The 113,123-nt window shown below is 44.4% G+C and overlaps 1 protein-coding gene across 2 annotated transcripts; it reads left to right on the top strand.

Annotated features, from left to right (window-relative positions):
• Positions 1-50,171: 50,171 nt before the first annotated feature.
• On the top strand, positions 50,172-112,883 carry FBLN1 (fibulin 1). Of its 2 annotated transcripts, XM_070948011.1 has the most exons (17): positions 50,172-50,395; positions 66,175-66,274; positions 68,061-68,193; positions 69,964-70,132; positions 70,839-70,883; positions 72,474-72,575; positions 76,728-76,865; positions 78,315-78,452; positions 78,779-78,922; positions 82,192-82,320; positions 84,145-84,270; positions 86,977-87,096; positions 88,598-88,729; positions 91,404-91,527; positions 102,489-102,631; positions 103,800-103,931; positions 111,687-112,883. In XM_070948011.1, the coding sequence occupies exons 1-17, from the start codon at positions 50,326-50,328 to the stop codon at positions 111,824-111,826; spliced, it is 2,085 nt and encodes a 694-aa protein (XP_070804112.1). In that variant the 5' UTR covers positions 50,172-50,325; the 3' UTR covers positions 111,827-112,883. The 2 variants fall into 2 exon arrangements, with proteins under 2 accessions (XP_070804112.1, XP_070804114.1); XM_070948013.1 differs by lacking the exons at positions 102,489-102,631; positions 103,800-103,931; positions 111,687-112,883 and adding an exon at positions 96,014-96,462.
• Positions 112,884-113,123: the final 240 nt, after the last annotated feature.

Genomic DNA, 113,123 nt, shown 5'->3' with positions numbered 1-113,123 from the left:
GCCATTAGCATTCCCAAGGATATGACAGGCCTCCTTTGGGATCCTACCAAAGCTCACCTACTCCCAGGTCTCGGTTGCCAGATTGAATGGTGCAAACATTGGCAGTGCCATCCTTACAAGGACAGGCTGTTTGTGTTTTCGTTGAGATTGCCCTTAATGCGACAATTTTCATTTTGCTTCTAAACTGCCAGCGATGTCTCGTCGCCCGTGACTAGAGGCAGCGCTTGGCTCAGTGTGCCTCAGCTCTAATTCGTGACTTTCCCTGTTACCTCAGCTCCAATCCCACCTTCGTCGCCAGTGCTCTGTAGGGAAAACAAGGGGGGACCAAGAACTGAGGCGACACAGGAATGCAGACTTCACAAGCCTTTATTGGCTTAACAATTAACAGCACTAACAGGGCAACTCAGGAACTGGCAACAACTTCTCTGTCTGACAGCTCTTTATATATAGCAGCTGTCAGACGCTATAGCCAATGGGGCTTTATTCTCCCGCTGAGGAAACTCCGTGATTTATCCAATAGAGGAAACATCTGCATCACTACGGTGGGCATCAAAGGATGCAACACAAAGGCCCTGGAGTTTCCAAGGAGATTCCAAGCCTCCTTGCCTTTAAGCATGATGAGGTGATTGTGAGTGATCACCTGTTCTAGCATTTCTGCCTCCCAGCAAAACCAGGCCAATGCTTTTGGGAAGCCACCCCCTAAAATAATAAAAATAGCCCATTTTCCCTCTTGCTGCCAAGGAGGACTAGCTCCTTGGATGCAAACTGTCTCTGAATGTAGAAGCTCCATTCAGCTAGCTCCTTGAACCAGACTGACTGATGCATCCCCTGCTATTAAGCTGACTTTTGGAAGGCCATTCTCTGTGGGTGTCCCATCATCCCTGCTTCTTGGGTCCGCTACCACAGCACTGAGATGTTTTTATAATATGAGAATTTATATTTTTGTATCCCACTATTCAGTCAGCTTATGATTCTCAGACCTTTAAGCGAATCATGGTCTAAATTTGCCCTTGTGAATTTACAATCCCTGGCAAGGGATGGTTGAGGTTTCCCCAAAGGTCCCATGGAAGGCAAAACCTCAAGGAAGGCAGGGCAGTCAGAGGAGCTTCAGAAGGAAGGAAGGGGTTCTTAGTGGATTTGAAAAGTTTGGTCTGGGCTCTGCCTCTGCTCCATTTTGAATTTGGGAGAAGAAAAAGATTTCCATGAAGGAACCCAGTTCTAAAGATCTTCCTCCCCTCTCACTTCCCCATCCCAGGGCAAAGGACCTGCCAACCACGATGCTCCAGGGGTCTTTTGTAGCCCGATATCAGTAATTATGTTTTCCTCCTCTGGACAATTTTGAATATCAGCTCGTGTATGACTTGTACAGCCAGCCTCTTCCCCCACAAAGGAAAAATTTTTGAGAACAGCTCCCGAGGAAGAGAGGGAGAAGATGGAGGCCATAAGGCTAAGTCCACCCTCTTTGGTTCTGAGGTTGATCAGAACTTTTCCTCTTTAGTTTTCAGTATATAGTTTTTTTTTCTAAATTTTTATTACATATATAAACACAAAATACACATACACATACAAATGCGACAAATACAACATTGATAACATAAATAACATCTAAACGTAATGTCTGATTTCCTCCAACGTCAATAACCTATATTCCTCGATATATATTCCTTCCTCTCGCCGTATATAACGATATTATTTTTTAATATTTAATTATGCGTTGTTATATCTTATTTGGTACAGAATTTTGGCTTACTCTTTTAGGATCCTCTTTTGGTTTTGGTTTTTCCCTCCAACCATTGATACCACGTTTGCCAAACCAGGTAGTAGTCAGATGGGGCATTGGTCCTACCTGACACGCTCCTTCTCGTTGTGTGGAAACAGCAGCCAGTGTGGGTAGCACTTGCCCAATCAGCTGAAGGACTGAGTCAGCCAATAATGTTAAAGCCCGCCCTTGTTGCCGGGCAGGTCCAGCTTTTGATGAAGGACTATAATGGCAGACTCGGCGTGTGGTTAGGCAGAAAGGAAAAGGCTCAAGAAGGAAGACAACAAAGGGACCAGACAGGCAAAGGGAGGGTCTGGCTGCTGTCTCCACACGAGAAGGAGCGTGTCAGGTAGGACCAACGCCCCTTCTCCATTGTTTGGTGGAGACAGCAGCCAGTGTGGGACATACCCCAGTTCACTGTCCCCAAGTGTGGGAGGGGCCAGGCTGGTCCGAAACCAAGTCACTGGTCACAACCTGCTGCAACAACTGACGACCGAAGGCGGCCTCCACCGAAGCAAATTTGTCCAGTTTATAGTGCCGTATGAATGGTTCAGGAGAAGTCCATGTAGCCGCACAGCAAATTTCCAACAAAGGAGCTTGAGTGGCCCAGGCCACCGACGTGGCCGCGCTACGTGTGGAATGTGCCGTCACCCGGGGAGGTCGCGGTAGGGAACGAAGGTCATAAGCTGAAGCGATGGTCTGTCGAATCCAGCGGCCTATAGTCGAAGAAGATACCTTGAGACCCAATGAGACTCGAAGGAAGGAGACAAATAACGCCTCAGACCTGCGAGTGGCATCAGTCCGCTTGATGTAAATTTGTAACGCCCACCGGACGTCCAGAGTGTGCCAACGGCGCTCACGAGGATGCGAAGGTCGAGGACAGAAATTTGATAGAATAAGTTCCTGTGAGCGATGGAAAATGGAGTTAACCTTCGAAACGAAGGTAGGATCCAATCGGAGGAGAACACGGTCCGTGTGGAACACACAGAGATCAGCTCGTATTGACAAGGCCGCCACCTCCGAAATACGGCGAGCCGAGGTCACAGCCACCAAGAAGGCAACCTTGCAAGACAACAACCGCAGAGAAGCCGTCCTCAGCAGTTCATACGGAGGACCCATGAGGGATTCGAGAACCAACAGAAGGTCCCAGGTAGGGTAACGATGCAGGACCGGAGGAGAAAGGTTCGTAGCGCCCCGAAGAAAACGTCTAATCAAAGAATGTTGAGCCAGGGATGACAGTGAACCGCAGGTAAGTACAGAAGAAATGGCGGCCACCTGGCGACGTAATGTGTTAGGGCAAGGCCCTCGGAGAGACCCCGTGTAGAAAGACAAGAATGTTCATAATAGAGGGTTGGAGAACATTCACACCAGTCCGGTCACCCCATGAACAGAAAGACCGCCAAGTCGCAGAGTATATTCTGTCAGTGGAGGAATGTCTCGACGCCTGAATCGTCCGAATCACATCCTCTGGAGCCAGAGCACTCCTCAGGGAGAGCCGCTCAATCTCCAGGCGGTCAGGTTGAGCCAAGGAAGGTCCGGGTGGCTCAGTGCCCCTTGCGTCAGAGCGTCCGCCTCGAAGGGAATGCGCCAGGAGGGAGCGACAGAGAGGGAAACCAAGTCCGCAAACCATGCTCTGCGTGGCCAATGAGGGGCCAAGAGAATCACCTCCGCCTGTTTGTCCAGAATCCTGCGGATGACCCTGGGAAGTAGGGAAGTTGGAGGGAAAGCGTACAAAAGACCGTCCGGCCATGGAGTCCGAAGTGCATCAATGGCTTCCGCCTGAGGTTCCGGGTACCGGGCAAAGAAACGGGGCAACTGGGCATTGACATGCGTTGCAAATAGGTCCACAACTGGGGCCCCGAACCGATGAACCAGGCGTCGAAAGATCTTGGGGTGAAGACGCCACTCCGCATTGTCCACCTCCTGACGGCTCAACCAATCTGCCTGGGTGTTGTCGACACCGGAAACGTGCTCCGCACGGAGAGACTCGAGATAGCGTTCCGCCCAGAGGCCGAGTTTCATGGTCAGAGACAGCAGGGCCTTGCATCTGGTGCCGCCCAACTTGTTGAGATGTGTCTTGGCCGTCACATTGTCTGTCAGTACAAGTACATGGGAGTCTGAAACAAGGTGGCGAAACGCCCGGAGAGCCAGGAAGACAGCTTGCAGTTCCAACCAGTTGATTGGACGAAGAGAGTCTGTTGCACTCCAAGTCCCCTGGGCTAGTTGGCCTTGGCAATGGGCACCCCAGCCCCGGAGACTGGCGTCGGAGGTTACCACCCCCCGCTGGGGTTCTAGAAAGAGACAGCCTGCTGATATCGCCGGGGATCGCCACCACCGGAGTGACCTGAGAACTGAGGAGGGAATGGGAACCAGCCTGGTTGACATGCCCTTGCCCGATTTCTGTAAAGGCAAGAGAAACCATTGAAGTTCCCGGGCGTGGAGCTGAGCCCAGGGAACAATGGCAATGGCTGAAATCATCTTTCCCAATAACTGAGAAAGGAGATAAGGAGAACTAGACCTACAGCCCTCAATCTTAGTTACCAAGTCCCGTAAACTATTCTGGCGGTCAGGGGAAAGAAACACCCTACCCTGCACAGAATCAATTAGGGCCCCCAAATGAACTAGAGAAGCGGAGGGAACAAGGTTGTTCTTTTCTAGATTAACAGAAAAGCCATGGGCAGCTAACGTCTCCAGGGTTAACTTAATATCCGACACAGCTTGGCGAGCAGAAGAGGACAAAACCAAGATGTCATCTAAATAACATAAAAGTCTAACAGACTGAACCCGGAGGGAAGCAGCCAAAGCCGCCAATACCTTTGTAAAGGTACGGGGGGCAGACGAGAGCCCAAAGGGCAACGCCCTATACTGATAATGAACCCCCCCGTAACAAAACCTCAAATATTTTCTATGAGAAGGGAGAATAGGGATATGCAAGTAGGTTTCAGTCAGGTTGATTGAAGAAAGGAGATCACCCCTCCTAACACCGTCAAGGATGGATTTCAACTATTGCATCTTAAATTTACGGTATACAACATACCGATTTAACCGTTTTAGGTCCAGAATGGGTCTCCACCCCCCCAAGGACTTAGGGACCAGGAAAACCCGGGAATAGAACCCTAACCCGACCTGCTCAGGAGGAACGGGTTGGATAGCCCTGATGGAAAGAAGATGCCGTACCGCTGCGTCCATACGCGCTCTCTTCTCAGGATTACGAGAAATCGGACAGCAAACAAAGGTACTCGGGGGAGGGGAAAGAAATTCAATGGCCAAACCAGATTTTAAGGTAGCCAAGACCCAATTATCAGAAGTAGACTTCTCCCACACGGCGGCAAAAAGAGCTAGCCTGCCGCCAATCGGGGGAGTCGCGATGCAATCAGCGACGGCGACGGTAGGCACGACCTCCTCCCCCTCGAAAGGGCCACCTGGATACAAAAGGTTTCCCCCGAGAGGACCTATCTAAGGCGCCCCGCTGCCTGCCCAAAATATTGTAAGGCCTAGGGGAAAAGGAGGAAGAAGAGCCCGCACCATCAGCACCTCGGAACTGAGAGCGAGGGGTATAAGGAGCAAACCGAGACTCTCCCCGTCGAAAGACCGCTGCCAACACTTTCTTCTTATCTCTGGTTTCGGTGAGGAACGGCTCCAGGGCATCACCAAAGAGATGGGACCCCCCAAATGGAACCGAAGCCAGACGCCACTTATGGCGGGCGTCAGCTTGCCAGTGACGGAGCCAGACGAGTTGACGAGCAGTGACCGTGGAAGCCATCGCCTTGGAAGCGAAGCGAGCAGCGCTCAATGTGGAGTCCGCCGAGAACTGCAAGGCTGCGACAATTTTATTTAAATCTTGCCGGATCCAAGGGTCCTCCGGAGACAATTTTTCTTGAAGCTGGCGCAGCCAAAGTAAAGTAGTACGGTTGAAGAACGAGGCGGAGGAAGCCGCCCTGATAGCTCAAGCAGAACTTTGATGTGCTCACTGAAGGACCAAGTCCGAACGACGTTCATCCGGACGAAGACCTTCATCCGGATCACCCGGAACGTTGGCGTTGGGCAGGAGTGTCAACAGACGGCACCTGAAGAAGAGAATCCAACTCGCTAGCCACTTGAAAGTTCTTGCGGTCGTTGGAAGAAAGCGACGGGACCGAACCCGGGGAAGACCACTGGCATTTCACCACATCGACAAATAGGGGAGGAGTCGGGATAGAGGTAACAGGTCTGGCCGGCTCAGCAAACATGGGATCCAAAGCCTCGGACGTTGGAGCTGGATCCACCGCTGGTGAGGACAGGCGAGCAGTGTTAATGGCCTTAAATAATAATGACTTAAATAAGGCTTGTGGAAAAAGTCCAATGAAAGCTGGTTGATCTTGAGGTAAGTTTTCGTCGTCAGATAAAGCAGAGTCACAATAGTCCACATCAGTCAAGGCCGAGGGATGGCTTGAGTGGGAACAAGTAGGAGAATCAGGTGCCCGAAGCCGGGTTTCCTCAGCAACTGGTCGTTCCAGGGAAGCGGATGAAGTTGAACGCACCGATTCTGGGCGACTGCGAGATTGCTCTCGTGCAGCTAAAGACCTCTGCACAGCAGTTTCGATAAGAAGCTGGAGTTGCTCAAGTTGAAGATGTTGACAGGAAACCGTCGTTATCGGAGGAGAATTCGTCGGAGCAGAAGCAACAGGATGCACCATTTCCGGAAGAGGGGCCACCGAAGTAGAAGGGGCAGAAGAACCCCACAAATCTGAAGTCGAAATGGTCACCGGACAATCCCTCAATGACAACTGATCAGGTGTATCAGGCCTAGAAGGAGACTCAAGAGGCAGGTTGTCAGCTACTGGAGTGGGAACTACCCTCTTTGCAGCAATATCAGCGCTCGCTTTTTCGCAGAGCTTTTGTAAGACTCTGTCTCTGCGTTTCTCAGATTTAGATGCCCCGCTGTGCTTGTGGCCTTTATGGTGAGATTGATGAGGCTCAGCCGATGGCAAAGAGTCACTGGAAACGGGAAGTTCCTCGGGTCTATCCTGAGAGCCAGAATGATACTGGGCTTGAGCAGCAGTACTGGCCGAACGGCCATGTTTAGATTTTGCCAGTGCTTTAGGCATAGCTGCAGTGTGTCAATGGAGAGCCTCAATTAAGACTGGGGGGGGGGCGAAAACTCCACCAATTATCCCCTGTCAATATAGTAATTCAACAAAGGGAGCGTTTAAGAACTCCACAAGTATCACGCTGTAATAGGCAGTGGGGGCGTAAAAAACCCCTCAAATAAATTTTCTGTCCGGAGATTGGAAAGGCTGAGGATAGGGGGCGCAAACGCTCCACAATAATTGTCCAAATGTCAGTTCATAGGAAGGATGGCACAGTTCCAGTCAAAAGTCAATGTATAATTCACCAAAATGGCCGCCGCCGCAATTATCAATGGCAAAATGGCGGGCGGCTCAAGCGAGGCACAGGAAAAACCCTTGCAGTAACTGAGGTGGCTGGAATGGAACAAGGAGAAGCCCAGCTAGTAGATTGCAAACGTTCCACTTTGAAGAACAGAAGCAGAGTTAAATGAGGCTTCCCAGGTTGATTGACAGGTGCAAGCAGGCAAGGACAGTCACAAGCCTCGCAGCAGCAAAGAAAAAGGCAGAGGCTGTAGCAAAGCAGGTGAAGCAGGCCTCCCAGGTCCAAACGCCCCTCTCAGCCAAATATAGAGATTTCGGCAGAAAAACGGCTGGAAACGGCAAAACGGAGGTTTTCAATTAACCCCCATGCGAGAACGGCGCGAAAGGAGTCCCAAAATGGCTGCCGCAGCCGCACCCAAGCAAGGGGAGAGCAAACGCCGCTCTGGAGTTTGAAAACGAGGCAGAATGAACAATTTACTTTAAAGGCTTCACCACGAGCCAACAATGAGGAAAGGAGCCCCCCCCAACCCCCGGAGGGGACAACAAGGGAAGCGGGCTTCCTTCTAGCCCCGGACGGAACAACGAGGCAGGAGTCACTCACAATGACCACAGTCCATGAAGAGAAGCCGAAGTCGATCAATCCAAGTTCAAAACACCAAAATCCACAAACGAAACGTAGTCCAGCAGTCCAAGGTCAAAAACACAGTAAATCAATCCAATTTTCAGCGATAGAAAAAGGTATAGAGAGATATAGAAGAACAGCCAGAAAACCACACGCCCAATCAACTGAAGGGACTGAGTCAAAAGCTGGACCTGCCCGGCAACAAGCTTTAACATTATTGGCTGACTCAGTCCTTCAGCTGATTGGGCAAGTGCTACCCACACTGGCTGCTGTCTCCACCAAACAATGGAGAATCTTCCTTTCCTTGAATTTCTTTGGTGAGTCTGTCCATCTCAGACCATTCCATTACTTTAGATATTATTTTATCTTGTGTTGGGATTTCTTCCATCTTCCAATTTTGTGCATAAGTGATCCTTGAGGCAGTCAAAATATGTATGATCAAATATATTACTTCTCTATCATAATTACATGTAAATATGCCTAATAAATATGTTTCCGGTTTTAGTGGTACTTTTTGAGCTGTTATTTGTTCCAATTGGGTTTTGATATTATTCCAGAATTGTTTGGCTTTGGGACATGACCACCACATGTGGTAGTATGTCCCTTTTTGTGCTTTGCATTTCCAGCAGAGTGAAGATGTATTGGGGAACATTTTGGAGATCCGTGCCGGTTGGAGATGCCATCTATAAAACATCTTGTAGATATTTTCTTTGTACGGTACTCATAGTGTTAGTTTGCTGTTAATTTTCCATAATTTTTCCCATTTGTTTAGTTCTATAGGGTATCCGAAATTCATTGCCCACGTAATCATATTTTCCTTGACTATCTCCTCCTCTAATTTATATGCCAGTAAGAAGTTATAGATTTTTGTTATTAGTTTCTCGTTGGGGCCCAATAAGATTTTGTCCAGTTGGTTTAGTTCTTTTTGGATTCCAAATTTCTCCATATCTGTTTTATGTCTGGATTTTAATTGTAAGTATGGCCACCAATCCATTTCAAGACCTTGGATTCTTAATTGTTCTATTGTTTTTAATTTTCCTTCTTCATTTAAGAGATCCTGATATGTTTTCATTTTATTTGTGTCCATTGTATTTGGATAGATTTGTGCTTCCATTGTAGAGATCCAACGTGGTATCTTATCATAGTGAATCTTTCTAATTTCATTCCAGGTTTTGAGCAGAGTATTTCTCACAATATGTCTACGGAATTGTTCTTGTTTTGTGGGTTTGTCTTCCCATAAATATGCATGCCATCCCTTTGTCAAGTCGAAACCTTCCAATGTTAATGTTCGTCTGTTTTTCAATTCAATCCAATCCTTTATCTATGTTAATGCTGACACTTTATAGTAAATCTGCCAATCAGGAAGTCCCATTCCTCCTCTATCTCGTTTATCCTGTAAATGCTTTAATTTGATTCTTGCCTTTTTTTTCTGCCATGTGTATTTTAATATCATCCTGTCCAGATCTTTGAAGTATGTTCTGCCTGGGTTTACTGGAATCACCCTGAATAGGTACAGCATTCTTGGTAAAATATTCATTTTGATAGTGGCAATTTTACCTAAAAAAGATAACTGGAGTTTTGTCCACTTTTCCAAGTCTTTTTCTATTTGTTTAGCCAGTTTAGTATAATTGTCTTCCTTCAGCGTCAATATTTTGTTGGTGAGCCACACCCCTAGGTATTTGACCTTTTTTGTTGTTTGCATTCCTAGCATATTTTCCAACTCTTTTTCTTGGTGTTTGGTGAGATTCTTTGTTAAAATTTTAGTTTTTTGTTTATTGATTTTCAAGCCCGCCACTTCTCCATATTGCTGTATTTTAGTCAGTAATTTTAGTCCTGATTGTAGCAGTTTTTCTAAGATGAGTGCTATGTCGTCGGCGAAGGCTTGCAATTTATATTCCTGATTTTTGATTTTTAATCCCATTATTTTTATATCCTTTCTGATTTCTTCTAATAGTATTTCCAAGGTTAATATAAACAATAGGGGGGATAGGGGGCATCCTTGTCTCACCCCTCTTTTTATATCAAATTGTCCTGTTGTCTCACCATTAATTAATATTTTTGCAGTTTGGGTACTGTATATCCTTTTAATCATCTTTACAAATCTTTCTCCAAATTTCATCTTTTCCAGTTGTGCTATGAGGAATGTCCAGTTAAGGTTATCAAACACTTTTTGTGCGTCCAGGAAGATTAAGGCTAGCTGTTTGTCCGGTCTTTGCATGTAGAATTCAAGGGTGTCCATAATTGTTCTTGTGTTATTTTGGATTTGTCGTCCAGGGATGAAGCCATTTTGGTCGGGATGTATATAATGTTTGATCAAGGTTTTCATTCTCTGTGTTATGATGGATGTATATAGTTTGTAATCTACATTGAGGAGGGAGATTGGTCTGTAGTTTTTGATTTCAGTGGGGTCCGAATCTTGTTTTGGAATTAATGTGATTATAGTCTTGTTCCATGACTGGGGGGTTTCAGCTTCCAAAAGTGCGTCGTTGAGTACTTGTAGTAGGATACCATCTAGCGATTGTTGGAATGTCTTGTAGAACTCCGCTGGTATGCCGTCTGTTCCTGGTGTCTTATTGTTTTTTTGTTTCTTCCTTGTTTCTATTAATTCTAACATAGAGATTGGTCTGTTCAGTAATTCAATGTGGTCTTCTTTTAATTCCTGTATCTTTAGTTTATTTAGGTATTCTCTCGTATCCTTCTCTCGAATCTCTTCTTCTGCGTATAAGCTTTTGAAAAATTCCTTTGCAATTCATTTTTTATCATTATTCTGGTATAAACATCCATCCTTGTCTTTTAATTGCATTACTATCTTCTTTTCTTTTTCTGTTTTCAGTTTATAAGCTAACCACGGTCCAGTTTTGTTTGCGTGCTCAAATTGATTTTGCTTGGTCATTTTTATTTTCCTTGCTATCTTTGCAGTTGTGGTCAAATTCAATTTGTGTCTTGTAAGGTTTATTTTCTGTTTAATTTCTTGGTTATGCGGATGTTCCTGTAGTTCTAATTCATATTGTAATATTGTCAATAAGCTTTGTTTTGTTCGTTGTTTGTCTTTGTTTTTTTGTGCAGTATAGGCAATTGTTAGGCCTCTAATGTATGCCTTAGTTGTGTCCCATAAATTTTGCAGACTGGTGTGTTCTTTAACATTTGTTTGGAAAAATAATTTCAATTCCTTTTGGATCATTTCCACATATTGCTTGTCATTCATAAGGTCTCTGTCCATCATCCATCTTCTCCACGGTTAGTGGCCCTTCCATATTATTTCGATCGGACTGTGGTCTGCCCATGTATTAGTTGCTATTTCTATTTTTTTGATGTCTGCTCTAAGTTCTGCTGTCATCCAGGCCATGTCAATTCTGGACCACGTTTGGTGCGGGTTTGAGTAGAATGTAAATTGTTGTTTATCGTAGTTAATTTCCCTCCAGGCGTCCTTTAGTTGAAACTCTTGTGCCATATCATAAAATGTCTCCGGGAGTATTTTTTTCCTAGATTTATTTCATTTGCTGGTCCGATAGTCTTTCTCTGTGTTTACAATTGCATTGTAGTCTCCAATGAGACATATATTTGAATAGTCCAGTTCTTTAATTCTGTTGTGGATGTTTTTGAAATAATCACTTTGCGTTCCGTTCGGTGCATAGAGTAACATTAGTAATATTTTTTTCGTTCCTGTTTCGATTTCGACCATCAACGTCCTGCCCTCCTCGTCAGCGAATATTTGCTTTGCTTGTGTATGATTTTGAATGTACATTGCTATGCCTTTCTTTTTTTGTTCTGATAATGCTGTGTAAAGTGTTCCTAGTCATTTGTTTTCTAATAATCTACGTTGTTGATTTTTGATATGAACTTCTTGTAGTGTGATAATATCCATGTTCAATTTTTGTAGATTCCTGAATGTGTGTGATCTCTTAGATGGAGTGTTAAGGCCATTTATGTTAATTGATATTAATCTTATTTCTTTCTCCATGCCAATCTTCTATCTCCTTGTTGTCCTGAGTTTCCTAGTGTTTTTTCCAGTAATTCGTATTTTTTCCCTTGCTCCCTCTCTTTCCATCCTTTCTTTCTCTCCACTTGTTCTCCCTTCCCGCTGTACTTCTTCCAATTGGTCCTCCTGATTTACAGATTCTCATTGTGTTTCGGATTCTTGCTCCTCTTCTGATACGAAATTGCTGTCAAAAAACTGTTGTGCTTTCTGTAGAGTGTCAAGTCTATGTTTTTTGTCTTGCCATGATACAAGAATTCCCTCAGGTGTTAACCAGAGGAACATTATTTTGTGATTATTTAATTCTGTTGTCAAAAAACTGTAATTTTTTCTTGTTTCTCTTATTCTTCTTGGTATTTGTTTTAGTATAATTATTTCTTTGCCCTTATAGGTGATTGGTTCCTCTCTCATTATTTTGTATATTTCCTCTTTCACAGATTTTCTTGCAAACCGAATATGAATCTCTTTAGGTAGCTTATTCCTTCGGGCATAATTGGTAAATACCCTATAGACTTCATCAATTTCCTGATTTATTTCTTCCTTATTCTTTTGGGTCGCCACCGCTAAAATTCCCACCATTAAATCTCTCAGATCTTCTTCTCTGGTTTCCGCGATATTTTGGAATCTTAGATAAAATGACGCCTTCTCCATCTCTAAGAATGAAATTGAGCCTTCCAGTTCTTTATTTGTTGTTATCTGGTCACATTCTAGATCCTCCAGTTTTTTCTCTGTTTGTTCCATCTTTACTTTAATGTTTTGGATTCGCTATTCGTTCTTGGCAATGTTTTGCTGAATTTTCTCCATTTTATCGTCCATTTTTTTAAAGTTGTCCTTTATTTCTGTTACATCCAACTTCAATTCTTCATGGTTTTTATTGCTTGCTTAATGGTTATTGGCGATTGATTCCTGTGTTCTGTTCATCCACTCTTGTATCGTTGCTAGTATTGAGTGTATATTTTGGATATTAATTGATTGGGGAGTTTTCTCTTTTTCTGCCAATAACATTGTATCTATCATTTTCTGTTGTGCAGGTGATGCAATAGACGATGTTTGGCTGGTGACTATTCTTTTACTGGTTTTAGTCGCTGTGGATGGGCCGGTAGTTGTCATCTTAATTCTCTGATTTAGCAGTTCCCAAATTTTCATTCACAGTCTGTATTTTATAATGGAATTTCTCTTCTGTTAATTACAGGAGCCAATTTCTGTTATTCAAATTTCAGATCCAATCTAATTTCTCAAATTCAGCTAATATCGTTATATAAGGGATTAATTTAGTCGTTAACGGGGAGTAGGCAAAAAATACGACGTTTCAGCAGGTCATTTGTCAATTTCTATGTTAATTATTCTATTTAAATATTCTATTAACTCAATTTAATTCTATTAAATTCTTAATTATATCTCTATTAACTCTATTAATTCTTACCAACCTCAATTCCTCACTTAAATAATATAATTAATTATAAATAGGATAATAGGATAATATATCAATCACTTAATCTAGTAATAAATTATAGCACAGAAACAATCAAATAAATACGAAGAAGGTACAAGTAAACTATTTGTTATAATATTATTCCTATTCAAAATCTATGTTTCAATCAAATTACTTCTTAATTTATATTCCACTTCCTCTTAGTTATGCTTAAATTCTAGATTTTAAACTTCAACTTAAAACGTTCCAAAACTATGCGTTATATATACTGTAATCTTCTATGTAATCTACTATATATTAAAGTGTTAAGTATTGCAAATAGAAAAATTTAAAATAAGTTAGAAAAGGTTTGATTGAATTAAGTCTCAAGCTTTATATTAGTTCCGGGATTATAAACGTTGCAATCCACACTCAATATTGCATCATTCAAACCGTTCGTCTTATGATTCTTATCAGAATCAGAATCCTTCCGTGTGCCTCCCAAGGATACTGCTTCTATAACTCCAAAACTTCAATGTCTTTTAGAATGTTATCTCTTTGCCGTCGATACAAAGTCTCAAAGTTCCTCCCGGTTGCTCTCAAAGTTAATTACCATCTGTTCTCTGTCTCTCTCCCGCCTCAGCTCCACTTCTGTTTATAATCCAACACTTGATCTTGTATTCCTTCGCAAATCAATTAGTCCTTACCAATTCCAAGTTCAAGTTCCAGTCAATTTTGTAACGATGTATTTGATATTCAAGCCACAACTCTCCAGTATTTCTTTAAGTCCACCTTAATTCCGTTGCCTGTCAGCTCTGCTTAGTCACCCTCTGGTTGATCTCGCTGATTCGTTCCGTTTACTTTCACTTCGCCGCTTCCTTATGGCTCAGCTTTGCCGATCTGTTCGGAGTCTCTCTCTTAATTGTACTTCCGTCACTGTATATATGTACCTTTCACAGTCTTATTCTTTGTTGATTTGGTGATGTCTTTATTCAATCTTCGCTTCCATTCTTGAGACGGCAGTCAGCGTTCCGGCCAGCCTAGAAAGGCTGGGTTTTTTTCGGTCAGAATTAAGGGGTTTTCCCTAAACCTTCAGGGCGATTGCTGTCACCTCCGAGGTCCTCGGGATTTCCCCTTTAATCTATTGACCTCTTCGTGATCAATAGTGCCAAAAAAGTGGCTCCCAGATCGAAAATTGGAACTTAGGGAACGGAGCGCTGTCCTCTTGGTCCCTGACACGCTGATGTCACCGCCGGAAGTCTAGTTTTCAGTATATAGTTTTGAAACAACAACAACAAAAAATCATTTTTTTCCTTTACCTTAATATTTCATGTGAAACTTCTACTGGAAGAGTTGGAAATAAAAACATTCAATTTTGAAATAACCATCATTTTAATTGCTGCAATCTGACCCAGAATATTTAAATATATTTTTATCCTACATTTTCATTTTTTTTTATTTAAAACCCCAGCTATTAGATATTTATCTGTCATGTTGATAAAGAACTTAATAAGTTTCTTTAGAGTTTATTTCTATAAATAATTCAAGGAAGCAAACAAATCTAATCCTCTTTACTCTTGTTTCCCCATAACAACAATCCTGTGAGGTGGGTTGAGGATTAGGGAGCGTGACTGGTGCAAAGTCACCCAACAGCTTTCTTACCTCAGACAGTTCTTGAACTCAGAATCTCCTGGTTTTTAGCCAGGTGCCTTAACCACTAGAGAAAACTGCCTCTAATGCCATATTGTACCCTATCCTCCCCCCCCCCCCAAATTTTTCACTTTTAGTCCAGCAGCTTCTTTCACCTGTCTGCTCACAAATCTTATTAGTATATTTCTTGGCTATGTTAAGATAATTATGTGGTCATGAGTCCAAATGCAGATTATCCAAAGGTGGTGTTTTGTGATTTTTTTTTTGCCCAGAAAGCAACAAAAACTATTGCAAAATGCAATTGCATAACCATAAGATGCTGCAAAAGCTCGTAAGTGTGGACTGGTTGCCAAGCACCCAAAATGGGATCTCAGGAGTGGTGCAGCAATTTTAACTTAACTTTGAAGATCAGTCATAAGTTCTTTCATTGATTATCAGTAATAAAGTTACCTTCATTAATGAAAGAGGCGTTGGACTTACCATGAACGCTCTTTCTCCAGAGGATGCGGAGTGGGTCAGAAGTGGGATGATCCAGCCCGTCTGGCCAATCACTGAGTCGGATAATCTTGGCCACGCCTACTCAGGCCTCCCTTCCAGTTTGTTCGATGAAGGCAGATCTGCAAAACAGTCTCAAGCCTAGAAAATACAAGAGAAATCGCAGACGGGAGGGGCTGACCCACTCCGCATCCTCTGGAGAAAGAGCGTTCACGGTAAGTCCAACGCCTCTTCTCCCACTAGGATGCGGAGTGGGTCAGAAGTGGGACATACCCAAGCTTGTTAATTCGTCGGGCGGGAAGTCTGCGAAGGTCGATGTCGAGGTGCCAGGTGAACCTGTTGGAGGACCCTCCTTCCGAAGGCTGCCTCGGCAGAGGCAAAGGTGTCCAAACGGTAATGCTTGATGAATGGAACAGGAGAGGCCCAGGTAGCTGCCCGGCAAATTTCCTTGAGGGAGGCCTGCGTGGCCCAAGCAGCGGTAGTAGCTGCACTCCGTGTGGAGTGAGCTGTAATATGACGTGGAATGGGAAGAGATCGTGAGTCATAAGCTTTGGAAATGCAAGCTCGGATCCAACGCCCTATGGTGACTGAAGAAACCTTGGATCCCAAAGATGAGGGTTGAAAGGAAATAAATAGGGCTTCGGAGCGTCTTGAGGATGCAGTCCGAGATATATATATTTTTAAAGCCCTGCGAACATCAAGGGTCCGCCATTTGCGTTCCAGGGGGTGAGATGGATTCGGACAAAAGTTAGGCAGGATAACTTCCTGCTCATGATGGAACCGTGAGTTAATTTTTGGCACGAATGCCGGGTCCAGTCTAAGAATTACCCTATCTGGGTGTATCACACATAAATCTGGCCTGACAGAAAGAGCTGCCAACTCAGAAATGCGGCGAGCCGAAGTTACGGCCACCAGGAAGGCCACTTTCATGGTTAGAAATCTAAGGGACACAGTACGGAGAGGTTGGAAGGGTGGACCCGTCAAGGCTGACAATACATGTGGTAAGTCCCATGTGGGATATTGGTGTACGACGGGTGGACGTAGATTTCGTACCCCATGCAGAAATCTCTGGATGGAAAGGTGATGAGACAGAGGCACGCCATCCCTGGGTGACAACACCGTGGCAAGGGCCGCGACATGCCGCTTGAGAGTATTATGCGCCAGGCCTTTGCTGTAGCCATCGTGTAGAAACTCCAACACCTGTGGAACAGAAGCTGACAACGGATTAATTTCGCGCGCAGAGCACCACGAGATAAATACCTTCCATGTGATGTTGTAGAGTCTGATGGTGGACTCCTTCTTGTCAGCCTGCATCACCCGAATGACGTTTTCTGAGTACCTCGCCTCTCTCAAGAGCAGCCCCTCAAGCGCCAAGCGGTTAGGTTGAGCCACTGGGTCTCTGGGTGTAGGATTGTTCCCCGACTGAGGGACACTTTCTCCGGAGGTAGACGCCAAGGGTCCATCGTTGAGAGGGCTACGAGGTCGGAGAACCATGGCCTTCTTGGCCAATAAGGAGCGATGAAGATGACGTCCGCTTTCTCGGTTACAATTCTGCGAAGGACCCGCGGGATCAATGGGATCAGCGGGAATGCATAAAGTAGTTCCCAAGGCCAGGGGCAACGGAGAGCATTTGTGTCCTCCGCCCCCTGCGATGGGTAGCGTGTGAAGAATCGTCGTAGCTGTGTGTTCTCCGGGGATGCAAGGAGGTCTACCTGTGGCTGGCCAAACCGGAGACAAATGTCGTGAAACAGAACGGGACTGAGGCGCCATTCTGATGCGTCTATTGTGGTGCGGCTGAGATAGTCCGCCTGGAGGTTGTCCTTCCCCGCAATGTGATCTGCCCTGAGGGACTGAAGGTGAGATTCTGCCCACCTCCCGAGAAGGAGGGCCTCCTGCATCAAGGCCCTGGATCTTGTCCCCCCTTGGCGATTCACATGTGCTTTTGCCGACACATTGTCTGTAAGCACTACCACGTGTTGTCTCTGCACAGTCCGATGAAAGGCCTGAAGGGCCAGACGATGGCCCTGAGTTCTAGTAGATTGATACTTGACCTCGCCTCTGTCGGGGACCATCGACCTTGAGTTACCTGGGGACCCAGGTGCGCGCCCCAGCCAGTCAGACTGGCGTCTGTAGTCATAATCAGTGGATGTACGTCCAAGAAGACGCACCCTTTGTCCAGAGCCGGGGATAGCCACCAGTGCAAAGATCGGCGTACCGACAGGGGAACCCTGATCTTGGATTTGGAGGCCGCTGTCCGAGCCCGTTGATAAGGGAGTAGCAGCCATTGAAGGCTGCGGGCGTGAAGCCGAGCCCAGGGAACTATGTCTGTGCATGAAACTAGTTTCCCCAGCAGGCGAGATAAATCTAGCATGGGAACTGTCGGGTCTTGTAACAGACGCCGAATCAGCGACCTGAGGCTGTCTTTCCTCTCCTGGGAAAGGAACACCTGCCCTACCTGCGTGTCTATGACTGCCCCTAGATGAGTTAGGCGAGTTTGTGGGTCCAACTGACTCTTGGGCTCGTTGACTAGGAACCCATGATTCTGTAATATTTGCAATGTGAGATGCACATTGGTTCTGGCTTTGTCGAGGGACGAGGCTTGTATTAAAATATCATCCAGATAAGTCTGAATTCGAATCGGTATGGACTGCAGGTGGGCTACCAAGGCTGCCAGGATCTTGGTGAAGCTGCGCGGGGCTGATGCCAGGCCGAATGGAAGGGCCCGGTATTGTAGGTGACGCTCCGCGTAGCTGAATCGGAGGTACCGCCGGTGAGCTGGCTCTATGGGAATATGAAGGTACGCCTCGGAGAGATCGATGGAGGCTAGGAAGTCTCCGGGTCTTATTCCCTCCAGGATAGATTTCAGCGTACTCATTTTGAACTTGCGGTACACTAAATGAGTATTCAGGGATTTTAGATTTAGAATCGCCCTCCATCCCCCCGAGCGCTTCGGTACCACGAAAAGGATCGAGTAAAACCCCTGTCTCCATTGCTCCCGAGGAACGTCCTCCACAGCATTGATCTCCAGAAGGTGCTGGATGGCGAGCTCCATCAGATGGCGCTTGTTGAGAGAACTGGAGACAGGGCAAGGTACGAAGCGGCTCGGAGGGTGGGAGAGGAACTCCAATGGGAGGCCGAATTCGATGGTATTTAGGACCCATTGGTCTGTTGTACTGTGAGCCCATTCGGAGAGAAACAGGCTCAACCTTCCCCCAATGGGAGCTATCAAGCGAGAGTCACTTTTGGCAGCGGAACTGACGTCCGCCAGTTCCCCGAAAGGGCCGTTTCTGAGGGGCGAAGGGTTTGGGTTTATCTCTGTAGGAACCTCTATCTTGGGAACGAAAGGAACCCTGTGAGTAAGGCCTCTGACTGGGACCCTCCTGGAAGAAATTACGAGCCGGTTGCCTGCGGTAGTAGGGGGGTAGCTCTGCAATCAGCCCGTCTAGTAATGGAAGGTAAGACCTTCCGTTTATCCCTATCCTCCACTAACAATGGTTCAAGGGAATCACCAAATAATTTAGGCCCAGAAAATGGTGTAGAAGCTAGATGCCACTTGGCCTTGAGGTCAGCGTGCCAAGGTTTGAACCACAAGAGGCGACGGGAAGTGACTGAAGAAGCCATAGCCCGCGAAGCAAATTTGGCCGCATTTAGCGTGGCATCTGAGGTGAATTGTGTGGCAGCTATTATCTTATTCAAGTCCTGATGGACTCTGGCATCCTGAGCTGGTAAGCGGGACTGTAGTTGTTGGAGCCATAACAGTGATGACCGGGAAAAGAATGAGGCCGCAGTGGCGGCCTGAATTGCCCAAGCTGAGGCCTGGTGGGCTTTTTTGAAAGCTGAATCAAACTTACGGTCTTCCGGCTTAAGTCCCTCAGAAGTGTCTCCCGAGATGAAAGGAGACGAGGAGAGCGCTGCCACAGGGCCATCGACCTCGGGAACCTGCAAAAGACTAGTCAGGACAGGATCCATGTTATAATTTCTACGATCGTAGCCACTAGGGGTAGGGAGAGAAGTTGGATTAGTCCATTGTTTGTGATCCACATCAGTGAAAAGTTTTGGTGCCGGGACAAACAGTTGCTCAGCTACTGGTTCAGAAAATATGCCCTGACTGGTGGAAGCGGCAGAAGTTGACGGGACAGAATCAGTGTCAATTAGGCCCGAGGTGACTTTGGCCTTGTGAAGCAGTGATTTAAAAAGTCCCTGGGGGAAAAGCCCCGTAAAGGCTGGCACATCTAGAGCAGTGGATTCGTCATCCGATAAATCCACCTCCCTTTGAGGTTCATCCTCTAGTTCTATATCAGTACTGCCTCTAGATCTAACAGGAGAGTGATCAGGGGACCCTGTGAGGCTGGCATCAGGAGAAACCCTTGATCTTCTGGAATGAAGGCTGTCAGAGACAAGAGAGACAGAGCGATGCTCCCTGATGCCTGCTTGAATGCCATGAGAAATGGCCCTGGCAATTAACATCTGCACTGACTCCGGAAGATTCTCCAGATCTGACTTAGGTTGATTACTTGATGGTGGATTCTGAGAAGGTATAGAACAGTCAAAAGGATCCCCTTTTTGTCTAACTGGAGAACCCTGAAGGCTGTCTTGTTGTTCTGGAGAAAGGGCCCTGGTCAAATCGATCTCATCTGCAACCCCTGAATCTAGGCCTGATTCCAGAGTTGGCTTATCTCTATGGGTATGGACTATTGGATCAGAAGCATGCTGATGAGATTTTTTAACATGTCCTGATTTTGAAGAGGCCTTACGGCCAGCATCGGTCTTGCTAGATGATTGGTCTGCCATAGCGATGGTCAGGCTGTGTTACAGCAGGAAATCTGTGCACAAATGGACAATGGCAAAGGTATCAGCAAATATCAGCTTTGTCAAACAATATTAGCCAAATACAAATTGAACAATTCAATTCCACCAAAGATAAATAAAAATCCGAAGTCCAATCCAAAGAGCCGCTGTAGCAGGTAAAACCAACTGAAGAAATTATTATTATTAGTTATTTATTTATTTATTTATTTATTTTTAAAATAAAATGGCCGCCCGGGAAGAAGCCTCCAGGGCCAGTCAAAATGGCCGCCAAGGGTTTGAATATTAACCTCGAAATAAGACAATTCCATTTCACCCAGACCTGCTACTGCTTTCATTCCTTTTTATTTATTTATTTATTTAATCCAGTCCAATGCCAGCATTAGTATTGGAAGCTACCCAAAGCTTACCAAAAGAGAAGTCCAGGCAGGTCTCAGCAGCTGATGTAAAGGGCGCGCAGAATGGCGGCAATAATAACGGCTGCAAAATGGCGGCAACAGAAAATGGTGGGGAAGTGTCAGCAACCTCCCTCGCCAAACCAACAGCGGCAGGAAGCAAAACGCCGTCTTCCCTGAGCGCTGGGAAGAACGGCGGCAACAAGCAGAGCCAGAAAGAAGCCCTCGGCAAGGCCAGGCGCTTTTCGGCTTTTCCGACCTCCAGCTGATTAGCGCTGAGGCGGAAACTGACAGGAGAGCCGGACAGCGATTTTAGAGGTGGAGGAATGAATCGCCGGTCCCTGAAGCGATTCCAGGCTTCCCGCCCCTCAGCTGATGAGCGCTGAGGCGGCGGCTGTCAGTAGAGCGTGGCGGTGGCATTTCCAGCCTGGACTGAAATGGCCCGCACGCACAGCGCTAGGAAGAATGGGGGCTGAGAGAAAAAAGAGCACTCACGTTCCTCTGATGATTATAAGGAAAAACGGAGGCAGTCTGAATAAAAACCCCCAACTGCAGAAAACATTATCTCAATTTGGTCAGAAGTGAGAGACTCAGCGAAGCGACTGGTCAGAACCACTGAGTCGAATAAACTGGAAGGAAGGGAGGCCTGAGTAGGCGTGGCCAAGATTATCCGACTCAGTGATTGGCCAGACGGGCTGGATCATCACACTTCTGACCCACTCCGCATCCTAGTGGGAGAATATCCTCATTTTCAGCCAGCTCAATTTCCACTGGGAATTCTGTAAATCCCTGCTGGATGTCAGTGTGCTGGAAGAGACAGAAAGAATTCCATTATACTGCTGCCAAAGTGTCTTGCAGGGTCACTCCCTGTATCGACACATGTATTAGCAGTAAGAGATCCTGTCCAGGATTCCCTTGTCCATCATCAAGTGGATCAAAAGGAACAAGAAACCCTGCCTCCCTGCCCTTTTCTCCCAAGAGAGAGGTTTCATGAGGATGGGGTTCACCATCTTCAGTTTTCTACATACCTTGTTCCTTTTTGTGAAGAGTATCTTCTTCTCATCCCTTGTGGAGAAATCTGGGAAAGGAGAGGTAGGTGCTCAGTAGAGTTTTAGGTCTCCCCCAGATGAAGAAAACCCTCCAAAATCAGGCCTTTCTTTGCAGCACTCTTCCCTCGAGACCCAATTCCACCTATTAAAATCTTTTTCTGCTTCACAGAGCTAGTGGATTCTCCTGGCCATGAGCAATCTTCTCACTGAGGCCTCAGACAAATCCTGCTCTATAGATTCTCCCTCCCCACTTGCCAATGTATATGAATACATGCAAGTGAACCCTCTTAAGGGTTCTCCAAAGTGCCAAATGGAAGCAGGAGAACTTGTGGGGAGTCAATATAGATACAGGAGCTGCAGGAGAAGGGGTGCTTAGTGGGTCAGGAACAGCTTGGCCTCCGACCTGTCCCTCTGTGCATCTTCAAAGATGCTGGTGTGTGTCCTGCATATCCCTGCATCTAGGTGTCCGCTCCTCAAGGAAGTCCTTCCCTTTCCCTCTCAGGGTCGCAGCCCAATCCAAAGTGTCCACTCACCACATCGCTCCACTTTTTCGAGCACCACATCCACCACATATCTGACTCTCCCAGGAGCCTTGGTGGTCTCCTCCGGTGTGGAAACGGGAGATTGGTCCTTCTCCTCCTTTCGTTTGCCTCTAAAACAGGCAAAAATATTGAAGAATGCCCTAGAAGAGAGAGAGGAATGTAAGGAAAGGGGCCAGCTAAAGCCTAGTTTCCATAATTACTTTGATTCAGGAAATTAGAATGGAAAAATGATATTCTTGGCTTGAGCTCATCATTTTTAACCTTAGTTTGGTTTTACATGACTGGAGGTGTTCCCCAGTCACATGAGCTTATCAAATTTTAAAAAGGTTTTCCTAATTCACAAATGAAGGCTGCTAAATTATCCAAATCAATTGGAAAGTACTCAACCAAGTCTTTTAGCGCCAATAAGGAATTCAAGATAAAGTTCCTCTGGAACACATTTGCCTCTCGCCCTTTCCTCTTTTCTAGGAGGACAACAAATAGCTATTCTGCCCTCTAGAATCCCCGAGATGACAGGCCTCCCTTGGGATACTATCAAAGTTTACCTTCTCCACCTTTTCTACACACACCAATGCCAAACCAAGGTCTCTGGGAACCTAGTAACTACTCATCAAAGCTGCCTATTTCTCATCTTCTGGCACTGAAGGCATGGCTGTTTGGTGGTAGACTTTGGTTGCCATTCTTGTTTTTGGTTCTTGTTTTTGTTGCAACATCCCTCTGGCCAGGGTCAGCTCCCTGTGCTATTTCTGCTTACGTGCAGACACCTATTTCGTCATGCCAAATATTGTTAGACAAACGTGTGTTTACTGGCAGAGAGAGAGAGAGGAGAGAAATTCGCTCTCCTGGTTTTTAAATTCAGACATCATTTCTCATACAGCAATGCAGGCAAGAAACAACAAAAAAAAATGTATGACAGATTGCACCCAAGAAAAATATTATACAGTTTAATGACTTTTCTGCGAGTCAGGCACTTTTATTGTAACTTAATTTATGACTGGAAAAATCAGATAAGCAAAAAATACAGATTAAAAAAAAATATAGTAAAGAGCACAGGTTCTTTAGAGAAACAAGAGAAGGAATAGTATCCAAAGTGTATTTATTGATTCAGTTTGTGCAGCTTTCCACCCAACTTCCACTGGGTGGCAAACAACCCTAATACCAATTAAAAACAGAATACTGGGCAACCCTGGTCTTGGGAGGGACAATGTTCTAGAAGGGGGGTTATATGCACCCTTTCCTTCCTTTCATTTGCCAATACCTCCCCCACCTTAATGTTCCAAACTAAAGTTACCTTCATTAATGAAACCATCCTATTTTTAGTTAGCCGAATTTCAACAGGAAATGGTGGAAACACCTGCTAGTCTTCAGCGATCTGGAAGAGACAGAAAGAAGTCCATCATACTGTTGCCAAAGTGTCTTGCAGAGTTATTCCCTGTTTTGTCTGATTGACACAAGTATTAGCAGCAAGATATCCCATCCAGGGACTCCCTAGTCCATCAAATGTACAGAAAGGAAAAAGAAACCCTGCTTCCCTGCCCTTTTCTCCCAAAGACAATCAGGATGGAGTACCAAGTACAGCAGAGAACTCAAAGTTTTCAATCTTATTTTCAGTTTGCTACATACGTGAATCCTATTTGATGGATCTCACAGTAGAGAATCTGACTCCAGGCGGATGAGAAGGATTGCCAGCCATGTTCTTCAAATTGATGTGGAATTGGGGGGGGGGGGGGGGGAAAAGATACCTTTGATTGGAACTTCCTATTCTCAGCAGTCTCATTGTCAAAATACACATGTGCAATTTAAGGTACCTTCTTTAGGCCTCCAGAGCTGTCCTCTCCCTCTATGGTTACTCCCAGCTTCTTAAATCCCAGGCTCTTTGGAAGGAGGATGCTTTGGGCTGGCATTTCAAGGAAAGGGCCCTATAAACACTTTTGGTCTCTTATATGCAATTCTAGCCATGGCGCACTACAGTTAAAAGAGGCCTCTTTATGAAGAAGGGAAACAACTCTTGTGACATGCCAAATTCCCATGATACTTGATGCCTGTCCTCAAGAACAATCCCCCACTCAAGATTATTCACATATATTGGAACATTTCACTGGAGTTCTAACGTCTGATTCCGTGAATGTTTGCACTGGCCCCATTTTCCTTCAAACTCCCCTGGGACTTCGATGCCCTTACCTTCAAAATAAAAATCATATGCTGTGTTGTTGCCGACTGCTTAAGAAGGCCATGGAACATGAGCCCAAAGACCTCCTCCAGCAACTTCTTCTCTACCTGAAACGAAAGACAGAGATGATGCCGTGCAGAACGTTTTCCGAGCCGTGCCAAATCCAAAAAGTAAGTTTGTTTGTTTTTTTAAATTTGATTTATATGCCGCCCTTCTCCGGAGACTCAGGGCGGCTTACAATGCACTAAGCAAAGTTCCAGAAAGTTTGCTGGGTTGTTGTTACCTCTGAAACATTCTTGTCTCCTATTTCTATGGAGGACAAGCAAATGAACCTAAAGTTCTCCAGGAGGCAAGATTCAACATGTGGGTCCATGGCGGGTGGAAGCTTGCTGTGAGATCAAAGGAGAGAAGAGACATGAGTGACCATCTTAGTGAACAGCCCTCACCTCCCTCTACTGCTCCTGTATCTCCGTCCTGCTTTAGTTGCCTCCTGCCTCCCTCTTACTTAGCATGGCAGAGTGGCTGTAGAAGTCCTTGTTTCTTGGCTTTGGGCTGCCATTTGCCTGCTCTGCGGCAATGGAAAACAGTCAGGCTGTAGATTGGGGAGAGTGGGGTGTCTGACTTTTGCCCCCTGGGTCCCCCATGTTCTCCCTTTCAGAAGGGGAAACTTGAAATACTTCTGAGTCTCTGAGGGTAGGAATTCTGAGGGCAGGACAAGAAGCAATGAGTGGAAACTAATCAAGGAAAGAAGCAACCTAGAACTAAGGAAATATTTCCTGACAGTTAGAACAATTAATCAGTGGAACAACTTGCCTCCTGAAGTTGTGAATACTCCAACACTGGAAGTTTTGAAGAAGATGTTGGCTAGCCATTTGTCTGAAGTGGTGTAGGGTTTCCTGCCTGGGCAGGGGGTTGGACTAGAAGACCTCCAAGGTCCCTTCCAACTCTGCTATTCTATTCAATCCCCATTTCACATGAGGTGAAATTATTATTAAATAGTCAGATAAATTTTTTAATAGTATTAAGTCCTAGATGTCCAAAAGATTCCCTTTCTCTGGCTATATTTAAAATCTCAGCTATTAGATACTTGAGGTGTCATGTTGAAAAAGAATTTACAAAGGTTTTTTTTTTTTTAAAAAAATTTTAAACAGGATTATTATTTTTATAAATAATTCAAGGGGGATGAACATACCTAATCCTCCTTCCTCTTATTTTCCCTATTGGGTAGTGGGCTGCAGCAGGCAAGAACAGACCAGCATAGATGCAACAGCATTTATTGACTCAAAACTGGAACTAAAGAAAAACAGGCAAATCCCTGTAATTTATACTCTAGGGCAGTGATGGCTAACCTTTTTGCCATCGCGTGCCAAAAGCGGGGGGAGCGCGGTGGGGTCACACACGTGTGCCCACATCCATAATTCTATGCGCCCCGCCCCCCATGCTCCCCCCATTTTTGGCACATAATGGCACAGTGGGCCCGGTAGGCCCGTTTTTGCTCTCCCCAGGCTCCAGAGCCTTTCTAGGAGTCTGGGGAGGGCAAAAACGGCGTTCCCCACCCCCCCAGAGGCCCTCCAGAAGCCGGAAACAGTGTGTTTCCTGACTTCTGGTGGACCCAGAAGGCCCGAAAATCAGCTGGCTGGCGCACGCATGGGTGCCGGAGCTGAGCTCGCGTGCCCACTGATATGGCTCCACGTGCCACCTGTGGCACCCGTGCCATAGGTTCGCCATCATGGCTCTAGGGCCATAATACTTGAAAAAGCTAACAGTTAGGGTCCTCTAAAGGTTAGCTTCTCTTAAGCAGGGCTTAACACAACTATATATATTCAATACATAACATTCCCCATAACAACAACCCTGTGATGTGGGTCTGGCTGACAGAGAGTGACTGGCTCAAAGTCTCCCAGTGGCTTTCTTGCCTCAGGTAGCACTTGAATTCAGCGCTTCCTGATTTCCAGCCTTAACCACTAGAGCAAACTGCCTCTAATACTATCATAGATTTTATACCCACCCCAATTTTTCTCTTCGTCCAGCAGGTTCTTTCATCTGTCTGCTCACAAACTTTTCAGTATGTTTTTGGCTTTTGCATTTGTATTTATTAGTTTGTCAAACATGTTAGGAGAGAAAATTCTATGGACACCCTTAATCTGAAAGCTTTAACTCTGCGAATTGTTCAGTCTTGAGATGAGATACCCATTAAAGTAGCCTTTTCTGGGTTTTCTCTGATTCTGCACTTATTTCTTTTGCCCTGATTCTGCATCTCGGCCAGATCCAATCTAATATCAGTTACAGCTTTCTGATCTTTTGCCTGTAAGAACTCATTTCCCCTGAGAGCATCAGCCCCTCGGCTAGAGATCTGGGCAAGCTCTGAAGCTGGAGGAGTCAAGCCTTTCCTCAGCTGATTCCCTTCTTTGGCTGTCCCTGCTGAGCCCTTCCGAATCCAAGGAGATGATTCATCCCCTTCCTCCTTTAACTCTCCTTGAAGGTCCTTTACCTCATTTGTTTAATCAGGTTGACTATCTTGCCCTTGTATGAGGCGTTTTCTTCTTTGCTGCTGTGGTCCTGGACTCTTCCCTCTAGGCCTCAATTCCTCAACCATTTCAAAGAGTTGTACCTCTTGTTAGCCTCGTCAATTGGCTACATATTAGTTAAAGGAAAATGGCTCAGCCCAAAAGCTGGACCAGGAGGAGAGCAAAGGGCTCAGCAGTCCAGAGAAGGGCCCAGAGAGGACATTGGCTTTAAACCCACAAATGGTTCAGCACTCCGGTGACAAAAATGTTCACACTCTTTTCAGAATCACCTATAGACAGATTGACTCAGAGTCTCATTTTTTTATTATAAAGTGTCCAGTTCTTGCCTGGGCCTGCAGGATCCATTAGAAGCAAACATGGGGCAGAAAAGCCTCTTTCCTGTCCTGTCTGATGCTGCTTCTTTTACCTCCCTTGAAAAATATGAGGGGAAAAGGGCCAGCAGACATGAGGGCTTCTTCCTTTGGCCTGAGAACGGTCATCCTGAAGGCTTCTTCTCCCTTGGCAGCCTGCTGTATCTAAGAGAGATAAGGACTCTTTCCTGACTGGTCTCTAATGGTCACCTGGATTTTTGCAGTCCAGATGTGGTGGGCCTAGGAGATGAGGAGAGGACTTAAAGTCCTTCTTGCAAGCCCTTCACCTTCCTTGGCGCCTCATGGGCTACTTTACTCCCTGGATTTCTTCCGGTTGTTCAGATGCAACTGGCTAATCCAAATAACAGATTGTAGTTTCTGAATCATAATTTATGCCTTTTGTGTGAATTGTGCAATAATAAGTTATCTGCAATAGTAAGTTGCTCTTCATGTGTTTTCTTTTTCTTACAGGAAGCCAAACGTATGTCTCATGACATCATGTGTTATACAAATCCAACTTTGGTCTCATGGTGAAGGCACCAGAAAACGAAAGTGAGAGACCTACCTTAGCCAAGAAAGCCGGCTGAGTGACTTTTGGCCAATCACTCTCAGCTCAACCCACCTGACAGGGTTGTTGTTGTTGGGAAAAAAGAAGGAAGAAGGTATGTTGGCTTTGTTTGCTTTCTTGAGTTATTTGTAAAAGTGATAAAGGTGGGATATGAACAAACAAACCTAAAAATATAGGTCAGATGAGTACAGCATGTTTGATTAATGATGGAGAACCTCCAAGTACCTTTTAATGATGCTAATAATTATAAAAGGATATGGACTTTAAGTAATAATGCTGTCCACTTTCCTATTTTTGTTTTTCCTACTTGCTAGTCTGTCATAGTTGCTTGTATATTCTTGGAATAGTAATAGTACTGGCACTTAGACTTATATATCACTTCACAGTGCTTTACGGCCCTCTCTAAGGGGTTTACAGAATCAGGATATTGCCCCTAAAATCTGGCTCCTCATTTTACTGACCTCAGAGGGATGGAAGACTGTCAACTTTGAACCGGTGAGAATTGAACTGCTGGTAGTCAGCAGAATTAGCCTGCAATATTGCATTCTAACCACTGCGCCACCACAGCTCTTAATAGGAATAGGAATTGCTCCTTTGATCCTCATTAAACAGTTCACCTAAAAATTCAGTATTACTAAAACACTATGTTTAAAAATGTACTGTCCAAATCAGACTCATATCATATCATAGAACATAAAATATAGAATAATAAGGTTGGAAGGGTCCTTGGAGGTCTTCTAATCCAAACCCCTGCCCATGGCAGGAGATCCTATACCATTCCTGACTTCCTTTTGGCTTGATGGGATCATAGAAGAATAACAGAATAACAAAACAGAATAATAGATTTGGAAGAGACCCTTGAGGTCCTCCAGTCCCAACACCCCCACCCAAGCAAGAGACCACATACCTGTTCAATCTCTTCTTAAAAACCTTCAACGATGGAGCACCCACTTTTAGGAAATTTCTCCTTAGTTGTATGTTGCTTCTCTCCTTGATTAGTTTCCATCCATTGTTTCTTGTCTTGTCTTCTGATACTTTGGAAAATAGGTTGATTCCCTCTTCTTTTTGGCAGCCCCTCAAATATTGGAACATGGGTATCATATTGCACCTAGTCCTTCTCTTTACTAAAATAGACAAACCCAATTCCTGCAACTGTTCTTCATACGTTTTAGTCGCCAGTCCCCTAGTCACCTTTATTGCTCTTTTCTGCACTCTTTTCAGAGTTTCTACGTCTTTTCTATAATATGGTGAGCAAAACTGGATGCAATATTCTAAGTGTGGCCTTATTAAGGCTTTATAAATTGGTACTAATACTTCATATGATCTTGATTCTGTCCCTCTGTTAAGGCAACCTAGAATTGAGTTGGCATTTTTGGCGGCAGCTGCACACTGCTGGCCATATATATTGGGGGAAATAAAAAGCACACAGCTTGGCAATACAAAGGGAATTGGACTGGATGCTGACCAAGAGCTGTATCAGTGACTCTTGCTCAGTCAGCTAGCTGAGTGGAGCTTCCATATAAAGAGGCAGTCTACAACCAAAGAGCTATGTCTTCTGTGCCAAAAGATGAGAAATAGTCAGTTTTGGTGATTTGTTGTAGGCTCCTAGAGACCTTCTTCTGGCATTGGTGTGTGTAGAAAAGGTGGAGAAGATGATCTTGGATAGGATCCCAAAGGAGGCCTATCATATCCTTGAGGACTCTTCTGGCTTTATGATGTCATCCATCCAGCTCAACTATCAGTTTCTGTCAGCTCTCAGTGATCTGAGTGAAGATGGCTTCCAAGATGTAAGTAGTCTTCAGAAGGGCTCCTAGCCTCGGGGAGATCTTCCCCATTAAGCCAACTTCTCAGAGGATTGGGAGATTCCAGGGGTAAGAACAGCCATTTGTGGTCCCCTTAGGAAAGGTAAATAGGAGGCAAATGTGTTTCAGAGCAGTTTTACCTTTCATACCTGATTGGTGCTATAAGAGTGGATTGATTACTTTCTAATTGTTAGGGATCATTTACCATCCTTAACCTCTGAATGAGCAAAAGATTTTGAAATTTGATCAACTCAGGTGCCTGTGGAACATGTCCAGTAATGTAAAACCAAACCAAGGTAAAAAGTGATGAGTCCAAGCCAGGAGTACTAGTTTTCCACTCTGGTTTCTTTAATCACAGGGTGTTATATGACTGAACATGTGTTTAATTGAATCAAAATGATTCTAGAAAATACAATCCTTTCCTTTACTTTCCATTCCCTTTTTCTCTTCTTGTGTTTTTCATGTTTTCAAAAGAAAAGAAGGAAGGTGAGCAATCCAGGAGCTGGTGCTTTTAAGTTCTGCAACCTGCTGACTGGAGGACAGCACCAAGACTCCTGGGAGGAAAACAGTCAAATGTATTATTGACATGGAACTCCAAAATGTGGAGCAATGTGGTGAGTAGATGCTTAGAATTGGGCTGGGGCATTGAGAGTGAAACATTCAAGGTCACATAGAGGGAAGGGTCAGAGGCCAAGCTGCTGACCCACCAAGCACCCCTCCTCCTGCAGCTCTTCTGTCTATACTGATTCCCCACAAGTTCTCCTGCTTCCATTTAACTCTTCAGGGCATCTTTAAGATGGTTCACTTATTTATATATATATATGGGGAAGTGGGGAGGAAGAATACAGAAAGCAGGATTTGCCTAAGGCCTCAGTGAGAAGATCAGGAGACTCCACCAGCTCTGTGAACCAGAAAAAGCTTTTTAATTGATGGAATTGGGTCTCAAGGGGAAGAGTGCTGCAAAGGTTGTCCTGATTTTGGAGGGTTTTCATCTGGGGGAGACCTAAAACTTTGTGGAGGATCCCAGCACCTGCCTCTCCTTTTTCAGATTTCTCAACAAGGGTCAGCACCAGGAAGAAGAAGATTCTCTTTATGAAAAGGGACATCAAAAAACAAGACAAACTAATGTTTGTGGCAAGAGATCCATGAGAGGACCAGGAAGACAGCCAAACCAATAGGTACCCTTTGGAATTAGGGATTCCCATGGCTGGGCTTTTCCCCCAGGTGTGAATCCTAGTCTCAGTGTCGTGTAAAAGATTCCTCGGGATGGAGGGAGACTCAGAAGAGTTTCACACTTCCCTTCTGAAAGGGAGAACATGGGGGATCATGGGGGCAAGACACCCCAGTCTCCACAATTTACAACCTAGCTATTTCGATTGCAGCAGGAGCGCATGGTTCAGGGCCTATATTCTATCGCCACTCTGTTTCAGCTGAAGCAGAGCGGGCAAATGACAACCCCAGAGCCAAGAAACAAGCCCTTTTGTCTTGGTAAGTAAAAGGGAGGCAGGTGGCAATTGGAGGCAAGGAAAGCAGGATGGAGAGACAGGAGCAGTAGAGGGAGGGAGAAAAGCTGCCCCTGCATTTCCAGAAGGTTCAGTGGAAGTTCAACCAGTCCATCAAAGAAACAGAATGCAACTGTCATCACCTGGCCCTGCAAAGGTTCCTTAAACTGGGGTTAAGTTTCCCTTGTATCGATAGAGAACCTGTAGCAGAAGAACAGGTCAAAAGGAGGTGGGAAAAAAGAAAGGGGTGGGCTGGAGCAACCTGGCTGACTTTCCCTTCTCTGCTTCTCTCCACTCTTGTTTCCTGCCAGGCTCTGATGGAGGAAAACCATTGAAGCAGCTTCACGGCAGGACTAGATGCATTACTTTCAGTCTATGACATCAGGTCAGCCTTTTCTTTCTTTTGCCTGCTATTCTCTTGGGAAACATGAACCCGAGGGCTGCTCACTAAGATGGGCACTGATGTCTCTTTTCTCCTTTGATCTCACAGCAAGGTTCCCCCAGCCATGGACCCCACGCATTGAGTCTCGCCTTCTGGAGATCATTGGGTTCATGTGGTTGTCCTCAATAGGCCAAGAGAAGAAGGGGAATGACTGTGTAAGACACTTTGGCAACAGTACGATGGACTTCTTTCTATCGCTTCCAGTTCACTGAAGTCCAGTAGGCATTTCCACCATTTCTGGTTGAAATTCAGCTGGCTGAAAATAAGGATAGTTTCATTAATGAAGGTAACTAAGGGGAGGGAGGGTATGGCATCAAGTGCATGAAATAAGGAAAGGAAACCCCACAACTTAATTGAATTTAATCAAATAAAATCCCTAACCCTAACATTTAATCCTAACCCATACCCTAACCCACACCCAACCCTAACCCTTAACCCCTAATGCTCATCATGCTTTTCCGATATGTGTGACATTTTGCAGTGTACTTTAAGGAATAAAGAATGGTGGAGATTTATTCTCCATCAGTAATGGTTATCAATCCAGACACTTGTCAGAAAAAGTAGCCAACAAACTTAGTTACACCACCACCTAAAGGTTAAAACTTATCCTGAAGCAAAGGTCTTAACATCTTAACCATCTTAAATCTTAAAAATCTTACATCCGAACACAGAAAGAAAGAAATTAAGAGGCTGCCTTCCAGAGTAGTTCCTGATATTTCAAGAAAGAAACTGGAGAACCACTCACCCATTTTCAGCCTGGCAGGTGAGTCCAGCCTGACTGGGTGTATCTGATCAGCTGTGGACCAAAGTTCACTGGCACCCAACAAGTGATGTCCAGGAAATGAGGAATGGGAACCACGCTGTCCTGTTTCACCACTATTGCATTGCTCCAGAGCTGATGAGACAGTTAAAACTTCAAGGCAGCTCAGCTTCCTCACCACATCTCTCAACATTTGCAAGGGGTTGGTGGAAGAAGCACCTTTCCATTCTGGTGTCACTCAGATGTTCTCCAAAGTCATTTCTGCTTCATTCCTGCCTGTCCTTGCTGGCCTTGTGTTCGTCAATTGAACCAATTTTGCAGAAAATTCACAAGCTTGTACATTGTAAATTGTCTGTTCTAATGATGTGAACCACGAATGTAGCTGCTCCTCGGAGAATGGTCTGCAGAGGCTGAAGATAGTCCTTCTTCCTTTTCTTACAGCAGAGCAGAGGCAAATGGGGGAGGTGGGAGAAGTACAGGAGCCTTTTGCCTCAGCAAACTGATTGGTATCCTCCCATCATAGGTTCTATTTTTGCTTTCTTTCAGTGACGGGCGTTCATATTGAGCAGGAGAAGGACCATGAGTCACCTCCTTCCCAGCCAGGAGATGAAGGACCACTATTGGCAGATTTCCAAGATGAATTCCATATGCTAAAGGAGTTCTTGACTGAGTTTGCTGATACTGAACCGCTTTTTTCTTCCATTGAGCCTCTGCATCAGAAGAGCCTTAAAAGGAAGTGTCCCAATCCTGGATCCCCACTTTTATCAAAGAGATCCAGGATCAGTGTGACATAAGGGCCCAATCCTCAAGGCAGCCATGTCTTCTGTTCAGACCCCGTGGGCTCTAAATCACCTAAATGGAAAGAAAAATCTCTTTCATTGAAGAGGCTCTTGCCAAAAAATTCAAGGAAGAGCAGAAGAAAACTTAGCATCATGCATCCTCTAAGACCTGAGCAAAAGGGCAGCTTCTCCAAACTAAAGAGAAAGCAAGGGAAAATGTGAGCCTATCTGGGACAAAAAATAAAAAAATGCTATCCCAAAATAGAAGTGGAAGAAGCAGCAAATCTAGTCCCAAGGACCAACCTGGCTTTAAAAGTGATGGAGCCTCTACTAGTGTTTCATCTATGGGGAACTAGAATGTTCATTGCTTCCTTCACACCCACTACCCAACCTTTATCCCATGATCTGCCTAAGCCACAATCACAGCCTTAGCAAAAAATGTCATTGCTTGTTGTGTCTTTGTCGACTTAGCCACCAAAGCCTCTGGAGAAGCAAATGCCCCTTGCTGCAATCCCTGCCACAAAGCCCTGGGATTCTGAATTTCCATGCACCAGGGTTGGAGAATCCAGACTAGCTGGGCCTTGGAATCTAACATGGACGAGAAAAACCCAGATTTGCAGAAGCATCTCTTAATCCAACCCTCCACTCCACCAACCTGCTGCAGCATAATAAAACTGACCACGGTTTGCATCTGCTCCACAACACATGTAGCCTCGGTGCCATTTTCGAACATCAAAGGTGGAGATCAGTAGCAGAGACATCCTTTCTTCAAATGACTGATGTTCCATGAATCTAAAAGCAAAACCATCAGAATTTACTGTATTTTAAGGTCAGAAGAGTAGAACAGTGCAAATATTGTATTTTCTACACACACCAATGCCAGCCCAAGGTCTCTGGGAACCTACTAATTACTCAACAAAGCTGCCTATTTCTCATCTTTTGCATGGTCTTTGATTGTAGACTGCCTGTTTATATGGAAGCTCCATTAAACCTTTTTTCACATGCCAAATTAATGTTAGATGATGGTGTGCCCTAGGTTTTTAAATTGAGACATCATTTCTCCTACAGCAAGGCAGGCAAGAAAAAAATCTGAGACATTTATGATGGTTGCCGTATCCCAGGGTCACGTGATCCCCTTTTGTGATCTGACAAGCAACGACAATGGGGAAACCAGATTCAATTGAGAACCAGGTTACTAGTTTAACAATTGCAGTGATTCATTAAACAAATGTGGCAAGGAAAGTTGTAAACGGGGGCAAAATTCACTTAACAAATTTTTCACTTAGCCACATAAAGCTTGGGCTCAACCGTGGTCGTAAGCGGAGGACTACCTATAATTGACAAAATGGAACTCCCCATCCTCCTTGTTTCTGAGGTCTCCTGTATATATGCTCTTCCTATTAATTTGTATCTTTAATTTTATATACATTGAGAGCGTGTGCACCAAAACAAATTCCGTGTGTGTCCAATCACACTTGGCCAATAAAAAATTCTAATTCCTATTAATTCTTAACTGTTCAATTTTGGAATAAATAAAATCATCTTTTCTTTGTCATCTTTTATTTGGCACTTCTAAGAAGAGTTTGAAATAAAACATTTATTTTTTTAAAATGCCATCATTTTAACTGCCACAATTCAACACAGAACTCTTAAATATTTTTAATATTTATTAGAAGGGTTTTTAATAAATATTAGAAGGGTTTCTGTGGAGTTTAGGACTTTTCGGCTCCTATCCTTGGCTGCGCCTGCCGAGGAGAAAAGCTAGAGAAGAATTCCCAGAGGCGGAAGCCTGGCGGAAAGGCAGGCGCGGCCAAGGCTAGGAGCCAAAAAAACTCCCATTCTACCTGTGTGGGTGTATTTAAAATACTATCTATCTCGCCTAATATTTAGAGAAAGATATGAAACTCCATGAGTTGTGACTTTTACCAAAATTACTCATAACACTGATACTTCTGCAAATTCTTCCAATTCAATCTTAATGTGCTTAGCTGCATTACTGGAATTTGCAAAAAAAGAATATCATCTTCAAACAAGCCAACAGTCCCCGGATTAAGAATAACTACGATTCCTAACTGTCTTTCCCTTGGATTTGTATGTAAGTTAGAACTCTTCCTGAACGGACTGCCTATTAAATAGTTTAACCCTAACCCTTGTGGTGAAATGTAATTAACTTGAAAGTGAACCCCGGATTGTATCTTATTTCTCTGTAGTAATTGCATTACACATTTGAAGGCCTTCGTTTTTTTTATACCATAGCAGGACTGACTTCTTTTTTAAAAGAAATTTTCCTTCAAGATTCCGTGGGACTTCGATGCCCTTTTCTTCAAAATAAAAATCAGGTTCTCCGAACTTTAGAGACTGCCAAAAAAGGCCTCTGAGCACCACCTGCCTCTTACTTACCAGGAGGTCACGTCTGTAGAGATCCTTGTTCGAGGGTACCAAGACTGTCATTTGCCCAGCGTGTTTGTACCCAAAAGAGAGCAGTGATGGGACTGAGGTCCTGTTCCACATTTTGCTCCTGCTGCAACGGAAAAGAGTCAGGCTGTTAGGGAGGCTATGAGGTTCCTTGCCCCCAGGATCTCCAGATCTAACCCTTTCAGAAGGAAAGCTTGAAACCCTTCTGAATCTCTCTCCATCCTGAGGAACTGCGCAAAACTGTCAGAACTGGCTTTTCTCCTTCTATATCCATATGGCTTTTCAATAAAGTTATACTCTTGGAGAAAAAAATGTCCCAGGAATTTCTTTTACTGTTTAATGCGGTGGGATAGTTGACACATCCATTGTCACTTCCAGAAGAAGACCTTTCCAGAAGGCTGAGGTCATCCTGGAGAAGGAAAGAACACCTCCAGGCCCCCTCCCTTCCCAAAGAATTTTGCAACCAATTCCGGTAACAGTCCTGCTGATTCAAAAACAGGCTTTGTGTCTAATGAAGTCTTCTGCTAAGTCAAGGCAGAAAGTTGGCCAGTCTACAGATTCAGATGCAGAACAGGAAACTGAAACAGAAACTAGTCCTTATAAACATAGAAACATATTTTTTTTAATGTTTATTAAGAGTGGCATCTTCAGCTGAGACGGACTGCTACTATTTTGTTTATCTAGAATTTATTTTAATCATATGAATGAGCTTTATTTCAAACAGTAAATAAATATTTTAAAAGCTGGATTGATAGTGCAGAAATAAATTGCATCACCTTTATCCGAAATCTCTTCTAATTTCAACAAGGTATAATTCTCACTAAACTTTTTTTAATAAACCAGTGAATAAAGAGACACCCATTTATAGAAACTTCTCCCATCAGTAAGGTTACTCTAACTCGGGGCTGTCAAACTCACGACCCATGGGCCAAAGGTGTCACAAGCTGGCCACGCCCCTGCCAGGTTTAGCAAGGGGGGGGGGGGAAAGTCCCAATACATCACATGACGCCGCTGTGATGACGTGAGTTTGACATCCCTGCTCTGACTATACCAGGGATGTCACATTCGATTTTATTGAGGGCTGCATCAGGGTTGTGTTTGATCTTGGGGGCCGGATGGGCATGGCCAAGTGGGTGTGGCCAGCTTGATGTCACTTGTATGGGAGGCACCTGTGGTGGCCCGGGTGGGGCTGGGAGGATCCACTTTTGCTAGTAGTTTGATTTGCTAGCACTCTGCCTGTGAAAAACGGGCTGTTCCTGCCCATCCCAATCTCTGTTTTCACTGGCAGATGCACTGCAGGCCAGTCCTTCACTGTTTCCAGGGTGGCCTTGCGGGCCAGATCTAGGCACCCCTCGGGCCAGATCCGGCTCGTGGGCCTCAAGTTTGACACTCCTGCTCTATACAGTATTAAGAGAGTAAAAGAATGGAAATGAAAATGGGCTGGTTGCATAGCAAGAAGAACTGAGGGCAGGTGGACCAAGGCAGTCATAGAATGGATCCCACTTGATCAAAAGTATCCGCGAAGGACACCTAAAAAAAGAGGTTGACGACCTCATCCAGTATCGTGGGCCCAATTGGCAAAAAAATAAATCTCAGGACTGTATTGGTTGGAAACACGCGGAAGAGACTGCATCCTGCAGTGGATAGACAATAGCTAAAATGATGATGATGATAGATGTTTTATTATTTCAATGAGAAACAAGTCCCGGATTCAGCAAACGATATTCCCGAGGCAGTTTAAAACTCTTTTCTGGAATTAAAAGAGTTTGGCCATGTCATTGTACATCTGCACTTATGCCAATCAGAATCTAAATAACAGGCAAAATGATGTAACAGATGTGCATGCCACAAACAGCAGTTCTCCATTTCACTCTGCATATTTCTAACCCGGAGTGCCAGAAAAAGTGCGGGCTTTTGCCGGCATATTTTAATTAGCTGATTGTTGCCAGGTCTCTCAGCCCACTTCCTGACCAATAAAACATATGGTGACTAACGCTGTAATTCTAATACGTTCCCTGCAATCTGCACAGTATTTGCAATAGAGCTTTTCAAAGCTTTTCTAACGGGTACCATATGGTTTGCACAATTCCTGGCTGCCTTGAGATCAAAATTCTTTCGCAAGAGATGAAAAGCCTCCAACTCTCTGGGGTTTACATTCATTGGCCTTTGTCGATGAGTGTGGTGCATTTTAATCCCCTTGGATCAGTCCTGGATTCCCCTGAGCTTCCTCTTCCTCCGTGGAATTCCAGAGAATCTGGGAGCATCCTATGTATTTTCCTCAATCCACTGGAAATATTGGTTCCTTTACAATGATCCAGGTTGGTGTTTCTCAGCCATGTCAACTTTAAGATGTGTGGATTTCAACTTCCAGAATTCTCCAGCCAGCCTGGCTGCATGAAGCTGAAGTTCTACCACCTCCAACATTTTTAGCCTTTCTAACCCAGCAGAAGGCCATCACCTCCCCTTGGAATCCCTGAAGCCCTGTTTTTCCGTTTGAACCAAAACAACAACATTGCCCAGCTTGGAAGTTCAGTTTGAAACATCAATTATCTTTGGTAAACAGTCGCCTGTTCTCCAAAGCACAAAGGGAAGCCTTAAAAAGGGAAAGGAACAGGGGTGAAATCCAGCAGGTTCTGGAGAACTGGTAGCGGAAATTTTGAGTAGTTCAGAGAACTGGCAAATACCATCTCTGGCTGGCCCCAGAATAGGATGGGAATGGAGATTTTGGAATATCCCTTCCCCAGGAGTGGGGAGGGAATGGGGATTTTGCAGTACCTTTCCCCTGGAGTGGGGTGGGAATGGGGATTTTGCAGTATCTTTCCCCTGCCACGCCCACCAAGCCACACCACACCCACCAAGCCACGCCCACAGAACCGTTAGTAAAAAAAATTGGATTTCACCACTGGAAAGGAAGTCTAATGTTTGAACACATTTCGCAGAATGAATGCCCTTTGAGAAACGACTTGTTGGTAGGGCAATTCAGTTTCTGCTCATGATGGGAAACAGAATAAAGGCCTCTGATAAGAATCTCAAATTATAAGTAGATTGCTCTGGGAAAAGACCATTATTTCAGCACCTTGACCTGAAATTTGCATTTCATTGGGAAGAACCACTCCCCCCCCCAAATAAATGGAAAGCCAGTGGAGATGATCCAGACCAGGGATCAGCAACCTTAAACACTCAAAGAGCCACAAAGGTCTTAACCAGAAGTCCCCCGTTCAATTCTGGAGCCAACTGGAAGTCCTGTTCCCTCACCATAGAGTCTCCCCTTAGTGCGGCATTCTTTTCCCCCTGCCAACCAGAAGTCCAGTTCTCCCACCATAGAGTCTCCTCCTAGCACGGCATCTTTTTTCCTCTACCTGTCCTAACTGAAAGCCCTATCAGTGGAGCCGACCAGAAAACCAGCCCCTTGCCATAGAGTCTCCTCCTGGCACACCGTGCTTTCCCCCCCACCCTAATCAGAAGCTCCTCTCAAAATTGTGGCGCCAACTGGCAACAAAGAGAAGCAGCAGAGGGATGAAAGAGCCACATGCGGCTCCAGAGCCGCGGGTTGCCAACCCCTGATCCAGACCAACATCACACTGTCTATAAAACAAAGACCAAAAAATGTGGCAGGAAAGAGTGCTGTACACTATATTTACCTTTAGGAAAGAAGACCCTGGTTTGAAAAGAACCCAACTCCGACTAAGAGCAGACCTGAGGATTTCCACTCCTCCCAAAACTTTGTTCATGTTGTCAACCCTGAAGCCATTTTGGAGCATCTTCGGGGCTGCCACAACAGTGCTGGTTGGAGCTGTGGGAACAGAAGGGGGGAATAGAGATAGCTGAGGACTTGTAGTCAAAATAAAATTCTTTAAAGAACAGAACAGAACAGAACAGAACAACAGAATAGGTTTATTGGCCAAGTATGATTAAATGCACAAGGAATTTGTTTCTGGTAGAAAAGTTCTCATGCCCATGCAAAGCAACAGAGTAGTAATAATCATAATAATATACCAATAAGAGAGGGTAGTAAAGAAGATGAGATACTATGGCAGGAGTGTCAAACTCAAGGCGGGGTGCTTAAATTTGGCCTGCGGGGCAAGCCTGGAAATAGCAAAGGACTGGCCAGCGGTGCTTCTGGCAGCCAAAATGGGGTGCAGGGGGGCCCTTGTGCTGCAGGAGGCATCAGTCCTGTCTCCCTTCCCCTCCCGGCCCGCGGAGAACTACAATGCTGAACTGGCCCTCAAAGAGATCCAGTTTGACACCCCTGTACTACGGCCATACAACATGGGTGAATGTACTTAGAAATAAGATAGTGCTGTGAAGATTAGGTGTTCAGGTGAGTGAGGGCATGAGGGAAATAACTGTTCCTGTGTCTAGTTGTTTTGGCATCCAATGCAGTGGTGGACTGCCCCTGATTCAGACCGGTTCTATAGAACCGGTAGTAAAACTGTCAGAAGTCTCCGCTCACTGACCCTGACGTCATGAGAAGCGATCTGCGCATGCGCAGAAGCAAGGTGCATGCCCGAGCGAAGCAAGCACGCGCGCGTGATCCCGTTGCAAACCGGTGATAAAGGTAAGTAGAACCCACCCCTGATCCAATGCCCCATATCAGTGGTGAAATCCACATTTTTTAACTACCGGTTCTGTGGGCGTGGCTTGGTGGGCGTGGCAGGGGAAGGATACTGCAAAATCCCCATTCCTGGGGGAAGGATACTGCAAAATCTCCATTCCCACCCCACTCTGGAGCCAGCCAGAGGTGGTATTTGACGGTTCTCCGAACTGCTCAAAATTTCTGCTACCGGTTCTCCGAACTGCTCATAATTTCCACTACCGGTTCTCCGAACAGCTCAAAATTTCTGCTACCAGTTCTCCAGAACCTGTTAGAACCTGCTGGATTTCACCCCTGCCCCATATAGCTGTGTCCCAAAGGGAGGAGTTGAAACAGTTTTAAGTCCAGGATGTGAGAGGTCTGTAGTTAGTTTCTCAGCTGTCCTTCCGACCTGTGCAATATGCAGGTCTTCTATGGAAGGTAGACTGATTGCAATTGGGTTGTTTTTTTTTCCCCCTGCAGTAATCCTAACAGTCAAACACACACCCTTCTTAGCTTTCCATTACTACAAAAAGGGTAATGTTTAGCTCATTCTGATAACACCGAGGAAACCAAACGTAACCTTTAGTTGGGCATGCTGAATAACGATAACCCGAATTTCAGAAAGTTTTAGTAACACATCGTTTTGGAATGGTGCACGTCTGACTAATTATTGTGGCACAATGATAGTCTTGTTCTTGGTTTCCTTTCTTTCTTGTTTTCTTCTCTGCTAGACTTGTGCGATTATCTTTTGAAAATAAGAACCAAATGTTGTCTCTGGAAACGACACCCAGGATCAGAATGGAGGGGTTTTTCCACCCACTTCTTGAAGAAACAGACTTCTTCTAAATTGCTTCAGAATGGAGCAATCCTTGATTTCCTGAAGTAATCTTTGAAGGGATGTGGGAGGCATACAACTTACGACTTCGAATATAAAGTCCTCTCCCCTTGCTTAGCCAAAGGAAGATAAGGGACTGCATATGGACTACGTTGGAACTCAGGCATTTGTAAGAAAATGTTCTCCCTCTTTGATTTTTTTTGGGACATTTTGCACATTTTGGCCCATAAAAGGCATGGGAGATGAGCTAACATTTCTTTCATCAGCCCACGTTCCATCAGGAACATTTTCCTCACATTTGAGGACCAAAGATGATGCAACCTCTCTAATTGGTTGAAAACAAAAGTAAAATTGGAAATACAGCTGAGACATTTTGATGAAAAAAAAATAAAATTTGAGGGACCACCTTCTCCCCCAGGTACGCATACCCATCCCATCAGATCTGGCAGGTATGTTATGGGTTCCAATTACTTAGGAAAATCATCTGACGAGCAGGGGTGAAATCCAGCAGGTTCTGACAGGTTCTGGAGAACTAGTAGTGGAAATTTTGAGTAGTTCTGAGAACCGGTAGCAGAAATTTTGAGTAGTTCCAAGAACTGGCAAATACTACCTCTGGCTGGCCCCAGAGTGGGGAGGGAACGGGGATTTTGCTATATCCTTCCCCCAGGAGTGGGGAGGGAATGGGGATTTTGCAGTATCCTTCCCCTGCCATGCCCACCAAGCCATGCCCACAGAACCGGTAGTAAAACAAATTGGATTTCACCACTGATCTGATGGGAAGAGACCTTTTTCTACCCTTTGGAACATCTTTTCCCCAAAACTTAGATTGGGTCCTATTGTAGGAAGTTACCACCCACCCTCTCCTAGGAAAATGAAATATTCTAGGAAATATTGAAAAGGCAGAATATTCTATTTTCCTGTATGAGAAATGGAGAAATATGCTTTTAGGCAGGAAACACTCTTAATAGCCCCCCCCCATCCTCAATAGCCCACAGTAGATGGATGCCCACACTTAAGAGATAAAGAGATAGTTAGGTCTATTTGTAGGCAAATGCCCTCACCCAAGATCCAACAAAGGTAGGATTTAGCCATCTAGCAACAGAAATCACCGTATGGCACCTGGGGAGATTGCATCACCCAGCAAGGCTCAACCAAGCTTGGGACACAGGACAGAGTACAGAGTTGCCCCTGCATGGCCCCATGGGAGTCTGACAGCCAATCAGAATACAAGCTCAAATTCAAAGCCCAACAGAAGGCATAAAACCAAGGCACTCTCAGCATCTCTTCCCATTTTTCTGCTCAGGAACTCAAGCCACGTGATCCTATTCATCAATAAATCTTCTTTCCAAGCAACTTCCACGAATCCAGTGTCTTTTTCCCCACTTGGAACTGAACCCAGAAGGTTATTTCTTCCAACACTACCAGATCCTGTCCTCCTTCCAGACATAAAATTTGAGCCAATCCACCAAACCCTGCACTGACATTGCCTTGTCTGCCTATCATCTTAGCCACTGCTTGCTTGCATTCATGTCAGTCAAAGAGCTCCCTTGGAGACCACCAATAGCTCTTTCTCACCAGGGTTTACATCAGTGGTGGGTTGCTCCCGGTTTGCACCGGTTCGCAAGAACCGGTAGTAAAAATTTGTAGTAGTTCCGAGAACCGGTAATAACATTGGCTGGCCACGTCTCCTAACAGGTCCCCAGCCCGGTCGCCGCTGGCTTACCCCGTCCACCTCATCAGAGGCTTTTTTTTTTTTTTTTACTTTTAAAAGCATTTTTTCTATAACCTCTTCAGCCGAAAAAATGCTTTTAAAAGTAAAAAAAAAAAAAAAAAAGCCTCTGATGAGGCTGGTTAAAAAAATGCTTTGAAAAGCCTCTGAAGATCTCAGCTGGGTTGCCTGATCGTCAGAAGCTTTTCAAAACATTGTTTTCTGCAACCTCTTAAGGTTGTAGAAAAAATGCTTTTAAAAGTAAAAAAAAAAAAAAAAGTTGGCCATGCCCACCCAGTCGCATTACCCCACATCAAGCCATGCCCACAGAACTGGTAGTAAAAAAATTTAGAACCCCACCCCTGGTCCACATGTAGCTGCTGCTGTCCTACCAAGTGGTTCAATGCCAGCTCAGAAAAGGAGCATCATGGGGAAAGGTGAAAGAAAAAAATGTCAAGATGGTGACCACAACAATGAAATGCATGTAGAAATAAGGCAGATTATGATCGCGCACGTTTAAATTTTTTTCCCAGTTTACTATTTGCTATGCCTTTTCCATGCTCTTCATAATGTTGCCAGTTCTGAAAGGAAATAGCACAGTAAGCATACAGGTGGTCCTTGATTTACAACCACAATGGAGCCCCAAATATGGACCAGTTCAGGGGTGGGTTATAAATGTTTTTACTACCAGTTCTGTGGGCGTGGCTTATTTTGTGGGCGTGGCTTGTGGGGGTAATGTGACGGTGGGCGTGGCCAACTTTTTTTTTTCTTTTGCTTTTAAAAGCACTTTTTCTACAACCTTAAGAGGTTGCAGAAAAAAAATACTTTTAGAAGCTTCTGATGATCAGGCAAGTCAGCTGGGATCGCCAGAGGCTTTTAAAGGCATTTTTTTTCCCTACAACCTCTTCGGCCGAAGAGGTTGTAGAAAAATTGCTTTTAAAAGCCTCTGAGATCCCAGCTGAGCCGCACGATCAACAGAGGCTTTTTTTTTAACTTTTAAAAGCATTTTTTCAGCCGAAGAGGTTGTAGAAAAAATGCTTTTAAAAGTAAAAAAAAAAAAAAAGCCTCTGATGAGGTGGGTGGGGTAAGTGAGTGGCGACCGGGCCGGGGATGGGTTCGGGGGCGTGGCTAGCCAATGTTATTACCGGTTCTCCGAACTAGTAAAAATTTTTACTACCGGTTCTTGTGAACTGGTGCAAACCGGGAGCAACCCACCACTGGACCAGTTGCCAAGCATCAGAATTGTGATCACATGATCATGGGGATCAGTGGTGGGTTCCAACCGGTGTTACCACCAGTTCTCTTCACGCACGTGCTTTGCGCGCGATCGCACAGCAATCCACTCTGCTGCGCTTATCAGCTGGGCTAAAAAAACAGCAAATAAAGGTAGGTATAATGCGGGGGGCGGGCGAGCGGGCCCAGCTCACAGTCATAGAGAACCGGTTCGCTGATGTCACATCATCACCACTACCGGCTCGCCCGAACCGGACCGAATCGGGAGCAACCCACCACTGATGGGGATGCTGCAAAGGTCATAACTCTGAAAAACAGGTCAGAAGTCATTTTTTTCAGTGCCTTTGTAACGAAGGGTTGTAAGTCGAGGACTACCTGCACAATTAGTGTTTCTACTACCATTCATAAAATTCAGTGCATGATATACTGCACAAGATGCTTTTTAAAGGCCCCATGTATTTATCAGCTACTTCATAAGCTACCTGAAATGCAAAAGGTTATAATACCAAAGCAAACGAAAATGTAGCGAGAAGGACTTTCCATTAACTTATCCTCCTGGCTGAAAGTTTATTTTTGTTTTTTTTTCTTTCTGGACTTGCCCAACGTTACCTTATAGTGGGATCGAGACAGCAGTTACACCCTGGAAAACAGCTGTGCCCTCAATAGTAAAGGCATATTTGTTTTTCTTTTTGGATTAAAATCAAGCAGCTAGGCATGTATTATTTTTGTTGGCATCACAAATGTGGCTTGAAACGCATAAACTTCTAACATCTCATGGTCTGAGCAACAGCCACAATCTTTGGCTTCGTTCCTGCAGGTTCTTCACAGCAAGGAGGCCCATTTTCATAAAGTCTCATCTTCAGCCTTCCCTACCACTCATTACTCTCCCAGGAAGGCCCCAGAACTGAAGGAGCTGACTGAAGAACATACACCTGAGGCCACGCAGGTACCAATTTTGAATCAGGTGAACTAAGGATGCAAGATCCTAGGTCAGGGGTCGGTAACCTTAAACACTCAAAGAGCCACAAAGGTCCTAACTGGAATCCCCCATTCAATTCTGGAGCCGACTGGAAGTCCGGTTCCCCCATCGTAGTCTCCTCCTAGCACGCGTCCTTTTTCCTCTGCTGACCGGAAGTCCGGTTCCCCCACCATAGAGTCTCCTCCTAGCATGGAATCCTTTTTCCTCTACCTGTCCTAACCGAAAGCCCTATCAGTTGTGGAGCCGACCAGCAACAGGGAGCTGCAGCAGAGGGATGAAAGAGCCACATGCGGCTCCAGAGCCGCGGGTTGCTGACTCCTGTCCTAGGTCCAACAACATGTCACAAATTAGGAAGAGACGAGCAAAGGAAGAGATGAGCAAAGGAAGAGATGCCATGTCCTTGAAAGAAAGAAGCATGTTCAACCCAAAGCACCAAAAGGCAAGAAACAATGGATGAAAACTAATCAAGGAGAGAAGCAACCTGGAATTAAAAGAGAAACTTTCTAACAGTGAGGACAATTAATCAGTGGAACAACTTGCCTCCAGAAGTTGTAGCTGCTTTATCACTGGAGATTTTTAAGGAGAGACTGGACAGTCACTTGTCTGAAATGTTATAGAGTCTCCTGTTTGAGCAAGGGATGGACTAGAAGATTTCCAAGATCCCTTCCAGGCTCTATTCTGATTGATTGGTTGAAGCTCATATCCGAGGCATCAGGGGGGAAAAAAATGATCAGATTTCCTACCTGTGACTCTGTCTTCTATGGTTGGATTACTAGGATCCTTGGACAGGAAATGGAACCATTTCTGAATCTTCCTGAAATTGCAATTTGTCACTTGAACTCTTTGGATAAGGTCTTTTGCTTGTTTTCCACACGGAAAGCTTTGTGTTTTAGTGTGCTTTGTGTTACATTGGTGAAAGATTTACAACTGCAATAAATATCTTGAGTTTGTTATCAGTAGTTGGCTAGGGGTGTAACTAGCAGCCCAAAGAACAGCTGTATCTGTCTTGGAACCTTTTTTTTTTTTTTTTGCAAATTATCAAAACTCTTTCTTCCTGCCTTTTCTTTTTTTGTGTTCCTATTATTAATCTTTAACAGGATTTATGGCTTAGAGTCACAGGAAGAAGATGTTTACCGAAGAATCGTGATAGGAGTCCAACAGCTCTCTGTAGAAATAGAATAAAATAGACTAGAAGGAAAAGTAAAGGTAATACGTAGATATGGAGGTTCAATGCCCTTAACTAGGGTAAGGAGACTTTTAACAGGACCCGCAATTGAGCGAAACTTGGCTCCATTCCTGGAAATGTCAGTGGAGAAGTCAGCAAGTTAAAAGCAAATAATCTTGAGTTTTGGAGCAGCCTGAATAGTAAATAAGCAGTGAGGTTAGGAGCTCTGTGTGCCAAGCACAATAGAAGGGGCAATGAAATAAAACATGGTTTGCTGATTGGATTGCTAAACTGAATCAGATGTCCAAACGTTTTGCATTAAAGCCGTCAAAAAAAAAAAGTTTCTTTCAATATATACGAGACTAAAAAAAAAAGTCATCGGTCCACTAATGGGAGAAGATGGCAAGGGACCAGTCGCAGGGAAAAAGCAGAATTGCTGGATTCATTCTTGGCATCTGTCTTCATGCAAAAGGAAGAAAAATAGTCCAACCTACCAAAAGCTGCACCGTAGGAGACAGAATAGGAATGCAAGTCACAACAGGCAAGAAATTGGAAGAGAACACCTATTCACGCTAAATGAGTTCAAATTGCCAGGACCATCCCAGAGTGGTTCCAAACTACAGAAAAAAAAAAGAGGTGGGGGGGGGAATGGATTCAGGAAACTACAGACCAATCAGTCTGACATCAATATCTGGGAAGATCCTGGAATCAGAGTTGGAAGGGACCTTGTAGGTCATTTAGTCCAACCCTCCACCCAAACAGGAAACCCTATACCCGTTATGGTGAACCTCTGGCATGCGTACCAGAGATAGTCCCAGGCAGGGGTGGGTTCTAAATTTTTTTACTACCGGTTCTGTGAGCGTGGCTTATTTTGTGGGTGTGGCTTGGAGGTCATGTGACTAGGTGGGCGTGGCTAGCTGGTCAGAGTCATTTCTGGAAGGTCCTCGCACTTACGACCAGTCCTCACACTTACGACCCGACTCATTTATGTTTGCTTTTAACACTGATCAGCTGTAGGACGGCCCTTTGAAGCCCCGCGGCAAGAGTTTAAATAGTTTTTTTCCCTCTAGTCATCAGCTGGGACTCAGGAGGCAGCAATAGATTGGGGGTGGGACCAAATAAAAGGTAAGAATAACGTGGGTGGGTGGGGAGGTGGGAGGGCGGGGGGGGAGAACCGGTTCGGTGACATCATATTGTCACTGCTACCGGTTCGGCCGAACCGGACCGAACCGGGAGGAACCCACCACTGGGCCCAGGTCAGATCTCCGTGGCATTTCTTTCATGAGCTTCTGTTTCCCTGTAGAAACAGAAGCTCATGAAAGAAAAAGATCTTACCTCCTGTCTCACTGCCGGTGTTGGGATGCCCTGCCTCCCATGTTCAGCTCGTCTTTGGGTTTCTGCTGTGCATGCATGCACCCATGCCTGTGCATGCATGCACCCATGCCTGTGCATGCACATTTGTGCATGTCCGCACATGTGCACATGTCCGCACTCATGTTTGTGCGTGCATGCATTTGCGCATGCACACCTTTCAGTTTGGGCATGCACATGTGCAGTTTGGGCACTCGGTGTCTAAAGGGTTCGCCATCACTGCCCTACAGCATTTCTGACAAGTGGCTGTCCTGTCTCTTCTTGAAAGCTTCCAGTGATGAAGCTCCCACCACTTCTGAAGGCAATTTCTGTTCCATGGGTTGATTGCTCTCACTGTCAGAACATTTCTCCTTATTTCCAGGTTGAATCTCTCCTTGTTCAGTTTCCATCCATTATTCCTTGTCTGGCCTTTAGGTGCTTTGGAAAATAGCTTGACCCACTCCTCTCTGTGGCAGCCCCTCAAATATTGGAAGTCTGCTACCAAGCAATGCATTTGTGCTAGAGGAGTTGTCGAGGGTTACCTCTGAATATCTTGTTCAACCGAAGCTGCAATAGCCCCAGTAGGGCTTTTTTAGGAAACACACACACCAGTGGCGGGTTTCAATTTTTTTAACTACTGGTTCTGTAGGTGTGGCTTGGTGGGTGTGGCATGGTGGGCGTGGCAGGGGAAGGATACTGTAAAATCTCCATTCCCTCCCCAATCCAGGGGAAGGTTACTGCAAAATTTGATTGACCAAACTAAGTAATAATTTTAATTAGCAATTTTATGATGTTTGAGTGTCTATATTTTTCTTGACTGTACACCGCCTTGAGTCCTACGGGAGAAAGGCGGTATAGAAATATAATAAATAAATAAATAAATAAATAAATAAATAAATAAATAAATAAATAAATAAAATCCCCATTTCCTCCTGATCAGCTGGGACTTGGGAGGCAGAGTATAGATGGGGGCGGGGGCCAGTCAGAATTTTTACTACCGGTTCTCCGAACTACTCAAAATTTCCGCTACGGGTTCTCCAGAACTGGTCAGAACCTGCTGAAACCCACCTCTGACATGCACCCCTTATATGAAAATGAAATAACTGCCTGGAGTTTGGTTACATTCTTCATGACTTTATACTCCGCTTGTCTTGCAATCAGCCAAGACAAATCTAGATGCTGCAGCCTGGATAACAAGCATTTCAATACTGAAGTAGCAAAATAAGATAGGACTGGAGAAATTACCACTTGCACATTTCTGCCCCCTTTAAGGCACATTAATCCCCAGGCAGGGGATAATGTGCTTTAAGTTTTGCAGGGTAGTTGACCCAGGAGATGGGAATACATTCCCCAGCTATGGCTAAACAGCACAAACCAGGTTGATTCCTGAAATGACTTCTGACCTCTCTTATCTCCTGCTTGTTGAAGGACCGGAAGAAGAGGGGAGATGGGAGGGATTTCAGCTGTGATCTTCTGCTTGAACCACGACTGAGTTGGAATCTTGTTTGAGTAAGATAAAACCAGATCTCCATGTGCTCTCTCCTTAGGACAAAAAAAAGCGACCCATTTCCACCCCCTTTATTAGTTTGTTCCAGATGTTGCTCTTTTCCAAAGATTAAACTAGGATACTCTCCCCTTTAATTTTTTTTTTCTCTCTCGGTCTGGATTTTTATTTATTTATTTATTTATTTATTTCAATTTGTATGCCGTTCTCCAACAGGACTCACAGCGGTGAACAGCCAGAATAAAAACAAAACATACAAAATTTAAAAACAGTTTAAAATAATTAAATATTTTTGGCCGCAATTTAAAACAAACCCAATTTAAAATCAATTAAATTTAACCCAAAACTGTGGGATCAAGCCAGCAAGCCTGGCTTGATCCCACAGTTTATTATTATGGATTATTATTATGGATTATTATTATGGATTATTATTATGGATTATTATTATTATTATTATTATTAATTATTGGTTAATCTTTAGTGAGATTCACAGCCTTTGAGGCTGGTTAACAGCTCAGTAGCTCGAGTCCTAACCAAGGACCTAGGAACTGTTAAGGTATCGTCCGAGGATGTAAGCTGTTCCGAGTAAGGTGGGTTTTTGTAGAGTCAAAATGTTGAAGTCCGGCAAATTGAGAATTTCTAAATAGCGGGGTAGCCCTTTGGGGATTGCTCCGAGGGCTCCAATTACAATTGGGACAACACACCATTTCTTTTTCCACAGTCGCTCAACTTCAATTTGCAAATCCCGGTACTTTGTGATTTTTTTCTTTCTTCTTCTTCTTCTTCTTCTTCTTCTTCTTCTTCTTCTTCTTCTTCTTCTTCTTCTTCTTCTTCTTCTTCTTCTTCTTCTTCTTCTTCTTCTTCTTCTTCTTCTTCTCCTCCTTCTCCTTCTCCTTCTCCTTCTCCTCCTCATTATTATTATTATTATTATTATTATTATTATTATTATTATTATTATTATTATTATTATTATTATTATTATTATTATTATTATTATTATTATTATTTCGGCGTGTGCAGAATAGTATTGAGAGAAATTTGGGCACTTTTTTTTCCCCCTTTGGCTGCTCTTCAGAGAATTCCCCCTTTTCTGTTTCAAAAGCTGCGGGCCACCCCTTCCCTTCAAAAGAGGTGGGGTGGGGGGGGAGTGGGTGGTTTTTGGTTAAAAGGGTGGGGAGAAGGACCACCCCTGGATTCAACATACCACTCAGGAAAAGGGCCTGCCTCCAGACGATGCTGAGCCCTCTGCAAGCGGGATAATTGAAAGGGAGGGAGGGAAGGGGGCGTTGGTGAACTCTTTCTAAAATTACTTTTGGGCAGCTGTGGGGGGGGGGTTGTTGGGAAGGGGGGCGGCGGTCGAGAAATCCTTTGCCAGGCTCCCTTCTCAACCGGTCCTGGGCGGCTGGGAGCCCTTTGAAACCAGTGATTACAACCCCAAATTCAGGAGGAGGAGGAGGAGGAGGAGGCGCCCGGCGGCAGCGCGAGAAAGCAGACGCCGAGGAGAGCAGCTTTCTGAGGGGGACTCTTTCGGATTATTTCCACGGCTTCTCTGCGCCCCGCCACCCCCACCTCCCCAGCTCAAGGCATGGATCCACCGCCCTGGTCCCCGCTGCTCCTCGCCCTCCTGCTTCTGCTGCCTTCCGGCCGGGGACAAGGTAAATGCAAAGGGGTGGAGTGGGGGAAAGAGGGAAGCCGGGTCTCTGGATGTGCAGAGAGCTGCCCCGGGCAAGGCGCGTGGAAATCTCTGGACCGGGCGTGTGGGGGGGGGAACCTCCAGGCAGCATCCTCGAGCCCACCCACCCTCCGCAACCCGCCCAAGCCCCTTTGTGACTTTCCCGGTTAAGGATGCCGCGCCGCTCCGTCGGGTTTGCAAAACGCCGAGCCGCCGCCGGAGGGCAGCAAAGCGAGGCGAGGTATTTTCCCTCTTGCCGCCCTCTAGCGGACGGGTGGAGTCCTGCAGGCCCGAACCCGCGTATCTCCGAAGCGGGATCTGCTGGGAAAATGGGTAATGAGGCTTGGGTGGATGAGATCACCTCTCCATTCCTCATCTAAGGCTGGAATAGGAATAGGAATATAATTATTGAATTGAATTGAATTGAATTATTGAATTGAATTGAATTGAATTGAATTATAGAATGGAATGGAATGGAATGGAATGGAATGGAATGGAATGGAATGGAATGGAATGGAATGGAATGGAATGGAATAGAATAGAATAATAGAACAGAACAGAACAGAACAGAACAGAACAGAATTGAATTCTTTATTGGCCAAGTAACGCTTGGCCAAGTGTGATTGGACCCACAAGGAATTTGTCTTTGGTGCATATGCACTCAGTGTACATGAGAAGACAAGATACGTTCGTCAAGAATCGTAAGGTACAACACTTAATGATAGTCATAGGGTACAACTAAGCAATCAGGAAACAATGTAAATCGTAAGGATACAAGCAACGAAGTTACAGTCATGCAGTCATAAGTGGAAGGAGATGGGTGGTGGGAAGGATGAGAAGATTAATAGTAACGCAGATTTAGTGAATAGTTTGACAGTGTTGAGGGAATTAGTTGTTTAGCAGAGTGATGGTGTTCAGGGAAAAAACTGTTCTTGTGTCTAGTTGTTCTGGTGTGCAGTGCTCTATAGCTTTTGAGGGTAGGAGTTGAAACTATGTTTCAGGGTTCACACGTTCAAAACAATCTCCGGAGGCAAAGCAAGAGGATCTAGTCAGGTGCAGTTTTGAAGTGCCTCTGGCATTGACATTACTGAGATCCCTCCAACATCTGGGCTACTTTGAAAATCTTCATTTTTGTAGCCAAAAGGGGCATGGGAATGGGAGGGCAAGCTAGCTCAGAGGGTTGGGGAAAGTTCCGGAAAGCCCTCGTTTTTTGACTTGTGAGGTGAAGCATGGAGCCACTTCTTTGTTCTGAAAGCAAATTAACAGAGTTGGAAGGGACCTTGCAGGTCATCTAGTCCAACCCCCTGCCTAAGCAGGAGACCCTATATCTGCCTCTACCTAGGATCGAACTCACAACCTCCTGATTGTGAGGCAAGAGCTCCACCTCTAGGCCACCACAGAGGTGACAGGGGTCTTTCTCCCCCCCCCCAATATGACTCACACTATTGGGACCAGAATTAAACTTTTCCCCCCGTTGATTTTTGCTTGATGGAGGCAGGCTGGGCAGATTGCAAATAGTGATCGCTAGGATGCTGCAACCATCATCCTGTTGCCAAGTTCCCAAATTTTGATCATGAGCCTTGATAGTACAGTGGTTTAGTGCACCCTGTTATTAACACAGCTGCCTGCAATTTCTGCTGGTTCGAATCTCTCCAAGGCTCAAGGTTGACTCAGCCTTCCATCCTTTCTAAGGTAGGTGAAATGAGGACCCAGTTTGTGGGGGCAATAAGCTGACTTTGTATAAAATATACAAAAGAATGAAGGCTATTGCTTAACACATTGTAAGCCGCCCTGAGTCTCCGGAGAAGGGCGGCATATAAATCAAATAAAAAAAAAAATGTGACTGAGGAGATGCTGCAATGGTCTTAAGTGTGAGGACTGGTCAAAAGTAACTCTCTTCAGTGCCATTGTAACTTTGAACCGGTGCTAATGGGGACTCTCTGTACATTGTAGGTAACCTGTATTTATGACAAGAATGCCTTAGTCTTCGAAAGTGCTATGTGATATTTATCATGAAAATGTTGTTGCTGAACTTTAAACTTTCTTTTCTGTTTTACGTTACAATGAGATAAAGGAATGAAGGGGCAATAGTTGCTTAGAAGTAACTGCTAATTTTTTATGCTTTCAAATTTCTATGGCTTCCCATCTTCCCGCGGATCTGGTTGAGATCTATGTGAAAATTGGAAAAATGCTGAAGTAGGATGGTCTGAGAGGGGCATTGAGGTGCTTTTTCTTCATAATAGTATAGTGACCTCAGTCAGTCCTTGGTAAAGCCACACTTGGAATACTGCATCCAGTTTTGGTCTCCACGTAAAAAAGATGTGGAGACTCTAGAAAGAGTGCAGAGAAGAGCAACAAAGATGATGAGGGGACTGGAGGCTAAAACATATGAAGAACGGTTGCAGGAACTGGGTATGCCTACTTTAATGAAAAGAAGGACTAGGGGAGACATGACAGCAGTCTTCCAATATCTCAGGGGTTGCCACAAAGAAGAGGAGTCAAGCTATTCTCCAAAGCACCTGAGGGCAGGACAAGAAGCAATGGGTGGAAACTAATCAAGGAGAGAAGCAACTTGGAACTAAGAAGAAATTTCCTGACAGTGAGAACAATTAATCAGTGGAACAACTTGCCACCAGAAGTTGTGAATGCTCCAACACTGGAAGTTTTTAAGAAGAGATTGGACAACAATTTGTCTGAAGTGGTGTAGGGTTTCCTGCCTAAGCAGGAGGTTGGACTAGAAGACCTCCAAGGTCCCTTCCAACTCTGTTATTCTGTTTTTCAGTATTTAGACTGGAGCCAAGAATCTGGGTAGTTACGAATACTTTAGACCCTGTGTTTGAATTCTATTGAAATCATAACACCCTTTTTCTGATATTGGGACAGATGATATGAAGGATATTTGTAGGACTTGGTGTCTCTTTGAATAGCCTTTCTCAATCTTGGCAACTTTTAAGATGTGTGGATTTCAACTCTAGGAATTCCTCTTGCACCATCACACATCTTAAAATTGCCAAGGTTGAGAAACACTGGTTTAGGATGCTGTTGCCAGCCTCTTTTATTTTCAATAATCTCATTTGCTAAGAATGTGTAGTGCTAAGAAAAATGCAACTCAGAAATTATAGCCAGTTGTGGCATTTTGAAAAACCAGTAGAACAAGGACATTTCTCTGGCTTCCATTCTTTAAATTCATTGTAATTCATACCCCTGTAACCACACTCTGGCATATAATATTTGAGTATAAATATTCGAAAACCTGATGACTGCCATGATTAAGGTGTTTTTTCTTTCTTTCTTGGTCATGCCAAAGGGCAATATACTCTTGACAGCAAAAAGGCAATGTTAGACATAGGCACATCCTTAATTTACATCTAGGCCAGTGGTAAAATCCATTTTTTTTTACTATAGTGGGGGTGGCATGGTGTGGCTTGGTGGCGTGGCAGGGGAAGGATACTGCAAAATCTCCATTCCCACCCCACTCCAGGGGAAGGATACTGCAAAATCCTCATTCCCAGCCCATTCCAGGAGAAGGATACTGCAAAATCCCCATTCCCTCCCCACTTCAGGGGAAGGATACTGCAAAATCCCCATTCCCTCCCCACTCCTGGGGGAAGGATATTGCAAAATCTCCATTCCCACCCCATTCTGGGGCCAGCCAGAGGTAGTATTTGCCGGTTCTCTGAACTCCTCAAAATTTCTGCTACCGGTTCTCCAGAACCTGTCAGAACCTGCTAGATTTCACCCCCGATCTAGGCCTGGTGTTCATAGAGAGGTGAACAGCCAAGCTGCATCAAAGTTAGAAGACCAGTTATTCCTCTTGAGGCCTAGTCAACCTGTGGCTTGCTCTGCACTGGGTCACCTGTAAACTTTATAAATGTCTCCTCTGCCATTCAGTTCAGTGATGAGTCCTCTGACCTTCCATTCAGGAAGCCTTCTTCGGGTGCCATAATTCACCGAGTTGTAAGTCCACCTAACAGCCAACATTTCAACAGGAGACCATCACGAGATTCTGTGTTGAATAACATTGAGAAACGCTGGTAGGGAGATGAAGTTGGACTGGTGTGATTTGTTTATTATTATTTATTTATTTATTTATTTATTTATTTATTTATTTATTTATCAAATTTATAAACCGCCCTTCTCCCGAAGGACTCAGGGCGGTGTACAGCCAAAGTAAAAAAACAGATACAAACATTAAAAACAATTTAAAAAGATATATATAAATTTGGCCCCAAAGTTAAAAAAAACAGTAACAAACATATTAAAAACATTTAAAAGGCATTAAGCCAGCCCGGCTTGCTGAAAAAGGAAGGTACCGAGGTCTTGAATTCTTTTTATCTCTGGGGGCAGTTGATTCCAGAGAGCAGGTGCCCCCACAGAGAAGGCCCTCCCCCTGGGGGCCCCCAGTCTACATTGCTTGGCCGATGGCACCCTGAGGAGGCCCTCTCTGTGGGAGCGCACTGGTCGGTGGGAGGTCGTTGGTGGCAGCAGATGGTCTCGAAGATATCCAGGTCCTATGCCATGGAGCGCTTTAAAGGTGATAACCAACACCTTGAAGCGCACCTGGAAGACCACTGGGAGCCAGTGTAGCTCATGTAGGAGAGGTGTTATGTGGGAGTGCCATGCAGCTCCCGTCACTACTATGGGTTCTGTGGGTGTGACTTGGTGGGTGTGGCATGGCTTGGTGGGTGTGGCAGGGGAAGGATACTGTAAAATCTCCATTCCCACCCCACTCCAGGAGAAGGTTACTGCAAAATCCCCATTTCCTCCCAATCAGCTGGGAATTGTGAGGCAGAGAATAGATGGGGGTGGGGCCAGTCAGAATTTTTACTACTGGTTCTCCAAACTACTCAAAATTTCCGCTACCGGTTCTCCAGAACTGGTCAGAACCTGCTGGAACCGACCTCTGCTCCAGAGCCTTGGGGGGTTGTTTTCGCTCTCCTGGAGGTTCGAGGAAAGCCTCTGGAGCCCGGGGAGGGCAAAAATGCCCCCCCCCGTGGTGCAGGAGGCCAATTAGGCCATGCCCACCATGGCCACACCCACCCAGCAACCGGGCAGAGAACCCCTTGCTAAAATTTTTGAAGCCCATCCCTGTGTGTCTCTGCATGTTTTCTTATTCCAGCTGTTCTTTTTTTTTTCTTCTTCTGTTGAAAAGGTATGGATTACACCTTTGAAGGGAGGTAATTCTTAACTTTCAGGACATTTTTTAAAAAAGAAATAACTTTGCGGTAGCTGTGAGGTATACCTCTTGATATAATTCCAACAAAAAAGAAAAAAATAGCTCTCTCACATTGCATAAGTTTGGACGGGTTCTTGCGAAATTCATTCTTTGGCTGGCTTTCATTGCATCTGAGTACATAGTACTACAGCCAAATTAGTAGTAGCATTAAGAAACTGGAAACCTGTGACTTGAGCTCAGCAAATCAGTTTGCGGGTTGTTAGCAGCAAAAAATAAATCCAAAGCCGTGCGCAATTGTGCATTTGTGTGCACGCGTGTGTGCGCACATAACACATTTAATGGCAATGACTAGTAGTTATCCATTAATTACAGTAATAAATTGTATATTAGGGTTCTTGTATTTGGCCTGGGGTGTCCAAAGTTAAGAAATCGGTAACCTATTGTTTTTCCAAACTAAGTGAAGAAAAGAATATAGACTAAAACTCGAAAACTTTCAGCAATCTTTAATGTTTCAACAGACTGCCTATCAAAAAAAAGATTAGGAAGGAGAATACTATCTGCAAAGTGTCCTCTCACACTTTTTTTACATAAAGCATAGTTCTACTGAGTGAAAGGCTACATTTGAAAACGATAACATTTATTCTTCATCTTTGTTATCAGTGAAGTCACTTTGATCGGCATCAATCCTTTCTTGAGAGAACAAAGCATGTACCCCCTACATCCACACAAACTGACTCACCCCACTTTTCTTGTACAGAAAAAGTAAGAAGAAGTAAGAAGAATGCAGAAGAAGTAAGAAATAACCAGAGAAATCAATAATATAAGTAGAACTACCCTGTTTCCCCTAAAATAAGACATTTCATTTCATTTATTAAATTTTTATACCGCCCTTCTCCCAAAGGACTCAGGGCGGTGAACAGCCAAGATTAAAATACATACAATGTGAAAATTAAAATAATTTAAAAATAGTTAAATCAATTTGGCTTCTACAATTTAAAACCTCTTACCCATAAAATTAACCAATTAAAAAATTTTAAGCCAGCCCGGCTTGCTGAAATAGAAAAGTCTTCAGAGCCTGACGGAAAGTATGGAGGTCCGGGATCCCCTGATAATAAGCCCAATCGGGCTTTTGATCACATGCGCTAAAATAAGCCCCCCCTGAAAATAAGCCCTCCCAGAAAATATTTAAATGCATGTGCAGCTGGTCACCGCCATTTCCTCTAGGTAGGGTTAGGGAGACAGAGCTGGAAATCAAGTAAGATGGCAAGAGGAGCCCCGTCTTGCTCCACGCGCCCCAAAATAATAAGACACCCCTGAAAATAAAGCCAAGCACTTATTTCGGGGTTCAAAAAAATATAAGACAGGGTCTTATTTTCGGGTAGTTTACAGCAATACAGTTCCTAATTTTCCTGGACCTTCTTCCATGTGCTGTGCCCAAATACCCCTTCACATATTGCCTTTGTTCTTTGAACTTCTCACTTTTTCAAGATCACATTGATTCCTTATCAATGATGATATTCTTGTCTTTCCCCCCCTCTCAACTTGTTCACTCTTCCTTCATATATTTGTTTTGCAATTTGATCCTCATTTATTCACTCTCTATGACCAAATGACCCCAAAATTCCTTTTTTTATCCTCAACTTTTATAACTATCCCACAACTGTTTGGCGCTCATTCATTCTTGAATCAATTTCTTCTTGTTTATCCACACACCCCTTCTTGAGTAACTTATTCCCACTGCATTCAATTTACTTTAATGATATATAGAGTTTCCAGTTCTATATAACTTTTGGCAAACATTCCTGGCCACAAACCACATACCGCCTACTACCTTTGTCCCAACATTTCCACTGCTTAAAAAATTGCTATTCATTTTCCTATTTTTAGGAAATATTTTTGAAAAGTATATAAATTTTTCTACTACTCTCTTCGAAACCTATTGTCCCTGTACTATGTTTCCCCGAAAATAAGACCCTGTCTTATATTTTTTTGAACCCCAATATAAGCGCTTGGCCTTATTTTCGGGGAGGTCTTATTATTTTGGGGCACATGGAGCAAGACCTCTTGCTGTCTTACCTGATTTCCAGCTCTGCGTTTAAATATTTTCAAGGGAGGCTTATTTTAGTGCATGCGCTCAAAAGCCCGATTGGGCTTATTATCAGGGGATGTCTTATTTTTGGGGAAACAGGGTAGTTTTTCATTGGTTATGTGTAATTTGCAATTATTCACTCCATTTTTTTGTCAAAAGAACTAGTTTTCAGGTCTATACTACTAGTTGCATCATATAATCTATTGAACATTCCCTGCAAATCAATTAAAATGCAAAAATAAAATTAAGCTCAATCATTAGCAGTGAAAAATGGGGTGAAAGATTTTAACCACTTCTGAAATTGTGGCAGAGCATGAGTTGAACACATCATCTTAGGGAGTTCATTTCATAGCCTGGAGATGTTCTTTTCCTAGGTAATTGATAATCAAACTTCTGTCAGAGATGTAGAGGGAAAAGAAGATGATTTGGGCAGAGATAGACCAGATTTGTTACCAAAGTGAGAAGGGAAAAAACATAGCGTATGTCCAAAACAAGAAGGTAGAGTATGCACAAGCAACTGGCTAATTAATATGGGTATTGGGGGGTGGGGGTAAGGAGGAGAAAACATAGAACATAAAACAAGAAGGTTGAATATCTTCTAGTCCAACCCACTACTCAAGCAGGAGACCCCACATACAAATGGCTGTCCAATCACTTCTTGACTACTCCAAGTGTAATCCAGTGGTAGGCTTCAAAATTTTTTGCTACCGGTTTGGTAGATGTGGCTAGGTGGGGGTTGTGTGTGACTGAGTGGGCATGGCCAACTTGACGTCACTCACGCCCATGCCCACTCAGTCACATGACTCTCCCCACTCAGCAGCACTGCATGTTCGGTGCCTACTGCCCAGTAGTGAAATTCAAAAATTTTTACTATCGGTTCTGTGGGCATGGCTTGGTGGGCGTGGTGTGGCTTGGTGAGCGTGGCAGGGGAAGGATACTGCAAAATCTCCATTCCCATCCCACTCTGGGGCCAGCCAGAGGTTGTATTTGCTGGTTCTCTGAACTACTCAAAATTTCCGCTACCAGTTCTCCAGAACCTGTCAGAACCTGCTGGATTTCACCCCTGCTACTGCCTCTCTATCTCAGTGTGGAATTGTGGAACTGCTCTGACTATTGAGAAGTTTCTTCAATGGGAATTTGCTTTCCTCTATTCAATCTATGGTTCCATGGCCTGTAGTTGTGAATGGAAGAGAACAGATGCCACCGCAGAGTTACCTTAAAGGGGGAGATGAGCGGCATTAAACTTTAACAAATAAAGTCCCAATTCATGCATGGAATGGAAGACCCACAATCATTGGATTGATAAAGCTGCACCATTATAGAAACCTTTATGGAAGAAAAAATCTATATCAAGGTTAAGAAAAGAAACATCGCATTAAAATAAGTGAGATGTTAATAGGGCATGATTGCTTTTCTTCTCTCTCAAAAAAAAAAAAAAGGCAGAAGGACTCTAAAAGAAGTATATGGAAGTATGGACAAAAATCTGGACTACTTTGAAGACAATAAGTATTTTACAAGATAGTTGTTTCTCTTATTTTCCCCATTTTCTGTGCATGTTTTTTTTTTCTGGGTTATATCTATTTAAAAGTTCAAGGTGACATTAGACAATTTTGCCAGGAATCTCCTCCTACAAAAGAGAAGATGGCAATAATAATAATTTATAATAATTGGCCAATAGTTTAGGTGTATAATGGCAGGAGGTAATTTATCTAGAGCCGTATTTAAATATATTTTTTAAGCCTTCTTGGATGGGTTCAGGGTTATATGATACAGGACCGTGAAGTCATTGGCTTACTTGAGGTTGTTGCAAAAGAGAATTCTCTGCTCTTTCCCAAGTCTAGATTTTTATCGCAGTCTAGACCACAGTTCCTGGTCAGCTGATTCATTTTGACATCTGATTCATAATAAGAACCGTCCAGAAAAAAAAGTCAACATCAGATTTGTATTGAAACAGTCATAATCTTATAACCAAGCAGGGAAGATCGCGTTGATTTGATGGCTGTTTTATTCTAACCATCAAGTTGATTTAAGTTATTAAGTTATTTCTTGGATCCCTTAACCAAATGGTGAAATACTGCCAACTGAAATTTCTCCAAACACTATAGGGTTTCATGTTTCTTGTTAAACTTCCATATTTTTTAAAACCTCCAATAGCTTATAATTCCTCTCTTGCCTCTTGCATATAAGCTTACCTGCTGCAAACTATTTAAAGCACATTTTGTGGGCTGGTGCTTGTCAAACGTTTTCCAAAAAAGACACCCAAACCCAGAAGTGATCAGGTGTATCTGTAAATCTGATCTGTTTCAGATAAACGGATTTAGAAAATTCCAGTGGGTAATTTCCAATTTAGTTTTACCCAGTGCACGCCCAGTCAATTCCTGTATCCAGATCAGAGGAAGCATATGGCTTAGTTTAGCTAGCAAAACTTGCTGGATGTCTGTTTATTAAACATTAGCAAACATCAAGAGATTAACTGATAAGATGGGATAAAAATAGCCGGCAAAAACAGAAAGAGATCAACAGAAAGAGTTGAAGGCAAGGACTTAATAACAACCTACATCAGTGTTTTTCAACCTCAGCTACTTTAAGATGTGTGGATTTCAACTCCCAGAATTCCCCAGCCAACTAGGGAATTCTGGGAGTTGAAGCAGGGGTGAAATCCAGTAGGTTCTGACAGGTTCTGGAGAACCGGTAGCAGAAATTTTGAATAGTTTGGAGAACTGGCAAATATCAGCACTGGCTGGCCCCAGAGTGGGGTGGGAATGGAGATTTTGCAATATCCTTCCCCTGCCATGCCCACCAAGCCATGCCCACCAAGCCATACTACGCCCACCAAGCCACGCCCACAGAACCGGTAGTAAAAGAATTTAAATTTCACCACTGAGTTGAAGTCCACACATTTTAAAGTAGTTGAGGTTGAGAAACACTGGTGTATCTTGCCAATATATTAAAGAATTTCCCAGAACCACTGGAAATAAGTAACTTGCATGGACATTCCCAAAGGGAAACTGCTTATTGTCTTTGCTTATTCCAGCTTTACCCCTTTATGTGTAGAACAGCAGTAGGATACAGAGGGAAAGTAGGACACCAGGTGATTCCCTCCTCTAATCTGCAGTAGGAAAGAACCAATTTGGTGGAAGGCATGAGGTAGCCAATATGCAGTGGGAGACATTGCTCCTGTTTCTACCTGAAAGATTAATATTTTGGGAGATGAATAAAGGTAAAGGTTCCCCTGGCACATATGTGCTAGTCGTTCCCGACTCTAGGGGGCGGTGCTCATCTCCGTTTCAAAGCCAAAGAGCCAGCGCTGTCCGAAGATGTCTCTGTGGTCATGTGGCTGGCATGACACAACGCCAAAGGCGCACGGAACGCTGTTACCTTCCCACCAAAGGTGCTCCCTATTTTTCTACTTGCATTTTTTACGTGGTTTCGAACTGCTAGGTTGGCAGAAGCTGGGACAAGTAACGGGAGCTCACCCCGTTAGGCGGCACTAGGGATTCAAACTGCTGAACTGCCGATCTTTCGATCGACAAGCTCAGGGTCTTAGCCACTGAGCCACCGCATCCCTGGAGGCAGGGGTGGGTTCTACTTAACCTTACTACCAGTTCGCAACGGTGCGCAGAAACGTTCTGATGATGTCAGGGTCGGTGGGCGGAGCCTCCCTCCGGTTTTAGTACCGGTTCTATAGAACCGGTCCGAACCGGGGGCAACCCACCACTGCTGGGAGGTGAATACTACAAGCTAAAAGACATGGGTTCAGAAGAACAACTAGATGCAGGTACCTACCTCCCATCCCCACAAGATGCAAACAAGGACCTCTTTGGTCTATCATGTTTTACACAATGGCAGAAGATTTTGCGTGCTGCAGTTTCCTTCACCAGATGCCTGGAGTGACTATAAGGATATAAACTCAGGTAGGATTTAAATTTATTATTTATTATTTATTTATTGGTTCGATTTATATGCCGCCCTTCTCCGGAGACTCAGGGTGGCTTACAATGCGTTAAGCAATAGCCTTCATACTTTTGTATATACCTGCTTAGTTGGGCTTTCGCCCCCCACCCCAAGCAGTGTTCTATTTTATACAAAGTCAGCTTATTGCCCCCACAATCCGGGTCCTCATTTTACCTACCTCGAAAGGATGGAAGGCTGAGTCAACCTTGAGCCTGGTGAGATTCGAACTTGCAGTAATTGCAGGCAGCTGGTGTTACTTAAAGCACTTAACAGTGCTTTAGTCTGCTGCGCCACCAAAGCTCTTGGCATCTGGGAGGAGGAAATGGAGGGGAAAGTGAAGGTTCTTTATGCAGGTTACCATCATCTAATAAATTAATTTGCTGGGACTTCCAAGGCGGCCTGAAACGTTTTTTGTTTTTTTTAATTTTAATTTGATTTATATGCTGCCCTTCTCCGAAGACTCAGGGCGGCTTACAATGCGTTAAGCAATAGCCTTCATCCTTTTTGTATATTTATACAAAGTCAGCTTATTGCCCCCACAAACTGGGTCCTCATTTCACCTACCTTAGAAAGGATGGAAGGCTGAGTCAACCTTGAGCCTTGGCGAGATTCGAACCCTGCAGTAATTGCAGGCAGCTGGTCTTAATAACCAGCTTAATAACAGGGTGCCTTAAACCCCTGTACTACCAAGGCTCTTTGATGCTTGGCGATCTCTCTGTCAAAAGTAGTCTTCAAAATGGTCCTGGTTATCCTATGTGATAAACAAACTCTACTTCAACTCATAATCGTATTGCTAAAAACCAGCCAGACCGAAACACTAAGCTGAACATACCGGTATCATACTTTAGCAAACCCATTTATTCGGGCTATGTATTTTTGGTGGACATGTTCACATTAAAGCAAGTAAAACTGAGTCCATGTTTATTTATTTTTTTTTATGCACCAAACAATGCTGAAGTAAGATTAGAGGCGCCTTCACCTATTCTTCCTCTAACCATCGTTTATATCATCATTGATCCTGCAATGCCCCCCCCCCCGAATTTCACATAGGATAAGCAGGACAATCTTTCTGTGAATTAATTGGGACACCGATTCACCACAGTGAATCAAAATCCTTTGATTTAATTCAGTGTTCCTCAGCTTCTGCAACTTTAATATATGTAGATTTCAACTCTCAAAATTCCCCGGTTAGCGTATTGTCTAATTGGATTCAAAACGTACCACTGTGCGGTATTGCTTTCTTGGCCACTATAACTATTGGTTTAAATATTTGGCTGTACACCGCCCTGAGTCCTTCGGGAGAAGGGCGGTATAGAAATAAAATTATTATTATTTATTTATTGGTTAATCTTTAGTGAGATTCACAGCCTTTGAGGCTGGTTAATAGCTCAGCAGCTCGAGTCCTAACCAAGGACCTAGGAACTGTTAAGGTATCGTCGGAGGATGTAAGCTGTTCCGAGTAAGGTGGGTTTTTTTTTTTTATTATTATTATTATTATTATTATTATTATTATTATTATTATTTCCCCCCATTTTTTTGAAACTGAAATTAATTCCAGAGGGTCTTAGCAGCTAGCTACGTCTTCCCAGGCTTAGCAAATAGGACACTCTGACTAGGTGATTCCAGTGGTAGAATTCAATTTTTTTTTTACTACCGGTTCTGTGGGTGAGGCAGGGGAAGGATACTGCAAAATCTCCATTCCCACCCCACTCCAGGGGAAGGATACTGCAAAATCCCCATTCCCACCCCACTCCAGGGGAAGGATACTGCAAAATCCCCATTCCTACCCCACTCCAGGGAAAGGATATTGCAAAATCCCCATTCCCACTCCACTCCAGGGGAAGGATACTGCAAAATCCCCATTCCCACTCCACTCCAGGGGAAGGATACTGCAAAATCCCCATTCCATCCCCACTCCTGGGGAAGGATACTGCAAAATCTCCATTCCCACCCCACTCCAGGGGAAGGATACTGCAAAATCCCCATTCCCACCCCACTCCAGGGGAAGGATACTGCAAAATCCCCATTCCCACCCCACTCCAGGGGAAGGATACTGCAAAATCCCCATTCCCACCCCACTCCAGGGGAAGGATACTGCAAAATCTCCATTCCCACCCCACTCCAGGGAAAGGATACTGCAAAATCCCCATTCCTACCCCACTCCAGGGAAAGGATATTGCAAAATCCCCATTCCCACCCCACTCCAGGGGAAGGATACTGCAAAATCCCCATTCCCACTCCACTCCAGGGGAAGGATACTGCAAAATCCCCATTCCCACCCCACTCCAGGGGAAGGATACTGCAAAATCCCCATTCCCACCCCACTCCAGGGGAAGGATACTGCAAAATCCCCATTCCCACCCCACTCCAGGGGAAGGATACTGCAAAATCCCCATTCCCACCCCACTCCAGGGGAAGGATACTGCAAAATCCCCATTCCCACCCCACTCCAGGGGAAGGATACTGCAAAATCCCCATTCCCACCCCACTCCAGGGGAAGGATACTGCAAAATCCCCATTCCCACTCTACTCCAGGGGAAGGATACTGCAAAATCCCAATTCCCACCCCACTCCAGGGAAAGGATACTGCAAAATCCCCATTCCCACCCCACTCCAGGGGAAGGATACTGCAAAATCCCCATTCCCACCCCACTCCAGGGGAAGGATACTGCAAAATCCCCATTCCCTCCCCACTCCTGGGGAAGGATATTGCAAAATCTCCATTCCCACCCCACTCTGGGGCCAGCCAGAGGTGGTATTTGCCGGTTCTCCAAACTACTCAAAATTTCCGCTACCGGTTCTCCAGAACCTGTCAGAACCTGCTGAATTTCACCCCTGGGTGACTCCAAGCCCTGGTTTGTCTAATATGAATTATTAAATAAATCATCATGTGTGGGATGCACATAATTTGCTAATACCAAATTAAGTACTAGTAGGTCTTAAATGTTTGACCCTCTCAATGTCAGCTATGAAAGAGAGAATGATGAAAGTTCAATATGTTACTCAAGATTGTACTTAGGATATAATTACATCTGCCTGTGATAAGGGAATCTCTCATTTAGACCGCTTTTCTTGTCTAGAGATGATCAGATTGCAAGCTGATTTCCAGCAGAATTCTGATCTGATCGAGAAGAAATTAGAGAGGAACAAGAAGCACATTTCAAATGTGTTTGCTTGTCTGGATCCATTTTTGTTACAAACATAACAGATTTATGACTACGAAACTCTGTATTATACAGATAGCTCTCGACGCATGACCACAATTGGAACTAGAATTTCTGTCGCTAAGCGAGGTGATTGTTAAGTGAGTTGTGTCTGATTTTATGAATTTTTTTGCTATGGTTGTTAGCCAAATCACTCTAGTTGTTAAATGAATCGTGTGGTCCTTAAGCCAATTCGGCTCCCCCGCCCCATTGACATTGGTTGTTGGAAGCCAGCTGGGAAGGTCGCAAATGGTGATCACATCTCCTTTTGACACTGCAGTTATCATAAATGTTAATTGCCAAGCACTTGAATTTTGATCATGTGACCATGGAGATCCTGCTATAGTTGGAAGTGCAAGGATTGGTTGTTAGTTACTTTTTTTTCCAGTGCTGTTGTAACTTCGAACAGTTGCTAAGTGAATTTTTTTTTTTTTAAATTTCATTTATATGCCGCCCTTCTCCGGAGACTCAGGGCGGCTTACAATGCGCTAAGCAATAGCCTTCATTCTTTTGTATATTTATACAAAGTCAGCTTATTGCCCCCACATACTGGGTCCTCAGTTTACCTACCTTAGAAAGGATGGAAGGCTGAGTCAACCTTGAGCCTGGTGAGATTCGAACCTGCAGTAATTGCAGGCAGCTGGTCTTGAATTGTTGTAAGTCGAGGATTACCTATAACCAGAGGAAGAAAATTTATATTTTGCATTGTAAATGTTGTCAGGGTAGTGATTTAAGACCTGATCAGCCGATGCAATGATGTAATGATGGGAATGAAAGCAAGGTTTTTGGCTGTTATCCCTTTAAGAGCCTGTATAATAAGAAGAGGCCCTATTAGTTCTTCCCTACTGTAATTGCTGCTTGTTTGACCTCTGCCTATAATATGTGTATGTATAGTATATATTCTTTTGTAAGATCAAACCACTATTTATTACAAACCTCTGTTTGCTGTTATTGCTCCTGGGTTGTCTCACATAGTAAAGCTGTGCGCACTCTGACAAATGTGTGTATGTAAATGTATCTACCTCCAGGTTTAAAATCTATGTCTGCATGCACCAGTCATATGCATTCATATCCACCCCAAAATAGAGATGAACAAGGGTGTCTGCAGGTGTGATCGACAGAGAGACAAGATGGTGGTGCAATCAAATGAAAGAATTATGAGATAAAATAAAAAATTGGGATATGTACTGGGAACGTAGGTCAAATCCTGGACAGGAGATTAAGTAAGATGGTCGGGGAGGTTCCTTTCATTTCATGAAAATGAATCGCCTTAAAAATGGACTTTGTCAATGTTGCTTCCTAAGGCTGCAAACTACACACTTTTTTTTCCCCCTCCATAGAAGCATCAATGGAGACCTGCTGTTCCCGTGGGTATGAATGGGCAAGTCAAAAGAAGGACTGTAGGTTTGTCTCTTCAGATCGGGATTCCAAAGAATGCAGGTAGATGACAAAGTGTTTAATGTAGTTGCATCATCTAGTTATTATTATTTTTTTCTCCCCTATATTGTTTCGATAAATACCTCAAGGCAGCGAATGTACCTGATATTTCTTTCTCCTCCTATTTTCCCTACAACAACAACCCTGTGAGGTGGATTGAGCTGAGAGAGAGAGATCGGCCCAAAGTCACCCAGCCGGCTTGCTTGCTTCAGGCAGCACTCGAACTCACCGTCTTCTGCTTTCTAGCCTGGTGCCTTAACTACTACACCAAACTGGCTCCTCATCCAGGACACGAACCCTGCCTCCTTCAAGCTGACTTCCTGATATTTTCACTGGCATATCTGTGATTTTTGAACGTCTATGTCCGTGATGGCGAACCTATGGCATGCGTGCCCAAAGTGGCACAAAGAAGCTATGTCGCCCGGCACGCGTGGTCTTGCCTGTTTGTCTTCCAGGTTTCTTGAGTGCATGAATGCGTGATGATCAGCTGTTCACGCACGCTGCAGTGCCAAAAACTGGTGTGCGCATGCACGCCGGCCAGCTGATTGTCGGGTGCACATGCGCGCCAGAACTCGGAAGTTTGGCTTTTCCAGAGCGCAACACCTTTGCGTACACTGTAGTGCCGAAAACCAGCCTGCGCATGTGCGCCAGCCAGCTGATCGTCAGGCGCGCATGTGCGCTAGAACCCGGAAGTTCAGCTTTACCGAAGCGCTATCCCTTCATGTGTGCGGCAGTGTCAAAAACCAGCCTGCGCATGCGTGCCAGCCAGCTGATTGTTGGGCGCACTAAAATCCAGAAGTTTGGCTTTTCCCGAGTGCGACACTGATGAGTGTATGCGACGTTTACATGCGACCTTTTCAGCACTTGGTGCCAAAAAGGTTCGCCATCACTGGTCTATGTGATTTTCTTAGCAGCAGTATGGAAATAGCTTGCCATAATTTTCATTTTTACTTTCCAAGCAAGTCTAAGTCTTAGGATAGGCTGGTAATCTCTCATCCAAGTATAAACCAGGTCCAATCTTGCTTCAAGCTCAGACAAATTGTCCACATCCTGCCCCCTGCTAAGATGCTGCTGGTGTCCATTTCCCAAATTGCACCCCTTTTCCCAAACCCACTTGGTTAGCCCTCTTTCATTACAAATTCAGCCTCTTTGCCTAATCCAATTTTGGTTCCTGCCGGAGAGTTAAGAATCTTCTGAGAAAATGTTGTTTTGACTCTGTTCTCTACTGTTTTCGAAGTTGCAACTTTTTCTATGTTTTGTCAAGTGTGTTGTGCGATCATATCACCCATTACAGAGCTTCCATTACAGATGTTGACACTCTAGAAAGAGTGCAGAGAAGAGCAACCAGGATGACTAGGGGACTGGAGGCTAAAACATACGATGAACGGTTGCAGGAACTGGGCATGGCTAGTCTAGTGAAGAGAAGGACCAGGGGAGACATGATAGCAGTCTTCCAATATTTGAGGGGCTGCAACAGAGAGGAGGGGATCAAGCTATTTTCCAAAGCACCTAACCCAGACAAGGAATAATGGATGGAAACTGAACAAGGAGAGATTCAACCTGGAAATAAGGAGAAATCTTCTGACAGTGAGAGCAATCAACCAATGGAACAGCTCGCCTTCAGAAGTTGTGGGAATTTCATCACTGGAAGCTTTCAAGAGACTAGACTGCCATCTGTCAGAAATGGTGTAGGGTCTCCTGCTTGGGCAGGGGGTTGGACTAGATGATCTACAAGGTCCCTTCCAACTCTGTTGTTAATCTGTATTGCTCTGTCTGATTCTCTTTGTAGGATAGCCCAGGAACAGTGCTGCCTCAGTCAGCTGGAGGTGTTGCATTGCACCACTGGAATGGCCATTGCTAGTAAGCAAGAAAATTGTGACATGCCAAGGGAGAATTCCACTTGTGACGACAAGATCATTAAGGTGAAATTGTAGAGGGGATGTTGAAATGACTGCATAGCAATTTGGAATTTTTCTTTGTTATCAGAGCCGGATGCTGCTGGTCTCCTTCCGTATATTTCACGCTGTGGTTCTAGAATTATCTGGTTCCTGGGCAGTTCTTTGAGGGTTCCTAATAAGGAAAGGGACAAAAGGATATGGAAAATATTGGGTGTTTTTAATGTTTCCTGATGGTGCATCCTATAAAACCAGAGATTCCCTTAAAAAGATTGTTTACAGCACTCTTAGTGATTGTTCTGCATTTGTTACATGTGCTTAAATCTGCATTGTGGCCTTCAGCCCGGGGGAATCTCTGTGAGGCCATTTCTTCGATGACTGTTACATGAGGAACACCATTGAAACCATGGATACTTCACAATGGACCATGGTGCTAGGTGTGGAAAGTACTAACTCCTGTACGAAGCGTTTCATGCTAGAAATGAAAAAAATACTGTGACAGGATATTATCATAATGAGAGCCTATCAAATTAATAGATGGTTGTAAAAATAAAAAAATGTGAAACGAGAGGAAGCGGGCAGGAAAGGGTGAGGATTCTTTGTTTATTTCCCCCTTTTTTTGCACATGGATGGGTTTCCAGTAAAGTAGTAACTGTAAATGAATTGTTAAAAAAAAAAACTTGCCAAATTGGATATAATTTCTCCGGGATATTGCTGCGAAATTTATTCATAAATGTCAAAAGCCTGAATTTTCATCTTAAGGGATGGAGAACTCTGTAGCTGCATAATGAGGAAGGGTTCTCGGGTTGTATTTTAATCTAGAATTGTCAAATGAGATTTATAATAAGATCAGGGACATCTTTCTAAAATAATTCAAATAATATGGGCAGACTTGATTCAGATTAGGGAGCAGGAGAACTAAAAAAAGGAACAAACTGATTGTTTGGAAAACTAACTTGTCAAGAGTTGATCTATTAATGAGTCTTGAAGACTTTTATTTTAATTGCTTTTAATTGCTCCCTGTTTGACCCTTGCTATTTTAATTTTTTTCCCCTTCCTGTCTTTCCTTGTTATATTGTTTTAACTGAAGCAATCTTCTTTTAATACTTCAGTTATAGATTGCAGTTATGCTGCTGAGAATTCTGAATATGTTGAGAGTAAATGTCCCAAATTCAAAGCAGGTTACATATGCTGAATTTCATAGAAACTTTTCAACATTTCAATCTCCAAACCCTTCCAAAATGTTCACAGCAGTCACACACTTGAGATATTCTTTGGGGCTTGCAACTGAGTAGTTGTTGCCGAAAACTTTTAAACATCCAAATATTTTGAGAAATGTTCTGAAAGACTTAACCCAGGGTTTCCCAACCTCAGCAACTACTGTGTTTCCCCCAAAATAAGACTGGGTCTTATATTAATTTTTGCTCCAAAAGACGCATTATGGCTTATTTTCCGGTTAGGTTTTATTTTGGGAGAAATACAGTACTTAAACACCTCCGTCTGCTGACGATCTTAACTGGGGCTTATTTTTGGGGTAGGACTTTTATTACGAACATCCTGAAAAATCATGCTAGGGCTTATTTTCCGGTTGGGTCTTATTTTTGGAGAAACAGGGTATAAGACATTACGGTTGCAAGATGGCTGAGGAATTCTGAGAGTTGAAGTCCATACATCTTAAAGTTGCCAAGGTTGGGGAAACCCTGCATTAACCCCATAAGGTAGCACCGAAAAGTGTGTTAGGTCTCTGTGTTTGAAGGACAGCTATCATAACACAATAAATTAATTTCCGCTACACAGAAATGTTGTCACTGCTGCATTTTGGGGAAAGAGGCCCAGAAACAAGGCAACAGCTGTGAACAGAGCCTCTTAATGGGTTATCAGTGTGGATTGGTGTTCAGAGCTTGCTGTGTCGAAGGGCATGAAAACTCGGATGCTGGGATTGTTGACGGTCCTAACAAAGAACTGGGTAAGTTGTTCAAATTAAAAAAAAAAAACTTTCTGAGATGAAGGAGCAGCATGTTTTGAACTGCAGGAGAGCTGTTGCATGCTGTTTGTAAAATGGATTAAAATGTATAGGGAGATTTAATTTGTGTGTTTAATCTGAGATGAACCTGTAACATTTTTTTGCTTCAGAAGTTAAAAAGGCTGAACGCTGCTCTCTATTCCCAGAAGAGCAAAGTTGTTGTTGTTGGGAGGAGTATCACCATCATCTACCATTAATTTGTGTGTTTAATCTGAGATGAACCTGTAACATTTTTTTGCTTCAGAAGTTAAAAAGGCTGAATGCTACTCTCTATTCCCAGAAGAGCAAAGTTGTTGTTGTTGGGAGGAGTATCACCATCATCTACCATCTCAATTTTGAGTTCATTCCTCAATCCAGACCAGAATTTATCAACCATAACAACTTTAAGACATGTAGATTTACAATTCCCAAAATTATCCAGCTAGCAATGGCTGGCTGGGGAATGCTGGGAGTTAAGGTCTATGCATCTTAAAAGTTGCCAAGTTTGAGTAACATCGATTTAAACATCTAGATGTTACTGGAAACTCTTCCCAATTTCCTACATTGTTGTTTCGACTGTGAATGAACCAACCAATATCTCTAACGAGAGGTCAGTATAATTAACAGCATATCTCTCTTTCACTCCTCAATGCCGACTTGCTTTCTCCAGTGGAAATTAACCTTGAGGATCATTACCTGAATGACCGTTGCAGAGGTAAGCTTGTTCATATTGTAATAAAGGGACCATCCAGAGAGAACACAGCATTGGTGTTAGATAAACTTGAGAGTTTGTAGAGGCAGTGTGAATTTTATTCAGCGTTCTCATTCAACGTTACCTTCTAAAAAATACCAGTCCTCCATTTGACAAGTTTTAGCTGATGTCTTGTCTGATCTTGAAAAGCTAAGCAGGTTTGGGGCTGGATAGATAGATAGATAGATAGATAGATAGATAGATAGATAGATGGTAGGTAGATAGAATTCTTTATTGGCCAAATGTGATTGGACACACAAGGAATTTGTCTTTGGTGCATATCCTCTCAGTGTACATAAAAAGAAAAGATACATTAATCAAGAATCATAAGATACAACACCTTAGTTCTTGGATAAGAGAGCATCACAAAATCCCAGGGCTATGGACTAAATTGAATTTCACAGTTGTATTGTGAAATATCCTCAATTGAGAGGAGCCAATCTGGTCCAGTGGCTAAAGTGGTGGTTTAGGGAAACACTTCTAGGAGCAATCTGATCCAAAGACCTTTTAGCACAATCATTTCAGTACTTGTGGATATTACCTCAACTTTTTTTGATCCCTACTCCATTGATACTCCTGTTAAATTATTGAATATAAATCATGTACAACAGAACTTAATCCTTCCAGAATAAATTAGTTATTATATCAGCTTTTGGAAGGCTCTAATCTAGAAGTGGAGGTCTTTTCAGAGGGGCAGGGCCATCAGGTGGAAACAGTGTCTCCAAGTTCAGTTCCCCTCATTCCCAATGCTTCTCCTGGGAGGGTTCCATTAAATACATGAAACCTAGTTGGAGGTAGCAATCCTGAAGGTGCTTCATAGGTTTTAAAGGGCTTCATAAGTTAAAATTAGAACCTTGAAACCAGGGGTGGGCTTCAAAAATTTTAGCAAGGGGTTCTCTGCCTGGTTGCTGGATGGGCGTGGCCATGGTGGGGCGTGGCCTAGTTGGCCTCCTGCACCATGTGGGGGGGGGGCGTTTTTGCCCTCCCCTGGCTCTGGAGGCTTTTCTCGAGCCTCTGGGAGGGCAAAAACAGCCTCCCCAGGCTCTGAAGGCCCTCCGGCCCTCCTGAACTTTCAGTAGGCCCATTTTTCGCCCTCCCAGAGCCTCCACGCACACTCTGTATTTACCTGCATCCAAAAACGACCACGTGGGAAGTCCTGGGAGGGGCAGGGCAGGTGGGTAGGGCCAGCCAGGAGTGGGATTTGGGAATTTTCCAAACTGCACAGAATCTTAGCTAGAGGTTCTCCCGAACCCCTGCGAACCTCCAACAGCCCACTCCTGCTTGAAACATATTGGGGAATATCTTGGCAGCCCCTGCAGGATCCATGGGATTAATCCCACCTGGTTACTAGATAAGTTTGGTGTCATTGGGTGGGTTACTGCCAGTTCTGAGTGGTCTTCACTACTTGGTGAAGTGGATTGCACGAGTTTTTAATGTCCTATCTGCAAGTCCTTTGCAGTAGTGTATCACTATGGCTGGGAAAGTTTTTGCTAATGGAAAATGCGCCAATCTTTGGAGAAAGGAATATATTGTGCCAAAATTCTTGGTTTTTAGGTGGAGGACCTTGTACCCAACAATGTAGGGACACAGGAACTAGTGTCCTCTGTTCTTGCTTCATGGGCTACCAGCTTCAGCCAGATGGCTTCACCTGTGAAGGTAATGAAAAATTTGATTTCCTTATATTTTTTTGGGATATTTTTAACTAATTAACCCTCCTTATATCTTGGCTCTTTTGAAAAATCTAAGCAGGTTTAACTTGGGATGGGGGAATACCAGGAAATAGATTGATAAGCTGAACACACATTCCCAAAGAAGCTGGTGCCAACCTTCTTCTGTGTCACAAGAAAACTACATAGGCATGACACATAATCTCCAACTGAGGAAGTTGGAAAAACACCCCAGGAAGAGTCTACAAAACTACATGTCTGGTTCAACTCAAGGATGACTTGACTTTTTATGACCCATCGATTCTCCAGATCAAATCTTTCTATTGTGCGATGATCACAAGTTGCTGAGAAACCCTAACTGGCTCATTAATACCATCTCATATATATACCTTCTGCTTTTCCTATGGAGAGATACACTATTCTGATAGCTTTATGCACCATTGAATTGTTTAATACTCTTTTAAAGCCAACAAAACGTGTTGTGCAATATCCATTGTTTAGCTACTTATTGAGTGAATAATTATTTAAAATCTCCTCCTATTCAGCTTCATAGAACGATCTTGTTTCTAAGATTATAAAGGAAGATAACCTTATACTGTCACATCTCTTCTCATCTCTTTCTTTTTTGACCTAAAAATCTTGAACATTGTGGTTTTGGCTATTACCTCTTGATTATTTTTCATAACTTTTCCAACCCTATAATGTCTTTTTCTGGTTTAATTACTGCAACTAATTTATTTTTATTTTTATTTTTAAATTTATATACCGCCCTTCTCTCTGAGGACTCAGGGCGGTGTACAGCCAGAATTAAAAAACATGAAATACAAATATTAAAAACAATTAAAATATATATAAATTTGGCCCAAAATTAAAAATACAAACCAATTAAAACATTTAAAATTTCTTCTTAAGCCAGCCCGGCTTGCTGGAAAAAGTGGGTTTTAAGGGCACGGCGGAAGGCACTAAGGTCTTGGATTCTCCTTATCTCTGGGGGCAACTGATTCCAGAGGGTAGGTGCCCCCACAGAGAAGGCCCTCCCCCTGGGAGTCACCAGCCTACATTGATTGGCTGATGGCACCCTGAGGAGGCCCTCTCTGTGGGAGCGCACGGGACGATGGGAGGTCGTCGGTAGCAGCAGTTTATGTATGCAATTGTAGTTGCATAAAGATTTCTAAAGACAATTCTACTTATAACTTTCTTAAAGCCTTCAATGTCACCTGTCCCTACATCCACCGTGGGGCTTGAAGTGATAACATGAACCAGCCCATGATTATCTCTGAACCATGGTTTGTGGTTTAGGTTTATAAATGTAGCCATTATGCCTAATTCTGTAAATCATGGTGAAATCACTAATTAATTTGTGAACCCAGACCCAAGTCCACCTTTTTCATTTGACTATCTTAAGATCTCTTTCCTGGTCCTTCAGCACTAGCTCAGACCCAATCAACGTATATGTTCAAGGAGGGAAGTCAATAAAGCCAAGATGGTGGCACACTGCTTAGAATGCAGTATTGCAGGCTAACTCTGCTCACAGTCTGAAGTTTGAGCCTGACAGGACTCAAGGTTGACTCAGCCTTCCATGGTCGGTAAAATGAGACCTAGACTGTTGGGGGCAATATGCTGACATTGTAAACTGCTCAGTGAATGCTTTAACGTACTGTGGAGCTGTATATAAGTCTATGTTATTGTATAGTGACCATCACCTTTCCCTCTTTCAACATGAATTTTGATCATTAAATCATGGTTGCCATCTTGCGTTTTTGACACACACATACACACTCTGCAGTTGCCTTTGTATGTCCTCATCATACTTGTTGTCCGTGCACAATAGTTTATATTGGGTGATATTTTTTATTATTATTATTATTATTATTATTATTATTATTATTATTATTATTATTATTATTATTATTAGATTTATATGCTGCCCTTCTCCAGAGACTCAGGGCGGCTTACAGTGCGTTAAGCAATAGCCTTCATTCTTTTGTATATTTTATACAAAGTCAGCTTATTGCCCCCACAAACTGGGTCCTCAATTTACCTACCTTAGAAAGGATGGAAGGCTGAGTCAACCTTGAGCCTGGCGAGATGCGATCTTACTTTAATTGCAGACAGCTGGTGTTAAATTACAGTGCTTCTGTCTGTTGAGCTAAACCAGGCTCCATATTAAACTGAAGTTTTTGCTTTCTTGTCTTTTTCCCCAGTTTGGGAAAATAATTTTGCAGTATTTCAACCTTGTGACTTGTGCTTGCCATTCTAAGGGACTTGGTATTGTAAGCAAAAGTCTCCGTTTAACTCAACTTTCTGGATTATTGTTAAGAAAAGGGAAGATTTTCATTCTTATCTGGTTTCACTGTTTAATTCCACATTGCCTCTGCTTGTAAAGCTCCACTTCTAAGGCAGAACCTTCAAAAATGCCATTGTTTACATCCTTCTTTTTTGAGACATGTTTGCTCTCTGCTTTCTGTTTTTCTGTAATCTTTCCTCTTGTTCATCCTGATTGCTAAGTTTGCTTAGGCATTCATTTATCAATGGCTGTTTAGAAGGCCAAGTAAAAAGGCTTACTATTTGACTCTGTATTCCTGTTGATACTCCCAGTCAACTTTAAAAGCCAGGGAGGCAAGAATTATCTTTGCAGATGGTCTGGCTTTGATTCTTCTTTAGCAAAAAGATGATTGTGGGATTTCCACTGTTTTACTCAAAAGGGACATTAAACTAACCAGGCTGTAATTTCCTGGCTCATCCTTTGATCTCATTTTAGAAATGGATGCTCTGTTTCAGTTGTGCTGCAGCTGATCTGAGGGATAATGTTTTGCAAGATAAGTGATTTCACATTTGAGTTTGTTTAGAAATTTTGGATGAATGTGTCTAGACCAGGGATGGTGAGCCTTTTCGGCACTCATGCGGAAACATCGCTCGTGTCTACGTGCACTTGGGGGCGCACTCCGGAAAAGCTGAACTGACGCATCCGGCCCATAGGCCGTGGGTTTGACATCCCAGTTCTAGGTCATTGTCTTTCAAACTTGGAATTTTAAGAAGTGTGAACTTCAACTCTGAGTCGTTCCATGCTAGCTGAGGAATTCTGGAAGTTGAAGTCTACACATTTCAACATTGCCAAGTTTAAAAAAAACACTGCTCTGGTTTTAATCCAACTTTCTTGATTATTCTTTTAAGTGGAGAGTAATTTGATCTTTTGTCAAATTTTCTTCAACTTAGATTTCTTTCTCATGTAACAATGATTTCAGAAGTGCTTATTACCCTGAGAACCTATTCATAAATGTTGATCATTGCCAACAAATGTTTTTAACCCTAAGTCCTTGACTTGCAATCATTCAAAGCTACAGTTACACTGAAAAAATGACTTATGGCCTCTCCTCCCACTTATGACTTGTTGCAGCATCATCCCCAGGGTCATATAATCACTATTTATGTCCTTCCCAGCTGGTTTCCAACATACAAAGTCAATGGGGGAAACCACATTCACTTAACAAACATGTGAGTCGCTTAATTGCATCGTTTCACTTAATAACTATTGTTAGGAAATGAATTTACCTAACTTGTTGGGTTGGCAATATATAAACCCCCAATATAGCTTTAAGACTGCTGTACTGCTGTATTGCATCATACTGTGTCCTGATTGGTTAGCTCTGTAGCCAATGTCTTTAAGAGGGAGCTAGAAACATGGTTTGTTTCTCTTTGGCTCTCTGCTGTTTGTTGTGTTTGCTACTGTTTGCAACTGTTTATTGTGTATGACTATGACAACTGGTAAGAAGACTTTTTAATTAGATTATCCCTGGACTGTTGTTTTACTATCTACTGCTTTATCTGTGTATAACCTGGACAGTTTTTATTGGACTGTGCCTTACTATTTCCTGAAAGTAAACACAACTCAGTGTATCTGTGTGTTGGCTGTGTTTAATTCGTAACTACTCTCAATCGCTTTCATGTGCACACCCTTGCTACTCAAGGGTTGCTCTGCGAATTCCTTAACAACTATGACAAAAAAGGCTGTAAAAGCAGGCATGACTTACTTAACAGCTGCCTTGCTTAGCAATCAAAATTCTGATCCCAGTTGTGGTTGTAAGTCAAGGACCTATAGAAAAATAGTATGCTACATCAAAAATGGTTGTATTCTTTCTAGATATTAATGAGTGCATCACTTCAGCCAATCCCTGCAGCATCGGTCAGATCTGTGTCAATATTGTGGGCTCTTTCCGTTGCCAGCGGGAGACGAGTTGTGGGACAGGTTATCAGCTGACAGAGCACAATCTCTGCAAAGGTACATTTTAGAATGTAGAACATAGAATCATAGAGCTGGGAAGGACCTCAGAGGTCTTCTAGTCCAACCCCCTGCCCAAGGCAGGAGTTACCTTATACTGTCTTGGTCAAATGGTTTGTCCAGTCTATTTTTGAAAACCTCTATATTGATGGAGCACCCACAATTTACAACTGCCCGGAAATGGCAGAGATTTATCAAAATGCGAAATGTTACAGATGGTAAACCATCTTTACTCTCTTGAACTCCACAGTATTAGCTTTGTACAATGTTTGCCCAATGTAAGTTCAGGTTTGCAGTGATTAAAGTACGGGTAGATGCTTGTCTTCAAGCATTCCCAGAGCAGTGGTGGGTTGCTACCAGTAGTGGCGGTAGAACCGGTAGCGGTGGCGGGAGGCTCCGCCCACCCGCCCGGACATCTCTGCGAAGTGTTGTGCATGTGCACGAGCGCCCACTCACCCACTCACGAACTGGTAGCGACGGGATTTGAATCTACTGTCCCAATTATCTGCAGGAGAGTTTGAAAAAGACATGACTGCCATCTTCATTGTTCGAGGGGGTGGGGGGGGAGAAGAGGGTATCCTCCTGCAGATGTCTTGGGGTTCCTGAGAGACAGAAGCATCTGTGTTTACAAACTGACTCCTTTAATGCTGCAAGGAGCCATTAATCTGTAGTAAATATTTGGCAGTGCTAGTATAAGGGAGAGGCAGAGCCTCCTTGGGGGTGGGCAGCTTTGCAGGAAATGTACACCTGATCCCACTCCAGCCAAATTTCAGCAAATTGCTTTTAAGTCCCAAATGGGTTCCTTTCTGTGTCCTCTCAATATTGCTTGAACCTCCCCAGGTGTGAAAGGCTTGTCCATTTTTCTCATAAGGGCCGATCTTGGCCTTCCCTCCGGAGGAAACAATCAGGCTGTGGTCTTCCTCCATATCCATAAAGCCAAGAGACCCTTGTACTAAGAAAGTGGGGAGTGGAAATGTTTTGGTGGCTGACTCAGAGCACCTGAATGGGCTTTTTGAGACGTTCACTTGAATGATCAGAGTCAGAGGTGGTATTCAGCCGGTTCAGACCGGTTCACCTGTACCCGTAATAGCGACCTGCGGGTGGGCCGCCCACTCGCCCTGGATCTTACCTGCATCCAAAATAGGCCGCGTGGGGACTCCTGGGAGGGATGGGGCAGGGTGGGCGAGGCTAGCCAGGAGTGGGATTTGGGGATTCTCCAAACTGCACAGAATATTAGCTAGAGGTTCTCCCGAACCCCTGTGAACCTCCAGCAGCCAATCTCTGCCTTTACCCCTTTACAGAACTTCTAGGCCAGGTTTCCAATGACACATTGAATTGGTTTAGATATAGGTTTAATCTGTCAATTCAACAACTGCTTTTATCTCGGTCATGACAAGACGGCTCCGGGAGACCTCACGCTAACTCCTTCTTTCTTTTGTGATGTGCCAGATATTGACGAATGTGAGACTGGTATTCATAACTGCCTCCCCGATTTTATCTGTCAGAATACGCCAGGATCATTCCGTTGCCGGCCCAAACAACAGTGTAAGATCGGCTTTATACAAGATGCTCTCGGCAACTGTATCGGTAAGGCATGCAGCTGAACCTCCTCTGCTGCTTACACTACTAGGGGTCTAACTCGAGCTATGGTCAAAAAACTCCAGATGGTGGGTATAGCACACCTAAAATCCAGCCACCATCTGGAGGGCGGTTGTTGTTTTTTTGCCGCAGCCATTTTGAGTTTTTTGATCCTAGCTCATATTTGTGAGCTACCCTCCACTTATGAAGTTATCCCCACTGAAGGTGTTTTGAATTTGCAAGCAATGTTTTCAGCAATGGATTGTAGAATTATTTCGTTCTTTCTTTCTTCGGTCTCACCTCTTCCTTTTAAATGCCTGGCTGTATTTTTGCAGATATTAATGAATGTTTGACTCTTCCTGCTCCTTGTCCTGCTGGGCAGGCCTGCATCAACACAGATGGCTCGTTTGCTTGCCAGAGGAATGTCCCAAACTGTGGAAGAGGCTACCACCTGAACGAAGAGAAGACCAGATGTGTTGGTCAGTACCGAGATAGCCATGTTTCATCCCCCACCCACCCACATTTATTCTGATGTTTTGCTTCTATGTCTCTTCTGTTGACATCCTTCATTTCTACCTTCACAACTATGCTGAGAAGAAGGTTTTAGGGGCTACGAAGGTGACATTCAGTAAACCAACCAACTATAGGTGGCAAGATGTCAGTGAGAGTTGGTGGTTGTGTAACGCGGGTGGAAGTATAAGAACTTTTTCAGAGCTTGTTGCAGAAATCACTTCCAGAAAGCACGCACAGATAACTGATTCAACAGGATTCATTAACTTCTTTATATACATAATAACACATGAATAAATGTACAATACCAATAGCCGATTCTTCCAATGTGGTAGAGAGGAGAGATCAGTTTTCAGTTCAGAGTTCAGAGCAGACAAGTCCAGACTGGTTTCAATTTCCTTTTTGCACAGACTCAGAGCTGAGACACGCCCAGACTCCAAACTTGTTTCAGCTCCCATTGGCTGACTTAGTTGCTGTGCCTATTCATTGGCTGACCTTGTTACCGTGTCTTCCCAGTCATGAATATTCTGACAAATTGGTATGTGACAGAAAGTGTTTTTATAAGTCGTGGAGGGTTTTGTGTGTTTTTGAGATGAGGAATGTGTTGATTGGTCGGCTTGTGAACTTCCTTGCTGCTTTTAACTTAGTTTTTTTGGGTTTTTTTTATTGTACTCTGGACTGATTATGCTTTGCTCTTCTCAGGCTTTTTGCTGCATGGGAGCAAACTTGCAATGGGGCCATTTTCCCCATGAATTTCTATTGCTGGCAGGAGTTGCGTTCAGCCCTTTCTGGAGAAGGAGGAGAATGGCTGACTGGGCTAGGTTCCGGCTGATGGTCAGGTGGACATTGTAGAGGTGCTGAATATCATCATGGGAGGAGATCCAGGTGGTGGCAGCAGTAGGAGAGCCATTTTGCTTTTGCTGGGCCCTTTTTGCCAATGTGTTCTTTGAGAAGGCATATCAGCAACAGCGGCAGCCATGATAACATTAGTAGTGTGACATCTACTTAGCTTACATCAGGGATGGGAAGCAAGACATATTATTTTCCATGGCCTCCATATTGGGTTTCCCAGAACCTGGAGGATCGGTTTGTCACCTCTCAGTTGGGTGGGGGGGGGTCGGCTATATTGGAAGAGAGTAGTAGCAGAGGAAAGTGGGTGCTTAAGGACTACCATGGATTCTCTAACTGTGGAAGAGAGAGTTTGCCTTCTTCACAGCAAACGTCAAAAAAAGGTGGCCATGTTTTGGTCATCCATCTTGTGTACAAACCTACCGGATGTTTTGGTGGTGAATGGGGGACCCATGCTTTGGGGTTCCCCCTTCCTGCTTCCGAAGGACGTGATTGGATCCTGGCTGGGATTTCTAAGAGAAATTGTGGTATTGCTGCGGAAGATATTAACCACTAGCCAGCCCCATCAGAGCTCGATTCAGAGGAGGAAGAGGAGTTGGAACTGGGACCATCTGACAGGGAAGGCACGTCTCCCTTGGGATGTTTGGAGATAATGAAAACTAGGGGTGGGCTTCAAAAATTTTAGCAAGGGGTTCTCTGCCCGGTTGCTGGGTGGGCGTGGCCATGGTGGGCGTAGCCTAGTTGGCCTCCTGCACCACAGCAGCGGGGGAAGCATTTTTGCCCTCCCTGGGCTCCGGAGGCTTTCCTTGAGCCTCGGGAGGGTAAAAATGGCCTCCCCAGGCTCCGGAGGCCCTCTAGAGGCTGAAAGCGGGCCATTTTCTGGCCTTCCAGAACTTCCAGTAGGCCCATTTTTCACCCTCCCTGAGCCTTCACGCCCGCCCTGCACTTACCTGCATCCAAAATGGGCCGCTTGGGAACTCCTGGGAGGGGCAGAGTGGGGTGGGCGGGGCCAGCCAAGAATGGGATTTGGGGGTTCTCCGAACTGCACAGAATCTTAGCTAGAGGTTCTCCCAAACCCCTGCGAACTGCCAGCAGGCCATCCCTGATGAAAACATAGAAAAAGAATGGATTCTGAACCACTGTAATTTCATTACGGAGCCTCATATGAATTATGTATTGCACAATGACATTCTTGACTTTGCATTCCTTGCAAAGCTTTAATATTTTCCCGTTAGTCATTTTTTCCTTCTGTTTCTCTGGTGAGCTCCAAACATTCCATCTCAAGATAGAAATGATCTAAAACCTCCAAGGTTTTTTTCTTTTTTTAAAGAATCCAGGAAGTGGTGTAATATTTGAGTTGCGGACTCACAAGGTTAGCTTCTCCAAGGAGGCAAAATGAAGTATCTGAATATTTCAGAAGGAAATCCAGGAAAATCCTGACCACAAAAAGCCCCTAATTGTAGAAGCATTCCTGCTTTTTATAGTCTCTCTCTAAACCTCTGAGCTCTTTCTACTCAAAAAAAAGGCCTGCTGGCTTTAACTTAAGAAACTCGGCTCACAGACAAGTGAATATTGACCATGTCAGCAGAAATTTTCCCGAACTTGCAGTATAGTGTGTGATTTTAATCCACCTGTTTGTTTTTCTACTCACATTGTTTTCCATTCCATGGCCAAAATACAAACAGCTGTTTTAAGATTATATTGACTATTTTTTGGTGATGCTCCTTTTTTTTTTCATATCTTTGATGAAACTGCATGATTTTCCTGGAAAAGGGGTCGGGAATTCTTTATCTTGACCCCCGTTCAGGGGTGAAATGCTACCGGTTCGCTCCGGTTCAGGTCTAGGAGTCTCTGGAGGCTGGGCACAGCAAAAAATGTCACTTCCTGTCCAACCAGAAGTTGGAAAACGGGCCGTTTTGGGCCTCCTGGGGGCCTCTGAGGGGGTGGGGAAGGCTGTTTTTGCCCTCCCCAGATGCATAGAGAGGATCTGAAGCCAGGTGAGAAAGAAAAACGGGCCTTGCCCCCCCCAGGCCCTCCAGAGGCAGGAAACAGCCTGTTTCCCTACTTCTGATGATCTAGAAGGGGAGCTGAGCTGGCGTACCCACTGATATGGCCACCTGTGGCACGTATGCCGTAGGTTCACATCACGGATCTATACTTTCTTTCTAGCATTTCACTGGGCTGGAAAGAATGAAACTATGAAGGCCATGCAGAATTAGCCCCAGGTCATTGCACATTGACTTGGTTTCCCTCCCTCCCAGTTGGTTTTGCTTTTCTTTGTGTCATTGCCATCATCATCATAACCATCATCATCATCCAAATTTGTGTACATTGCTTGATAACCTTCCTATCCCATGACTTTTCAAACCTTTCTTTTCCCTTCCCCAAGATGTAGACGAGTGTTCAGGGTCCCCCCACCCTTGCGGGGAAGGTCACACCTGCATCAACTCCCCGGGGAGCTATCGTTGTCAGTGTCAGCTGGGCTACTATTTTGATGGGATCAGCAGAACTTGTACAGGTAAGAACCGGGGGTCACCTGTGAGTTTCATCAAGCATGGACAAAACCAACTGGGCAGAAAGCCCAATGGATATTTAGTTGTCAACTTTGCTGTATGCAGTGGTTGTGTTTCAAGATGTTGGACTAGCGAGGTAGGGTTATTTTTGTCTTACGACATGGTAGGAATCAGGCTATATCAGTGGTGAAATGTAAAATTTGTTACTACCGGTTCTTTGGGCATGGCTTGGTGGGGGGGGGGGCAATGTGACTGAGTCAGCGTGGCCAACTTTTTTTTTTACTTTTAAAAGCATTTTTTCTACAACCTCTTCTACAACCAGAGGTTGCAGGAAAAAATGCTTTTAAAAGCCTCTGACGATCAGGCAACGCAGCTGGGATCGTCAGAGGCTTTTAAAAGCATTTTTTCCCCTTACAACCTCTTCGGCCGAAGAGATTGTAGAAAAAATGCTTTTAAAAGCCTCTAACGATCCCATCTGAGCTGCACAATCATCAGAGGCTTTTTTTTTAACTTTTAAAAGCATTTTTTTTAGCCGAAAAGGTTGTAGAAAAAATGCTTTTAAAAGTAAAAAAAAACAGCCTCTGATGATTGCGCGGCTCAGCTGGGCATGGGGTGGCACAGGGATTTTTGCTCCCGGTTCTCCGAACCACCCGCCTCCATCGCTACCGGATCGGGTGATCCGGTCTGAACCGGGAGCATTTCACCCCTGGGCTATATGCATCTGTTTGGAGATAGTACGTTATTATGAGTATTATTATGTCCCTATGAGAATTAGCTGGAAAATAAACAAGGAGCCATATGTTTTGTTCCATTATAGCCACCTCCTGCCACCCCCCAGCCTCTTTTCAGAATGATCCCATATTATCTTCATATTTGTTGGTCCGATATCTTGCTGCCCTTTGAAGAGTGCACATTGCATTTAAGTGGGAGTTAAGTCAATGTAACATGATGGTTCAGATGAGATGGAGAAATTATGTTTGAAGACACCCAGTTTTGCTATGTAGGCACAAAAAAAGTTGACCATGGCTTATTCATCTCCTCGGATTTTTTTTTTATAAAAAGTGTTTTATTTTTTTATTTTTCAAAATATAAACATTCCATCTTTCCTTAAACAGTGTGTCGTTTGGGTATAGATATCTCTGTGCAACAGCCTTCAGCATGTACAACATGATTCACATTAATATTCATTCTTTAATCTGAAAATTATAGTATGTTAAACCATTGAACTTTATAAACCTATTCATTTTTCCTCTTAACGTATCTTCTAGTAAAAGTACAGTAATAACATTAAGCATAATTTATTTATTTATTTATTTATTTATCAAATTTCTATACCGCCCTACTCCCGGGGGACTCAGGGCGGTGAACAGCCAAGATAAAATACAGATAATACAAACATTAAAAGTCCATTAAAATTATTAAATATTTTGGCCGAAAACAAATTTAAAACGCCCAATTTATAAAACAGATTAAACGATTTAAAAATTTAAAAGGGAGAGTTAGGCCAGGCCAGCCTGCTGAAATAAAAATGTTTTGAGAGCACGACGAAACGTGTGCAGATCCAGGATCCTCCGTATCTCCGGGGGGGGGGGAGCTCATTCCAGATGGTAGATGCCCCCACAGAGAAGGCTCTCCGCCAGTCGACACTGTTTGGCCGACGGCACCCTGAGAAGCCCTTCTCTATGGGAGCGAACTGGTCGGTGAGAGGCTATTGGTAGCAGAAGGCGGACTCGTAAATACCCCGGTCCAATGCCATTGAGTGCTCTAAAGGTGGTAATTATCCACATCATCATAATACTAACAGTTATCTTATTTATACCTCTCCTCAGATGTTAATGAATGTCGCCGATACCCTGGTCGCCTCTGTGCTCATAAGTGTGAAAATACTGCTGGGTCATATTATTGTAGCTGTACAATGGGATTCAAACTTTCATCTGACGAGAGATCTTGTGATGGTAAGGTACTATGAATCAATGAGAGAGAGAAAGAGAGGGTTGGGGAGGGAGAGAAAGAGAGAGAACACATTAGCTACATGAGCAAGTTGTGTTATGCACAGGGGTGGCCTTCAAAAATTTTAGCAAGGGGTTCTCTGCCCAGTTGCTGGGTGGGTGTGGCCATGGTGGACGTGGCCCATCGGCCTCCTGCACCATGGGGGGAGCATTTTTGCCCTCCCTGGACTCCGGAGGCTTCCCTTGAGCCTCCAGGAGGGCGAAAACGGCCTCCCCAGGCTCTGGAGGCCCTCTGGAGGCCCTCTGGAGGCTGGAAATGGGCCCATTTCTGGCCTTCCCTCACTTCCGATAGGCCCATTTTTCACCCTCCCTGAGCCTCCCTGCACGCCCTGCACTTACCTGCATCCAAAACAGGCCACATAGGAACTCCTGGGACGGGAGGGGAGGCGTAGGTGGGGCCAGCCAAGAGTGGGATTTGGGGGTTCTCCAAACTGCACAGAATCTTAGCTAGAGGTTCTCCCGAACCCCTGCGAACCCCCAGCAGCCCCACCTCTGGTTATGCAGTTACAGAGAAGGCCAATACACTTGTAGGCTGTATGAGTAGAAGAAACACTTCTGAATTCCAGGAAGTAACCATTCAACTTGATTCTGCTTTGGTTAGACCCCCCACCTTAAATGATGTGTCTTATCTGTGCACCAAACTTTTCAATGGATTCAGAAAAATAGGGAGAGATAATAATAATAATAATAATAATAATAATAATAATAATAATAATAATAATTATTATTATTATTATTATTATTATTATATTTCTATACCGCCCTTCTCCCGAAGGACTCAGGGCGGTGTACAGCCTATTTAAAAACAGAATCAACATCAATTTAAAATAATTTTAAAATATTAAATAAATTTGGCTTAATTTAAAACCCCAAAAATTTAAAACATCCAATTTAAAATTATGTTGCTAACCCAGCCTGGCGGAACAACAGGGTCTTGAGTGCGCAGCGAAATACCCGGAGGTCAGAAATCTTACGAATTTCCAGGGGCAGTTCATTCCACAGGGCTGGGGCTCCCACAGAGAAGGCCCTCCCCCTGGGTGTCGCCAGCCGACATGACTTGGCCGATGGCACCCTGAGGAGAGCCTCTCTGTAGGAGCGGACTGGCCGGTGGGAGGCTATCGGTGGCAGAAGACGGTCTCGAAGGTACCCGGGTCCTGTGCCATGGAGCGCTTGAAAGGTGGTGATGAAGGGCAGGATGAGAAAGAGGACTTGGGGAATCTAAAACATGTTGTATGAAGTGTGGCTGGAAAAGTTGAGTGGGTTTAGTCTTGAGAGAAGGCAAGTGAGACAGGACATGAAAGGCCTCTCCCGATATCTGATAGGGATGCCTGCATGACCACACCTGTGGCCATAAAATCAGCAAACCCATGGTTTTCTAGGGGCATTTCTTGCCAGAAACTGGAATGTAAATCATGGTCGTATGACTGTGGGATGCTGCAAAAGGCCATAAATATGGGCGAGTGGCTGACTACCCAAAATTTGGTCATGTGACTGAGATGGTGGTGGTTGTAGTCCAGACATCACAACTTTGAATCCAGGCACCTTTTGGCAAGTTCATCATAACTTTGAATAGTCGCTAGGCAACTGTTTTAAGCCGAGGACTACCTATAATGGATATTTACCGTACTTTTCGGAGTATAAGATGCACCTTAGTTTCTGGGGAGGAAAATAAGAAAAAAGCTGATTGGTGGGTGGATCGGCCTCCCTGAATATCCCCAATCAGCTGTTTCCAGAGGTGAATTTTAGCAGCAGGTTCATTGGTTGTGAGCTTTGTGCCTTGCTTTTTTTCCTGCCTCTGAAACCTCAGAAACTCTGTTTCAGAAAAAACTTTTTTTTTCTGCCTCTGAAAGCCTCCGAAACAGAGCTTCAGAAAAAAAGGCTTTTTTTCTGAAGCTCTGTTTGGAGGCTTTTTTCCTGAAGCTTCTTTCAGAGGCTTTTATTCTGAAGGACTTTCTGTACTCTGTTCAATCTCCTTTCTTTGGTATTGGTACGTAGATTAACCTCTTCTGATCTGTTGGTAATTGTGTCATTCTCCAGATTTGTTAGCAGAATTTGGTTAGAACCTTTACTGATTCTTCTTTTGTTGCCTGCCATATTATTTTAGATAAAAGCCTTTCTGAGGCTTTTTTTCTGAAGCTTCTTTCAGAGGCTTCTTTCAGCCTCTGAAATCTCTGTTTCTGAGGTTGGGCGGAGCTACATTCGGAGTATAAAACACACCCAGATTTTCACCCTCTTCTTTGGGGGAAAAAGGTGCATCTTATACTCCAAAAAATATGGTAAGTTACAGAATGGCAGGTTCTGATTATGTATCAGGGGAAAAAATCCCAACATCAGTTCAACAATGGTGATGGACACCTCTTCCTTGGATGTGTCCAACAGAGACTGGACTTTCACTGGACTCCAGAGAATTAGGGGCCCTCCCAATTTTAGAGTTTAATGGAGCTAACCCATCAAAAAGAGGCTATAGGATTTTAAACTTACTCTGGGAGTGTACAAATTGGAAGCTCAGATGAGGACCAATCTAGATTCAAACCAATATTTGCTGGGGTTTCACATGGATAAAATCAACAGGGTGAGGGCAGCCTTTGAAGCAAAGCAGGGTATGAATGGGAAGAATCTTGTGTCGTATTGATACGTATTTGTGGGTTTCAGACTTAAATGAGTGTGAAAGCAGCCCCTGCAGCCAGGAGTGTGCCAATGTCTATGGCTCCTACCAGTGCTATTGCCGTCGCGGCTACCAGCTCAGTGATATAGATGGGGTGAACTGTGAAGGTGAGTGGCCATCATTGCCTGCCCTTTTCATGACAAGGTTTAGACAGTGATTTCACTCCATCAATCTGCCTGGCTTGATATGGCGGTTGAGGTTGGCAACTTCTCTCTAAGAGCTCATGGTACCTCAGGAAAATGTGCATGGAAATGGAATTCCATACACAGTTCCACCCAAAGAACACAATCTTGTCCTTAGCATTTATTTACACAAAGTGTACATATCACTGGCCAGCGATGCAGGTTGGTATGGCTTCATTGATCATCATCTGGAGAAACGATAGATCTTCCAGTCCCATTCAGAAATTTACAATGGGCTCTATTTGAACTTTAAATTCCATTCATGCAGTGTTTCTGAAGATGTGTGGACTTCAACTCCCAGAATTCCGCAGCCAGCAAGGCACCCTGAGAAATTCTTGGAGTTGAAGTCCATACATCTTAAAGTTGTCAAGGTTTCAGAAACACTGATATAATGGGTAAACAGAACAACTAGAGGATATGATGAAATACAAGCAAAAATATAACAGTAAAATCAGAAAAGGTATATATTGCGAACCAGCCCATTAAGTTGGGCCAGTTTTCCTAAGTATGGAAGTGTACAAAGTTTTGTTTCCTTTAAATGAAGCATAAGAAACAGCATGAACAGCACAAAAGCACTTTTATACACCGTGTAGCATTCAGATTAGGGACTATTAATTAATTAAGAAATTAGGGATGCGGTGGCTCAGGGGCTAAGACGCTGAGCTTGTCGATCGAAAGGTCGGCAGTTCAGCGGTTCGATTCCTAGTGCCGCGTAGTGGGGTGAACTCCCGTTACTTGTCCCAGCTTCTGCCAACCTAGCAGTTCGAAAGCACGTAAAAAAATGCAAGTAGAAAAATAGGGACCACCTTTGGTGGGAAGGTAACAGCATTCCGTGTGCCTTTGGCGTTTAGTCATGCCAGCCACATGACCACGGAGATGTCTTCGGACAGCGCTGGCTCTTCAGCTTTGAAACGGAGATGAGCACCGCCCCCTAGAGTCAGGAACGACTAGCACATATGTGTGAGGGAAACACCTAGTGTTCAGATTAAGACATCTGTAAAAACATTTTTTGCAGAGGAACACAAGAAAAAGTGGAAATTCTAACAACACTAAGGAAAGGTGATAGATTTACATAATACGCGAAACCACAAAATAGATAAACAAATACATACAAATGCTATGACTACCCGATCCTTAAGAGTTATGTCGTTTAAACCTAGCCAGAGGGCACTGGAATTGGGCGAAATAGGATATGTTAGAGATTTTTAGACAAAATGTGGTTTTATGTTCCTGGTCTACTTTCTCCCTAACCTGGTTTCCAGGTGAATAACATTTTGGGAACTGATTCAAAATGATTGGAGGATACCAGATTAGGAAAAAGGACCTTGGGTTATTTATTTGGGATATCAAAGCCTCTAGTACCGGGTGGCTTAAAACCCACCATTGGGATCTACCATTAAGACTTCTTTCTATTTTTGATTTTCAGATATTGATGAATGTGCTTTACCAACGGGGGGACACATTTGTGCTTATCGGTGCATCAACGTGGCAGGCAGTTTTCAGTGCACCTGCCCCCCTTCGGGTTACAAGCTGGCCCCCAATGCACGGAACTGTCAGGGTGAGTCTCAGAAATTCAGGCTGCAAAAGCGATTTTAATAAAAAATCCAAGAACCCCAGTTCCTGTTTTGAGTCAGGATTGACTGGCTATCTCTGGGTGTCCTGCAGATTGGCAGGGATCTCCAACTTCCACCATTACCAGAAGTTTTAGCTTGTAGTCACCGAGATGGAGAGACACAGCAGTGGCTTTATATGTGTGATGACCCGGGACAAGACACAAGAGGCAACACAGTCAACTGATAGTTCAAATCGCCCCTTTATTGCTCCAACTTTCCCCCAAATGCTCCCACGTTTATGGCAAGTCCCAGAGCAAAGTGATTGTTGTGGCTCCGTTACCTGAGCCTGTGACATCGGCAGGAGAGGACTCCGAGAGTGAAGGAGAGGAGTTGGCAAGGCCTCCCTCTCCAGAACCCTCCTCTCTGGCAATGCCTTTGGTGTCCACCGAAGGGCAAGAGATAGGGCCAGGGCCAAGCACATCCACGCAGCCACAGATGGACAGTGATGAGGGTAATGAGTCTTGGCTGGATCCACGCCAGCGTTGCAGAGATAAGCGCGCGCAACAGAAGAAAAGGCGTGCCCGAGATTAGGCTGAGTCACTGGACCACACCCCACAAGGTATAAAAGGGAGCGTGGTGGCCAGTCAAACCTTGTGACAAACAAAGCTGAAAGCTTCCACGCCATTCTGCATTGCCGGACTTTTGCTACAGACTTTGCTGGATTATCTCTGGATTTGATTGACTCCGTAATTATTGAGCTGTTTCTTTTGATGTACCAGAAGTGAGGAGAAGTTATCTCTCCTCTTCGTAAGTAATAAACTCTTGGCAGGCAGCCACTAGGTTGTTGCCAAGTTCCGTTATCTTAAGGAAAAGGATTTTGCCGGCTGGTTTGGTCTTTAACTCCTGAACATCTGTTGGTGTGTGTGCGTGTGGGACGGGAACAGAACAGTGATCACACGCACACAAATACACCTCCATCAGCCTCTGGCTACAAGTAGTTCAGCAAAACATTGTGAGCACAACGGCTGCAAAGCAAGAAATCCAACAGGGCAAGGGAATAAGTCAATGAGTCCAGGAAGCAAAAGAACAAGGCAATTAATCCAGGGAGCAAGAAATAAAGCAAGAAATCCAGGAGACTCCACACTTCGGCAACCACACACAAAACTCCATGAATTCAGCGTTTGTTCCCGCAGCGTCTCCTTAAATCTCAGTCCCACAGCATTTTGCATTTGATCTTCCCGATGATGTCCTTCAGAAAAAGAATGAAACATCCACAAGAACAGCCAACCTCCGAGAACAGCAGCAGCCCAACCCTGAGCTGCATATATTCTTCATTTCTGCAAGCTTGTTAGTTATTAGTGTCTTAATACCCACCCAAAAAAATAAAAATGGAAATCACAATGTTATAAATGAGGCAGCAGAATGACAAACCTTCCATTTCTTGGTTAGCGGTGACTGTTTGCAATTATGACAGTGACAAAAAACAAACAAACAAACTTACAACCAAATGACATTTACAATTTATTTTATTTTATTTTATATCAAATTTATATACCGCCCTTCTCCCTAGGACTCAGGGCGGTGTACAGCCAAAGTAAAAACATAAACTACAAACATTAAAATACAATTAAAATGATATATATATATTTGGCCGCATAATTAAAAGCAATGACAAAACAATTAAAAACATTTTAAAAAGTGTTAGGCCAGCCCAGCTTGCTGAAAAAAGAAAGTTTTAAGGGCACAGCCGAAGGCACCGAGGTCTTGGATTCTCCTTATCTCTGGGGGTAGCTGGTTCCAGAGGGTAGGTGCCCCCACAGAGAAGGCCCTCCCCCTGGGGGTCATCAGCCTACATTGTGGCTGATGGCACCCCGAGGAGGCCGTCTCTGTGGGAGCGCACAGGTCGATGGGAGGCCATCGGTAGCAGCAGGTGGTCTCGAAGATATCTAGGTCCTATGCCATGGAGCGCTTTAAAGGTGATAACCAACACCTTGAAGCGCACCCGGAAGACCACTGGGAGCCAGTGCAGCTCATGCAGGAGAGGTGTTGTATGGGAGCGCCATGCAGCTCCCATAACTACCCGCGCGGCCGCATTCTGGACCAGTTGGAGCCTCCGGGTGCCCTTCAAGGGGAGCCCCATGTAGAGTGTTGCAGTAGTCCAGGCGAGAGGTGACGAGGGCATGAGTGACTGTGCACAGGGAATCCCGATCTAGGAAGGGCCGCAACTGGCGGATCAGGCGAACCTGACAAAAAATCCCCCTGGCTACAGCCGTCAGATGTACAATATTTGCAGATCTGTAAAGCAAAGGAAAGCTTAAAAGTGAGAGCATAAGCACAATTGTGGTTTCACTTAGCAACCATTTTGCTTAATGGTTGCTAAATGAGGATTACCTGTACCAAGCAAGAAACAGGTATGTAAAAGCAGCTCAAATAGTTCTGTTCAATGGTAAAACAGCTGCCGAGCTGTTTAGATTAAAGTTCATTTCCTTTAAATTGGTCCCTCAACCCCCCCAGCCAATGGGGATGGAAGAGTTTTTACGCAGAAGAACCTTCAATTTACATGAATGTAAATGGATCCCCCAATCACAGTTTGCTGCTGTTAATATCAACAGTTTCTTGCTAGAGCACCCCAGTTAACTTCTCTTTCCTGCTCTTTCTGTCTCTTTCTCCCTTTTCTAGATATCGATGAATGTCTTACTGAAACGCATACCTGTTCACACAACCAGACCTGCTTTAATATTCAGGGAGGATTCCGCTGCCTTTCTCTGGAATGCCCGGAGAATTATCGCAAATCTGGAGATACGTAAGTGCCCTTCTGAATTCCCTTCAGTAGTTTGAGGATGGTGATCTGACAGTAAAAAGCACAATATTAGTCCCCAAACCCCTCTTTTTATTTCAATGGCTGTGAATTCTGTTCATTCACAGCCTGGGATGAGTCACAAAAGAGTCCGACAGAAGTCTGCCACAGTCCTTCGGGATAAGGCTGATAAGCACCCACCTTTATCTCCCTTGACACACTGCCAAAGACCTAATTGGCAATTAGCTTTGCAAAGCCACACGGAATACAGAGTCAAAACGGAGCTTCAGAATTTAAACCAACCAGCATGAACAAAGTTGCTTCCTGCAAAGGCTCACGTGCCTTTGCTCCTCCTTTATGACTTATGGGAGAGGCCAATCATTTCCAAGCCTTACTCTTGAGTTGCCCCTTTTGTCTTAACTGTTCTTGCCTTTTGGCAGCTCTGCACATGCGCACACTGGGAACAGGCTCCCCCTGTTCCTCTGCCTCACTGATGTCAGACTCTGGAGGCTCCGGAGGCAGAACATAACTCCCAGATGGCCCTGGCCCCATCTCTGCCTCTGACGCAGAGCCCTCATCCGAGCCTTCACCAGACTCCAGGACTGGCCCATGTTCCTCCCCAGTCTCCTCACTGTCCGACTCTGCTGCCAGCTCCGCAGGCTGCCGGCAGACCACAACAGATGGTGACATCACCAAAGTTGACCAAGAAACTGCCTGCCCAAGTGACCTTCTTCATTCTTTATCTCTTTTTTTAAAATTTGATTTATATGCCGCCCTTCTCCGGAGACTCAGGGCGGCTTACAATGCGCTAAGCAATAGCCTTCATTCTTTTTGTATATTTTATACAAAGTCAGTTTATTGCCCCCACAACTGGGTCCTCAATTTACCTACCTTAGAAAGGATGGAAGGCTAAGTCAACCTTGAGCCTTGGCGAGATTCGAACCTGCAGTAATTGCAGGCAGCTGGTCTTAATAACCAGCTTAATAACAGGGTGCCTTAGACCACTGTACTACCGAGGCTCTTTGCTCAGCTCTGGAGCAGCAAGGCGAAAATTAAGACTGGATGCTGACATTTAGACTGTGATGGTCACCCTGGACCATACAACAGAAGGATGATAGGAACTATGGTGAAAACATAGAACTGTGTTTCTTAACTTGGCAGCTTTAAGACGTGTGGATTTCAACTCTCAGAATTCTCCAGCTAGGAATTCTGTCATGGGGATGGTTCAGCAGGCTTTTCCTGAAGGATTTCCCTCCCTACTGTTACCATCCTGTTTCCAAACAGACAGTTGAGCTACATTAGGAATTATGGCTATTTAGGAATTTGGAACAAGGAAAGGAGAGGCTGTTGAGGGATTGATATAGATAAACCGAAAAGATAAGGTCTTCCTTAAGTCGAATTTGTCCATAAAGATGTCTTTGGCACTATGAGGGCCTTCTTCAGAGGATACATTTTGGATTTCCTACTATCCCCTACTGTCTTGGGGGTTTCTGATGGTCTCCCATTCAGCTCTGAACCAAATTAGATTAACTTCCCTTCTATGATTATCTCTTTATATCCACTGGAAGTGATGCCTATCTGTTAAATATCTTTTATTTTATAAATTATAAATAACAAAGGTAGCTTTGCAAGTTAAAAACAACTCGTGTTAGCAATACAATGATGTTCTAATAAGGCAAAACACATCCTTTAAAATAATATTTCTTTCTTACCCCTAGAAGAATGATAACTTTATATTTATATGTATTGCTTTTATGTATCCAGTGGCTTTTCAGCCAGGAATTTATTTATTTATTTATTTATAATTTGATTTATATGCCGTCCTTCTCCGGAGACTCAAGGCGGCTTACAATGCGTTAAGCAATAGCCTTCATACTTTTGTATATTTATACAAAGTCAGCTTATTGCCCCCACAATCTGGGTCCTCATTTTACCTACCTTAGAAAGGATGGAAGGCTGAGTCAACCTTGAGCTTGGTGAGATTTGAACTTGCAGTAATTGCAGGCAGCAGATGTAAGTGGATGTTAATTAGTGTGCTGAGCCACCAGAGCTCCTATTTGGTTCAGAAATGAGTGTGAGACTTATGTGAAAAACAAAGATGTTTCAATACACAGGTATTTTTGGTCTCATTTATATTTCAACTCCTCACTACAACATTTCAGTATTTCAATACCCAGTTTATGAAACATTCCACAAACGAGCTCCAGTACAAGATAAAATATTCTGTCAAATCTTGGAGGTATAAAGGTTGTCCTTCAGTGTTTATTTTGGGTACCTATGAATCAGTGGTGGGTTCCTCCTGGTTCGGCTCAGTTCTTCCGAGCCGGTAGCGGTGATGATATGACGTCACCGATCCAGTTCTGCCCCCCTGGTCTAAAAATTTTAGAACCCACCCCTGCTATGAATGCAAAATCTCCTTTTTTTAACTGGCTTTTTTTTTTTTTTACATTTGTTATGTCTTTGTTCTTAACAAAATCTTAATAACAGAGTAAATATTTGTAGCTTCTGAGGCTCAACAGAAAACCAAGAATACTGATTCTTGGGGGGGGGGGGAAATCACTACTTTCAACTGAAATAATCAAAATTTCCACCCAGGAGTACTTATTTTTTTGAGCTTGGCGGTTGGGTAATTTAATTGCTGAGTCCTGAAAGGAGCTATATGAAGGTGCTTTTGGAAATGTGCTTCCAGCTTTTGCTCATTTCAGCCGTGGGGTTTCCTCTGTGATTGTGTCTGTGGTATGGAGAACCATCAAGGTAGACAGCTTTCATAAGGGAATGGTTCTGTTTGCTAGGCTCCAGGGTTCAGTTTAAGTTCCCCAGGGATGCTGTCCTCTTTCTGGGGATGTCCATAGAGGTAATGGTGGGTGTGGTGCTGGCCACAAGGCCCTGCTCCTTTTCCCCATGCATGCATTCACTCATGATCAGCTGTGGGGCTGCTGGGGGTTCACAGGGGTTCAGGAGAACCTCTAGCTAAGATTCTGTGCAATCTGGAGAACCCCCAAATCCTACTCTTGGCTGGCCCTACCCACCCCTCCCCTCCCAGGAATCCCACCGGCCTGTTTTGGATGTGCAGGGAGAGCGTGGAGGCTCAGGGAGGGTCAAAAATGGGCCTACCGGAAGTTCAGGAAGGCCAGAAACAGAAACAGGCCTGTTTCCAGCCTCCGGAGGGCCTCTGGAACCTGGGGAGGCCATTTTTGCCCTCCCAGAAGCTCAAGGAAAGCCTCCGGGGCCCTGGGAGGGCAAAAACGCCCCCCACCCGCTGCCATGGGGCAGGAGGCTGACTAGACCACGCCCACCATGGCCACGTCCACCCAGCAACTGGGCAGAGAACCCCTTGCTAAAATTTTTGAAGCCCACCCCTGCTCATGATGATGCAGATTTTGACCGCAGTTGGAGTAAAATGTCAATTGCTGGTATTAATGTATTAATGTTCCTGGGAACAGGAGGCTCATGACTTTTGCTCTCCAAAGGCTGTGGAAATTGCAAGTGATTCTGGGCAGTGAAATATTCCCACTCTGATGCCTGTTTTAGAGTACCAAACAATCTGATCAAGATGTTAATGCAGTGGTGAAATGTAAAATTTGTTACTTCCGGTTCTGTGGGCGTGGCTTGGTGGGGGGTGTTAATGTGACTGGGTGGGCGTGGCCAACTTTTTTTTTTTACATTTACTTTTAAAAGCATTTTTTCTACAACCTCTTCGGCCGAAGAGGTTGCAGAAAAAAATGCTTTTAAAAGCCTCTGCCGATCCCAGCTGAGCCGCGTGATCATCAGAGGCTTTTTATTTTATTTTTAAAAGCATTTTTTCTACAACCTCTTCGGCCGAAAAAATGCTTTTAAAAGTTTTTTTAAAAAAAAAGCCTCTGATGATCGTGCGGCTCAGCTGGGTTCAGCAGAGGCTTTTAAAAGTATTTTTTTAAAAATGTTGTAGAAAAAATGCTTTTAAAAGTAAAAAAAAAAAAAAGTTGGCCATGCCCACTCAGTCACATTACCCCCCTCCCTAAGCTACGCCCACAGAACCGGTAGTAACAAATTTTACATTTCACCACTGGCCTAAAGGCTAAGCATCTCTTGAAGGGAACTCAATTCCAGATGTCATTATGGACACATTGATGGAGTTTTCTTGCTGTAATTTTCTGTGGGATTTTATTTTTGCAATTTGCCAGCTGAGTTTTCTGCTCTGGGAGCCTCCCAGCCCAGCATTACTCCTGATCAGCTTCCCAGGCCAGACGAATTCTGCATGCATGAGAGTTTTCAAGACTAGCCAGATGCTCGGGGACATTTGCCTGCATGGTTTATTGGGCTGCTGTTAAACCACAGTTTAAACCTACCCCTTTCTGCATGAAATGCATGGGTTAGGACCTTTGCCTGCTCCGCTCCAGTTCTTGGGGATGTGAGAGTCCCGCTCCCCTTGGCCCTGTGTCTTTTTTCCTTCCGGCCGAACGGTTGCTAACCCCTTCCCCTTCTTCTTCCCCCCCCTCCCCTTGTCTTGCAGCCGTTGCGAGCGCCTGCCCTGCCCTGACAGGACGGAATGCCATCAGCTGCCCTTGAGAATCACTTCCTACCACCTCTCTTTCCCCACCAACCTCCAGGCCCCCCTTGACATTTTCCGCATGGGCCCGTCCAATGTCATTTCCGGGGATCACCTTCACTTCGCCATCCTGAGTGGGAACGAGGGTGGCTTTTTCGCCGTGAGGAAGGTGGACGGCCACAGGGGCGTCGTGTCTTTGCAGCGGCCTATCCCGGAGCCCCGAGACCTCCACCTGAGGATTCAGATGCAGGTTTCCCGCCACGGAAGGGTCAGCACCTCCCTAGCCGAGCTGTGGATCTTTGTCACCGCGCAACTCTGACCCCTTTTGCATGCTGACTTTGCCTGGGCCTCCTCAGTTGCTATTTTTTTTTTTAAAGCATCTTTTAATAAAGTTTGGATGGCACAGCGATCCTGCATGCTGTGTTGGCCTTTTGTTTCATTCCGCCTGATCTGTGTTTTCCTTTAATGTTTCGTTCTATGGAAGGTTTACTTTCTTTCTCCACTTTTAAGGAAGTTCTGCATGTAAATCCCTCAAGGTTTGCTTTCAACCAGCAGTAGCTAAAAATCAAGATGGCTACCTCAACACAAAAGGAGTTCAGCTTATCCATTTTGCTCCTTTTATGATTAATGTTTCGTTCTATGGAAGGTTTACTTTCTTTCTCCACTTTTAAGGAAGTTCTGCATGTAAATCCCTCAAGGTTCGCTTTCAACCAGCAGTATCTAAAAATCAAGATGGCCGCCTCAACACAAGAGGAGTTCAGCTTATCCATTTTGGTCCTTTTATGATTATTATGATTAGGATGATTAGATATAGAATTCTTTATTGGCCAAGTGTGATTGGACACACAAGGAATTTGTCTTTGGTGCATACGCTCTCAGTGTACATAAAAAGACAGGATACATTCATCAAGAATCATAAAGTACAACACTTAGTGATAGTCATAGGGTACAAATAAGCAATCAGGAAAACAATATAAATTGTAAGGATACAAGCAACGAAGTTACAGTCATGCAGTCATCAGTGGGAGAGGATGGGTGATAGGAACGATGAGAAGATTAATAGTAATGCAGACTTAGTGAATAGTTTGGCAGAGTTGAGGGAATTATTTGTTGAGCAGAGTGATGGCGTTCGGGGAAAAACTGTTCTTGTGTCTAGTTGTTCTGGTGTGCAGTGCAGTATTTAGGGGACTGGAGGCTAAAACATACGATGGACGGTTGTAGGAACTGGGCACGGCTAATCTAGTGACGAGAAGGACCAGGGGAGACATGATAGCAGTCTTCCAATATCTGAGGGGCTGCCACAGAGAGGAGGGGGTCAAGCTATTTTCCAAGGCACCTGAAGGCCAGACAAGGAATAATGGATGGAAACTGAACAAGGAGAGATTCAACTTGGAAATAAGGAGAAATGTTCTGACAGTGAGAGCAATCAACCAAAGGAACAGAAGTTGCCTTCAGATGTTGTGGGAGCTTCATCACTGGAAGCTTTCAAGAAGAGACTGGACCTGCCATCTGTCAGAAATGGTGTATGGTCTTCTGCTTGGGCGGGGTGTGTGGGTTGGACTAGATGACCTGTAAGGTCCCTCTGTTATTGTGTATCTACTGTTGCCCCAAAAGTGCTTTTTCAAGAGGCAGCTGGACTTCCTGGCATTCTTTTTCTTTGAAGATGTTTCGCTTCTCATCCAAGAAGCTTCTTCAGCTCTGAGGAAGCTTCTTAGATGAGAAGCGAAATGTCTTCAAAGAAAAACCAGAAAGTCCAGTTGCCTCTTGAAAAAGCACCTTTGGGGCAACCATGACCTGGATGACTGAACATCTCCATAGACATCTGCTGCTGAGCAAAGCAGATTGACTTTTGATTGACTAAACACGATACGGATTGTCCTCGACTTACAATCATTAATTTAGCATCCGACCAAAGTTACAATCACGTGGAAAGAAGTGACTTATATAACCAGTCCTCGCACTTATGACCATCACAGACTTATATAACCTGTCCTTGCACTTATGACCATCACAGCAACCATCACACATCTCAGCCATGATGTGATCAAAATTTGGGCACTTGGCAATCAGCAAGTATTTGTGATCGTTGCAGCATCCCAGGGTTATGCGATCTCCATTTCTGCCCTTCCCAGCCAGATTCCCACAAGCCAAAGTCAATTGGGGGGGCCAGGGAGCCGGATTCACTTAATGACCATGTGATTCATTTAACAACTACAACGATTCGCTTAACTGTGATTTAAAATTGGGTCATAAAATTGTACCAACTCACTTAACATCCGTCTTACTTAGCAACAGGAATTCTGCTCCCAATTGTGGTCACAAGTTCAGGACTACCTGTCATCACAGATTAATAAAACGATTAAAAGCAACAGTAAGACGATATGTACTTCAGCCCTACCAAATGGCCGAGTGCAAGGGATCAATAAATAAAAAAACCCAAATGAAAACGTAACTTTAAAATAAAAGCCATCATAAATAAACCGCATTACATTTTGCCTCCTCAGTTTGAGTTTTGCCCCAAGACAATTTGCACATATTTTTCAAGACGATTATTGGATTGGGATATTCCATAATTTGATTTTGGCTAGCTTGGATATCCTCATGATCCAGAGGTTTGTGGATGAGTAGGAGATCAAGATGATAGGTGAAGATCAAGATTCACCCTGACCCAGGGGTGAAATCCAGCAGGTTCTGACAGGTTCTGGAGAACTGGTAGCAGAAATTTTGAGTTGTTTGGAGAACCAGTAGTGGAAATTTTCAGTAGTTCGGAGAACCGGTAGAGGAAATTTTGAGTAGTTCAGAGATCCGGCAAATGCCATCTTTGGCTGGTCCCAGAGTGGGATGGGAATGGAGATTTTGCAATATTCTTCCCCCAGGAGTGGGGTGGAATGGGGATTTTGCTGTATCCTTCCCCTGGAGTGGGGTGGGAATGGAGATTTTGTGGTATCCTTTCCCTGCCACGCTCACCGAGCCACACCACACCCACCAAGCCACGCCCACAGAACCAGTAGTAAAAAAATTTGGATTTCACCACTGCCCTGACCCTCTTTAATTTGTATCTCAAAAGGTGTGCAACTACAGTTACCTTCACTTGTTTAAAATCTCCCCTGGGATCAAATTGTTAATGCAGAAATCAGGAGATGCTTAAGAATTTGGAGGTTGCCTCAGATTACTCGATTAATACATGCATTCCAGAAAAATTACATTGTGTCCCATTCTCACAAACTTTTTGGCTGAAGCTTTGTGTTATTCCATTCCTCTAAATCCGTGATGGCGAACCTATGGCACGGGTGCCTCAGCTGGCAAGCGGAGCCATATTGGTGGGCACGCGAGTGTTGCCCTAGCTTAGCTCCAGCGCGCATGCGCACGCTGGCCAACTGATTTTCAGGCCTTCCGGTCCCACCGGAAGTCGGGAAACTGTTTCCGGCCTCCGGAAGGCCTCCGGGGGGGGGGGGAGGCTGTTTTTGCCCTCCCCAGGCTCCTCGAAAGCCTCTGGAGCCTGGGGAGGGGGAAAAACTGGCCTACCGGGCCCACCGTGCCATCACGTGCCAAAAGCAGGGAGAAGTGTGTGTGTGGGGGGGTCACGTGTGCATGCGCAGGGAGGTGGGGCGCATCGAATTATGGATGTGGGCACATGCACCTGCAACCCCAGCAGGCTCCCCCCGCTTTTGGCACGCGACGGCAAAAAGGTTAGCCATCACTGCTCTAAATGATATGGGTACATTAAATCAAACTGCCCAGCAGCTTCAATATGACCTCTCTACAGATAAGAACTCTTCTCAAATGTTTCCAGGGATTATACTAGTGTTTCTCAACCTTAACGACTTTAAGATGGCCGGCTGGAGAATGCTGGGAGTTGAAATCTACACATCTTAAAGCCATCAAGGTTGAGAAACACTGGATTAGACTCTAGCCCCGTGATAGGCGAACCTATGGCACGCGTGCCACGGGTGGCACACAGAGCCCTCTCTGCGGGTACTCGAGCCGTCGCCCGAGCTCAGCTCCACTGCACATGCGCGTGTGCTTCCTACCAGCCAGCTGGTTTTCAGATCTGCTGTACATGCCTGGGAACGGGGCGCATGCGAGAGAAGTGTACACGTGTGGGGGTTGTGTGTGCATGCGTGGGGTCACGTACGCATGTGTGGGTCATGCACATGGGGGTCACGCACACATGCATGGGGTGGGCGCACACGGGGTCGTGTGCATATGCACAGGGCAGGGCTGGGCACGTGGTTGTTGCACGCTCATTGCCTTTTTTTAAAAAATTTTTTTATTAATAATTCAAATTTAAAAACAATGGACATGATTTGACATCTCAGGTTTCTAACATTTCTGTCTAATTCAAATTAATAAGTAATATATTCCTTAAACTATATACAAATTTACATATATCTTACTTCATAACATGTCAAGAATACTACATAATTCCTCCTAAACAACTATATCCATATCAGGGGTGAAATGCTCCTGGTTTGGACCCGATCACCCGATCCGGTAGCGATGACGACGGGGTTCGGAGAACCGATAGCAAAAATCCCTGCCCCCCCGATGCCCAGCTGAGCCGCACGATCATCAGAGTTTTTTTTTTTTTTTACTTTTAAAAGCATTTTTTCTACAACTTCTTCCAACGAAAAATTGTTTTAAAAGTAAAAAAAAAAAGCCTCTGATGATCACGCGGCTCAGCTGGGATCGTCAGAGGCTTTTCAAAGCATTTTTTAAAAAGGCTCTCTGATGATCCCATCTGAGTTGCCTGATCGGCAGAGGCTTTTCAAAGCATTAGAAAAAATGCTTTGCAAAGTTAAAAAAAAAAAAGTTGGCCATGCCCACCCAGTCACATTACCCCCCCAAGCCATGGTAGTAACAAATTTTACATTTCACCCCTGATCCATATCCAATAAACCTATATCTCACTCACAAGTTCAGTATACATTGACATATATATTTCTAGACATTCACTACACCTTCTTCTTGGCGTTCTTGTCTAACCATTCATAAAATTTAGTCCAGATTTCATAATACGTCGATTCGCTTCTATTTTTGAGTTCCAAAGTGAATCTGTCCATTTCTGCACAATTGAAGATTTTACATAACACTTCTTTCTCTGAAGGTGTTTCTTTATTCTTCCATTTCTGAGCAAATGCTATTCTTGCAGCTGTTAATATATGTACTATTAGGTAGGTTACATTTTTATTATGTGGTGGGAGTGCACAAAAAAAGCAAAAGGTTTTTGGTATCAAAGAAAGAGCTGGCTAGAAGAGATTTTAATGATTAAAATAGAAGTCAAACCAGATTTTTTTCTTACTGGGAATGACAGACGTGCATGCCTTATGGGTTAGCCATCACAGCTCTAGCCTTTTGCTACTTCCAGGCAACAAGCTTGGATCAGTTAGATTAAATGTCCACGAATTGCCTCTGCAGCAAGACGGCGCAAAGAAACTCTTAACAAATCCAGTTCATCAGCACACAATAGCTGAAGAACATCAAGAGAGACTTGGTGTCAGGTATGCTTCCTTCAGTATCCAGGAAAGGAAAACCCAAACTCAAGCATTTTTGAAGAATTTAGTACTTTTACTGAATATGAAATGAATAGCAACCCAGTTAAAGCTGGAAGTGAGCAAAACGCGCGAAATGCATCTACTAAGCTTCTCCCCCCCCTCGTGTTCATAAATCATCAGCCAATCCAAAGGTCTTCCAAAGGTCAGGTGGCAACACGTCTGGCAGCGTCATTCATCAGGAATGTAGGGCAGTTGGTCAGCCGTCCCCTTTTGAAGATTCAGTTTCGTTTCTCACGAAGTCCCATCCTACAAAGACAAAACCACCTCCTGCTCCCTTCCCCCCCCCCTTTGCTCCATAACTAATCCCTCCCCGTTTCTTATGGCAGCTGAAGCAGGCAAGCTGAGGCTGACACTTGGAGGTATGTTTGAGACAGTTACCTGGATTCTAGCATAAGAACGAGTGAAAGAGTTAACTTGCTGTTGCTGCCTTCAGCAATGCTTCTGGCCTTCCCAGTTTTCAATTTTTCTCTCGGTCCATCATCCAAGAGCTAAACTGATCCTGCTTGGCTTTTGGAGATCAGCCAAGATCAGCTGTTTGGTCTGGGACTGAGGATTTTAACTGTTGATTCTTCAACTCTCCCAAAGGTGTGTTTTTTTCAAGAGGCAACTGGACATTCTTGTTTTTTCTTTGAAGACGTTTCGCTTCTCATCCAAGAAGCTTCTTCAGCTCTGACTGGATGGTGGGGAATAGAAGGATTTATATTGCTTGCAGACAGCTGGTCATCTGCATCAGTGGTGGGTTGCCCCCGGTTCGAACCGGTAGTAAAACCGGCAGGAGGCCCCGCCCACTGCCCCGGATGTCGTCATCGGCGATCTGCGCATTCAGCAGCCCAACCCTGCATTTGTTTCTGGTCTTAATTTGTATATTTTTTCTTTTCCATTAGAGTCAGACACGAGAAGACAGATACCATTCGCTGCATTAAATCCTGTCGACCAAGTGATGCCAACTGTATCTTAGACCCTGTTCACACGATTTCCCACACCGTTATCTCTCTGCCTACTTTCCGGGAATTTACGAGACCAGAAGGTAATGCGTTTCCTTGCTCCATAAAATTATCCAGAGGAACATCACCTATTGTGGGGTGATGGTGTTGGAAGTGATGATGGTTTTAGGCAGTGGTGGGTTTCAAATTTTTTTATTACCGGTTCTGTGGGTGTGGCTTGGTGGGCGTGGCATGGCTTGGGCGTGGCATGGGAAGGATACTGTAAAATCTCCATTCCCACCCCACTCCAGGGGAAGGATACTGTAAAATCTCCATTCCCTCCCCACTTCAGGGAAGGATACTGTAAAATCTCCATTCCCACCCCACTCCAGGGGAAGGATACTGTAAAATCTCCATTCCTTCCGCACTCCAGGGGAAGGATACTGTAAAATCTCCATTCCCTCCCCAATCCAGGGGAAGGTTACTGCAAAATCCCCATTTCTTCCCGATCAGCTGGGACTCAGGAGGCAGAGAATAAATGAGGGCGGGCCAATCAGAATTTTTACTACCAGTTCTCCGAACTACTCAAAATTTCCGCTACCGGTTTTCCAGAACTGGTCAAAACCTGCTGAAACGCACCTCTGGTTTTAGGTATCTTGGATTCCTTACTACCCAATAAGTCTGTTGAGCACACTGGTTAGGATTGGAAGCCTTTATAGTCCAAGATCCCTAGAAGGCACAAGATGGAGGAAGTTCTATGATATTACAGGGAACCTCCATCCCATCAGTGACACAAAAAACTGATTCTTAAAATATCCGTTCCTTTTAGTCTACCTGGCCATGGTTGCTGATTAGGTTCTAGAATGACATTCTGAAATCTTAGGTTGCTTGTTGGATCAAGTTGCAAATATTCTAGTCAGGGAGAAAACGCTGTTCCTTCTCCCAGCCAAGCAATTCCAACATCATATCCTGCGTCTGTTGTTATTTTCTTTAACTAAATTGGTCCAACTGGTTAAATAGATAACACCGGTCTTTATGGCAGTTATTTCCCAATGGTGCTGTCTTCAGGTGACCCAGTGGTGGGTTGCTACCGGTTCGCCCCAGTTCAGGCGAACCAGTAGCAGCAGTGGTGGGAGGCTCCGCCCACCCACCCAGACGTCATCAAATACTGTCTGTGCATGTGCAGAAGTGGCATGCGTGCAACTGAACCAGTAGGAAAGGTAAGTGAAACCCACCACTGAGGTGACCTTCATGTTCTCTCTCTCTCCTCAGAGATTATTTTCCTTCGTGCCATCACGCCAACATACCCGAGCAATGAGGCCGACATCATATTTGATATAACTGAAGGAAATTTACGGGATTCTTTTGACATCATCAAGCGCTATGCAGATGGCATGACTGTGGGTAAGACATTCCTCTTTTGGGTTGTAGCTCTTACCATTGAACCCAATGGTTTTGATATGATATTCCAGCATCCACCCACCCACCCACCCATCCATCCATCCACCCACCCACCCACCCATCCACCCATGCACCACCCCCTAGAGTCGGGGACGACTAGCACATATGTGCGAGGGGAACCTTTACCTTTATAGAATTAAAACAAAAATAAAATATGCTGAGTGATGGGCTAAGGAGCATTTCTCAAGTTTAGCAATTTTAAGAGGTACTGACTTCAACTCCCAGAATTCCCCAACCAGCATGGCTTCTGGGAGTTGAAGTCATTACATCTTATGAGTTGCTAAGGTTGAGAAATGTTGGTCAAGTATAAGTATAAGTATAAGTATAAGTATAAGTATAAGTATAAGTATAAGTATAAGTATAAGTATAAGTATAAGTATAAGTATAAGTATAATTTTATTTCTATACCGCCCTTCTCCCGAAGGACTCAGGGTGGTGTACAGCCTATTTAAAAACACAAGACAAACATCAATTTAAAATTTAAAATTATTAAATAAATTTGGCTCAATTTAAAACCCCAGAAATTTAAAATACCCCAATTTAAAATTATTATGTTGATAGCCCGGCCTGGTGGAACAACAGGGTCTTCAGTGCACGGCGAAATCCCCGGAGGTCGGAGATCTTATGCACTTCCGGGGGCAGTTCATTCCACAGGGCAGGGGCTCCCACAGAGAAGGCCCTCCCCCTGGGTGTTGCCAGCCGACATAACTTGGCCAATGGCACCCTGAGGAGACCCTCTCTGTGGGAGCGAACTGGCCAGTGGGAGGCTATTGGTGGCAGAAGTCGGTCTTGAAGGTACCCGGGTCCTATGCCATGGAGCGCTTTAAAGGTGGTGACCAACACCTTGAATCGCACCCGGAAGACCACTGGGAGCCAGTGCAGCTCGCACAGGAGGGGTGTCATGCGAGCCCAATGAGTTGCGCCCATAACCACCCGCGCGGCCGCATTCTGGACCAGTTGGAGCCTCCGAGTGCTCTTCAAGGGGAGCCCCATGTAGAGAGCATTACAATAGTCCAGCCGGGAGGTGACAAGGGCGTGAGTGACCGTGCGCAAGGCGTCCTGGTCCAGAAAGGGCTGCAACTGGCAAATCAGGCAAACCTGATAAAAGGCCCCCCTGGCCACGGCAGTCATATGCTTATTTCAAGTGAAACAAACCATCCTTATCCATCCGTAAATTTTAGAACCTGTCTTATGGCGTGGCCTGAAGATGGCGCTGTGGTCATGCTCATTCCAATTTATTTCAAAATTTCTCCAGCAGAAGTGATTACCTACTTGGTGCCAAAGGGGGAATGTTTTCATGCAGGCTCCTAAGCTTTGGGGTGTTAAAGAAGAGCTCTTGGGAAAACAACAGCCATTAAAGATCTGCAAGATGATTTTTTGCAGAGTGCTGATACTAACCTATTGCTTAATGCATTGTAAGCCGCCCTGAGTCTCCGGAAAAGGGCGGCATATAAATCGAACCAAATAAATAAATAAATAAATAACCTAGAAATGATGAAATCGGGAATGACAATCAATATATACATATGCAACCCAAACGTCGGTCATTATAAAATCAGGCAGGGAGAAAGACTGCATATTTTAGGGGCCTCTATAAAAGGATACGATGGCTCAGTGGCTAAGATGCTGAGCTTGTCAATCGAACGTTCGGCAGTTCAGCGGTTCGAATCCCTAGTGCCGCGTAATGGGGTGAGCTCCCGTTACTTGTCCCAGCTTCTGCCAACCTAGCATTTCGAGAGCACGTAAAAAATGCAAGTAGAAAAAATAGGGACCACCTTTGGTGGGAAGGGAACAGTGTTCTGTGTGCCTTTGGCATTTAGTCATGCCGGCCACATGACCACGGAGACATCTTCGGACAGCGCTGGCTTTTCAGGTTTGAAACGGAGATGAGCACTGCTCCCTAGAGTCGGGAACAACTAGCACATATGTGCAAGGGGAACCTTTACCTTTACAGAAAAGCACATTTTTTTATAGGAGCTGTGTGTTGCTATCTTCCTGTGGCACTCAAACTATCTTCTTGCCCCAGTCCACATTTCCAAGGTTTCACTTCAATGACAGACTGGATTCCCCTTCTTTATAGCCTGTAAAGTTAGCAGAAGAACAGAAGAACAGAATTGGAAGGGACCTTGTAGGTCATCTAGTCCAACCCCCCACCCACAAGCAGGAGACCCTACACCATTTCTGACAGATGGCGGTCCAGTCTCTTCTTGAAAGCTTCCAGTGATGAAGCTCCCATGACTTCTGGAGGCAACTTCTGTTCCATGGGTTGATTGCTCTCATTGTCAGACAGTTGTACCTATGTTTCTCAACCTTGAGAACGTCACGCTACATGGGCTCCACTTCCTAGAGATCCTCAGCCAACAGAATTCCCTAGCTAGCATGCAGGCTAGGGAAATCTGGAAGTTGAAATCCACATGTCTTAAATTTGCTAAAGTTTTGAGAAGCAATGGTTGGTACATATAGATTATAGAAGAAGGTGAACATTGCATGCTATAGATGTGACACAGGGGTGAGTAAATCTGTTACTACCGGTTCTGTGGGCGTGCTTGGTGGTGGTGGGGTAATGTGACTGGGTGGGCATGGCCAATTTTTTTTTTAAAAAAACTTTTCAAAGCATTTTTTCTAATGCTTTGAAAAGCCTCTCTGTCGATCAGGAACTCAGCTGGGATCGTCAGAGACTTTTCAAAGCATTTTTTTTACCACCTCTTCGGCCAAGAGGTTGCAGAAAAAATGCTTTTAAAAGTAAAAAGTAAAAAAAAAAAAAGCCTCTGATAATCGTGCGGCTCAGCTGGGCATGGTGGGGTGGGGGGCAGGGATTTTTGCTACCGGTTCTCCGAACCACCCACCATCGCTACCGGATCGAGCAATCCGGTCCGAACCGGGAGCATTTCACCCCTGATGTGACAGCTAAACTTTACTTCTTAATTCAGACTTCTGAAAATCAAGTCAATTTTTATCACACATGACTTTCGTTTGCTTGCAGATCACACTGGAATATGGCTGTTGGTTGATTATTTATTTATTTATTTATTTATTTATTTATTTATTTATTTATCAAATTTATTTATTTATTTATCAAATTTATAGACCGCCCTTCTCCCGAAGGACTCAGGGCGGTGTACAGCCAAAGTAAAAAACATAGATACAAACATTAAAAACAATTTAAAAAGATATATATAAATTTGGCCCCAAAGTTTAAAAACAATAACAAAACATATTAAAAACATTTAAAAAGCATTAAGCCAGCCCGGCTTGCTGAAAAAGGAAGGTCTTCAGGGCACGGCAGAAGGCACCGAGGTCTTGAATTCTTCGTATCTCTGGGGGCAGTTGATTCCAGAGGGCAGGTGCCCCCACAGAGAAGGCCCTCCCCCTGGGGGCCACCAGTCTACATTGCTTGGCCGATGGCACCCCGAGGAGGCCCTCTCTGTGGGAGCGCACCAGTCAGTGGGAGGTCGTTGGTGGCAGCAGATGGTCTCGAAGGTATCCAGGTCCTATGCCATGGAGCGCTTTAAAGGTGATGACCAACACCTTGAAGCACACCCGAAAGACCACTGGGAGCCAGTGCAGCTCACACAGGTGAGGTGTTATGTGGGAGCGCCATGCGGCTCCCGTCACTACCTGCGCGGCCACATTCTGGACCAGCTGAAGTCTCCGGGTGCTCTTCAAGGGGAGCCCCATATAGAGAGCGTTGCCGTAGTCCAGGCGAGAGGTGACGAGGGCACGAGTGACTGTGCACAAGGAATCCCGATCTAGGAAGGGCCGCAACTGGCGGATCAGGTGAACCTGATAAAAAGTCCCCCTGGCCACAGCCGTCAGATGTTCCTCCAAGGACAGCTGTATATCCAGGAGGATGCCCAAGTTGCTAGCCCTCTCCGTGGGGGCCAACAACTCGCCTCCAATAGTCAGTGATGGAGTCAACTGACTATATCGGGATGCACAGACATACACAAACAAATATATATACATATATATATATATATATATATATATATATATATATATATATATATATATATATATAACACTTCTATAAAAATCGGGAGCGGTGCAGTGGCCTAGAGGTGAAGCTCTCGCTTCACAATCAGGAGGCTGTGAGTTGGATCCTAGGTAGCAGCAGATATTTCTCTCTCTCGGCACAAGATGAAAATATCTGTTGCGAACTCTGCACTGGCAACAGGAAGGGCATCCGGCCAGTAAACACTCAGCTCCATTCAGTTGCCCCATACTCCACCCCGATACAAGGGATTATGGGGTCATTAAAAGACTTTTGTAAAAATTGGGCAGCTTAACCCGAAAACAATTGTATGCTTCAAACGCAAAAGACAGACAAATCCCGCAAAAATAAAACAAAATTATTTTTTTTACAAAAAGCACTGCCGTTGCATGGAACACTACATTTAAAACTAGGGTGAGATTAGAATATATTTCCCTACAGGTGGGGGTGCCTGTGGGGGCAGAGCGGATTCAAAAAGTCGATCTGCAGTTGTGCATGTAACAATTGGAGCCCAACCCCTTCGTTGTGCCTGGACAGCCTCATGTCCAGGTGAATCCCCCAAGCAGGAAAAAGACACTGAACCAGGTCACCAGACTTGAGTCCAGCTCTGGACACGTGCCCAGCACGTCCACCGGATGTGGACCAAAAAAATCAAGACGGTGGCCAGGAGGAGATAATAACGTACAAGAGCAGGGTTGGGTTCTACTTACTTTTACTACCAGTTCGTAACGGGACCGTGCATGCTGCTGGGGAAGCTTAGGTCAGAACAAGGGATTTGGAGCAGTGGTAGGTTTCAAAAATTTTTACTACCAGTTCTATGGGCGTGGCTTGGTGGGCGTGGTGTGGCGGGCGTGGCTTGGGGGGTATGGCAGGGGAAAGATACTGTAAAATCTCCATTCCCACCCCAATCCAGGGGAAGGTTACTGCAAAATCCCCATTTCCTCCCGATCAGCTGGGGCTTGGGAGGCAGAGAATAGATGGGGGCGGGGCCAGTCAGAATTTTTACTACCGGTTCTCCGAACTACTCAAAATTTCCGCTACCGGTTCTCCAGAACTGATCAGAACCTGCTGAAACCCACCTCTGGTCTGGAGGCTGCAAAAGCAGAGCCGGGGGTGGACCAAGATGAAGGCTGGGCGTGTTTCTTGGCGGCCAGAAATTAAGGGATATGGATGGACCAAGAGCTGAGCTGACTGCAGCTCACCTTGTATGTTAGTTTGGTGTAAATAAGAGCCTGGTGGCTCAGCAGACTAAGCATTGTGATTAACACCAGCTATCTGCAATTACTGTAAGTTCGGATCTCACCAGGCTCAAGGTTGACTCAGCCTTCCATCCTTTCAAAGGTAGGTGAAATGAGGACCCAGATTGTGGGGGCAATAAGCTGACTTTGTATAAATATACAAAAGTATGAAGGCTATTGCTTAACGCATTGTAAGCCGCCCTGAGTCTCCGGAGAAGGGCAGCATATAAATCAAATTAAAAATAAATAATAAATAATAAATAAATAAAACAAAGTAAGTGAGCCAAAGAGAACCGGGTTGTTTTTTTTCATCTCTGCCTGGAAAGTGTCACAGCTGATCTAGGAGAAAAGGTAAACAGTAGCAAAGCCTCTGCTTGTTCTCTTTAAGCCTTTTTACAGACTTTCGACTAGAAGGCTATTCAGCTTCTTTCTCTCCCTCTCTCTCTCTCTCTTTTCTTTAACCAGCTGTCAGGTAAGAATTCGTTTCCTGCCTGTACAAAAAGGTTTTATTAAAGCTTGGGGTATTAAAAGGCCTTTTTCCCCCTTAGCTCTGCCTAATTTTCTAATGCCACCTGTATTCAGCCAAGGCCACTAATTCCTGCAAAGTAAAACTTTGATACAGTTGCCCTGAATTAATAGAAAGCGCATTCTTGGCTTTTTTTTAAAAAAAAATCTACCTCTCAAATCTTTCCCTGGCTTTGTCTTAGCTCTCCTATTGAGTTTCTTTTATCCGGCAGGGTAGAGCTTCTATTGTACCGACTTGGCCACCATCTTGATTTTTTTTTTTGCCATACCCAGAGACACACCTGTGTTTAAAGGATATGCAGGTAGTCCAGTGGTGAAATCCAAATTTTTTTACTACCGGTTCTGTGGGTGTGGCTTGGAGGGCGTGGTCTGGCTTGGTGGGCATGGCAGGGGAAGGATACTGCAAAATCTCCATTCCCACCCCACTCCGGGGGAAGGATATTGCAAAATCTCCATTCCCACCCCACTCTGGGGCCAGCCAGAGGTGGTATTTGCCAGTTCTCCGAAGTCCTCAAAATTTCCGCAACCGGTTCTCCAGAACCTGTCAAAACCTGCTGGATTTCACCCCTGATTTGACCCCCTTTTACTTTGTGGCAGTTCCTCAAATCTGTTGTGGCCCCGCCCTCTGAGCCTATCTCATCGGAGGAAGAAGGCTCCGAACATGAGGGAGAGGAGTCAGCCAGGCCTCCCTCTCCAGGCCCCTCCCCTCTGGCACTGCCTCAGGTGCCGGCCGAGGAAGGGGAGATTGGCCAGGAGCCAGGTGTCTCTGATGAGGGCGAGGAAGGAGAGCCATCGTTCCTGGATGCACGCCAATGAAGGCATGATAAACGGTTGCAGCAGTTAAGGAGGCATGCTAGGGATTATAGCTGAGTCACTGGACCACACCCCAGAGACTATATAAGAGAGGGTGGTGGCTGGTAAAACTCCGTGATGAACAAAAACTAACTTTGGCTAGTCACTTGAACAACATCTGAAGCTGCCGAAGGGATATTTTTTTGCTGGACTATTTGCAATGCGTATGTAATTTTATGTTATCTGTTGCAGTAAAGCTCTTGGCAGACCGTGCTTATATTGTTGCCAAGTTTGAGATAACGACCTGTGTGCGTGCCAAGTACTTTCTTAACCCTCGGCTGGCTGTGTTTGTGTGTGTGTGTGGACGGGGACAGATCAAAATCACTGGAATACTATTATCATGTCACTCCTAATTCTTCTTTTCTTTAGATTAGCCAAACCCAAATTCTGCAGCCGTTCTTCATATGTTTTTGTCTCCAGGCCTTGGATCATCTTAGTTGCTCTTCTCTGAACTTTTTACAAAGTCTCAACATCTTTTTTGTAGTATGTTTAGGGTCATCTCATCCTTCCTCTGAAGGGGCTGCTAGGTTTCGCCAACATTCTGACCTGAGAAATAAAAAGAAAAATTAGAGATTTCCTCCAATCATTGGACCAGCAATATGCAGAATCTAGGTGTCCTAGTGTATTTTGAAGTTACTTATAGAATTAAAGTAAGGGATGTGGTGGCTCGGTGGCTAAGACGCTGAGCTTGTCAATCGAAAGGTCGGCAGTTCAGCGGTTCGAATCCCTAGTGCCGCGTAATGGGGTGAGCTCCCGTTACTTGTCCCAGCTTCTGTCAACCTAGCAGTTCGAAAGCACGTAAAAAATGCAAGTAGAAAAATAGGGACCACCTTTGGTAACAGCGTTCCGTGCGCCTTTGGCGGTTAGTCATGCCGGTCACATGACCACAGAGACGTCTTCCGACAGTGCTGGCTCTTCGGCTTTGAAACGGAGATGAGCACCGCCCCCTAGAGTTGGGAAAGACTAGCACATATGTGCTTTACCTTACCTAGCAAAAGGAACCAAAGCGATGCTCATCATGTCACAGCGATTAAAAAATGTTGATGCTAATTATTGTTGCTGCTGTCGTTGCTGTCTCTCTTCTCACAGGGGTCGTTCGACAAGTGAAGCCCATCATTGGTCCTTTCTACGCCACCCTGAAGTTGGAGATGAACTACGTTGTTGGAGGGGTTGTCTCGCATCGTAATGTCGTTAACGTCCACATCTTTGTTTCGGAATATTGGTTCTGATGGACTATTTAATGAAGAGAAGAGAGCGTCAAAGCGAAACTCCACCACAAATTATCTGGAAGCTCTGTATTCATAATGGGGGGGTTGGGTGGGGAGGATATGGAGAAAAAGATCCGTGTAGTCTTCTTTTCCAAGGATGTAATCTGGTTTCTAGCTTAATTGCAGGACAAATTAGCAAACTATCTAAAATAGAAGTAGGATATCAATGCCTGTAAATTCACGGTAGTTAACATTGTGTTGTATATACAGTATGGTTTTTTTTGCATCTGGGGGCCTCTTGTTGAGTTTTAATCTCAGCTATTTTGTTAAGCGCTTGAGACTGGATTTTGCAGATCTGAGGCTTGCTGTCTTTGATGCTTCCACCTCCTTGAACATTTTACCCGGCTGTGATTTCTTTTTTTAAATTGTAGAATTTTTTTAAACAATCATTTTGTCATCTGGAGTCAGCACTAACTCCAGTTGATTAAGTTTCTTCCTACTGGCATTGGACCCCCTAATCCCAGTCACCAACTGTCCAGTAATATTTCAGATCCCTGTTTTACCTGGCTGTGTGCTTTGGCTTCTTTCTCAGTGGCTAAGACACTGAGCTTGTCAATCAGAAAGGTCGGCAGTTCGGCGGTTCAAATCCCTAGTATAGGTCACCTGCGTGAGCAGGAGGTTGGACTGAATGACCTCCAAGGTCCCTTCCAACTCTGTTACTGTTAAATTTGAGAGTGTCGTTAAAGGGACACTGGACGACAAGGCAAGAGAATGGTGGAAAACTGAGCGTTTTAGTGCCCAGGGATCTTCAGCATACAGTACAAAAAGCATACTCTCTTTCTAATGCTGCAGTCAGACTGAAGTATATATCTCTCAATCCAAGAAGATCCTGGCTTGTTGGTGGTATTAGTAGCCACGCCCAGGAGGTTTGCTCCTCAAAGAGGACACCGAGTCTTCAGCTCACATAAGGGACTCCTCTGGTTCTCTCTAAAAATTAATCTCCTTTGAAATTTTAGGTGTGGTACATGCTTTGTTGAAAGGGCTGGAATGCCACACGCATATATATGACTTCCTTCTTTTCTGCAATAAAACAACTTATCTTACTGTTTCTGCTGTCAGCTGATTCATGAATGCAGGTTTGATTTTTAAGAGTAGAAATGTATTGCTCTGCCTGTGTGAAGTATGGCAGCTGTGAGAGACCCACAAGAATTTTTAACTTGATATTGAGACACCAAATACATAAGTACAATTGATCACAAATTTAGTTTAATTCAGTGATACATTTTGACATTAAAAAGGAAGGAGACCTCTTTGGGGG

The sequence above is a fragment of the Pituophis catenifer genome, unplaced genomic scaffold (assembly GCF_029215685.1).
Source record: "Pituophis catenifer annectens isolate HBS135680 unplaced genomic scaffold, rPitCat1.0.hap2 SCAF_7, whole genome shotgun sequence".
Lineage (NCBI taxonomy): Eukaryota > Metazoa > Chordata > Lepidosauria > Squamata > Colubridae > Pituophis > Pituophis catenifer.
This window is presented reverse-complemented; position numbering and strand designations above follow the sequence as displayed.

Bases quoted from the DNA above. Each gene is read 5' to 3' on its own strand.
- FBLN1 (XM_070948011.1), top strand. From the start codon at position 50,326: ATGGATCCACCGCCCTGGTCCCCGCTGCTCCTCGCCCTCCTGCTTCTG. The intron at 78,923-82,191 runs GTCAGTACCGAG...CCCTTCCCCAAG, and splicing joins AGAGAAGACCAGATGTGTTG to ATGTAGACGAGTGTTCAGGG. The intron at 87,097-88,597 runs GTGAGTGGCCAT...TTTGATTTTCAG, and splicing joins AGATGGGGTGAACTGTGAAG to ATATTGATGAATGTGCTTTA.